The 144,179-nt window shown below is 41.6% G+C and overlaps 1 protein-coding gene and 1 long non-coding RNA gene across 8 annotated transcripts; one reads left to right on the top strand and one right to left on the bottom strand.

The window, feature by feature from the left end:
* Positions 1 to 60,823: 60,823 nt before the first annotated feature.
* Positions 60,824 to 84,013, bottom strand: LOC135578688 (uncharacterized). The gene is made up of 3 exons (XR_010470725.1): positions 82,051 to 84,013; positions 74,242 to 74,333; positions 60,824 to 70,581 (listed from the first exon to the last, which is right to left on the bottom strand). It is a non-coding gene; the product is annotated as an uncharacterized LOC135578688 (long non-coding RNA).
* Positions 84,014 to 84,169: 156 nt separating this feature from the next.
* SYBU (syntabulin) lies at positions 84,170 to 127,026 on the top strand. Of its 7 annotated transcripts, none has more exons than XM_065054273.1 (8): positions 84,174 to 84,422; positions 84,555 to 84,741; positions 98,237 to 98,434; positions 108,239 to 108,358; positions 119,111 to 119,213; positions 121,637 to 121,840; positions 122,747 to 122,896; positions 124,970 to 127,026. In XM_065054273.1, exons 1-8 carry the CDS (start codon positions 84,396 to 84,398, stop codon positions 126,081 to 126,083), a joined length of 2,103 nt encoding a protein of 700 aa, XP_064910345.1. In that variant the 5' UTR covers positions 84,174 to 84,395; the 3' UTR covers positions 126,084 to 127,026. The 7 variants fall into 7 exon arrangements, with proteins under 7 accessions (XP_064910346.1, XP_064910345.1, XP_064910347.1 ...); XM_065054275.1 differs by lacking the exon at positions 84,174 to 84,422 and adding an exon at positions 88,192 to 88,321 and having other exon boundaries at positions 84,615 to 84,741; XM_021294262.2 differs by lacking the exons at positions 84,174 to 84,422; positions 84,555 to 84,741 and adding exons at positions 107,058 to 107,130; positions 107,769 to 107,868.
* Positions 127,027 to 144,179: the final 17,153 nt, after the last annotated feature.

The following is a 144,179-nucleotide window of genomic DNA, read 5'->3' as shown; positions in this document are numbered from 1 at the left end:
GGCAAGAGGGTGAAAGTTTATACAATAATCTCTAATTTGCTTTTACAAAAACACACTTGATTTTGTGATTGAGTGATACAGAGCAGCACACTGGAACCATATGAGATTAGTCCTGTAATAGGACTATAACCATCTATTTAATTGTGCATCAGTAAGGGAAGGGTCAGTTTTTAAATCCCCAGACTTGGTTGGTTGAACAGGTGCATTGGTGGAAACCTCTGAAGTTTATACCAGATATTAGAAGTCGTAATGAAGATTAGGGCTACTGTAACTTCTAGCTGCTTCATCACAAACAGATCTTTTCTCATCTTCAATTGCGAAAACAAGAGCAATTCATGCTCCTAAAGTTGCTAGATAACTGAGAGGTAATTTAATTAAACAAGAACCATCCTTTCATGGAGACAGAATACCAGTGGGCTCTCTAAGTATGGAAAGGTGATGAATGAGCCAGGGGATCGATGATAAAGTGAAGGAAATTCAGACAAAACAGGAATGTGTAGGTGAGCACTGGAACACACTGGCAAGGAAAGCAGAAAGCCTCTGAGCTAGCCTAGAAGCCTGCCTAGAGGTTACGGTTCAGTAAAAGACAACGTAGAGGTTACTGCCCTGAGGCACCTGCAGTGTCAGGCTATGCAGTCTAAGGCTTTTCTTTTAGTGAAGCTGCCAGTCCTACCCCATGGGAGCCTGTGGGGAGAAGCAGCACCAGTGAGGTGGTGCCTGCTGGATGAATCTCTGTGCTGAGATGGTCCCTGGGCACCTCCTGTGGGCGGCATGCCACTGCCCTTCATGACTTTTCCTGCAGGGTCATTCTTTGCTAGAACAGACCAAACAGCTTGGCATTTCTAGGCCATGCCATTTTGCAGCTGAATTTAGTCAGAGACAAGGGATCAACTCATCTCAAAGTTTCATCTCTCTCAAATGTCTCTTTCAATATGACTCAAAGCTCCTACTTCTTTTTATTTCACCATCATGAAAGTTCAGGTGCAATTCAAATGTGTACATTTCACTGACTTCCACATCTTTACCATGTAATCTGGGTCTTAAAATAGACTTAAAATGAAAAGTTAGCTTCAACAACAAACATAAGTTGTTCCATAATTACAGCTGTTTCAATTATTTGTTGCATTAATATTTCATAGTATGTACTCCTTTGAATATTCACTTGGCTGCTTCATTTAGCAAATTTCTTTTAAAAATCATACTTACAAACATTATTCAGCAGGAAAAAAAAATACTTCTGTGCCTCCAAAATGTAAATTAGTGCATTTCATTTGCCCATTAAGTTATGAGAATTATTAGCTATTACCAACAAAGTCAGCTTTCAGTAATTTGTATCACAGATTAATTTCTGCAGAAGCTTATCATTTAATAAGTGTATGTGTCCTGTTGCTGACAGGAATACATGATTTGTTTATCAAGCATTTATCAATGTAGGGTTCTTCAGAAGTATTTCTTTGTTCTGGAGAGATTGCCAAAGGATTTCTGGTTAACAGCATAAACTGGTGTCCACAAAAATCAAATCCAAAATTTCTTCTTGTATTCATACATATTATCTGCTCTATTGTGTGTATACGTATGTGTGTGTGTGTGTGTGTTTGTATACATACTTAAATTCTGCATCAGTGACAATCATTTTATCATTTCTGTTATGCTATTGGATATTTATATCTGAAGATATTTATAGGTGTATAACTATGTGAAGCATATAGAGACTTCATATCCATCTGTCTTGCTAATCAAAAACAGGACAAAAAAAATCTGATTTATACCCACAAAATGATTACAAATGCAGAAGAAACAGCCCTATGGGATTCAACTTTCTATCAACAACTGTCTGGATATTTTTTCAAAGACTTAGGAGCAAAACTGTTCAAAAATATTTTCCTCAACTGTTTTATAGAGCCTGAAAAGGTTTAAGATAACCCCATGAACATTAGTATACTGAGCTGCACAGCTTTCTTCTAGGTCAGATGAGTAATGTTATTTAACGTAGACATGGTTAGGGACTAGTATGGCCAATGGGTCAGCACTTGGATGATGCACTCCTAGACTCGAGCACACATGCATGGGGTGAGGCTCTGATCCCAAACCTTTAAGCTCAGTGCCTGGAGTTTGAAGTGGAGGCACCAGCAATTAAGAAGTCTGATGTCAGATATGCTGAGAACCTGTCACTCTGTGTCACTTGTTCATTTGGCCTGTCTTTGAAACCAGACCCCTTGTGGTCCAATTATTGTCAAATATACTTTCAGGTTGCAAACTTTCAGCCCCAAATTCTTGCTTTAAGAACCTTGCGTCAGTTGCATGGGCAATTGGCAAGAAATATAAACTAGATAAACTAGTCAGACACAGAAGAGGCTATAAGGGGAACTGATCTATTAACAAAATAGAAAAAAATTTGAATAAAAGAAATGGATGAGTCTGTCAATTGCAGGGTGTAACTCTCTAGTTACCAGTTTCTCCATTAGGGGGAAAAGGAGATGCAAGCTGAAAAGCTACAAATGGAATATGTGCACTTTCACTAAGCAGCTCATGCCTCTATCATGTACCAAGTCATATCTGCTTCTTGTTTATTCTTTCTTTGCATATGCACATCTGTATTAACATCTTCATTTTCTTCTGATTTGAAGATGAGTTATGACCCTTCGTGAGCACTCCAAATTTTGTACTCCAGCTGGTTTTCTGTGTCCTAGTTGTAGTTTTCCTATAGCCAGATGTCAGTTGTTCAGCTGATTAATCGCACTGGCATCCAGTCACAGGCACAGCTGCAGACACTTTTCTAATGAAGGCCAGACATAACATCCTTTGCAGTGCTCTAAAATTTTGTCTGCTGGTCCATCATTTAGCAAGATGAAGAGCACTATCATACAAATACAGTAAAGTTCTTATCCTTGTATCAATGAGACTGAATTTCATGTCCCATGCTGGGCCACTAATTCTCATTTGGGAATGATCTTGCATTTGATTTTTTCCGAAGACTTGAGCAGCAAAACTCTAAAATACTATCACCTGGATGAAGATCTTGAAGATAAGCTAGAAATACCACTGTTTTTTTTTTCCAGATAATAGCTGTCAATTCAAAAAAGGCTAGCTGGATATTTTCCAATTCAAAGTTTTTCTGATAGACAACTGTTGATTTGTCTAAAGCATAATATCGTGTGGAAATATATTGATTTCAAAGAACCTGCACTGAAAACCTTCCTTCCAGTCTGACACTGGAGACTCAGCCTGAGGAGCCAGTTGACCCAGAAACAGGACAACTCCAGCTCAGCCAGGCATGAGTGGCTTCCAGGTCCCCAGACCCATCTTGGAAAACTTCTGAGTTAAATCTGATTTATTCAAACTCTTTCAAAAGAGATTTCACTTGTTTTCTCTTTTATGAGGTTGATTTTAATTGGCCTTATATTATATGTAAGGGCTTTACTACAAACTTGAACAAATAAGATCTTAAAATCTTAGGCTGGTCTTTGAAGTTGAGTTACTCAAAAGTGAGCTCTACAGCCATTCTACTCCAGTGACTCTGGAAAATTTATTACTGATTGAAGTTACCCAGAATAAGGTTCCTAGTTTGTAATAAGTCACTGTCACTGACTTCAGCCAGGAGAATGTCATATTTTTTACTGAGACATCATTGTACATTTATCTGATAAAATAGAAACTATAGCATCCTAAAGTACAGATAAAATTACATATTTACTGCTCATAGGCCTGGTGAGATGCTTTTCCATTACTGATATGATTAAGGAAACCTTTTAGAGCTCCCTTTGGAGCCACTAGTGAAAAAGTCAAGTGCTGGGCCTTTGTTTCTCTGCACTAGAGGTACAAGCAATAGTGATAAATTGACCTCAGGCACATATGTAGTTAACTGAGCAGAGGCAGCTCAGAAGACCTGAGAGAAAACAGGATTTGAGGATTCAGAGAATCAGAATATCAATCAGAAAGCTGAAGAGAAATAAAAAAGTTGGACAGAGAAGGCAAGAAGTCTTGTTTGATCACATAGAGGTGAATGACAAGGGTGTCAGGATGTCAGTGTCCTGGACAGGGACAGATGTGTGGTGCTTAGGTTGCACTCCATGCAACATGTGTGTGACTGTGGAAAGAAGTGTCACCAAACACTGGCCTATTTTCATAAGAGTTGTTAAGAACTTTTCAAATTCAATCACATCTACAGGTAGCTCGATTTTATTTTCCTTTTAAAAATTAATGCACTTGGTCCATGTATGTTGTGCCTTGTAGACAAACTGCACAAAACGTGTACCACAGACTGACCATGCCTACAACCTTCACAACAGGGTGACTAAGGAGATTCAACAGACAAGGAGTGTCTCTCCAATTGCCTGATCGTTGAGTTCAGTTTCCTGCCAGGTACCAGGGTATTGGAACAAATTAGTGAATTCCAGTTGAACACTATCATTGCTTGTTTCTGTTATTAGCTGATCCCCAAGGTAATTTTACAGCAAACTTAAAAGTATTAGGATCTACAGCTCTTCCAGGTACATTTGGGAGTCATGTATGACCATTCAAGTAAGAGAAACAATTCTCTCCTTAACTGTTTGTATATGGTCTATCAAATAAACATGACACTTAAAGAAGTACTGCTTATGAATAAGTTTCACAGAATTAATATTGTATTTGCAGAAATACCACGAGCTTTAAACTTCCAAATGAATAGCTTTCATTAGAATATTTCATTTAAAATTTATTCAAGAAGTAATTTCTCCCTCTGCCCTGCCATAGAAAATATAATCTTTTTAATACCTTTAATAAAAAATAATCTATAACTCAAGAGTCTGTTTTCTGACAGTTTCAGTCTCCCTAACTGTAACTTGGCATAAATTGTGCTCAAAGTGATTATGATAATACACTGATAATTTTGAGACTGGATGCTAAACAATAACAACAAATTGCAGCCAGCTTGAGCAGTATCTTAAAATACTTCTTTTTTGTATTAGATTTTTATCAGCTTTTATTGTGACATACAATCTGTTAAAGTGGTAATTTTGATAACACCGCTTCCATACTTGCTTCAGAGAGCAGGAAAATTAATTGCTCTCCTAATCTTTGTAGAGCTGACAGCTTTGGGATACTTGTCTGTGTCGCATACAAATACTTTTTCTTTGTTGTGGTGCTAAAAACAAATACCAATTAAAAGAGAGGTAATTTTGGAGATAGTTTGCAGTCTTTGGATAGTTTCCTCTAAGTATATTTCTTTCAGCACTGCATCTCTTACCAAAAAAAAAAAAAAAAAAAAAAAAAACAACACACCCAAAACTTTTTATATAGCAAATACAAGAATTTACCATACTATTGTTTTAAAGTTCGGTATTGACTGCCTTAAATTGCAGCCTCTAGTCTGTAAAAGCATAGATTTCCTATGTGAATTACGTAATCTGTTTCTGTTGATATTTCTACATAGAGTGACTCTGTCATGAAGCAGTAGTTTGTGATCTGCTATTACACGCATACCATTCATTGGAGGACCCATTTGAAGATATTTTGAGTTAGCACCAGTTATGTCAGAAATAGAGACAATGCGCATTAGAGCTGTTGGTTGTTTCTGGGCTGTGATGTTTTTCCTACTGTTAAAATCTCCAGTCTCCATAATCCATATTTTTGTCTGATTTTTACCTTTTCAATGACCTATCTCATGCCAAAAAAAGCATTTTTCCAATTACTCTCTCATGTTTTAGGTATGTTTTTCTTTGAGGATTCAAGGAACAGGGACATTTCTCAGTACTTTCCAGAGTAGTTTTGATATCAACCATTTAATTTTGTTTTAAAACATTGAAACTTGGTGCGAGAGAATAAAAGAGTATTTCTGAACCCATTGAATGGCAACATCTGTATTTTGAAGCTTTCCCTTCTGTAAAAAATTTTGTAAAGAATGTTACTGTCCTACTGCTTTATGGGAGAAGTCAAGCCAACATTTGTTTCTTACTGTACTTCTTACTGACATGAAATGCACAGTGGTGATGACCCTTGCTTCCCACACTATGTTATTTGATCAATAAAGCAAACATTTTGAGAGACACAGAAAAAAAAGTGAAAAAGTAACATAGTACCAGGAATGCCTGCAAGGGCACATGGAGGGTGAGAGCCTCTGGTTCATTAAGTTATCTTGTTAAGAACTATTCAGTGTGGAAGAAATACCAAATACGAAGGAATTTTCACAGACATTAAGGACTGGGCAGCAACAGAGACAACACAGAAGACCAAAGGGAGGCATAAGCCCTTGGAAGAGTCACAGGGCTCAGTCAGACACCTGCTTACAGAGGAGCAGCTTCCTCCTCCTTGGTCCCTCCTGATCATCCTTTTTCATCCCCTTAAGCCCCTGCCTTGAGCATCCCATGGCAAGTTTTGCACAGTCCCATGAGCCCCCTCAAATATCCCATATCATTTATGTTAATCTTGTTTCCCCCTTTGTGTCAGTGACCAAGCTCAGGCTGATCCACAGGATTTCTCCAGTTGCACAGCACCTATGGAGAAACTGAGCTGTGTGACTTCTGGCCAGTTTGGTCCATAAACAGAGCATCGCATGCAGACACACACAGGGTATGTAGCTTTGGACAGCCACACTGTAGATTTAAAAAGCTGATTTTGATTCATTAAATTATTTTCACAAGCAGGAACAGAGCAGGCCCTTGGACATAGCTCAGTTCTCCTGAAGCAGATAACTAAAGCAGGCAAAGAGCAACACATGCTAGACATGCAAGGGTATCTCTAAAATACGTGAAAAAATAATTTGTCCTTAAAGATGTCGATATGCATGTGTATAGCTGCATATTTTTTATCATAATACCTAAAATAAGAGTCCACTTCTGGCTGTAGGCACCTGAATGCCTCTATGACTGCAGTAGTATCTCAACTGTGTCTCAGTCATTAGAGAAAACAAGGTTTGATTCAGTTGCCAGACATCCGAAGCACCTTTGCACGCCTTGGATGTTTGTCAAGGAGGCACCCCGAAGTTAGTTTTAGGCGGACAACAAGGTCCAAAACAAACTTTTATTCTGGTCAAAAAGGTGCAGCAAATTAACCGATAAGAAACGGGGTTTATACAATCAGTTAGCACTCTGGTAACATAAATACAGGTTCGAATGTCAGTTGAGGAAATTATTGGGGTGCAGCAAATAAGAATAATGGAGATCCACAGTGTGCATACACGTGGCTCGTGAAAAACAATGCCAGAGCTGTCCCTGACCCCAGGAAAATACACTCACTTGTCTAGTGAGGAAAACACCTGCTAAAGCGGCAAGCAATTATTAAGGAAAATACACTCGCTGGTCCAGCAAGGAACTATTAAGTTATCACTCACCCACATGCAGAGATGAGGCAGTCCCAGTCCTGGGAGGATACTTTAGATGGTGTCCCAGTCCAAGGAAAGGGCTCTTGGCTGCATTTGGCCTGCGGCTCCAAGAGGACCACACAAAGGGCAGCCTCGGCGGGACCCCGTTTTTATAGTCTTGTCAGATCTGGCTGTGGGCATTCCAGAAGCTTCTCTGCACTCCCACTCTGGCAATGGGCACCCCAAAACTTCTTGGCACCCCCCCCACTCTGGCTATCGGCACCTAGAAACTTCCCAACACTGCGGTGCCTCCTCTCCTCTCCTAGCTAACTGACAGAGGGTTAAACAAAAGGAGCTATTAACTGCCCCATTGCAGGAGAGGGGGGAGGTGTTGAGGAAGAAGGGAGTGTGCAACTACCACAACGTCCATCTAGGACAGGTAGATACAACACAGGACAAGAGGGAGACCCCCTCTTCCAAAGCAGGAGGTGGGGGCCAGGGAGGATGCCCTATGTCATGGCAAGTGATATTAGACACTTGTATTTGGACAAATTTATTTTACTCTCAGCCAATACAGTCACCAGAGCTTGCAAAACTATCTAGTCAGATATAGGTGTCTATTTCAGGGTGAGGGGAATACTTCTGATCCCATTGAACATAATGCTTAGAGATCCTTTTACTCTATGCGGAGTTCAGACACAGACCTAATGTGAAGAGAGACATGTGTTTCTTAATATTTTAGTAAAGCCAAATATGGCCACTTTACCATTTTTTTTTCCATAAGGTTTCTGTGCCAATTCAGCCCATAGTTATAGTGACCCGTGAGTCTAACAGCATTCATTTCAAATCACTTTCATTTGAACTGAATCAGTGTCTGTTAACTCTGATCCTATCCCTTCAGGATTTCACTTAAAGTGATTCTTCAGACTGACAGCAGCAAATTCCCATAGCTACCAGCAGGACAGAACTTACTTGTGAGTAACAAAAAGAACCATTTTAATCCACTGTATCTACCTCAGTCTCCTCACAGAGTTTGATCAGCGGTCACCCAAAGCAGCCCTCCTAGTGAGAAGGTTGACTTTCAATCAGTTACCCTCGCTCTAAAGAATAGAAGTTTGCTGTCAGCAACAGTACGGTAATGCTATTAAAGGAAAATAGTGTTTGGCTCAATAAAGTTTTGCTATCTGCAAGAGTTTAGAAAGGAGGCTCCTGTTTTAATTTACAATGAAAGCTTGTCTACCAGAGTAATTTATATTCAGATACACAACCATCAGACCAACAATGAAATTAAATGTTTGCTTTTCTTTATTTCTTCTTTACTACTTGTTATTCTTTACTACTGCTGGTTTGTACTTTTACGTGGAAAGAGGTCAATAAACTGAGAGAGAAGAGGCAATAGTTTCATTACAGTATAGTAGGCATTAAATATTACTTGTTTTTTTCTGTGACAAGAAAGCGTATTTTTCTAGATCTTAGTTTCTATAAACCGTGACAGATTGATATCTGTCAGACATGGTGTAAAAAAACCAATATTTTATGCTCTTCAGTGTTTTAAAAAAAAGTGTCCAACACACTGACAGGTGCTTCAGATGTTGACTACATACCACCATTTATCTACATGAACTGAAAGTGGGAGCTCCAATGGCAAAGAATGAGACTTCACAAATTCAGTGGAAGGATTAGCCATTTTGCTGTGAGACATCAAGCTTATTCATATCCTTGCAAATAGAAAGGAAAACATGACCATATGCACTCAGCTGACGTGAATAGTGGTTTACCTCTCCCAGAAGAAGCTAATTCCACATTCCTAAATATTAAAGCCTGTAAGGTTGTTTAGCACTGAAACTGGACATTAGTAATGCAATCTGAGACATGGATTCAAGCTGGACTGGGAGAACCATTAAATACCAATATAGATAAAAAGTGAACAGTCAAATATGCTAATAGTCTATCACTATAGTCTATATACTAGCAGTCAAATATAGCTATACTAGGCCAGTCAAGGGTCAATATTAAGTGTCAATAAGATAGATTTTTAGTTTACTAGGAGGACTTCATAATATATTTAGAAACACTGTGATCACAGAATGTCACTAGAATCAATGGGAATTAGTTGCTGGAAATTCTCTGCAGGTGCCTTTCTGCAGCTTTGGGCATCTCAGTCTTCACATATCTTCAGTGGTAAGTTCTCAGTAATGTTCAGACACTTGAAGTCAAAACAGGGAAAGACACACTAGTTTAGGAAATTAGTGATGGAATACCAGAGACTCACAAGGAAAGACATCTAGGAACAGCCCCGAGGCTTCACAGTCAAGAAGTTATTGCTCTCTGATGGTTTATTGAAAAGGAAATTATCAAAAACCGCTGAAAGAAGAGAAATATACACAGAATAAAACAAGAAAAACATGAGGAAGTGGAAAAAGAAACAACTTCAATTCCAAGCTTTCCAGCAGCCATAGAAGTCAAAGACTGGGTGCAACTAAAGATGGAATTGCCATGTGCTTCTCAGTATTGCTCCAAAGGATTCTGGTAGAAAAACAGGGAGGCATTTGGAAGCATACAGGATGTTTACTCAGTAACTATACAGTGTCTCAGCATTATATTTTTATTTAAGCCATAAAGGCAAGTGCTAATTTCTCATGGCAAAACTGTCACTTAATACGATAATGGTTGGCAAAATGAGTAATATTTTATCTCTGAAGCAGTAGGAAGAGCAGGTGCATATATCCTGATTTTCTTGCTTCCATCAGCAGTGTTGCTTGTTATTTTGTTGCCATCTGGCAAAGACAGCAGGATCTACTAAAAAATACAGAATATTAGTTTTCCTTAATAAAATATGGTTACCCAGTTACCATTGGCCTACAACGCAACATGAAATGCACAAAGTGTGATTTTTGGATAGGATTTTCTAACTTATTAATTTTGCATCCTGTCAGTTTTCTGCACTGATAAATCTTTTCTCCAAGGAAAGTTGTTGACCCATTGTCTGGAAAATAAAAAAAAACAAAACAAAACAACAAGGTGGGGGGAGGAATAGGCCTTTGGCTGTCATTACTGTTGCCTCTAGGAGTCTCAGTCTTCAGTATTTCATCTAGTAAAGTATGCTTAAGTATTTCTCCTTTGCGCAAATAAGGTTTTTAAATAGATCAAGAGTTCTAGTCAACAACAATTATAACACTGGTGGCTGCACAAGAAATAGCCAACACAGTAAGCTAATGGAAACTGGTAGGCTAGTTTTCTTTAATGTTATTAATATATGAGTGTTGCTCCGTTGCCTTAAATACCATAAATAAGTATTGCTGCCTAAATCAGCTACTGGCCTAAGGTCTAAACCTGTCCTAATTAAAATACATAGCATAGTAATTAGAAAAACAGTTAATTCCTGTATGCTCATTGTTATGCACATATTCCAACAGCAAAACTACTCCCACAGAATGCTTATAGAGGTGGGAGAGAATGGAGTTTCACTTTGTGTGCCAGTCCAAATCACAGATGATTTTAAGATGGCACAGCAGCAGCTTTGTAGAATTTCATGTTTTTTATTAAGAAAAACATGTATGTTCTTGTGTAGAAAAAAAAAAAAAAAACTACAATTATGTGGTTAAAACTACAATATAACACTGAGGTTTTGGAAGCAAAGCAGGCTGACTTTGCTCTGAATTATTTCTCCTTGATGAATTGTTCTTCATCTATTCCTCAGCTTTCTTGCTGTAAAAATGTATCTGCTGACTTGTGAAAGTAATTTTTCAACATGAAATACTGGGCCATCACTATTGTTCACAACTATATATAACCAGGAAAATCACTTGGCTTTGTTAATTATTTAACTTCAAGAGACATTGCAATTTAAAATTACTAAAGTCACATGAGTGAGACTAAGGAAACAAAGTAAGGCTAGAAAACAGAGGTGCAAAAGAACATGCAAGTCCTCCTCTCACTCACAGAAGAAATGCTTCTTTCCTCAGTTCTTCGGTCCAATCAGTAAGATTCAAATTATAGAAAAGGATTAGTAAGAGATGAAAACAAGTTCTTATCTTTAAGTTTCCTTTTCAGTGTAGTTAATTATAAATTTAAGAAAAAATTCCCAAATGCTTGCACACTTACTAAACTTTGCATGTGAAAAGTAGTGGGGCTAGTTGGGAATTTTCCAATAAAGCCGCTTTAATATGAAAAAAATGACAGGTCTTCAAATCATCTCTCAGAAATATTTTCCAAGACTTCTACCAAAGACCCTCCCACCTCACCTGGAGGCCTCTGTGGTTTCCAGAATACATGACAATGAGGAGAGTGTGCAATATCTTCTACATCAGAATATGGATGTTTGGTCACTGTCACAAAGACTGCCTGGTGGAAAACATGACATACATGAACACGTGCTTGGAGCTGGGCCTGCGGGGCTTGTGAACTCCCTGCTCCATCACAGAGTACCTAACAGTTTGATCCTAGTCCAGGAAAACTGAAGAAATTAAGGATGTTGACTTAGTCTCCCACTATTATCTGCCTTAAAAGTCAAATTGGTTTGGTTTTTTGTGTTTTTGGTTTTGTTTTGTTTTGTTTTGTAAAACTAGGAAGAAAATACTGCTTTGTTACAGGAATTTTCTATATTACAATCACTTTCTCTGAATGGCAAAAAAATCTGTCAGCAGATTTTACAGAATGGAAATTGCCAGGATGGCCACCTCTAAGATGTAGTATCACTCTGCATGGCAGGAGTAATGATGCTGGTAAGACAATGCAACTGTAGAACAGTTTTTCTCAGGTCTAGATCCACCCTTGTAAGGAAGGAGAGTAGACAGTGTTCCACGTTCCTCCATCTGAATGCTACTTTGTCGTTCTGTCCCTGGCCAAGGTGACCACAAGTACCCCATTATCCCATTAGTGACCCCATGAACACTTGCCATCTCCCTTCTCCCACCATGACATTCCAGCTGCTGGTGTTAGTGTCTTTTGGTGCATTTGCCTTGCCCAGGAAGCTCCTGTTCCTCTCCCAGTAGCCAGTGGTCCTTCATTTTCCATAGCCACACTGGAATGAAAATTCCCTTACAGGACTTAAGACTGGAAATCCAGCCTTATTGTTGGTTTTGGAGCACTTGACCTACACTGCTGCCACAGGCATCAAAAGGAGAAGTTGTGAATGCCCCATTCCTGGAAATGTTCAAGGCCAGGGCTTTGAGCAACCTGACCCAGTGGAAGGTGTCTCTGCCCATGGCGGGGGGGCTTTGAACTAGCTAATCTTTAAAGGTCCCTTCCAGTCCAAACCATTCTATGATTCTGTGATTCTATGAAAACAGAGTCCACATCAGACTGGGAGGAAGAGCAAGCAAACGCTCCCTCCACAGCAATCTCTTCTCATTTAGGCAACTGGGCTCAGGTGGCTGCCCAGAGAGCATGTAGAGTTCAGCAAAAGGGACTGGCACCTCCAGGTCTTATTAGGGGGGATGCATGCCACTATTGTGAAAGAGATAGATAAACAACACTTGGATTAAATTTACAGTGCTGAGAGGTTAGATGATACTTTCATATTGCACAGTATATATTTGCCTGAGAGCTGAGAAAAGAAATTAAACTATCTATCACATACAACAGGAAAGAGCCACTTGTAGTATCTTGAAATACACATAGTATTATGAGCTCCAAAATTTCTTTTTGAGAGTAATTCTTAATACCATTTTTTTTAAAAGCACTAAAATCAGAATTTCATTTCTTTGGTACACATAGATTGATTGCCCAAAAACAAATGAATACACAGAACACTAAATAATATATGTGGCGTAAATAATTTAAATAGAGTGAGAATCCATGTGGCTTTCTAAAATACATTTGGTTCAGCTGACTCAATGAAATATTATTTTATAAAGACTGTCTTGAAAGTTACTCTAAGAAGAAGAAGAAAATTAGTTTGAGCAGCAAAGCACAACAGACTTGCATGTGGGAGTACCATAGACAATGTCCTTGGCACCAGCCCTTGTCTTATTGTACCACTGTCTCCCCTTCTGTTTCCTACTGCTCTTATTTCTAGTTTCCTCCTTTTCATCCTTTTCTTTTACTAGTTACCTGTTACCTTGTGGTTTTCATATCACCAGTAAATATCTGACCTTCCTAAGATTAAATTATTTTGTTACAGAGGGAAATCCATAATTTAATTTTCCCCAAGAGCCACATCTATCTTTTCTCTCCAGACATACATCTTGTTTCACAGATGGCAAAAGCCATACGAACTGAGCTCATGACTGGCAGTGTTTCTGGAGAAGGAGTTTTTACTGCACACTGATTCAGATGAGGCATACAGGACAAACTTTCATAATAAGTGATAAATGCAAATGTTTAAGTAAGATAATTATTTTATACTGCAGTGAGTGGGAGTGTAAGTAGTGTTTAGAGAAACATTAGAAGCTAAGAAATGAACTTGTTGGTTGTTGTTTTATCCAGACTGTCTTGATCTACAGAGTCTGGAAAGAGGTTGCTTAGAAATATACTGCTTCAGTTTTCCCAAGAGCTTTCAGCAGATAAAAGATTATGCTTTCAAGTAGTATATCAACATCTCTGTGCCTGCACCAACAAAAACTAGTGAGAACGCATTTAAGTGCACAACAAACTACACTGAATGAAAGTTTTTCCCACTGAAAAAGTGTTTTTATTTTGGAAAAGCTAGTGTGTGGCATAATTTTCTATAGAAGAATCTTCTTTTTTATTTTTTTCCCCCAAAAAATGGATTTAAATAGAACACAGACATGGAAAAATCACATGGGTCCAGTCCCCATAGTTACCAGTTGCCACACTACCACATCAGTTTTCTCTCACCTCTTTTATTGCAGTTCCAGCAGTCTTCTTTAGCCCCACACACATATTTCAGTAGTGTCTTGTTACTGGCCATTTCTAAATTGCTGCTTTTATTAGTACAAGGAGCACTTCTAGGTCTTCAAGCTCAATCCTCTACATGGCTACATTATTAAAAAGATCCTCAGCACTTGTTTAGTGTCTAGGGATTAACAACAATCACTAGTGTTTTTTTAGCATTTTGCTGCATTTTAGAGTGAAAATATATTCAATAGTTAGAGTACCAGCCACTTTACACCAGCTGACCTCATTGCCAGAGAACATCCCTGATACTCTTATCATACGGGTACTAAGAAATCCTCGTGCTAGACTGAAATTTCAGGTGGTGCCAGTGGCTGACTCGCACTGAACCGCTGACTTAGGGTCCCACTGTAGAAGAGATACAGACATCTGTAAAGGCTAACCCACTCCATCTTTCCAACATATTTTCCTTAGGTAATAACAAATTTAACTTTAGAAGTGCCTAATCTCTTTCAATTGACAACTAGTAGTCAACTATTAGCATGTATCTAATGAAAAAATCCTGCCCTTCAGTGGTACACAGAATATCTGTTCTGTACACCATGTAAAATTGACTTGCAGACTTGATTTTCAAAATCTCAGACTTCCAGAGACATTGAAAGTTTACTTTCTAATTTATGCTTGAATGTATGCCGGATCTCTATAGTAAAGGAGGCAAATGGTTAGTTATGAAACTGAATCACCTAGCTACTTTGGCATATGTCGAGCTTTGGACGCAGAAACACTTTCATAGATATCCTCATGAAGGTTAACTCATCAAAATGAATGTGCAAATGACTAAACTTAAACTTGTAAATGTTTAAAATAAGACACAAGCCAAAAGAATTATTCAAAGAGAAATGCCATTATTAAAGAGAAATGCCAGAAGCTGAACCCACAGACATTTGATTTAGCTCCTGCTTAGGTACCAAATGCTCCACAGCACATCTGAAAATGTTCTGCCAGACAAAGGGTGTGCAAGAGAGACCAGTCGTAGGTCTGGGTACCTGGGTGATGGTAGAAGGACTATTGCCTGCTTCGGGGAATGATCACATGCTAAGCAATCATTGGATAACAGAAATATGACAGATTTGAAACGATAAATTTAGTAGTTCATTAATCATTGTGAGGGCCCAACAAGATCTTTAGAGTTCATCCTTTCATATTTTTAGGCTTTTTCCCTGAAATAACAGCAGCTAGATTTAAGGAAAGAAGAGCTTTTCAGGAATTTACCTCTCTTCTGAAGCAGGTGTGTGAAATAGAAAAAAGCCTGCCATGCTGGATTTTTGATCAAGTTATTTGAAATACCAATACTAATCTCTAGAAAAGAGATAATGCAGTTAGATGGGAAATGGTAAATATTATGGGTATTGCATTATTCAAAAGGTTGCTATTGTAGTGTTCATATAATCATAGAATCATTTATGTTGGAAAAGACCTCTAAGATCATCAAGTCCAATCATGAACCTAGCACTGCCCAGTCCACCACTATACCAGGTACCTAAGCACATCTACACATCCTTGTAATACCTCCAGGGATGGTGACTCAGCCACTTCCCTGGGCAGCCTGTTCCAATGCCTGACAACCCTTTCCATTAAGAATTTTTTCCTAATATCCAGCCTAAACCTCTCCTGGCACAACCTGAGGCCATTTCCTCTTGTCCTGTCACTTGCTACTTGGAAGAAGAGACCAACCCCCTCCATGCTACAACCTCCTTTCAGGTAGTTGTAGACAGCGATAAGGTCTCCCCTCAGCCTTCTTTTCTCCAGGCTGAATAGCCCCAGTTCCCTCAGCCACTCCTCATCAGACTTGTGCTCCAGGCCCCTCACCAGCTTCATCACCTCTTCTGCACACTCTCCAGCACCTCAATGTCTTTCTTATGATAAGAAGCCCAAAACCAAACACAAGATTTGAGGTGTGGCCTCACCAGTGCCAAGTACAGGGGGAGGATCACTTCACTAGTCCTGCTGGCCACACTATTCCTCATACAAGCCAGGATGCTGTTGGCTGCCTTGGCCACCTGGGCACACTGCTGGCTCATGTTCAGCCGCTGTCAATCAACATCCCCACCTTCTTTTCCCCCAGGCTCTTTCCAGCCACTCTTCCCCGAGCTTGTAGCACTGCCTGGTGGTGTTGTGACTCAAATGTAGGACCCGGCACTTGGCCTTGTTAAACCTCATACAATTGGCCTCGGCCCAATGACCCAGCCAGTCCAGATCCCTCTGTATGGCCTTCCTACCCTCCAAATGATCAACACTCCCACCCAACTTGGTGTCACCTGCAAACTTACTGAGGGTGAACTCAATCGCTTCGTCCAGTTCATTGACAAAGCTGTTAAAGAGAACTGGCCCCAACACTGAGCTCTGGGGAACACCACTCATGACTGGCTGCCAACTGGATTTCACTCCATTCAGCAAAACTCCTTGGGCCTGGCCGTCCAGCCATTTTTTTTTTCCCAGCAGAGTGTACGCCTGTCTAAGCCGTAACCGGCCAGTTTCTCCAGGACAAAGCTGTCAGAAATGCTATCAAAGGCTTTATTAAAGCTAGGTAGGCAATATTCACAGCTTTTCCCTCATCCACTTAGCAGGTCACCTTGTAATAAGGGTAAATCATTGTCACGCCGTGTCATCACAAACAGATGCAGATTCTCTCAGACCCTCAGCTGTAGTGGATGGATGTGGTAAACAGGTACAAGCCAATGCAGAACAAGGGCATGAGTGATACTATGGTGAACAGAATTCAAAGTGTTACAGGTACAGAGTAGTTCAGGAAAATAGAAAACAAAACCAAATTTTACTTGGATACAGACATGACAATGACATCCACTGCAAACAAATAGGTGTTATTAATATTCTGATTTGAACAGGAAACTCAATTAAAAAAAGAAGCTTAGCACAAGCAAGCTACAGAATGAAAACTGAAGAACCACCAAGCAAGTTGCAGAGATCCCCTTTGCCTTGCGATCAGAAGCCTGACCTCCAAGGCCTGACCAGGAGCTACTCATTCCATGTATCTCGTGTTGCTTTGTTATTCTGCTTTATCTAGTCTAGCAATAAATCTTTGCATCCCCTATGGCTGGAATAATCTGAAGTCTTACATATTAATATTGTCTGTCCACCTGCAATTACTGGTGCAACAATATGAATTTGAAACAGCTCTAATCGCTAATACTACATCACGGATCTCTTTTTCTTTCTAGACATTAAATCTTGTCTCCCGTTCCCCAGGAATGCAATGAAATGGTTCATGACAATAAAACAAGCAGAACACACCCTGAAGGCCTAAAATCAGTTAATCTGTGTTTTGAAAATGTATTCTGCTTTTTACTAAGCAAGCGCTGTATTTTATTTGGCATTGTAAGGGGGCTGTAAAAAAGTAAAAAAAGGTTCAAGGTATAAAAATTGAATTCTGATTTTCAAATCAAGTTTCATAGAACTATGTTAATTTGGTTTTAAAATTTCCAAGCAAAGCAAAAAGTTATACATGTATCTAAAACACTAAAAATGCTCAGAGAATCACATCTACACGGGTTTGTCCAGTGCTGCCACCCATTGAATTCTAAGAAACTCAAATTCATTAATTTTCACTATTTATGACAATCTATCCCCTCAAAAAGTTTAAAACCTTAAATTTCTTAAAGGGTAGTATCAATTTTATTCTCAGAACATAAAATTTAAAATAAATCAAAGAGAACATCTGGTTGCATCAATGTTTGATTAGAAGCCTTTGGATATTACCCTTGGAGATGGAAACTCTCAACAACAGTCATAAAATATACATTGAGAGACCTAAAAGACTCAACAGATATATAATGTATTTTTAGTACATTGAATCAAATAAAAATATCATGACTCTACATTCTATTCAGCCACCAGTAAGTAGCATAGGAAGGCAGCCATGTATGGGTGAAGACAAAGTGAATGGGAAAGGATGGGGAAAAATATAAGTAGAGGAAGAGCGGAGAAGGGGATGTAGATGAGAATGGGTAGAATCTTTCTTAGGGAAGTTTTTCTTAAATCCTGATTTTTACCATCTATCCTTAGAGAAAAAAAACACCAAGCCAACTACTTTTCCTGAACCTGCATTACTGTCTGTTGCAAAAGTGGTTGTAGTAAAGTACTGTTTACCTCGAGTAGTCTTTGCTAGCCAGAAGCAATTGTTTTACACTGCCCTAAGACAGCACATGTGTGAATGCAGTGCACATTTCCACAGCGCTGAAGTCCCAGTGCTCCCATGAGCAACATTCCTTTTTAGCTGGGAAATTTGCTTGTGTAAATGGATAGTGCTTTACGTATGCCAAAAGTAAATGGAGAGAGCTTTAAATTTTCAGAGACTCCATTCTGTATTGCTCATAAATTATCATACTTACTCCAGTAAATCAAAATGAAATCTTCAGGAATGCTAAGGGCGAAATGTTTAAAGGGTACAGTCAGTAACCAAGCCTCCATGCAGATGGACATAGAAAGAAGTCCCAGCATGAAGGACACTGGAAAATTATCACAGCTGGTTGAACAAAAAGTCCAAATTTTTCCTGTGCTTTCTGAACTGGGTTGACAGTCTTTTCTATGGAGTGTTATTTATAATTTGTTATTCATTTATCTCTTTGTTCATTTATTTTTGTTACTTCTGGTGCACTTAAAATACAAAAAGTACTCATGCAGAAAACAGTGCAGAGAGCAATGCTACTTGCTTTTCTGTAAATGCAGACCTCTCAGTCCCATAAATGTTGAAGATCTTGTCTGAGAATGCAAACACAATTTGCCCTTTTAAAGCCCGAAGGGGCATGCGTGAGCTCTCAGAATCCTCAGGTGCAATGGGTGGGATTAAGCTGCTCTCGGCTATCTGAGAGCTAGAAACAGTATGAATTAATTGTTTACATTCTTTCAATAACCAAAGAAAAGAGGGAAAAATCCTAGGTCAGGATGAACAGCCCTCTGTAGTCTGAGAAGTGCCTCTCAAAAAATTGCATAGAAGACCTAGGTAGTTAAAATTGATAAGTGATTCTGTTAATTTAAGTAGGTATTTGTAAAATATCCGCTTGCTAAAAATTAGTCTTGCTGACCCCTTGTTACTGTTCAAATACCTGAATTCAGAATAAATACCTAAAACTGTCAAACTTAGTAATAGTTGTCTGTACACAGTGCATCTATAAAAAATACCCAGTTTAGGACCCTCTGTCTATATGTGTTTGTGTTTGCTCTTCATAGTGGATCACCAGATAAAGACTGAGCTAATAAACTCTGAAATAAATGATAGTTTTGCTACTGATTGGAAGTCTCAGACTCATGGTTCAATATCTGCATGCTTGGGAAGCATTGAAATATTAAATACTACCTCTTAAAATATTTGTCTTGGTTTAGAAAAAACAAAACAAAACAAAACAAAAAGAAACAAAAAAACCCACTATATGTACCTGAAGATACTCTTAATTTTCTTTCGTGAAAACAGGTTCTTTATTTTTATGCTCTATATTTGATTTGAAACAGAGATGACTAGTTACCTTGAAAACAGACAAACAACCTAACAGGGGTAGCTTATGGAACAAAGCTCAGTATGACATTTCATGTTTTCATTATCTGGCTGGATATTACTTCACAAATCTTTATAACCCAAAGGAGACTGATGATGGTGACAGGATTCAGGGATACCATCTCTCTCATGTCTAGAACAGCCTTCTTCTTCAAACTCCTTGGCATTATCAGGTTCACTGTCCATCATACTGAATCAGAAGTGAGTTCACACTTCTAACAATAGCAGCAACTTCTTCCCAGCCTGAATGTCCCCTTCCAGCAGGCACCACAGTCCCACACTTCTAGCACAACCAGCATTTTCCTCATGAACCAAGCTATTATACGAAGCAGGTTGCTGTTCATGGGAGGCAACCCTGAGGATTTCCTAGCAGTGTGAACAGTTCAGCCTGTGCTTAGTTCACCTCTACCTCTGCCATCTGCCATGGTCTGCAGTACGCGAGGAGCAGCAGAGTAAGTTGTGCAGCTGTTGTGCAGTTGTGAGTCAGGGTGCAGCTGTGCCATCAGTGTGCAATCCCAGCAGATGCAGGTCTAGGCTGCTGATGCTCTACTTGCTCAGGTGAGAGATGAAAAGGACATAATTCTCCCCCTGTGCTGGAATGCAAAAGGCAGCCTGTCTTTGACGCTGAATATTTAGTGAGTCTGTTTTCTGGGTGGTGGCTGGTTTGAGAAACATATTGTCCACCCTACATATCACTTCTGCCTTCAGAGAGATGCACAAAACACCTCAAAGTGTAAACTAGCTGGTGTTCCTCAGGCCTAGACCAGAAAAGGTCTGGGTGGACATATGCACTCTGCTATACATGGCAGAAAGACTGAGGCATTACTGAGGTGTCTTGCTAGTCCTAAAATGCACATTTGATGTGTGATTGTGTAACCATGAGTAGATTGGCTCATATTTGTCCTGTCAATTGATTTGGCACTGCACAGATCTGGGGTTAATGGTGGTCAAACGATGTCAGACTACAAAACTTGCAATAAAACATCACAGAGAGAGAATATGTGCTCATAGCTGACCTTCAGATGAACTTTTTCTTTTGCTATTATTCCCTTGGTTCTGCCACAGCAATCACTTGACAGAAGTGTTGCTGGGGCAGGGCACGGGAACAGGGAGCGAAGTCTTGCAATCAATACCAGAGAAAACAATCTTCATAAATAATAGCATATTTATCCATGGGTTACTCTGAACATATGCAAAGTTGAATAAAAAAATCTAAAAGAGCTACTCTTTTTTTTTCATGGTTGATGAAAAATTAGGTTTTAGAAATAATTCAGTTTGCAGTTGGTAATTTTCACTTTATTACATATTGGTTTTTTCACGCATAATTTTGAGTGACTGACAATAACTCATACATGTTTACAAATCATATCCTGTGGGTTTTTTTTCTATAATTTAAATAGGCAACAGTCTGCTGTTTTTCATGTTAATCTCAGAGGGAGATAACTTACTCTATGGGATAGCTGGTTAATTAGGTTGGAAACATTACTCATCTAACCTTAGCAAATATGAAGTAGATTCTGGATGTGAAAAATATAATAATAATAATATTTTACTGTTGTATATTTCCATGCAGCTGTAGTTCTCAAAAAATGAAACAATGTTCATTCAATAATATTCCATTTTCTTAACAGTGTGCCTTGAAGCTCACAGTTTCTATGAAAGAGCACTGGGATTCCTTATTCCAGCAGGGTTTTTGTTTTATGCTTACAGAAATCAAAACCTCCTGTCTTGAGAGAAGGACTCAGAGTAACACTACCAAGCCTTATATGAACCATCCAAGCATGGATTTTGGATAACATCTCTCAACGTGAACCATTAACTGCAGTACTCCTGTTATTCTGTTTTTAAATCACATCCTAAGGGAAAACATAAATCAAAGGAATATTTTTTTCATCATACAGGAACTAGGATGGTATCCAAGCTGGAAATCTGGAGGAGTTTTCTACTGCAAATTCATTCTCACACATTGTTTTTTTTGGTTTTAGTTTTGTTTTGTGGGTTTGTTTTTTGTGTGTGTTGATATTGTTTATTTGAATTCATTCTTTTATAAACTAATTTACACTTTCAGCCTACTTCCTTTATAGCTTAGGTCTAGTAAGACTTCCGCTTCAAACGTGTGCAGAAGAAACCCCAGAAACATCATCATTGCTGGATTGTATCTCTGACAGCCTGCTTGCTTGGCTGAGGTTTTCTCAGTAGTTACCTCCTTTATTTGCATACGGTCTGTGTGGATATCTGGACTTTCCAGACATTAAGTCTATATTTTTACTGGTCTACCAAAAGGACTGGGAAAAAAAGTTTTGCATAAGCACAGAGTTCATCCACACCAACAGCAGCATCCCTGGCATGTTCTGGGTCTGTCCCCAAAACACTCTCCCAGACAACACCTGGGGTGACTTAGGAGTTTGTAAAAGCCAGAAGCCATTCACAGGAGGCAACAAGAACCAGCCATCCTGTTCCGGAGGGAGAAGGAATTTGACTGTATGGACACGACCTATGTGATCTTACTTGTCATGAGAAGCAGACAATGATATTGTCCCTTTGTTTTCATTAGTATACACATTGCCTAAGACTCAGAGTCCTTCCTCATTGACATATACTGGATTTGAGCTTGTAGCAGTTCCTCTACGCTCAATTTTTTTCTCTGAAGTGTGTTACTTAGCTCATGTTTATTAGTTAATGCACGCCTCTTTTTATTTTGCTATTGTCTCTCATGTCAAAGAGGAGCTTTTGTTAAAATCTCTGACTAGATGTATACACGTAAACGAGACATCCAGTCCCTGAAGTACATTAAACAGTATGAACATTGTCATCCAATTCATTAATCATTGAACTAACTAAGGAACTGCTATAAGAAAAGGTAAATGTCATTAGTTACTGTAACAATGTAAATTTCTTTACTCAAAATGTCTATGGGTGCATCTTAGCATGCTTGCACTGTAACTTTTAATGAATAATAATAGTGCCCCATTTTTTACTCTCCTTTCAGGTTAATTAAGTTCAGCTTTGATCTCTCCAGCTATCTATTATTTTCCCCAGCGTCCATGCGGGCAAGTAGCTTTCAACTGTCACTGCAACCTTTACTCATATCATATTAAATGCAATGCACTCGCCTGATATTTTATGTGTACTATCAGTATTTTTGAATGAGAAGCATACTTTTAGACAAACATTTCTTTTAAAATTAAAGACACTTTTTTTTTAATTGCACTGGCCAAATTAAATCCTGATATTCTTTTCTTTTCTTTTATTGGAAAGTTTAAACAATTGCTATTTGCAGTGGGATAAAGGCTGGGATATCATTATATCTGAGTTATTGAAAGGACAGTGCTACTGATAACTTTGCCAGCAACATGTCACTGTTTTATGGGTTTGCCACTGTTATGCAAAATTGTTGAAGAAGTCTTTCATTTCTGGTACAGTTCCTGCTTGGTATAACCTTCTCTTTCATTAATCTGAGCAGTTCAGTATAGCAAACACAGCTATGGATAATACATCAAAATCACTTTAATGAATTTTAAGACAATCCTTTCTCAGTGGACAGTGAGGTAGAAAATGGCTATTAATGCTGTACATTGCATCATAGCAGTTTTAAGTGTCTGACTCCGCATCTACATGTGTGCTTAGAAATTATAGTGTACTGCTTAATCAGGCTTTCTTTGCTTTTCTAGTCTATCATCTTTACACATTCATTTCTGATCATCATCCATCTGCTCTTTAAAGTAAGTACTCATTTGCTTGGTTATTTCTGTACCTTAACAAGTCCAAAGCAGTAACTGAAGTACTTTCTCTGGAATCTGAGCCTTATCTTTTTCTACATGAAATCTTTTCTTCTTCTAAATTTCACCTGGAAATGAACTGTATAAACTCTTCTAGTCTCTACCATACTACAGCTATATCAATTTTATTTCATGCACAGATTGTATTTTTAGTATTTAGTATTCAGATAGAGGCTTTTTGTGGGGTCCTATACTCATAAGTATCTGTATCTGTATCGTGAATAAAATTATTTTTGCTCTTGTCTTTTTTCTGTTTACATTTTCTTTTGTTTCTCATTATTTCTTCTGTCACATAACAAGCTTCTAATTTGCTTTTAAGCTGATAAGGTCATCAGCTTAAAAAATGTAGGAAGGTTCTGTGAAAGGTACCAGCACATGCCCCAGTCAGGAATCCACCATATTGAGTTCAGTAAGGTCTCAAGGTCGGTATGATCTCTATCTCACATTTAGGGAACAAACTTCTCAGCGTACATTCTTCAGTAGCCAGTGCAATTAGTCAGCAAAATCAGTCAGCAGGACAGGTGAAGACTAATCTTAATCCCAATATCTCTTCAAAGTTTGAGCATGTCTATAGCAGACTATGACACATGGCCCACATGCCTCTACAGAATACACAACGTATGTTTTGGGTGCAAATAATGGCTTGGCAGTAGTGGAGCTGTGACCTACAATTCAAATAACAACTACATCTCACTAGAAAATAAGAAAGAATTCAGTTTATACCCTGCCTCCAAACCATTCTCTTAAACCACTCAACAATAGTTAAATTTATTTTCCATTTGCATTGGTAAGAAGTCTGTACCCAGCAACAGCTCTTTTTTTTTCACTATAGAGCCTATGAGAAAGAAAACCAGCTCTCCTTTTTATAGTTACTGAAGACTTCAGAAAGTGCAATTAAAAAACACCCTACCAGCCTCTGAACAAAAAGATGCCAGAACAGCTCAGACACACTTAAAATAAACATTGCTCTTCCATGTAACCATTCAGAAATCAGATTCAGAAACAGAAGAAAATCAAAGATCCATATCAAAGTACCCTTGCTATAGGGAAACAGAACAGGACAATATCCTGCAGGAGCTCCTACCTTACAGCACAATATTTATTCTCCCTCTAGATGAAAGATAATAAAATATTATTAACAAAATACATGGTGGGAATTGCTAAAATCTAGTGGATTTGAAAGACTTTCATAACCAAGTTTTTTATTTATTTAAATGTATTTTCTTTTGAGATGTTCTCATAAGAAGTAATTCAGAGTCAGAAAAACATGTTTCAGTGAAGGTTTAAGAATGCCTCCTAAACTTTATATAAAAATCAAGTATTTTGCATTGCTTTGTATAGACATCTTTTATAATTGTTTTTGCAAGCTAGACTGAGTGTAAGCATTTCTCCATTTTTTTTTTCTTTTAGGTCATCTGGAACAGGATTTTAGAGTGGAAAGTCCTCATATGAAAATGAGCACAATACGGGCAGTATGGGATTTCTAATTTATGCTCTGGGCTCTGTGTAGTCCAGGCACAGGTCCAGATATCTGAAAAACAGGGGACTCACACACTGAAAGTTGGTCTTATATGACCAAAATTTTATTTTTAAACACAGTTGTCCTGTTAAACTGCTAGATACTGTATTTCCCAAATGCATGCCACTGTGCAGAAATGTGGACAAGAGTCGCTGGATCAAAGGAACTGCAAAAGACTGGCTGTTGCTCACTACTGGAGAGCATACTTGTGATGAGAAAGTTCTCAAGACTATTTCCATTACTAATGAGATATATAGGTCTAAACCTGCATCATGCACAAAAATGGCCTAAAACTAGTCTAAACAACAGTCACCCTTTCCACATAATTCCTCTAGGCCCAATGAATTTGCCATTTCTCTTCTGTCCCAGCTCCCTTTGGAGAAGGGGAAAAGGAGTTCTATCCATAACAAGTTTCTAATTTGGAAATCAGTAGGAAATCATCTTCCATTTCATAAAACTAAGACTTAATCACCAGCCTACATTTTAGTTTATCTGCTTCTTTCTTTCAAAGCTCCAGAAAGCTACCTTCAGTAGAGATGTCCACCTGAACCTGAAGAAAGAATGGCATCTCTGCCACTAAGAGAGGTACATATGCATCAGAGTGGAGCGGGACTTCAGGCAGACTTGGGCTACACTGCACATCATCTATAGACTGACTGATTTCAGAAAGATCTCTGACCAACACAGTTGTTCTTTTAGACGCACTGACAGATCATTATATCTTCCCATCTCCTGCAAGCAGACTATGAGTACCTAACACAGGGACCTGCACTGTATGACAGAGACATTCAACTGCAACATCTAATATTTAGGTCCTGATGTTCTCTGCAGTTCTAGCCCTCAAACAGTCGTGCCCACCGTGGACCAAGAACTGTACACACATGTTGCTTTACCCTTAGGATTACTGCCGAGTAGGTGAGAGAAAGGAATTAAAAACTGTCAGATGCATTTCATTATTATTTAGTGAGCTGGCCATGAAGACAGTTTCCTTCTGACAAAGGTTTTTTGTTGTTCCAAACTTCCAGTGTCATTTCCAGTTGCCTGGCTGGGCCTTTTCTCTTAGGAAAGACAAGAACTATGCACTCCGTATTGGTTTCTGCAAATCAGAATATGAAATGAGGTTGTTGATTTCAGCTTTCAATTAAATGGCTAATTAGACAAAAATTCTTTATCAACAGGGAATATCCCAAATTCATACAGGCAACAGATGCAGCACTTACTCACAAAAATAACATTCCTCAAACTGACAACCATGAAGGAAAAACTTAGGAGAAACACTCCATCCCTGGAGATGTAGAAAAGGACATAGACATCAGAAACAAACTGAGCATATGCAATCTTAACACTTAACACAAACTTAACACTTAACACCTTCACTGTTATAAACAAAGAACTAGTTTCATGCTGCATGCTTTTCTATTGATTATACCCCTTTCTTTCTGAGAGAACTAAAATATATGATTTTCAGACCTGTGGCAATAAGCTACATATACAGTTTTGACCTCTAGAGTGCTTCCTGCTGTAATTGGCTGGTTATGTCTTCGGCAGGAGGGACAATAGTACTATAGCCATTTCAGGCAAAAAAAAAAAAAAAATCTAGTCTTTTGCAATAATTCTTCACACAATTATAGAAAAATAAGTCAAGTACAATTATTTACCAAAGGTGGTAATATGAGTAACCGTGATACGAGGACAGAGCTGGACAACTTTTTCTGATGGAAAACAAGAAGCCTGTTCAGGTAACCTTAAAGCCTTTATGAATTTGCCATATTTTCTTTTCCCCTAACAGAAGAGAAAACTGTGATAATAAAGCTGTATGAGTTTTCCTTCTTAAAGATATTTAATTAAAACAAAACCAAAGTTATCATCTAAATAAGAAAAAAAAAAAAAAGAAGGCTTCAAAAAGCAGCAAAATACTTCATGCATCCAATTTAGAGCTCTATATTTATCAAGGGGAAATAAAATCCAAATAGTGAATGTGAAAATATTTCCCCCACACTTAGACCTGTACAATTATTCACTCATTTCTTCCTAGAAGTCCCCAAAAACATTATTAATGGGACAGTTGATCTAACCAAAGATTGAAGATTTTAATTAGCAGTGTTCAAAAAACGTAATTAGTTGCAGTTGAATATGTTTAGGGAAAAGACATGAAACTAGACTTCACTCACGGAAAGGATAACGAGTATCTTCTCAGTGCAATAACTTGATTATTCTGTTGTTTGCTGCTCTGATCCACTTTGTAGCTGAATTAAATGGCACTAGTTGATTGGATTTGAGGAGACACAAGATGCTATGTGCCCCCTTGAAGGTTAACAGCACTGAGGGCTAGAACAAAGGTAGCTCATCAACTTACCACAGAGATTTTTCTGCATGCTGTTTAGCTCCTTAGAAATAGTCTACTTCAATAGCCCATTTCTGAAGCCAGTCAAGTAACATACAATAATCTTTACTATTTGATCAATAATATGACATGTTTATGCTTCTTTTTATTTTAATCATCAACTTACAGATTTAAGGTTCCTTATGTGAGGGGTAACAGCCAACATCTGAAAAAGAGTATACAATGCATTTTCCTATACTTAAACAAGATTATCTTCAATTCTATCTTCTCAGTTCTAGTGGGACACAGTATATATTAATATTTTCCCTGTACCTCAGCTGTTGTCTGGTGCTCAGTTTTCAATTCAGAGGGTATATCCAACATCTGGCAGCCCAGAAGAAGAGCTGACATTCAGCTTCCTACTGAACAGAGCTCAGTAACATTTCCCAGCAGAACTGGATAAAAATTAACCACTGAGCTCCAATCTAGGGTTTATGGAAAGGCTCACAGAGAGTGCTGATGAGGTTGCACTGAGGTATAAAAAGCATAGCACTTTCTGCAGAACACTGAGGTTTGTTATCTCCTAAGCAGATGTTAAACTCCACTTGCTTTCTTCAGAAGTTCACTTGAACCAGACACAATTTTATTCTTAAATTCTGAGGAAACTTGTTTCTTGATCTTGACCTCAGAAGAAATTACCTTATTCATGAAATCCATTTGTATAAAGGTCTCAGCATCAAAGCAATACAAGCAATAATGTCATTAGTTAATAACAGAAATCTTGTGAAGAAAAATACTTAAAAGACTCAGACTTAGACCTTGAAAATCTTAATTGCACCATTCCTGAGGAAGAGTGAAAAGATCACAGATGAAATAGGGTGAGCAGTATCTGAGTTTTCTCCCACAAAACTTTTTACTGACTTTCTCCACTCTTGTATTCTAGCAGGCCTTTGTTTCTACAGAGCCCAGCACAGAGTGGAAATGTTTCTAAGTACCACCAGAAGCAATGTCTGGAGTTAATGTGCAGAAACAGAACAACAATACAAGAAACCCAGATATTTTTGCTGTTCCCCTGGTTCTAACTCCAAAAGTCATTTGAGCTTAGTTTGCTGCTGCTTCCTTTTCATATGTGCATCCCTCCAGATGTCAAGCAAGTGCTTTTTAAGGACAAAGCAAATACAATGATCCTTCTGGAAATAAGAGACAATAACATGCTACCTCTGTGTCTCATCTGGGGGAAAACACAAAATGAGAGGTAATTTAAAAAAGCACTAGCATTACTCATCAGACAGAACAATTTGACTCTGGTTTAATATGAAGTTGCCATTAGTGTGACTGTTAGGTGTGCAAAAGATGTCATGCAAAGAACCACGCACCCGAACTACTATTCCAGGAAAATATATAGGGCTAGAAACATTCAGAAATACTTACCAGTTTTCAGTAGAAAAGTCCTAACAAAATCTTGCCTTTTGTCTCTTCCCTACAGTAACACAAACAGCAATAATCATATGGGAATGCATAGCATTACTGCAACAGGTGTTTTTTCCCAAGTGTTTCATTGTTCAATGTAAATCTCTCTAAAATTTCTCATGACAATACCTTTCTGATGCAGCTTTGTCTGTTTCTTGAATTCTGTATTTTTCAAACTGTGTCTCAATAGTAAAGACACTTTCAGGACCTGAAATATTTTTAGTATGCAAATTAATTACACATTGACAATAGAAATGTTCTGGAGTTCTGATGCATGTAATTAGACATAGCTCTTGAGGCATAAGATGTTAAGTACTTCTATACATGATGTGGCTTCACCTCTGAGTTCCTACAAGGCTGGTTACTAAAAAATAGTGTACATCTTATTAATGCGTCTCATATTGGGCTAAACTGAAACGTGTACTAAGAATGGCATTAATATTTTGAATTTTATCCTCATGAACCCTTCATCCTTGAAAAATTCCTGCTAGCAGTAAATACATTCCACTTAGAGAAACCAGATTTGACCTTGCAGTACCCCACAAATGTACCAAAAGTACCTTCCTTCTCTTGTTCAACTAAACAAAGCTCCAAGTACTTGCTGTCACCTCTGTATTTGTGTGTCACCAGTTAAAGTATTCTTGCTCCACAAAGATTTGCATCTGTGACAGCATCTGAGAATATGTTTTATTTTTATCTCCCTGTGTTTCTAACGCCTTCAATTAACACAATGAATTATCCGGGCCCCTCAATCTACCTTTCTCAGTACAGTTGTTTTCCCCTCAGAGCACAGCTGTCTCATGTCTTGCAGAGGTCGTTTTTCCTTGACTACAGGGTCATACCAAACCTCTTACAGTCTTTAAATAAACCTGTCTCTTGTTCTTTAGTTGAAACCTGGAAATGGTATTCACAACATATTTTCTCCTAAAGAAATTTCGTCACTATATGAAAATCTGTCTATCTTGTGTCACCTGCTCATCTTGTCACAAGGTACACACATCTCATCCAACGAAGATGCCATATTTAAATGTGCTCTAGAAAGACGGTGGGTAATGGACTATGGATTTTATTGTTCTTTGCATTAGGCTGAAGTTTTATCCTGGAATTTTAAGATTTTTTAAATAGTATCACGGCTTCTTTGATCCAACAGTTTAGTCAATATCCAGGGTCTTTCTGGACTGTTCTTATTATTTATTTTTCCTTATAAACTGCTGCATCTAACTGCATGTTCATCACCTAAAAGAAGCTTCAGTCTTTCAAATGTTTCATCAGGTAGTTGGTATTTATTAAAAAGTGGTGAGCCTAGACAAAAGAAACACAATCTACTATGTATACACTAATAAACTTAGCAATGACAAAGCCTCACCAAAAACTTTGGAGTGTGATCGTTTGTGTTCTTTAACTGTTAGCATGTACCCAGTTTGCTTTTGACATATCCCACCTAGCATGCTACCAAAGAAATGTCTGATCATGTTTCAGGGGATAGCATGAAACACAAACCCTCGCCAGTAGGCTATATAGACCAGGGTATCCTGTTGTTGGGGTAAATAATCATATAGATGAACAGGTATGGGATATACGATGCCACTTGCCCTCACAGACAAAGGATAAAGTTTTACCTGCATGATTTACTGTTATAGAAGAAGCCTGTGATGCTAAACGCTTGAATGCAAAACAGATGGTATCACACGAATCAGATTAACTATAACAAATTGTCTTTCTTATGTTAGTAGGTACATACTGTAGCTTTTAATAGGAGCAATGTCCTGATCAATACTTAGAACTCTTAATCTTACTCTAAATGACAGATGGACAGTTGTGGCATCACTGCAACAACCTCTTTGCAGACAACTAGCAAGATCTCCACTGACTAAACAGCTTCCAAAATTATAGCCGTTTAGTAATATTATATGAAGTCTCTTTCTGCTAACATACCTTGCTACACAGACTAATACTTGTCAGCTTTATGCTTTTTAAGCCCAAACAATTATACCTATATCTGATCCTTGCCTTTCTACATCAGCATGAATTTGCTTCTACTAGATAGTGTGAGAAAAAAAGCACAATGATACTTCCACTGTAAATCACTAATTTCAGTATCTAACATCAATTTATACATTTTCACAGAATCACAGAATCACAGAATCGACTGGGTTGGAAGAGACCTCAGAGATCATCGAGTCCAACCCTTGGTCCAACTCCAGTCCGTTTACTAGATCATGGCACTAAGTGCCATGTCCAATCTCAGTTTAAAAACCTCCAGGGACGGCGAGTCCACTACCTCCCTGGGCAGGCCATTCCAATGCCTGATCACTCTCTCTGTAAAGAATTTCTTCCTAATATCCAGCCTAAATTTCCCCTGGTAGAGTTTAAGCCCATGCCCCCTTGTCCTATTGCTAACTGCCTGGGAGAAGAGACCAATCCCCACCTGGCTATAACTTCCCTTCAGGTAGTTATAGAGAGTGATGAGGTCACCTCTAAGCCTCCTCTTCTCTAGACTAAACAACCCCAGCTCCCTCAGCCTCTCCTCATAGGTCTTATGTTCAAGTCCCTTCACCAGTCGTGTTGCTCTTCTCTGGACCCGCTCCAGCACTTCAATGTCTTTCCTGAACTGAGGGGCCCAGAACTGAACACAATACTCCAGGTGTGGCCTCACCAATGCAGAGTACAGGGGAAGGATCACTTCCCTTGTTTTAGATTATACTGTTTTGAAAAGGCACCAAAAGTCAGGTATTTTTCTAAAAGCATTGCTGTATGACTTCAGAGTCCAGAAGCAGCCAGTAAAATTGAACCTGCAAGAGAATGTGAAAGCAGCACAACAGACACTGCACTTTCAGTGGGTAACTACAGTAACACGACAGCCTGTCTCATGTCTGGCTGAACAGACTCCCTGAATGCTCTCTACAGCTAAAGCCAGAGCTCTGTCCAGTAACTCAGTTTAATGCTGCAAAGGGCACTCACAGGTCTGAAAAGTGATGAATAAAATGTTCTGGTTAATCACAGATGGAAACATTGTGCCTTGAATATTTGTAGCTACGGAAGCCTGTCATCTTACATTTTTTGTTGTTGTTGTTTGAAAAGGGAAATTTATGCACATTTCCCCCACATCTGTACTCTCACAATTCTCACCTTCCTCCTAAGTCCCAGCTGACTCCAGCTATGCCCATGGTAACTGACTTGCAATATGAACATACTGAATGACTGACCTACAGATCAAAAAGGAAATATCAGTTCAGTTCAGACTTAAGCCTCTGTCTCACCAGATGCAATAGTTTTATCTTTCTCCCTGCCATCATTTTTCATCAAAGTTTTGGAACTGGAATAACTCATTAAATATGTTTGAAATTAAGCTTTAGATTCAGAATCTACTGCAGGGACGGAAGGAACGGACAGAGAAGTCCCACAATAGTCATCCTTTAGGAAAATAACCCAGAATATTCTTTTTCCTGCATGCTCAGTAGGAATAAATTCCATTTTGTTTTCTTGGCAGGAAATCTGAAGTACCGGAACTGATTGCTGTTGAAAAGCCATGCATTTGATTCTCAATCAGCTCTTCTGTGGGAACATTGTATTATAGTTCTGGTATTTAAACAGTCAACAGGAGGATGGGTTTTGGCAGTAAGTAAAGTGGACATGATGGCAATGCCTGGCCTTTACAGGATTGACGCAATTGCACAACTTTTCCCAGCAGAAACCTCTCATTGCACATCACGTTTGTTTAAATTTGAGTAGATTTTAACTGTTATCAGCAGGAGTCTATAGAAATGTCATCAAAACCCTGTTTACAGTACAGTGCATGGGATGATTACTGTTATTCACACTTCAGTATTCATAATCTAGTAAGCAAGTTACATGGGACCTTAGAAATCAGAAACAGCAGTACTGGGTCTCTCCCGTAGATGGCCTGAAAGACACAGGCTAAGAGTTGTGTGCTTTCATTCTTGAGATCAGTCTCAAGGCAACAAAGAACTGAATTATAGCTACTGAATAGCATAAGAGGCTTAATTTTTTTGAATCACATAAATTCCATATGTACTTGTATACATGCAGGTATATAATCTATAGAATCATATAATTATTTAGGTTAGAAAAGATCACCGAGTTCAACCATCAACCTAACATTGTCAAGTCCACCACTTATCTCTGTCCCTAAGAACCACATCTACACATCTTTTAAACACTGCCAGGGATGGTGACTCAACCTGTGCAGCCTATTCTAATGCATGATAATCCTTTCCATGAAGAAATTTTTCTAATATCTAGTCTAAATCTTGATGTCATTTCTTCTTGTCCTACCACTTTTATTTGGGAGAAGAGACTGATATCCACCTCACTACAACCTCCTTCAAGTAGTTGCAGATAGTGATATGGTCTCCTCTCAGCCTCCTCTTCTCCACCCTAAACTACCACAGATCCCTCAGCTGCTCTTCACAGGACTTGTTCTTTAGATCCTTCTCCAGCTTTGTTGCTCTTCTTTAGACACACTCCAGCACCTGAATATCTTTCTTGTAGTGAGTGGCCCAAAACTGAACATATAGTCAAAGTGCAGCCTCACCAGCATCAAGTACAGGCGACAATCACTTCCTTAGTCCATCTGGCCACACTTTTCCTGATACAAGCCACGATGCTATTGGCCTTCTTGGCACACTGCTGGCTCATGTTCAGCTGGCTGTCAATCAACACCCCCAGATCCTTTTCCTCCAGGCAGCTTTCCAGACACTCTTCACTGAGCTTGTAGCGCTGCCTGGGGTTGTTGTGACCCAAGTGCAGGACCCGGCACTAGGCCTTGTTGAAACTCATACAATTGGCCTCAGCCCAACAACCCAGCTGGTCCTGATCCTTCTGTATGGCCTTTCTACTCTCCAGAAGATCAACACTCCCACCCAATTTAGTGTCATCTGCAAATTTACTAGAGGGTGCACTCAATCTACTTGTCCAGGTCATTGATAAAGAGATTTAACAGAGCTGGCCCCAACACTGAGCCCTGGGGAACACCACTCGTAACCAGACACCAACTGGATTTGACTCTGTTCACTACAACTCTTTGGGCCCAGCCATCCAGCCAGTTCTTTACCCAGCAAAGGATACACCCATACAAGCCGCAAGCTGCCAGTTTCTCCAGGAGAATGCTGTGGGAAACAGTATGAAAACCTTTACTAAAGTCTGGGTAGACAACATCCACAGCCTTACTCTCATCCACTAAGAAGGTCACCTTGCCATAGGAGGAGATCAGGTTAGTCAAGCAGGACTCATGCTGACTGCGCCTGATTACCTGGTTGTCCTTAACCTGTCCTGTGATGGCACACAAGTTGATCTGCTTCATAACCTTCCCTGGCACTGAGATCAGAATGAAAGGCCTGTAGTTCCCTGGATCTGCCTTCCAGCCCTTGTTGTAGATGGACGTCACTTTTGCTAACCTCCAGTCAACTGCAACCTCGCCATTTAGCCAGGATTATATATACCTGCTATACATATTTGTATGTATACATGTAAGTATGGATGCATGTATAAAGTGTGTGTATATATACAGATGTGTACATAAAGGTACATATGTTAATGTGATTCTCGTTTGTAGTAACATATCAACCTATATACATATAGATACAATATGCATATTATATGCATATTAGATGTATACTTGAACAGATGTTATTTTATGTGACTCCAATCAATGTGTGCACATATAGAAAGGTATGCCTGAGTGCATGGATATGCATATATACATATATGTATATGTATATATATGCATGCACCTATATGTATAGATTATTTTTAAGTCCACCATGCTTGCAGTACTTATATTCAAGGCTCAATGAAGAAAAGTCATGTAGTCCTGTTTCTGGCCAAGCCTTTGCAGACAGGTGTCTAATCTTTTCCATTTCTTGTGATGCCTATATGAATTCATATTGCCTGTAAACCACCAGACAGTGGAGTTTGAGTCGTACTTCCCCTACCATATATGAGCACAATTGTAAAGAAGAGGAAAAGCAACCTTAGCACTGGGAGGTGATACCTGAAAAGCCTAGTGACTATCCCAGCTTGAAGTCAGAGTACATCCAGTGTGGCCTAGAGTTTGTTTTTCCTCTGGAAATGCAAGGGGATCAACAAGGAGATGCCATTAATCTCATTTAAGTACTCACGATCTCTGAGTGTTCTTTGACTTTTCCACTTGAAAAGGCAAACATTCATTTATCCTCCATGGCTATAATCACGTAGTTCAACTAAATCAATTTTCCTTCACAGGAGGGTAAGTGGGAAAATTGTTGGTTTGCATGGACTGAGTCATTGCTCCTGTGGAGAAATCACACAGAAAATATTTAGGGAAGTAGGAAACATGAAAGAGAATAGTCGGAAAAGTGAGGTCTTCATGTATTTCCGTAATGCAGGAAAGAAATACTTTTTGCTACTCACCAGTACTTAGTGAGGCTATACAAATGTTTAGCAAACTGTTTTATTTCCTAGTTTTCCAGAAACAGTTTCCTTCTTCATTTCCACAGAAGCATCTATCCTTCCATATTCTTACCCTTTCACTGCAGCACAAGAAATAAGGCAATATGGCCTGTTTCGATGACCAGGAAACTACAGCTTTCCCATCCAAATATTAAGATGGTTCCAAGGCAGACTAACAGGCAGGAGAGATTATCCTGTCAGCACTCTCCAACTCTTAACCTGAAGGGCATTGTGTCAATATATCCTTAAAATATTTTAAACTCATTTTTCCCACAGAAAGGTGACCAGTTTTTCATTACTTCCATCAAAACTTTAATGTTCCTTGAGAATGTATCCAGCTTCATGAAAAATACCTCTGCATGGGATCCTTAGGAGTATTCAGATTGTAACTGAGAGCCCAACCCAACAGAACCACTGTAGTGAAGAGGCAAAACAGGGAATAGCAAAGTGCTACAGAGCCCAGAGGTCTAATGAATATTTAATTATTTATAGAAAGCAGATGACCTCAATTAGGAAAACTGAAGAGAGACTTGCTCTCCAGCATGGAACTTTGACTAGCTGGGACAAAAAAGACTGTTCTAATTTTCACTCTGCCTGGTATGAAACTGGGATTCTTACACTGGTTATCATTTAAGAGTCCACTTGTTAGGTATCTGGAACCTTAAAGTTGTTGGTTTCGGTTCACAGCTTGCAAACAAAGTGTCAAGCCCTCAGATCTGAAGGTATTCTGCAAGGATCTATATTTTGAGCCAGCCTCCATGTGCCAGCACTGGCTGAGCTACAGCCTTTGCCAGACCACAGCCCTCCCCTGCCCAGCTATGAGCCCTGCTGAGCCAGGCCCACCTGCAGGCCCGTGCCCTCGATTACAAGTCATGGGCTCTCTAACAAGGTCCCTTTCACATGAGCAGAGGCTTAAAAGCTGCTCTAATTGATTTTCAATTGTAATCCAGCAGGCCTGTGCCCTGGAGAGCTGCCAGACATGCTGTTTAGCTTCTTGCTAAGGCACAGTGTATTATTTCATTCGTACACAGCTTACATTGCATAGTGACGTTAAATCTACATGGAGCTCTTGTCTCCTCTCAAATAAACTGCTGAAAGAAGCACTTGTAAGCCATGCAGACAGAACCATGAGCTGGAAAACTGACTTGCCAATTACTTTCAAGTATTTTAGCGAGTGTCACAACCCCTTAGCAGAGCACTGGCTCTTGCAGTTCCCAGAGAGGACTGTGCAGAGTGGCGTGTGTGGCAGGAACCTGGGCAGCCACGCTGCAGGGGACATGTTCTTGGGGAGCTCAGAGCAGCTCAGGGCTGAACAAAATAAAGTTCTGGCTTTGGTGAAGAGATTATCTGCCTCAAACAGGGCAGCGTCCTGGTGCAGGTGAAGATTTCTCAGGCTTTTGGCCACCTAAGAAGGAGAGATGCTTGCTTAGACTAAAATGAGGAAAAGGGAACAGCCTATGATAAGATGCATCCCTCAGGAAAGGGATTGCATCCTGATGGGTACATTTAGTTGAGGTAATAATAAACCAAATTAAATGAAAAAAAAAAAAAATACTATAATCATGCTCTTGCTTGAGAGTCTAAAACTCATACCTAATAAATGTACTTCTTTTAAAAAACAGCATTATAAAAGCCTGAATGCTACTTTGAATCATGACATCATTAGACTTTAGACATTAGAGTTGTTTTTATGCTATTCTTTTAGTGCCAGATGTCTCCCAAGTGTCATCTGCTTCCTTTTGACACCAGTGAAAATATTTCCTTGTTTGCCATGGAGATCCCTCTGTGGTCTACAAAGTAAATGAATCACTCTCCATAACTATTATTTGGTTCAAAGATGAGGAAAATCTACTGGTCTGTTAAATCCCCTCCCTGTATTCTTGTCTTGTTCCCAGCTGCCATCTTGTGGCAGTGAAAACTTAATTCCGCTCTAGCCAAAACTATTCCAGTCTGAGATGCAGTGAAGCACCAAGTCGTTGCCTATCCCACAGTTATGAGCTCATGCCCTCCTAGCACCTCATGGCATGTTAGGCACACACATGGTAGCAGGAGCTCCATCCATTTCCAGAACTTGATAACAAGTCTAAAATAAAATCTTCCCATCAACAGGTTGGAAGATGTTCAGGGTGAGGAGACTAGATTGGATCAGAAATATGTTAGACGGACAATTCACCCAACCAGAAAATAAATCTTGCCCAGAATAGCTGATGGCTTTTTTTGACTCCTATAATTATTTGTTGAGGGAAGGACAAAGCAGTGTAGAGGGTATAACAACTGTCGACTAAGAACCAGAACCAGCCACATGCAGACCTGGGAACACTGAACAAGGGATCAGCAGTGATAGGAAACAGAGCCATGGTGAAAAACGTGAACAGAGTCTGCCCAAGACTTCACAGCAAGTAAGACAAAAATTGGACTTACTATTTCAAATACAAGGAACAGGCCATGACTGTCATGGGGGAACAAAAAGGCAGAAGGAAAGGGCTGGAGTGCCAACAGAGAGCTCCATCCTAGTTTCAAAGGAGAGTCTTTAAAGTCACAACAGACATTACTGTTGTGCATGGAACTGCACAATAACATCCTCAACCATGCAGAGAGGCTACCTCTTCTCCAAACACACCAGAGCTACAAGTATTGGTCATCAGCAGACGATAAGGCTCTACAGACAGTTTTTTTGACTCCAGCAGTGTGCCAGCTTACACACCAGTCTGCTTTATCCCAGCTAGAGATATTTCAGATCCCTGGAGAGCCTTTGGCATCAGATCCACAGGTCTTGCTCACTGGTTAGCAATGTCCACATAGCCCCGTGTCAGCAAAGGCTATCAGAGAAATCTCTGTCTTTGGCCAGGCACGCAGAGACTGAACACAGCAGGATTCATGCAGACAGAGCGCTAAGACCAGAAACATACAAGTCAAATACTGTTAAGATGAACAGTCTGGTGAGAAAAGGCAGGGAAGAGGAAATCCCTTAAGGTCTTTGCAGTTAATTTAATAGCTCAAACATTTCCATGGATCCTATATGATAGCATTTCTGTCAGAACAAAATATTACTAATAGTATAAAATGATGCACTTGGAAGTTAGAAAATGCCAGCACTGAAGCATGGTATAGTCATTAATTACACAACTACACATTTACTTCTGATTGATGTCCATGACATTATCATTCAGGCCCTTTATCGTAACAGGAAGAAAATGTTGTTGCTTAGATCGGCTTTCTCGTCATTTTTTTCTGTAAGGGAAGGACTGGTCAATATTTTAGGAAAATCCCTGCAGACCAACAAGCCCAGAGAAGCTTTAATTTATAAACACCTAAACCTCAGGCAAATCAGTGAGTGGTCATTAGGCACTGTATTTTAGCCTTGTATCTGTGGACAAATGTATATTTTTTTAATTAAATCTTTTCCAATATCTTCTCATATTTCACACCCTCTGAGGCTGATTGAATTTCAGGTTAAAGGTAGTTGTATAGATTATTCTTGCCTCATGTTACAAAACAAGATAAAATGACGTGATGATTTAAGTAGCTGAGTGTCTTCCTTTATCTCTGTCACGGAGTGGTGCTGAGCTAATCAATCAAACAAATCTTCCTGCAAGTAGTCCCTAGTCCCATGCTCTACATAACTTGTAATACCGTTATGTGAATTCCCTGATTGCTCAGTCACAGAACCACAGAGCAATTCAGGCTGGAAGAGACCTCAGAAGGTCTCCAGTCTGAGCTCCTGCTCAAAACAGTCTCAGCTGTGAGAGACACGACATTGCTCAATCCCATGGCCAGTCAAGTTTTGAATAACCCCAAGGATGGTACAGCCTCTCTGGGCAACCTGTCTCATTGCATGACTGCCCTCGTGGTGAAAAGGTTTCCTTTATACCTTAGAATCTGCCAATGCTTGGAACATATAAAATGTTACGTAGTATTAGTTTCAGATAATTTTAAAAATCAATTTCTAAAGTTGGGCACCAGAATTTAGAGATCCTCAGTATTACCCTCAAACTGCCTTAGCCCACTGTCTGTAAAATAGGATTAATGTAACATATTCCTGTCATGGTATTGGGAAATTAAAATCATTAACCTTTAAGTTTATCTTGTATTAAATGAATGAGGAATATATAGCTCTGTTTTTAAATCAGGATTTGACAAGTGAGTAATAATAATGTTTTGGGCCAGGCACTAAGAAAGAAATATAGTCATGTGGGGAAAAAACTATTACCTGTCATAATCATGAACAAAATATTGTGAATTAATACATTTATAAGTTTATATTTCCTAGCATTTAAATGCTTCTCTTTGCATCCTTAATAAAGTAATTCCAGTAAAGTTTCTCTGTATAATAGACAATAATGAAACTACTCACACAGTTTCTGTCTGATAAGACTCTGTAAAATGGTTGGGTTTATTCATCACAGGTACAGAAATCATGAGGAGGGCTTCCAAGTACATGGTGGCCTTGGAGGCTTTGATTTGAGAAACTGCTCCACGTACAAGAAGGAGCATTGAAGATGTAGCTGTTGCCTGTTAACATTTACCACATCCAAAAAATGCAGCCCTCTAAAGGATCCATGCTACCTCATTTCAAAATATATCCTGTCTCTTCTGATTTTGTTTCTTTTGCTTTTTTGAAAATTATTATTATTTTGTTGTTGTTGTTCTTTTATGCTTCTATTCACCTGTATTACAGGTGTAAATATGTAGCAAGTTCCTTCGAAGCCACTCCTGAAGCTCCTTTTGCACGAGCCATTGTAAAGTATTACATTATCCTGCCTCTGGATGTCAGCATTTGCCCTCATTTAGAAAAGTCCTCAGAATCGCTTGTCTCTAAGAATCCATGAAGCCAGGCAGATTTCAGCAGGTTCCAGATCTTCTTCTGAAATAGTCTGAACAGTTTAGTCTGGCTTATGAGCATTTTCAAGTAAACTGGAATAACCATCCTGAGTCAGAAAATTATATTCTGTGTGTAATTAAGAAAAGTTAAGGGTTTTTTTCAGGATTTCTCCTCTAAGGTGTTGGGGAAGGAGTTTCAGTCCTGAATTTACTGCAAGCCATGAGCAAGAAGCAAGAAATGAGAAGACATAGAACAGGCTCAAGCACCTGCTATGCTAAGCACTTTCTGATACACTATCAGATGAGCAAACACTCTGCATGGCTATTTCCTCCAGGCTAAAGCTTGCTTCTGAGGCATGAGCTGTATGAGGTTGCTTTATTCCAGCTTGCATTACATTGCCAGGTGGTGGGGACAAAGTTACAGAAAGGCAATCTTGCTCTTCATGAATGTTGTCAGAGTGATGGCCATCATATGGAGGGAAAGCAGGAGTGTAAAGAGACAACAGTGATTATTTAAGCTGAAGGACCATAACACCTTTCCAACCTAACCTGCCTGCAATCTCTCTCCTGGTGAACACTAGTGAGCTCTCAAACCCTGTGGGTTCACTGTGTGACTCCTGCAGGCTCGGTCACAGAGGGATCTCCGTAACATCCAGCTCTCAGTGACAGCCAATAGATCTGAAGGAACTCAGCACCTCATGCAATCAATTCTCTGCTCTTCTGTAGCTCCTAATATGTCAGCTCAGAAGCACTGCTAAGTTTCTCTAGATCTCAGTAACTGGGTATCAACTATGTGCTGTGGAAATCTGTCTGACTAGAAGATTTTGCTTCTTATTTTGGTTCAGTTAGACTCATAGAATATGTCAAGTTGGAAGGGACCCAGAAGGATCACGAAGTCCAACTCCCTGCTCCTCACAGGATAACTAAGAACATCACCCAGATGCTCCTTGAACTCTGACGGGCTTGGTGCCTTGATTACTTCCCTGGGGAGCCTGTTACAGTGACTGACCATCCTCTCAGTGAAGAAAGAACCTTTTCCTAACGTCCAGTCTGAACTTCCCCTGATGTAGCTTCATCCCATTTCCTCATGTCCTACCACTGGTCACCAGAAAGAGGAGATCAGCACCTCCTGCTCCACTAGTCCTCTTGAGGAAGCTGTAGACTGTGATGAGGTCACACCTCAGCCTTCTCTTCCACAAGTTGAACAGACCAAATGACTTCAGCAGCTTCTTGTAAGTCTTGCCCTCAAGGCCTTTCACCATCTTGGTCATCCTCCTTGCAGAACACTCTAATAGTCAAATGTCCTACTTATACTGAGGCACTCAGAACTGCAGGCAGTACTTAAGGTGGGGCTGTGTGAGGGCGAAAAATCGTGGACTCCACACAATCCAATATGAATTCAAGTGAAGCCATTTATTACAGAAACAAGCCTCCTTATATATGCAGTTATTTCCTGATCACATGTCCACACTCCAAGCATGCATTAGCTGATTGGATATTGTCCATGTTCACGAGCTGTCCATGTGCCCGAGTCTCACTGCTAATAGGTCTGTTGATTTACATCTTGTTGAGGCCCTGTTATTGTAGAACTGCCTCACTCCCACAGCAGGTCCTGTTTTCAGCTTTCTGAAGCGGCCTTGAAATTCCTTTGGGCCTGTCACGGAGAATCCTCGCAGGTTAATTTAAGGGACAACAGAGTCCAAAACAACTTTTATTAGACTGGCGAGGAACAGGGTTTTAGCACTCCAAAAGTGACTTAAATAAAGGTTCGGATATCAGCTGAGGAAAATTATTTGAGGGGCAGCAACTGATACAACCAACAGGCAGTCCACAGCGTGCATACATGTAGCTTCACTCAAAAAAAAATGCCGGAGCTGGCCCTGAGTCGCGGAGAAGTACACACTTGCCTAACACGGTGCGGGATTATTTTTAAAGAGATACACACACTCGTAGTGAGTACGGGAAGTGTACATTCGCGATTCCGCGAGGGTAAATTTATAATACACCCGCAATCCTGCGAGAGTTAATTTACTTACACGTGCAAGTGTGCACGGAATCCTGCACGTACATGTGGAAGCACGGGAGGAAAATACACCCACGATTTGGCGAGGGTAAATTTATACGCGCTGAAATGGAGCGCGGAAAGTTATGCGTGCATATGTGCACAGAAAGTATAAATATACTCGCAATCCTGCGAGAAGTTTTACTTACATCTGTGGCGGCAAGGCAAGCGGAGTCTCCATCCAGGGGAGGGGGGGGCTCTCCTGGCGGCAGTGGCTAAGCTTGTACTCCGAGAGACCCACACACAAAAATGGGCTGAGTCTCGACGAGAATCCCGTTTTTTATCTGATCAGATCTGACTGTAGGCACTCTAGAAGCTTCTCTGCACCCCCCACACTGGCTGTGGGTGCCCCTGAAGCCTTACACTGGCCGCTGGCGCCCAGTGGCTCGGCACTCCCCTCTCCCAATGTCCCAGGAGCCAGGGTGCTCTGGACCAAACAAAAGAAGCTGTTAGCCTCAAGTAGCAGAGAAAGGGGGAGATGTGCCATACTGAAGGAGGGAGGGGGGTTTGCATTCTGCCACAGGGCCTGACCAGTTTAATAACAAATCTCCATCTAATAGAAACCCATCCACACATTACCTTCAAGAAAATTCCTCAAATCTCCCACAATTCCCCCTTTTTGCTTTTGAACCAGCCAGGCCTTGTTTACAATGCGCTGAATCATCTTTGAAATACACTGCAGCATACAACATATGACTAATAACAATGATTACAGTTACGTATAATGTAGCTAAGCCTTACCTAATAAGATCAAACAACTACCCACCTATGTCCAAGCTTTTAAGCCATTTGTCAAACCTTAATTCTACTATGACAATCTTATTAACGTGCTGTTTTAGTTTGTCTAAAGTACTATGAATAGATTCAGAAGGACCAGACAAGTTAATACAACACATTCTCTCAAATTCTTCACAACCATGACCTAGTGTTAAAAGTAAAAGATCTATAACTGTGCAATTTTGTAGAGTAGTATGCCCAATACCATCAACATCTACTATTAATTGAGTTAGTATCTCAGAAGTTAGATTAGCCTGTTTAAAAGACCAATAGCTTAACTTTGACATGTCTCCTAAAGCTTTACCAGCTGCTAGACTAGGGAGAAGGAGTGCAGTAGATACTATGGTAGGAATGTCTCATAATTTTACCTTATTTTTGCATTTACTATCTAAGTGTAATATCACCCTTTTGGCTCTCCTGCTGTTTGCTCAAATTGCCACTCTCCACAGAAGGTACACTTCCTGCTTGCTAATAGGCTTCTAGATCACCAGCTCTGTGAGCATCTGTAACACTGAATTAGGATCCATGGTTTACACCTGAAACAGTCCTCACAACTTATTTCCCTCCTGTCTGTCTGCATCCATTATATCTTTGTTATCTTTATTCAGCCATGGCTTGACTCATTTCGTGGGAATCCACTTCCATCCTTGGCCTGTAGTGACACAAGCATAACGTTTTCCCCAGGTTATCAATTGATGTGACCTTTTCCATTGACCATTAACTAGTGTTTTGACCATAACTAACATAGGTTCTTTCTGATTTAGCATGGTTTTGGGTCATACTTGCGAAGTGTTTCATCACAGGGCAAATTTGGGCTGCATCACTGTGATTCATCACATACAATGCTTTTGACAATTGGATTTGTGGTGTTTCCCCTACTTCTCCCCCTTTTTGTTCTTGAAAAAACAAAAGCAACAACAAAAAACACACACCAAAAACAAAACAAAACAAAACAAAACAAAACAAAACAAACAAAAACACAAACAAACAAACAAACAAACAAAACCGGTTCAGAATCAGATACGTGCATTGGACCTTGACTACGTACTCAGAATCACAAATCAAATTTAGCGGTTCCTCCTTAAAAGGCTCTAAGTAATGTAAAGCTGTGCCAAGTTCTGCTAACTGGGTTGAACCTTCAAATAATTTTTACAGAATAATGCCAATTGTTATCTTCACACCAAACCACTACAGCTTTATGAGACTTCCCAGAACTGTCAACAAAAACTGTGCAAGTATGTAGGATCAGACCAGATACACGTACGGTCTGTGACCTGATGTTAAAGACTTGCATCAATTTACATTTAGGCATGCCAACAGCTGTGCTGTTAAGAAAATCAGCTAGTGCAATTTACAAGGACGTAGATTGCAAATAAAAAATCAGTATTAAATTTCACAAATGGTACACATATGACAAAAGGATCATAGCCTGTTAAGACTTAAATTAATTCCCTGCATTTCTTGATCAGAGTAACAATCAGTATATCAGTCTGTTAGTAATCTCATCATACTGTCCTACAATAGCCGCAGGTTGTTTCTATGTTGTAGCTATAAACAGACAAATCTGCAAGTCCAATCGAATGCAGTCAGCCTGTAAGGTTGTCATAAATTTATTCGATCCAATAATATAATATAAAATCAAATAATCTCCAACGTAAAACACAAAATACACCACTTGAAATCACATATAGTTAAGACTGAATTTACTGAGAAAGTAGAAAAAAGTGACAATTCATGCATGCAAACCAGAATGTTATGTCCCATGTGGATTTATATTCATACTGTCATATATTAACAGCTTCAGTCTGAAAAACACAGTGTGTTGTTAGAATGCTGGTCTCTGAAGCATGACCTACAGTTTTATGCTGGAATTCACAGAAATTTCTTTTGTTTTTATTCATTGCACTTGGATGTGTGCTAAGACAATAAATGTCTTAGAAGAAGGGAACATTTAACTGTCCCTGTCATCTTCTTTATTTGTTTTCTCATCAGATTCAATTCATGACAGTGACTGAATAACCCGAAATCAGCCATAATTGTTTGTTTAATTATAGCTGCCAGCAGTAAGATCCAAATTTAAAAAAAAAAAAAAAAGTTAAGAGAGGAAATCCCCACCATGCTAAATGTATTCTGATTTAACCTAAAAATGGTAGAGCAATATTGTCATGTCCCAATTTGCCCCCCATTCAATCACATATTACGCCATTTTTGATTTACAGATGCTTTTACAACACCCAACTGTGATGAAAATGTTGTAAATGCTCTCATATTCAGATACAAGTGTGAAGATACTTTCCTGCTATGACGTTGTCTCTGGCCTTTTGAACCAAATCAGGGACGACTTAAGGAAAGTTAATGTAAACAAGCCCGTAGGACTGGATGGGATATGTTTGTGGGTACTGCAAGAGCTGCCATATGCTATTGTAAGGCCAGTCTGAATCATCGCTGTAAACTCATGGAAATTAGGTGATATCCCCATTGACTGAGAAAAAGGAAAATGTAACACCCATCTTCAAGGGGCAAGAAAAGAAAACTGGGTAGCCAGTTCACTTAATATCTGTCCATAGGAAAATTAAGAGGCAAATCTTCCTAGAGGCCATTTCCAGGCACATGAAGTACAGGAAATTGATTGGGAGCAGCCAGCACACATATACTAATGGTACATCATGTCTGGTGAGCCTCATGACTTTCTATGATGAGATGAATGTGTCGTTGAACAGCTGGAGACTTGTAGATGTGGCTTTAGCAAGGTGTAAGTAGCCCATAATACCCTCACAGCCAATCCAAAGACACAGACTGGGTGGTCAAGTTTGCTTTGAACAGCTCTCAGAATCTGCCTGTATTCATGAGTTTATTCTTTTTGCTTCAATAGCAAAGAAGCATAAGTGCTTATTTCCAGTGAGCAAATCACAGTGAATTACTATTATTACTTGATCAATCTGACACTACTTGGTGCAGCATAGTGCATGAAAACACAGTTTCTGCTGAAAAACAGCCCTCATGACAAGTTCAAGGAAAGCCAAACACTCTGAAAAATTGAACGTGATTTAGTGAGTGTGATCTTTGTGTACTTCACTGCCAGTTACTTCTTCTGTCTTGCATTAAGACTTTACAGATTAGGGTGGGGGGGAGGTTTATAGATATATTTGTGTTCTGATAACTGCTACTCTACTTGTTTTCTATTAATGTAAAAACAGAAGTACTCCACACTGAATTTAGACAAACCCTATATCAAGGATGGCCACCACATTATAATTTAAAATAAGGGTTCACTATTTTCTTTAAATTATATTTACTCCGAATGCAAAATATCTGGGAGGTATAATTCTGCAATGAATAAAATTGCAGACAATATACAGAACTGATACGATGCTTAAGATCAGAAATAGAAGTGCTGCTGTTGACCAAACCAGCTCAGAAGAATCAGTAAGAGGACTATCTGGGTCAAGCTGGGATGTCTTCAGCAAAACCCACATTGAGAGCTATCAGCTCCAGAGGTCTTTGTATCACACAGCACCTGAACAAAAGGGATTACCATAGAGAAAAGAAAAGATGTTGTCAACATGCCTAAGATTTTGTGATTCTTCAGTAATGAATACAATGGAGGTTGCGTGAGAGTGGATCCAGAGTTTCTCAGCACAGAGTACAGATATTTTGTATCATAATGAAAAGATTTAAAGTTTGAAGGGCTCCTGTTTCTTGTCAATGAAGAAGGGATGATTAAATATTTTGGAAACCCTGGAAAAGCCAGCAGGCAATTCTGAGCACTTTGGTTTCACTGTTGTGTTAGAAATGGTTTTGATTACTGAGATGGACTACACTTTCTGCACATAAATAACACCTTTGTTCCAAAATGCAATCCCTGTCAGGTAGAAAGCCTGATCAGTGTTCTGCTTCCCTCACCCTCTTTTCTCTGTCCAATTTCTTTGAAGTTCAGTAAAATACTCCTAGCATGCTATCACCATCACTTCACATAAAAAGCCCAGGGATCCAGACTAGACATGACAAATTATATATAAGCAATGGTTGCTTTCAAAGGGACTACAACTTGGAGTGAGGTGTATCCTTCCACTTGGTTGGCAAAAAGGTACATTTCTTCTGCTTGTATTTTTCTTACTTACTCATGAAATCACAAGGTAAATTTCTTTCCTGACTATACCCATGGAGTCTCACTAGGACCTCATGTCCATATTTAGCATCAGAGGGAAAAATGTACCACATTTTCCTTGATACTGAAGGAACTATAAAAAAAATAAGGTTAATTAAACATATTTCCTTGAAGAAAGGAGGGTCTTTTTTCTGTCACCTTGCCTCTTAACTTTACAGTAAATAAAAGACTCATTTGTATACTTGCACCTTCATTAAATTCATACTGTTGTCACATGGTTGTTTTATAGTTTGTGTATTTTGGTCATTTACAACCTTTTATCCTCTCATTTATCTTATTTAAAATGTCCAGTTACAGAAGCACAAAAGCACAGGTGGACTGAGGCATGCTAAGTGCACAACTTTTAAATTTGATAGCAAGAAGATTCCCAGCTTTCTTAAGAGGCAAATGATTGAAGTCTCCAGAAAATCAAGTTTTCTTTGCTTTCTTTAGTGTGTGAACAGTATAAGTGCACTCTAATGCTGGGACTGACAGCTGGAAACATCCTACCACCAACACTCAAGAGGCATTTTCAGTGTCTCTCAAGCTTTCCAGATGATATCAAATGAAATGAGCTCACAGGGCAGAAGATAATCTTTTGAAGATCTCACTCTATGGCAAGCACTTACACTGGGATCTGCATCAAACTGGAACATGAGAGCTTTGCAGGGCTAATACCATCAAGTGGGTATCAGATGCAGCTTAGTGGATATGTGGATAATATTGTCATACATATTAAGCTGACAGCTCTGGAAACCAAAATCCTCAGTCTACACCTGAAATATCAGGTAAGCCATGACCAAGCAAACTTCTCACAAGCATAGTTCCCTTAATATCACAAGTGAGCAGTTTTGGTAACAAATGGCAGTTGTTTATATCACCTCCATGGAGATTATCAGCAAGGTCATCCATGTTTTGTCTCTTTCCCTCTGCCATAATACAAGTTCTTTTGGTACTGTATTAAACATAGTTGATTGACTTGTGTCATTTTCTTTTTCCTTTATCTTCATTGTGTTCAACGTGGAAGGTTAAATGGCTTTTGGGACTCTTTGAACTCAAGCCTTTTAGTACTTTGAAAACAAGACACAAAGGTTTTGTACTTGACCTGATATTCTGTGGGAAGCCAGCACTGAGTTGAAACTGGTTTGATGTGTTTGTAGCAGTCTTCGCCACTAATGCTGTGGTGGTGTGTACCAACTGGAGCTTCCCAAGCTCTGGGGGCTTCAGATCCATGAGTGGTCATGGAGCTATGTCACAGCTGTAGAGCCAGCAGAAAAATGTGAAAACCAGAAGTTAGATTGAAATGGTTGAGAGTTAATGTCAGTAAGGAATCCAGCAGTGATCTTCATTAGGAGACTGAATTAGGCAGTCAGAGGTATACTGTTTCTAACAAAAAAGACGGCTCCAAGACTGTCCAGAATTGTTCAGTTTTTACCTATTCTTCATCCACTGACAGATCAAATGCTAACACTTGTTATTTTTCTAGCAGTCCTGTTTCTATATGTGGAAAAACTCAGGTAGCTCTGTATCACCTGCTTTTGCATATTGTCTTAATCTCTCTGCAGGTAGATGTTAAATCGGATTATAGAGAAACAGCTAATCCTTTTACTATTCTGTGAGTAAAACTAATCCTCAGATCTCAGCTTGCAATCACTACCCATTTTATTGTTGCCTCCTGGAAGCGATCAAGCAAATTTACCAAATTATTCTGAATTTCTGCTCTCTTGAACAAGGCAGTGGTATCACACGGTATAGAAGGGGTTAAGGAGGAAGAGAATGGATGTCTTCCCTTTGTCCTTTGAAATAAAACCATCTTCTCTTTGCACCACTGACAAAATTTGAATGCTTTGTTCTGGTCTGAAGCCAGAGCATTAGCTTCCAGTGAATGGGCTTGTATTTGCCTTTGGTTAGCTTTTCTGTGAGCCTGTTCCAGAAGGAGGGACCTTGGGCAACAGCTGAGTGAGTTTCTCAGAGAGGAGTAAAATTTGTGGGACATAGATTAAGAATATTAATTCCTTTCCAAGGGGTCATGAAAGGGTCTTCAGAGAGTGAGAGCTAGACCAAAGGTATTCCAAAGAATGAAAAGATTCTGTAACCTATGAATACCTGGTGCTTGTTTAAAGCTCATTAAAAATGTTTCCCCCCCAAAAAAGATGTGAAAAGAACTTGCCAGTGTGAAATGTGTGTGTTCGAATTGAAGTACACTGTGGTGGGTTGACCTTGGCTGGTCACCAGGTGCCCACTCTATCGCTCCCCCTCCTCAGCAGGTCAGGGGTAGAGGATACAATGAAAAGCTCATGGGTTGAGATAAATACAGTGAGATCATTCACCCGTTACCATCATGGGCAGAAAACAGACACGACTTCAGGGAAATTAATTTAATTTTTTCTGCTTAATAACAGAGTAGGATAGTGAGAAATAACAATAAAATTAAAAACACCTTCCCCTCCACCATCCCGTCTTCCCGGGCTCAGCTTCAGTCTTGACTCTTCTACCTTTTCTGCCCTGTGTAGCTCAGAAGGATGGGGCGTGGGGGCTGGAGTCAGCTGCTCCTTCCACCTCACACTCCTCCACTGCTCCAGCATGGGGTGCCTCCCAGGGACTACAGGCCTTCACAAACTTCTCCAATGTGAGTGCTTCCTATGGGGCGCAGTCCTGGAACAAACAGCTCCAGTGCTGGTCCTCCACAGGTACTGCCAGAAAACCTGCTCCAGTGCAGCCTCTCCATGGGCTGCAGCTTCCCTCAGGGCACATCCCCCTCTTATGGTGTGGGATCCTACATGAGTTGCGCGGCAACAACCTGTGTCACCATGGTCTTCTCCACAAGCTGCAGGGGAACCTCTGCTCTGGCACCTGGAGCACCTCCTCCCCTTTCTTCTTCACTGATCTTGGTGTCCATAGGGCTGTTTCTCTCAGATATTCTCAGTCATCTCTCACAGCTGCTGTGCAGCATTTTTTACCCTTTCTTTAATATGTTATTGCAGAGGTGCTACCAATTTAGGCCAGAAACAGGTCTGTTTTGGAGCTGGCTGGAACTGGCTCTGTCAGGCATGTCAGCAGTTTCTGGTGTCTTCTCACAGAAGCCACCCCTGCAGCCCCTCTGCTACCAAAACCCTGCCACTTAAACCAATACACATACTAATGTTAATAACATCTGACTTTGGGATTTATTCTCAAATGTCTTACTCACTGAATTCTCAGGGAAAACTGCTACATATCTGTCCTGGTTAGACTCCAGAGCAATGCTTTGAATAGTAGTAGTTTTTCTCTTATAAGCTAAAGAAAAACCAACCCTGTTATTTTTACTTTTTCCCGTTCCTTTAAAGTCATCATAAGATGTGTTTGCTTCAGTGAGCACTGTGATCTGTGTACATTTTGTATTTTATAAAAATAGCCTACCCTCTTTTCTCATTGCTGCACAGAGGCTGCTTGAAGATGAGACTGGCATAATAAGGTCAGTGCTGCTGGGTAGTGTAACAAACTTGTCAGTAAATGTTAATATCAAAAACAGCATCTTGAAAACATTTTCTTTATTCTACTCCCTTGCTTGAGACATGCGGTTTCATGTCTCACCACTTGCTGTTCTCAGTAAAAAAAAAATAGGCACAGAATAAAAAAGAAACATAATTAAAGTATTTCATTTGAAGACAGGAAAAAATTCAGAATCTAGTCACTAAAAGGAACAAGTATAGGCAGCTGTACATACCTTATTTCCTGTACATACTAGCAATAATGACTTCTGGGGTGAATTTCTGACATGTTTATCACCACCATATCTAGGAACCATAAATTAAATCCTTGACCATAGATAAATCCTCTTTTCAATGCTTCAGTAGAATATTCACCATTACAGAAAAATGCTATGCAAATCAGATTACGTTTTACTGCCTTAGTGATTCCAATCCCTCTGCCCATCGACCATGCCAACATTCTCTATGTAGACACAGAAGAAAAGCCCAGAGAAAGAAGCAATAAATATAATAAAACAGTGAAAACCTTACAGTACAGGGAGAGAGACAAGAGATTAATTTCCTGTGGAAAGAAAAGAGAAAGGTGTCAGCAGAAGGACGAAATCTGAAAAAAAAAATATATATATATCTGGTGAAGAACTAGTTACACTTTCATATTTTCTGAATGTATAAGCAAATCAAAAGGTTATGGTTCCAGCTGCGGGTCTTTGCATCATGTTCTGCCCTTGGTGTGTGCAAACTTGAATCTCAAGCATGGTTATGTAAAACGTGGTACCTGCACCCAAATTTACTGCACTAACGAAGGAACAGAATATGTGAAAACCTTTGTGGTATGTTAGCACAGCTGTCAGTGGTAACGCTGAGCTCCCATTGCCTGCATCCCAGAGGCTGTTGTGTGTGTGGCAGTAAGTCTGTGCTAATAAGCATTACTAAGAGGTGCACCATAGCATATCTTTATACTAATGTAGGAATCTGCATAGCGGTTAGCTTGGAGGAAAGTGGTATGTGGGCATAGCAGGCTCCAGTCTATCGTCAAAGATCCACGCAGATGTACCCACCAGTAACCAGGTTCCAAACTACAGAAGATTTTTTATATGTTGTTTAGGAAACACAGTTTTCCCTTTAGTATTTTCAGGTAATTTAATTTTAACCCACTTTTGCTTTCCTCTTTGGTGAAGAAAAACAACAGAACTGTCAAAGTGACTCACAGAGGTGGTTGTGGGTAAGATACAGTATAATCCACCTCCTTTCACTAAGGAACTGAAAGATTTACAGCTGAGCTCCCTGAGTGAGAGGGAACAGAGGGACTCTAAAAGCATGTAATATCACTTAACTCTTTATTAAATAAATGTAGGATTTATTCCACGATCTCTTCAGCAAATAAGTTTATGGTTTTTACATTTGTGATGTCTTAGCATTCTGACATATTTTTTCCATTGTTTATTCAGACTTGTCTGGTAGTACAGGATTGCTCTGCAATCTCTGTATTTTCAAGTGTTTTAGGGTAAAAGGAAGGTTCTATTTAGAGACTGCACTTAAAAAAACCTTAGGCAAGAGGTTGCATAGCAATGGGAGTGCATGTTCAATACTGAATCGTCATCCCTGCCTCTCTGTTACTATGGAGATGGCATGGCTGCTTCGCAGCCTACTCTGCCCTCTCCACAGCTGCAAGAGGACCTTGGGTAGGGTGCATGTGATGTCTGCTCATCATACCTTCTCTGTCCTTCACAAATACAACAGAAGAAACTGATTATTTTTCAGTTTGTGCTTAGATTCTGGCTTGTTGAAGTATCACGTTGCTACTGTGAATAATAGTGCCAGTGTGTCCCGGGACTGTGTGAAGCTCAAGTAATTAAGACTGATGCTTTAAACACAGGTAACTCTAACAGTACTACTGTGAATTGCCTCTTTACTATCTAAGAGCCTACATACAGGATAAGTGACCCAACCATTTTTTGAGAACTTCATATATACATTCTATTTAATATTGGAATCTGAAAACCATTAAAATGAATGTACAAGCACAATGTAAATTTATCAAGCATTTTGTATTCTAGGGGTTTAGTGATGGAGAAAGGGAGGGGAGTTAAGCAGCTGATGGCTCCAGGTATGAAAGAGAGGCATGTGGCAAGGAGCCATCTCTCTCTTGTTGTGCCAAAAACATTTTAGCTAACACATTGAACAGAGAAGTAGGTCATATGGTGATTTCTTTTTATGAACACCACTTGACAGGCTGCACTAGTTCAGAAGTACGTCTAATTTTTTGAAAAGCATTTATTCTTTCAGGATCAGAAAAGCAGCTACAACCCTGCATATAAAAGCCCATTTAATGTGCATGTGAACAATTTGAGAGTAATCTCAAATATTACATTAACCCCATTGAGTCAAGACCATTTCTTCAGAATGAGGATTGCTATATATTCAGTTTTTTACACTAGCAAAACACATATCCTTTTACATTGAGCTATTTTGCATGCATGGATTGTGAAGAATTCCTTCTTGTTTGAACTTCTGCCAGTATAATACCTTGCTGCAGATGACAAGGCTCAAACCACTCTGCCAGTGGTATATGACAGCAATGACCATGTGAGTTTAGATATTTCATTGGGGGACAAATTCTAGCAAGCAGGGAAATCATGAGATCTTCTCATGGATATGCTCCACAGTCAGAGGTACATATGCAATAAAACCAAAGCTTTTGAGAAACCATCAGACTTTCCACCCATCTACTGAGCAACCAAGAAGCACTGGAACCATCCAAGAAGCTTCAGAAATGTCATATGCTTGCATGTTATTTTATTAACTTTGTTGAATTGTGTTATTACCATCACAACACTTGCAATTTGGTGTACAGACTCAATCCTTTGACTAACATAAAATGTAAATAATGTTTTGCTTATACCTTTTTTGCAATTCATACCATCTACCTTTGAGCATAAGTTTTATGAAGGTTACACAGACTCTGACTCATCTAAGTTAAATACTCATGTTACACTGTAGATCAAATTTGTCTAATGTACCACTGAGTGGGCAAATACCTTTGTATATTTTTCTAGTCTTTTGCTGCTTCAAAGCCCTCACAATGCTTGAAGAGGTGCGAATCACTCTCAGCTCTTCTGTTTGGTATGTCCAAGTGTGAGTCCATTTCCCATTATCATCAACCACGTTCTTTCCGTAAGCACAATTCCCGTAAGAATGGAGTCTGGTTTGCATCTCATTAGGGCTACTAGCCATCACATGCGTACGTCATGTGCACTTCAGACACAAAATGCCCTCGGCCTGCCCCATCGACAGAGGGGCACAGGCCGTGGGGAGGGTGTGGGTGCCCCTGGGGATTAGCTCCACCAGGGACTCAGCTCCACCCGGGGTTCAGCTCCACCCGGGGTTCAGCTCCATCAGGGCCTCAGCTCCACCCGGGACTCAGCTCCACCCGGGACTTAGCTCCACCCGGGGCTCAGCTCCACCCGGGGCTCAGCTCCACCCGGGACTTAGCTCCACCCGGGGTTCAGCTCCACCCAGGAGTCAGCTCAACTCAGGACTTAGCTCCACCCAGGACTCAGCTCCACCCGGAACTCAGCTCCACCCGGACTCAGCTCCACCCGGGGTTCAGCTCCACCCGGGGTTCAGCTCCACCCGGACTCAGCTCCACCCGGGGTTCAGCTCCACCTGGACTCAGCTCCACCCAGGGCTCAACTCCACCCAGGACTCAGCTCCGCCCGGGACTCAGCTCCACACGGACTCAGCTCCACCCAGGGCTCAGCTCCACCCAGGACTCAGCTCCGCCCGGGACTCAACTCCACCCGGGACCCCACTCTGCCGGGCGCTGTCCGTAGTGCTGGACCGGGCGCGCCGCCACCGCCGCGCTTCCCCCCAGGCACCGCGGCACAAGGGAAACGTTTCTGGCACAGCAAAAGCTGGAAATTGTACTTGTCCGGTGAATGCAGAAAAATTGAAACAACGCAAGACACTCTTACTTGCACTGATAAAAAAACATTCCTAACTAATTACTCTGGGAGAACATTAATTCTTATACAAAAGTTTTTATATGGTGTCACCTACCGTGGCAGGGGGTGGACTAGGTGAGCTTTCAAAGTCCCTTCTAAACCAAACCATGCTATGATTTTATGAATATTTAAGCAGATTAAAACAGTACTAATCCCTTTTCAAACAGACTATTTTGATACCAATGTCACTAGAATAAACTGTTTTTCAACAGGAGGGCAGTCACTCTTCTGCCATGATTTTTCACAGTGATTGCTTCAGAATTTGCTGTGTGTTTAAAACAAAATAATCACATTCAATTTATGGCTGGCTTCTTGTGACCAAGGTTTAGTCACCAGTTCGCTGGTTTTAAGAACGCACTTTAAGAGGTTCCACGTTCTTTCTTGAAAACAGGAGAGCACTTAGACTGAACTTAAGAAGAAACCTGAATTTGGGGTGATAATTCCTTCCTCTGGAATTAATAAAGCAGTTCAAAGAGATCCACGAAAGACAAGATCAGATATCTGAGTCAAGGAAGCACAACAACAGCTGCTTTCACAGGGAGATAGTGAGTCCTTCATATAGGGAGCTTAGGAGTTTTGAGAAGGAGGCTTATTAGGAAGATAAATGGGACTCAGGAAGCTGTTCTCTGGTTGGCAAGTGTCCAGAGAAGCAAGACATGAATAAGAAGCACATAAACAAAGGTAATAAAGCAGTCACACTCATAAGCAGGGTAGAAAAGCACCCCTGAGACAAACAGGATGGAAAGCCTGAAGGGAGATACTAAAGAAGGGCTACCTAGCTTTCAGGTCTGGGAAGTCCCTAAGGGTACTCTAGGAGTGTCTAATTAACTCCACTGCTATCCTGTGATTTGATTAGCTGTTATTTTTCACCTTTTTTTTGCTTCTTTACTAGGAGTTTGTGAATATTTATTAAAGAGTGAAAAAAAAAGGTCAAAATTCATTGATTCAAATGTCCAGGTAACCAACTTTATTTTAACTTACACTATTCAAAGCCTGTGAGTAGCTTCATTAAGAAGACTGATTTTTTCACAGTCCCAGCTGTGACACTTGCCTTGGGACAGATGGCACTGTCCAAAATAGTTTCCACTGATTTATGCTACGTAGAATTAAATTACGCAAATCTTTTCAAGTGTTCTTAATTTTATGCTATATTTTCCTTGGCTTCAGTTCACTTCCTTACTCCTGTTTGTACATCTTTTTTATTTTAAACAACATATGTCCTTCAAAGAAGGTGTATAGTATTCCAGAACAGTACTGACATGTCTGACTCAGGCTGTCTTTGACACAGACTTGTTGTAATTGACATGAGCATGCTAAGAAAGGGGTGGAATTACTCAGTATTCAAATTATTTTCATTACTTGAATATGTATTACTTGAATATGTAGGAGAATTTCTTGGATCGGCAACAAACAGTACCATGTCCGAGGCTTTTATATCCTTCAGCTTCATTTATTCATGCCCTTAATTGTTGCTGGTTTTTTGTCCACATTTACTCTGAAAGGGTGCAGCACAGCTGGTCTTATTTTATTAACAGAATATTTGGCTAGAAGATCTTTGTCAGATCAAATCATTGCTCAACAAAATAACAGGAGCAGTGTGAAGTAGCAGGTTTTCCATTAGCATCCGGCCTAGGACAAAGGTGCAATTCTGCACCTAAGGACTTAGTGCATGTCTCTCTGTTTTCTGTTTTGGAAGGGGCACAACAACTGAATGCTAAGTGCATTTAAGCTGCTTCATTCTTTGGATCCAAATCAAAAATGAATATGTATTTTACTAATGTGTCCAAGACAAGGTATTCTATGAAGAACACAGCTGTTGTGTTACCTCATCTCTTCTTCTCAAAAGGCAAGTCTTTTCTTGTTTAAATTATGAAGGAGATCTCTCATTCCTATTGTAACGATGTTGCCGGCCCAAGATCTGCTTGCTTTCCTCAATCAAATCAACAGGATTTGTTCCAGGAATCAGTAATAAAAAGATTAAGAAAATAATATTTGTGGAGAGGGAAATAATTTTGGAAATCCTTCATGTTCATAGCTGCAAAATAATATAGCAATCAAGAAAACATCATGTTTAATCTCAGACAGTAACACAGAAATCTTAGACTGTTATATTAATCCTTAAAATATTAATTTGGACACTTTTTGGCCTTTTAGAGAACATTTCGTACTTACTGATTTTAATAGTCTTTATTGGTGTAGGCAGCATTTTGATGTGAGTGAAAAACAGCCCAGATTTGCTGTACAATCCAGAATGACCAGACAGTGTCTGATAGACAAACAGGAGTTATTAATCTATTTGTGGTTCCCTTATATAGTTTTACGATATAACTTTACTGGAAAGGTCTTTTTAAAGTTTGCTGAGTTTTTAAATGTACAAAGGAAGCATTTATTTAGCAAGACAGTAGCCAAACACTGGAACAGGCTTCCTAGAGAGGTGGTCATGCCTGTCGATGTCCAAGCGGCTTTTGGACAATGCCCTTAATAACAAGCTAAATCTTTAGGTCAGCCCTGAAGTGATAAGGCAGTTCAGCTAGATGATTGTTGTAGGTTACTTCCAACTGAACTAGTCTATTCTAGGTCATATAACCATTTGATTTGATGTAAAATATTTTTACTATTTTCTTTTATAAAACTATTTATATTTAACATGAAAGTGTTGAAGTCAGAGTACCTTAAGAGTCAAAATGTGTAAACGGATACCTTAAGTGTGTTTAACCCATAACATTGCCTAACTGGTGAGGCAGCATGCTCTTCTTTAGAGATGTGGGCTCACAAGCAGTAGTAAATAATTTTGCTTTTGATTCTGAGGTCTTCACAGTTCCCAGTGTGCAGTTTAGAAAAGCAGCATGTGGTATATGCAGTTCTTTCTGACTTGATCTGTTGTAAATATATATTTAAGTTCATTGCTATTACTTTCTTCCTTGATTTTAAATAGTAAATATGCTACAGGGAGGAAAGGAAGAGCAGTGAATTTTTATGGGAACAGCCTATGATGTTGAATAAAGTGTAGGCAACACCATTACAGACGGGTGCCCTAGTTTTTGCTGTCATAAGCTTGTGCTCTAAAATAGCGCGTTTCCTTTTCTGTACTATCTTGATAGGAAAATGAAAGCTGAAATTCTCATTTATTTTTTAAATGCCCCATGCCAAGGATGCCCACAGCTATGTGCTTCACTGAGCCACACTAAAATTCTGCTTTATTCCACAGTTAGCCCTGCTGAAGTCAGCACGAATAAAGGAAGCACATGACCTTCAGTGTCAGCTTCTACTCTTTCATAGATATGTACAGTGTCATTTGACATTTACTGGAATTATCTGGCTCATATTAAGAGTTTATACGGAGTTTCTGTATGAACCATTTTTTTTTGTTCTCTATGCTATAAATAATGGATACCTTAAGGTATCTAGGATCTGTGAAATCTCTGCCTCTAATATTCTCTCAATTTTTTATTGTTTTCAGGTTCGTTGCAAAACTGCACATAATATCTTTGCTGTTCAAAAGACCTAAGAAAAGAGATTCTCTTACCTAAATTGAGATTATATGAAATTAGTTTATTGCATCCTTATTTGATGAAACTTGTGATTCTCAGAATCAGTTAAGAAAAAATAGTTTTATCAATAATTAGACATAAGAAGGAAAGGTGCTCCATCTTGTCTGCCATGCTTATTTGCTGTAAGTTCCCTTAATAATTTACCATCGTTTCCTCTTTCCCAGTCAGTACTCCTCAGGGAAGGCTGTGATACTGCTCAGCTCTTCCATCAATTTCACACTTGAAGTCTGAGTGCACAGAATAAGTTACCACACATCATTTTTTCTGCAGTAATTGTCCATGTGCCCTCTTATCCTCTAAAAAGTGTGAAGTAATTTAAGATAGCTTACCCTCTATAGATTGAAAGGCAATTCCCCTTTCATTTGAGAGAAACAAACAATTTCAAAGCTAGTTGCTGCAAAGCAACTGATCTATGGTAGCTTGCTGATATGTTAGTTCACTTTAGAGCCATCTTTTGCACAGAAAGACTCATGGTCAGCTGCATAATCTGGTACACACTGAAGCACTGGTCATGTTTTAGCAAAGTTTATAAAGCTCAGAATTTTGTACAAATTTAACACACTTGAGATCACGATTAGATTTTAAATCCCTGCAGACATTAAGTAGATAACGTACCTGTGTATAAGCATAAATTATCCTCACTCTTCAGAAAGGTCAAATTTAATATAGAATTTCTAAATTATGATAATTTATTCAAGGAAATGCAAACAAAATGCTCCATACAAAAAGGCAACTGCCATCTACAGCCTGAAACAAGTGATCAAGTTTACCAGCTGAATTAGAGGCTGAACTTTCCTAGGCTGGCACAAGGGTAATGCAATTCAAGTAATTTTAGCCTACATTGAAAAATGGCTTAATTAACTGAAGTGGCTTTGCATCTAACATAAAAACAAGCATGTAGTTCACAACTATAGCTCAATTAATGCAACATATAACTTGCTACATCACTGAAACTTTATGACTGAGTCCTTTGTAGTATTATGATCATTTAAGGACCAGTTTTAGTGTACGGATAATTTGCTTCATCACCTGTAAAGAAGGAATGTGACAGTAATGTAGTACAGCTATCAGCCGTACACTCAGTTTTGACAGTAAGATGTTATTCCCTGTTTCTCAGCCTGTGCCAACTATGGGAAAGAACAAGGTGTTGGGCTATGAAATTATAACTTTCTATTGCACCTGGTACAGCGTTAGAAAATGTGCATAGAACAGAACCATGGTGACTTCATTGGAATCAGTCTTCAGTGCTTTTACAAGCAAATATAGCATTTGGTTTGAGGTTAGTCTTTCGGTTCTTCAGAAATTCTCCAGCTTCTGACCTGTCCACAAGCAAAGACATTAACTTATAATAATAACAAATGATAAGTGATGCAAAGCAACTGTCAAGTGTCTCATACTGTGAGATGTATTTTCAATGACTTTATTAAAGTTTTTATATTGCAAAAATAAATGAATTGTATTTGCCTCCTAAACTGTGTAAGGGAACAGAGGAGAAATTTATTATGAACTTAATTAAATTGCTATGCATAATGCCAAGAATGATCACTGGCGACACAATATATCCTCTTGGACCAAAGGTGTTTAAAGAGATAATTCACCTGATGATAATAGGCTCTGAGATTATAAATGCTGGTTATTTGCTTCAGAGCTAGCTATTTTTCATAGCATTATCATACCAAAGAAATCACTTTTATGAAATAATTAATTATAATTGGTTTTCTCTAAGATGTGCTGAATACATATAAAGCTGAGCAATTAATAAATACTATGTTGTGTCATTTGTGTATGCCATGGATTCAGAAAATGGCAACAGAAATTATTTTCCCTTCATTTGCATCTATGAATATTTTGAGTGTTCTCAATGAATGCAGAAAATTGCATCAATGAAAAACTAGCATAAAAGAGGAAAACTGACTCAGACTGGACTAACTACCCATCAGCAGATCCTATGTGCCTCTGTCAAAAGTTCTGTCTCTAGATAATGTGACAGATTAGTTCAGTTCTGTGTTCATGGAAAGCATTCAACCCCTAGTTTTTAGTCTTCTCCAATAAAATAGATAGGTTGGAAAAGAATTTCGGAAATTAATCTCTGTTTAGACAGGCATGTTTTTTCCAGCTCTAATTGATATTTTGCAACTGTTTGAACGGTTACTGCAAATGGGCTTGGGAGAAGCTCCAACTGAGAATTAGCAGAGTCCTCAGATGTTGTCCGTTCCTTGGCTGTGGAAGAGCCCCCAGCTGAGGTAAAGGAGGTACCACCACCTCCTAGCTAATGTACTCAACCATATGAGCCACCAGCTCTTTGTGAGGAGACAGAGGGAGGACATATCTGAGCCACCAGCTCTTCGTGAGGAGACAGAGGGAGGACACGCTTCCCTAAGTCTGTCCTCAGAGCCAGAGATCTAGACTGTGGGTTGCAAAACAGATGTAGACATTGATTAGCTGCACACTGTGAAATCTCGGATGGTTGTGCATAGACTATTCAAGAGGAGTGAAGGATCCATGGATGCTTTCTTGCTGAAAATTTCAGAAAATCTGGGAGAGAGACCAGGTAGTTAAGGATCTGAGGAACAAGATTTTTGACCATGTCTCTCAGAAAAGCAATCAGTTACCTAAGGTGCTCTCCATAACTGTGTAAGGAATACAGTTGTGTGAGAGAATTTAAATGTGAAGCATGGACAAAGGAGCATCATATTTTTATATTCATGTGTCATTTTCCATATTTTTTTCCTTATTTCCACTGTCCCCATTCACACAAGACGAAAGGGCAGCCAGTATCTCACACTAGATACTGGAGAAGACATATGGATGTGAAATACTGCTTCTTTTTTCATATTCCCTCTTCCTAAAGTAAATAACCTAAAACATTTTGCATCAGAATCTTATTTGCATTTTTTATAAATACTATGTGATTACCAAACGTCTACATCAAACCACCACTTTAATTATTATCACAGCACTACTGCTGGTATGTATACACCAAAAACTCCACGCAGTGCTTTCCACAGAAAGCAGTAAATTCCTCTGCATGCATTTCAAAGGTTGTATGGCTCATGTTGCCTAGAAGCAGAGCACCTGAACAGTAAACTCATCTTAAATCCTTTAAAATCTTACAGAAAGAGGAATTTAGCATGCAGACAAGACATTCAAATTGAGTGAACTTTTACTACAGTTCTGTAGAACAGTAAGATTTGAAAGATCATTTATCATTAAACCTAAGCAAGAATATAATTGACAATATTATTCATGAGATTGACTTCGACCCTAAATAACAATAGTTAATTTAAGTTGTGTGAAGTACAGTGGTCACTCAAATAGTAGTACTTCCGTGAATTTATTTCAAAATTGAGAGCCTGGAAACTGTTGTAATACCATTAAATTCTGTAAAATTGAGAGTAGCACTGCATTTTTTTCCTGAATGACATTTCTGCAGTATTTCTGAAAAGCATTAGTGCTGTTGGTTTGAATGCATATGCGGGATTTAGAAGCAAGGTGTAACAGATCTGATCATTATTAAAAAACAAAACAAAACAAAACCAAAAAAACACCACACACACACACAAAACAAACTAACTAACTAACTAACTAAACACCACCACAAACCCAAACAAACAAACCAAACACAAAAAAATATCCTTAAAATAGAACCTGATGTATAATGCTTTATATTAATTCAATGATAACACTGCAGTTTTTATTTAAGTGTTGGATGAGATGGAAGTTATTACCCTCTATCTCAATACTGAAAGCTTGGCAAAGGAATGTTAACTACTGCAGGGAATTCTGCAGCACCCTAGGTTATCAAATTAATTGCCACTAACTATACTCTGTTCTTCATGTAGTTTTAATTCTTACATTTATTTTGATCAGCAAAAATTTCTAGCACAACTCATAGGCAATCTCAGAGTCTATTAAAAGAATGAACAGAGCTCTTGCCCACCAAGAAAGATCAGCTGAGACAGATCAGGGTCTCCAATGGAGCCCATCAAGGCTGGTGTGTTGAGCAGCTCTGGTCAGAGCCAGGTTCTGCCTGGTCTCTGAGCTCTTCAGTTTCAACCTGTCACCTGTCTCATGAAGCAGTTGTTGCTACCAGCTTGGTCCCTTGAGGCTGATCAGTAATTAATGCATTTGACAGTTGCATTCATCTCCCTAACCCCAGAGTAGGTGAATCTTTAAGGGACTTACTCTTCCCCTGCACAATTACAAAAAATGTGATTTCTCTAAAATTTTTATTCCTACTCACATAGTAACAGCTTCTCCAACAGTTGAAATAGATATGCAGTAGGAAAAATCTCTTCTTTCCCATTGTTCATGCAGCACAAGGGGTGTGATTTACTGTCAAATTAACCTGTCTGCAGACATTGGTGTGCGACTATAATTAGTCTGAGTGCAAGACTGATCTAATGATTCTGAAAAAAGTTCATTTTCTTATGCCAGCTTGAATTGACTTTGTATTTGTATATGCATATGGAGAGAGTTTTACATATACGTATATGTGCTTATAGGATTTTCTATTGATATTAAGATCTCACAAGTTACACAAACCACTGAAGAATTTAGGGATACAGATATTTTTACTTCAGATTCAGCATTTCCTGTTAAAAAATTGTGACCAAAGTTACTACATCTGTTTGAAGACAAAATGACTACAATACTGCTAAATAAAATGATAAAACTGCAGTTGCAATTTACACACTGCTCATTTAAAAAATTTCTCAGAATCTCTCATTTATCAGAAACATAATTTTTAGGTCATCTCATCTGCCTCCCTCCTCCCATAGCACCTAAAGCCTTTGTCCAAAGTAAATTTTATATATCAGGAGACACTTAAAGAACTGAAACAGTTCTATTTACAGAAGAGTCAACTCAATTGATTTTTTGTTAGACACTTTGAAGATGTCAGTAGCTACGAGCTATGGGAAGCTAGAGAAGATAGCGGTACAACCACAGGAACCCACCACCCACTGCAAAGATCACTGAGAGATCTCTCCACTTGGATGGCGTCATGGAGCTCATCATGCTGCTTGCCCCTTCCCGAAGTTGAGCAGGGCTAGACTGTCTCTGGACATTTCCCTTTTCCAAGCATCAGCGGTGGTAGTTCCCCTGAAATATCTCCATGGCATTGGAGTGTGGTTCTTCCTGGTGCAGCCCTTCCTATGCCCATAGCTGAATTAAAGTCACTGGACCATGGGACAAATATAAGCATCATCATATGGATTCAGTTAGGAAAGATGTGAACTGCAATACCTGTCTGAAATCACTGAGGTGCCATTTCAGTAAACAACATACTTTCATTTTTTATATGTTATTCTTCAGACCAATATTCTAAGGATGTTTAATAGCCACCAATCAAAGATAGCAAATTTCTGATACACTAATGCCATCCATTGGGCTTAATCTTGCTGTTACGGGAAACTGGCTGTCAAAAGACTTGAAAATTACGTCATCCTAATAATTTAAATGCATATTTTCTTTCTTTTAGATGTAATCTTTTGTATGTGTATTTATTTGCATATATATTTTAATATAACAATCATTTAATCTTAAATATTATATACATCTTTAAATAGAAACATCTCTACAAAATACCTTGAAGTCATGAAAAACATTTAACTTCCATTTCTTTGACATATATTTACAATTTAGAATTTGTTGACATTTTCTTAAAACTGCCTGATGTTAAGAGCCTTGTCTTTCATTTCATAACACTTTGGCAACGGCATGCACCAAATGAAACGAAAGATCAATATATAGTTGTTGCTTTTTAGGAGTATATGAGCAACTGAAGCCAGCAGTTACCTGATTAGAAAGTGTTCTTTCTCTCCGTTGCACACACTTTGTAGAAATTATTCATGTTAGGCATGAGACTGACGTTGGCAGTACACGGGTTCTGTTTTACCGCTCCCACCACTTCCAGAATTACAGCTAAAAGCCCCATGCTGTGGTTAGTGACTGGAAGCTCCACCGCTGGGCAAGGCAGGGGCAGGTGGACTTGTTTGAACCGACTGGTTTGCCTTTTCCTCTGCTGCACCAGCACTGTGGCTTCTCAACATGCCCCAGGTGCGTATTCTGAACCTGTTTCTGAGCCTGTGAAGACGCAATTGTTTTATTTCATTTCCCACACAGCCCAGTAAGCTGACCACGAATATTAATTTATGACAAATTTAACTCCAATCCTGTAGGTAGGCTCGGGGTTGCTGGGAAAAAGGAAAATAACTTTGATTCCCTCATCCATTTCATTCCTACTTTGACTTTCCGTTCACAATGTATGTATATACGGTCTGTCACCTTCACCTCCTCCAAAGGAGCTGACACTTCAAGGCTGTAATGCCGCTCTTGAGCCAACCAGGAGAGGGTGCTGGAGAACACAGTCTGTCACACAGCTCCCTGGGTACTTTTCTTACTCAAAATGTAAACCAAAGTCCATTAAAATTTTTCTGCTGTTCTGTTATATCATCTTTTCACTCCCTTGCTAATTCAGAATTTTGACTGCCCACTCTATTCCTTTCATACTACAAGTGCAGGCAAATAACACACCCAGATCTTCTTCAGGTCTGAGATTTTGTTGAGATGGATTAATCTGTTTTTTGGAAAAGATTTAACATCCTCTAATCTTAAAAGTGAATTTATGTATCTGCCTTACCCATTCACCTGTTTAAAGGTTCTGCAGAAAATCATAGAACCACAAAATGATAGAACTGTCTGGGTCGGAAGGGACCTGTCTGTGCCATGGGCAGAGACATCTTTCATTAGATCAGGTTGCTTAAAGCCCCATTGTTGTTGAAAAAGCGCAAGTGTTGTTGAACACTTCCAATGATGGGACATCCACAACTTCTCCGAGCAACCTCGTCCAGTGTGTCACCACTGTGGTGACACAGTGACACATCGTAAAAAATTTCTTCTTTATGTCAACTCTAAGCAGACTCTCTTTCAGTTTAAAACTGTTGCCTCTTGTCCTGTTACTACAGGCCTTGGTAAAAAGTCTCTGAGTCTTTCTTATAAATTCCCCTTATTGAAATCCCACAGTAAGGGCTCCTTCTCTTCTCCAGGCTGAACAGCCCCAACTCTCTCAGCTTGTCCTCACAGCAGAGCTGTTCCAGCTCTCTGATCATCTTTGTGGCCTCCTCTGTCCCCTCTCCAACAGGTCCTTGTCTGTCCTGTGCTGAGGGCTCCAGAGCTGGACACAGGACTCCCAGTGGGGTCTCACCAGAGCAGAGCAGAGGGGCAGAATCACCTCCCTCGACCTGCTGGACATGCTTCTTTTGATGCAGCCCAGGATACAATTGGCTTTATGGGCTGCAAGTGCACACTGCCAGCTCATGTCCAATTTTTCATGCACCAGTACCCCTAAATCTTTCTCTTCAGGGCTGCTCTCAATCCATTTACTCTCCAGTCTGTATTGGTACAGGGGATTGCCGCTACCCAGGTGCAGGATCTTGCACTTGCCGTTCTTTTACTTCACAGACTCACTTCCCAAGCCTATCAAGGTCCCTCTGGTAGCATCCATTCTCTCAAGAGTATCAGCTGCAACACTCAGCTTGGTGTCACCCACAAATTCACTGAGGCTGCACTCAATCCCACTGTCTGTATCATTAATAAAGATATTGAACAGTAACGGTCCCAATGTGGACCCTTGAGAGACAGCACTTGCCACTGATCTCCATTTGGACACTGAGCCATTGACTGAAACTCTTTAGATGCAGTCATTCAGAAAATTACTTACGCATCAAGTAGTCCATCCATTAAATCCATATCTCTTCAATTTAGCAACAAGGATGCTATGTGGGACTGTGTCAAAGGTCTTACAAAAGACAAGACAGATGACATCGGACTGAGAACAGCTTTGCAGAAAAAACAATTATATGCATTTATTTTTCTTACTTTTTCACTTTTAAAACGTTGTGGGAGGTTGCAGACCAGCACTATGCTATGCTTTTGGCTTGCAGGAGGCTTCCAACAGACCACAGCATGCTCAGACTAGCGCCTCTGTACTAGGGGCACCTCAGCTCTGACAGATCCCTACCCCGAGTCACACTGAGAGCAGATTTAAAAGGGGGACAGAGGTGGCCCGTGAGGTCTGTGGTCAGGCCGCAGCAGCAGGAAAGCTGCAGCTGCTCCTTGATTCACCATCATGGTTGCACCAAGCTCACAGCATGGGCCAGACTGCCCTCCTGCTGCCTCAAAACTTGTTCTATAAAAGTAATTTGCTTGGGTGATTTTCTTCATTTTCTCTGTTGCATCTACCAAATTTGATAGTCTGGACAACTGTGATCTGCTGACGACCAGATTGTGACAACCCCGCTTATTTCAAGACAGAAACTGTCGAACAGCTTCAAAATTACTATTAATTATTAGTTAATGAAATTATTAAAATATTTAACTGAACCTGAGCTTTGATTTGAATCAGCGACTTAGCAGGGGAAGACTCTGTCTCAGTCAAATCTTTTAGCCATCCAAGTTCCAAAGAACTAATTGATTAACTTTGCTAGCCTACAGCCTGTAAATAGAAGTCTCGTGGAATGAGAAGTATTTAGATAAAGTAATGCTCCATCTCACCTTTTAAATTAGAATGTTTCTGATATTTTTAGATGCATGAAAAAAATAATGCTAATACACTAATATGGTGTTGCTACTTTTATAAATGCTGATATGATCCCCTGACTTCAGAAAGTGATAAACAGTAGTAGGAATAATTAAAGAATAAAAACAGGAAAGAAGGCATTGCATTCAGGCAGACAAAACATCCAGGCTTATAACTATTTTGAGCAGCAAACACAGAATGCATAACTCAGTGTTTATGAGCTCCCTTCTCTGTGCTCTCCAGTCTTAATAGTAGAAGCACCTTCATGTGACCCATCAAAGCAAATAAGGGAGTTCTTAGCCATATTGTTAAAATGAACTGCATGATGACTTTTTTCTGGCACAATTAATTCACTTATTTTTTTTTTTTTTTTCTTTCAAAATTGGCCTTAATTATTTTAAAATGCATGTGACTTCAAATGGAGAAACTCAGCTCACCTGGTACGCATCAAGGTGTCAGAGTAAACTTTTAACTGGAGGCAACGCATATAATTCATTAGTTCAGTCATCTCAGGAGAGAACAAAAGGCAGCAAGGCTGCCCATTCGTTGTTCAGCTCTGGGAATGGAATAGCAGCTACAACCTTCCTCGGGTGCCTTTTCCACCCGTGCCTGAGTCTGTAGGACACACAGATGTCCTTCCCCTCGGCAACGCCGGCTGGCAGTGCTGCAGCACATGGATCAGTCGGGGAACATGCCAGCAACATCCTGTGGCTGCAGCAACCCCAGTCCCAGCTCTTCGGTGTTAGAGGTGGGGGAAAAGCAGCAGGCAGGGGAAGGAAGAGCTTAAGGATGACAGAGGAGCCTCTTCTATCCCAGACAGATTTGTGCAGCTGACAAATGAGCAGTCGGTCAGAGGAAAAAGCAGTGACCAGAGAGGAGACAAATGTTGCTGATGATACAAGGTTATTCAGGGCACCATGCGAGTTGCCTGAGTGCTAGTGCATTATGATGCCAAGTGTTTAGGTCACCATGTCAAAGAAAAAATTCAATCAAAAGTAGTGATGTCACCTCGCATCTAATTAAGCCGTGGAACACTGTTCTGCAGAAGGTGACAGACTTCGAGAGTGTAGAGATGGCTGCAGAAAACAACAGGGAAAATTCATAGCTCAAAATCCAGTTAGACCTGCAAAGTATGACTTCACCTCTGCTGCGGAAAGCCCTTGACCTACAAATTCCCACAGGCTGAGAAGGTATTTTGCAAACATATCCCAGCATGTGTGACCTTGCCCTCTGTGCTCTGCCACGCCAGCAGTGCTGGCCAGGGGACACAGTCACACAGCCCTTTCGCCTCGGCTCCTGTGGCCTTTCTTCAGCTTTCATTAGCTTAAGTTTTTGTGTTATAATAAATACGAATTTGAAAGCCAAAGGGAAAAAATATATTTACCCCCAAAATTTCCAGGTAAAGCTTGACAGCACAGCATTGCTTTTATGCCTGTTTAATATGGAAGACCTTTCAGTGTGGTATTTTAGCTTCTAGCTTTTTCCCTTTTATTCAAAAAAATGTATTAACTTCAGCATTTTTACTGCATTTCTCTTATAAGATGAACACCTGCCAGAAGACATTCCTTCTAAAGACAACCTATTTTCTGGTTTTGATAGGGAGGAAGGATTTCTACTCCTGTTTAGCAGGAGTGATGTTAGCAGACATAATTTGTAATGCTATGCAGGGACACCATAGTTATTCATTACTTTGTCTTTTCAAATAATGCTATACATTTACTACCTAACACCAAAACCCATTTTCTTTCTTTTAAGGGATAAAATCAAGTATATAATTAAATAGCTTCATTACATTTATTTTGATGAATTTATTATTAAAAAAGCACACATACACACTTTATTCCTAGAAAAATACATATATTATATATATATACATATATATATAGGTTTATGGTGTTCTCATCTTCAAGGTGCCCACTTTCTGAAAAAAAATGTATCAGACCTTATGTTTTAAAATGGAATGACATGAATATACAGATTAAGCTCTTGTGTTTTAGTCAAAAACGCATCAGCTAACACTTCAATGCAAATTTTCTCTAAAACGACTATCAGATAACAGATTTTAATTGCAATAAAAACGTATTACTCTCATAAAAGTGAATAAAAAATGCTGCATTTAGCAAAGGGACACATGGAGTACTTCAGTAACAGGAGAAGAACCCAAACTGTTGGTCTACCACACAGTGGGTATGAACAAATTATGCTGTCAAGTTTAATTTTACTAAAAGAACACTTGCCAATCAAGTGGTTACCACCGGTGACAACTGTGAAAGATCTCAGCTTTGTAAAGAGATGCAAGAGGTTAAGAAGACTGAGGCCGCATTGGAAGGAGTTGATGGAACGTGCCAGACGCAGCCCCAACACTGACCGCCTGGGCAGCAGCAGCCCTGCTGCAGTCTGAAGGGCAACTGGGCTGAAAAGCCTAGAAAAGCAGACTTTATTCTGCTAATATCCACCAACATTCACTGGGGAGCCAGCCACGATGCTGGCCTCCTCTCAGTTCCCCCCAGTCCTAACCGAAATGATCACTTTTGCGCAAACTATCTCTGTAAGCATCCGGAGGAACAGGAGATGACTAACGGCCAATGTGGATTAGTTAAGACTAAATTATGTCAAGCCAATATAAATTCCTTTGTGACAGGGTGACAGGCCTTTGGGTAAGAGAGAAACAGCTAAAGTAATATATTTTGATTTGAGCACTTCTTCTGACACTCTACTGACAGTGCATTCTCAAAGCAAACTAAGGACACACAATAGAGATGAAAATATCGTTGACTGGGTGCGAAACCAGTTACAAAATCATATCGGAACGACAGTTATCAATGGTTTGCTGCAAAAATGGCAGCATATATTTCAGCATGGTCCTCAGGGATCTGCCCTGGGTCTGGCAAGCAGCTCCATTAATAGCGTGCATGATGAATTAAGGAGTATATTATTAATGTGCACATAACTCCAAGCTGAATGAGACTGGCAGTGCTTTGGAGAATGCTTAGAATACAAAACCATCCTAAGAAATTATGTCATCTTGGTATAACAGGATGTTTTTCTAAAATGGACAAATGAAAATTAATGAAGGAATAACGAGCTGTACAGGATGAAGAAAAACTTGTTAGGTAGCATTCTGCAGTAAAGGATTGGGACTGCTGTGAAACACAAGCTGACTCCACTGTCATATGAACAGAAAAAACCCACGTAATGGTTTCTATAGACACTAAACGTGAGGTACTTCTTCAGCTCGCACGGGCTCAACTGCAATAGCGTGTCCACATTTGGATGCCACTTAGAGCTGCTGTAGGTGTGATGGGGACTACGAAGTCAGACCTTCAAAACAAAATTTTGCACAAATTACAAGTGTTAGGCATACCTAAGAGATAAGGAGAGGGCAACATTCAAGTGCATAAAAAGTTGCTACAAAGACAAAAACGGCATTCTGTTCTTCACATCTATGGTGAACAGGACAAGAAGTAATGTGTTTACCACTTTTGCTCACAAAGTTCATACCAAACACCTAGTAAAGATTATTACGAGTGGAGAAATAATTTAGTTGAGGAGATTATAGAAACTATTGCTGAGAACTTCTAAGAGCAAGTTAGACACATATCCACCAGAAACAACAAAGTATAGTTGAAACTCTTACTATTAGAATAATTTCAATAATAACTTTCAGAGAACAGTATTTATTATTTGATATATATTGATACAAGGAGGAAACCGAAATACACATGCTGATAGGAAGGAATCTGATTTGTTATGCGTAGTGACAGAAAGTCTGAGCGTCTCCAGATAAGCGCTTGGCTGTGCCTTCACACAGCCCCGGGGGATGCATGGGCACACCACTGCCTGCAGAATCACAGCTTCTCTCATGTTTCTCCTACAACCTTGTTAGAAGCAACAGCATAAGATGCCATCTGCACCACTTAGAACATTCCAAATGCATTTAGAATTATTTCAAAGACAATGCAATTTGCCAAGACCCAGAACCTGCAGGAGGATGATAAAAAAGACCCGTTATTAGAAACATTAAATCAACTCCCATGAAAATTTCCTGATTACAGAATAAGGTATACCATTTGATTACTTCATTCCATAGAAAAAAAAGTGAATTCAAATTTATTTAATATTACCGTTATTTTAAATATCAAATTAAGTCAGACTCTTTAATCTAAAAGCATTTTCTGAATGGGAAAAATTCCAAGTATGATTTCATATTGCTCATATATTTTCTAGTTCTATTGGGAACTGAATACTGGCTTCTGACAGGGAGCTGCAGAAAACTCACAAGGGCTTCAATAAAAGCAGAAATAAGTGATCACTAAGGAAAGTTAGAAAAGGCATCACATCATCCAAGAACTGTGAAAATACCAGGGAGTATGAACCACATTTGTGACACATTGCAATATGAACCCAGTGGGAGATGTAATTACATTTTCTATGACATCTACAGAACACGAGATTCTAATTGGAGAGGTAAGGAATAACATCACCACTGCTGATGCTATTAGTTGCCTGTCATTGAAAGTGGACCTTGTCAGTGAATGTTTCCACCCTACAATGCACCCAAAAATTATTTGCTTCTAAAATCCCTCAGTTATCTTATCTTAGATTAAAACGAACTTCAGATTTCTGAACTAATGTTTCATACACATTGAAGTAGACAGAAGATGGAATTTTACCAAACTGCATGATATTGTTCACATGATAGAAAAAACGCAAATACTGCACAAAACCAAATCAGAAGCCTGTCATGGTATGAATTTGGACAAGTACATGTAAACAGAATAAGAAATTAGGAGTTACTAGTATCATTAGTCAAGCTATAGAGCTGGTAATGGTCTTTTTCATGCAACAGTTTCTGTATTTTAGGTTTTTACTGTTGGCTGATATTAATATTTTAATATTCCTAAACCTAAAATATGATGCAGTGTGAAACATGCTCCTCAATGACTTCTTATAATTTGTTGTGCTCTTAATTATAAACCTGCACAATTTTTAGAATCATAGAATGATTTTGGTTCGAAGAGATCCTCAAGTACAACCATAACCTAACACTGGCATTAAACCACGTCCCTAAGAACCTCATCTATGCATCTTTTAAACACCTCCAGGGACAGTGATTCAACCACTGCCCTGGGCGATCTCTGCCCTCTTCAAGAACTGTATGCCATTAACAATTTAAATACACTGCCTAGTAAGTCACAGGGAGCTGGCAGATAAAAGCACTGTTAAAAACATGTATTTCAGTAAAGTGATTAAAAAGCTTAGATAATTTTTTAGTTCATGCCAAAGCACCCATAAAAGCCAGTGTGATTTTAAAAGTTAGCTGAGGTCATGGAAGAAACTGTAGTTTAGACTAACTTTAGAAAGCAAATGAAAAAACAACAAAACAACACACAGAGCAAGGAAAGCTCTTGTCAGTTCTCTCTTACAGCTTGAAAATAGGATCAGTGAGAAAATAATAAAAAATTACTGATAAGGCAGAACCACAAGCTTGAGGTTCGCATTGAAGTTTTTGTTAAGAGTGTCAATACTTCATTCACTTTCAAAGCTCAAACTTTGCCTTATGGTCTCCATATACATACTCATGATTTACTCTGTGCCACAATGGGAAATTGTACAGTACTCGGGAGAAGATGAATAAGGGAACTTTGAAAATGTACTGAATTATTTGCTAGGTGATGCAAAAAATTACTAAGATTCTGGAACTTTTGGTAGGATTAGACTATGTGGGGTTAGTCATGTGGATATTTTTGGCTGATGACAGGCTGTCAAATGGATGTTTAGTGAGGTACGATGCATTTCAATAGATGATATTTGGGGCTACATATAAACCAATACACAGACTTTTGAAAAACATAAAACCCTTGAGATATTTGTATTCCTGTTGAAGCATTGCTAAAACTAAGTATCTGTGAAGATTCCCAGTTGGCAAAAACAAAGGGTTGCTTAAAGATGAAGTTGAACTCAGCCCTGAAATCAAAACTGTTGGCAGCGTGCTCTGACAAACTATAAAGATAAAATCCCCCCTCGTTATCAAGCTCTGTATTCTCCGGACGTGTCCAGTTTCATCTGCTGCAGTGGAAAAGGGAGTTTCTGGAAGGCTGAGGTCAGGTCACAGATACAGTGTTTGAAAAAGCAGCAGAGTATCTGATGAGAAATTGCATCAAAGGCCCTGAGCCAGGAGTATGTGATCCCAGACCAGTTGACAGCTTGTTTTTTCTTAGACAAGAGTCTAAGTCAAACTTACTATCTTTTGGCAAGACTACATCACAACTTGTTTTTGACACATGTGCCCCTCACCAGAGGTTTTTAAGTATATATAACCTCACCACTTCAGCAGTCTCCACAGAAATTCATTTATAGAGTTATAAATGTTATAATGTACTAGGTATGATCTAAACATTAATCCCATTTTTGCTGCTTTGTCGCAAATAGCAGATGCATTACACCATAGCTTTTCTAAATGAAAAGTAGAAAAGGGGTCTGTAAGCATGTAAGATTACAGGAGTCAGTGTTTAAACAGTAATGAATACTAAATTCTTAAATAACAACAGGGTTTCTAAATATTCCTAAATAAGATTAGGAGGCAGATTTGATATTCAGTTCCATTTTTCTCTATTAAAAAAACAAGTCCCTAAAACTTCTGCTTGTATTGAATATTTGCATTAACAAATTATGGTTAATGACTTTTTAGCCAGATGATTGCTGGTCTGCTTCATGGATGTACCACTTAAAAACAACCATGACAAGAATATGCAAGTCCTTTCTTTCTTTTTGGTGTTACTTTTACAGTGAAACTAATATAATTGTTTGGCACAGCTTGTGGTATTTGCTTACAGTAGGTTTCAACAGGCTATATTTCATCTTGTCACAAGCCCTCTCGAGTCTTGGCTAGAAGTACATTTCTTTTAACTCTGTTGATACCATAACAAAATAACACTGGTGTTATTTAAATATTGTTTATGCGGATTTTATTTTTAAGATATCTTCCAGCAGAGATACGATTTTAACACTGGATTGAGGCCAGATCCTGCAGAGCTGCCACTGCACAACTACTGATGAACTTCTTGGCAATCTTTGCATCAGGCTCACGCATTTGTGGGATCACGTGCTGATGTGGGTTATATTTGCATACCATGAAGATTCAAGAACCAGTGCTTTGAACAGGTTGAGTGGATGCTCTTCGCTGCTATAAACTCAATGCAAGGCCACAGTAAAGAGTAATGATAGTCTCTCATACTGACTTATAAAATATCTGTAATAAATATATCTAGGAAAAAACAAAAATATTAAGAGGTATATGGAATACTAAAGGAAATTTACCAGTCACTATACTTAAATGTGTTCAATAAACTTTTACAAAGGAAAAATGAACAACTTTGAAACTAAGATGCTGAATCTACATTGATTACCTCCAAACAAGTTAGAAAGCCCACTGATCATCTGACGTCTAAGTGAATACAGCAAAGTACAAGGAAACTGGAAAATAAATATGTAAAATAGGTAATTTTTAATAATGGATGTTTTTACTAATGAGGATTTAGAATCTTCTGAAATTCATACCAGCTGTTTTGGTAATTATGACTATATGAGGACCACAGGATTGACTCATACTTCAGAAATATTTGGGACTGATCCTCTAACCTTTCCTGAAGTTCGCCCCGTGCCTGCATTGTGCTGTGTCAGGGGATGCTGGAATCCAGCTGTGCTGGGTGGCACCGTCCCCAGGGCAGCTCCTGCGGGGAATGGGACACAAGATCAGTTCTGACAGGCATCCTCCCCGTCCCCTGCACTGACACAGATCCCTGCCCTGCCCCTGTGTGACAGCCTTCAAATGCAGATTTCTTTTTTTGCCAGTGAAAGAAAAAAGAAGCCAGGATCTGGTTCCCACTACCTATTTAATGTGGGGTGTTTAGGGGGAGATGCAAAGGGGGCCCTGCCCTGCTGTATCCCCGCTCCCCACAACTCAAGTTCTATAATAGGAGGCATTTGGTGCAATTAGCAGTTAAACTGACCCAAGGGACTGGGTGTCAGACACGTGCAGCTGGGGATTGCTGGCTGGGCGCCTCCAGAAGTTTGGAACAACACGGCGGGAGCCAACACATCTCTCAGCAGGAGTTTTGCCATCGTGCCGGGCAACGGCCGAAGGGCCCTGTCCAGAGACGGGCAAGGTCTGCGAAACGCAGCTGAGGCTGAAGAAAAGGGCAGGGCAGGCTGATGCCGTCTTTTGCTGTTACCCACAATGCAGATTCATGGCTCAAACTGGACCCATGTTTTTAAACTCAATAATCAGACTATAAGTCAATAATATATTTGACACACTAGACAACTCAGGAGCAGTAGAAAATATTTTGTTGTTTATCATGTCTGCTTTTTGAGAAAAAAAAAGTACAAACCAATAATGTAAATAAAATTATCAAATCAAATGCAAAATGAAAATTAAAAATCTGATTTTCTCTTCCTGACATTTCAAAACAACAGTAAGGTTCTCCAGCAGCCCTACAAACACACATCTTTTCCTGGATGTGAAGCACTCTATTTCTGCTCTTCGCATATTCAGTGTTCTCAGAAATGTCACAAGCCTTTGTGTCACTGTTATTTACTCACAGTTGTGGAAAACATCATATTACCATTGTCTGAAAGCAGATGCCTAGATAGAAAAGCAGCATTTGCCTTCTAATTGCCCCAGATAGCACAATTATCTTATTGAAAGGAAATGTGAGCATAGTAACAACAAAACTCAATCACACTGAGGATGTTTTATCAAGCAGAAATGTACCTGTCAGGAACCACACACACGAACCACAAACACACTTTGCTAAAATCCATCCATTTAAATCCATTTAAAAGCCACTAAGGATTACATGATCTCTTTGATTACTTGAAGAATTTATAGCCCAACTATTAATAGCATCCCAGCAGCCTGTCTGATATTGAGGCATTAAGCTTTATCATTTACTCCAGTTAGGATTATAATCTATTGTTTATCCTGGAGTGGCATTTCAAGGCCCTTTTCTAAACCACATTGCAATAGATACTGAAAAAATAGACCAAAAGGCCTTGTCCCTGTTCACTGCCACTAGTCCAGGCTCTAAACTTGTCTGTAGAGCATCTATGTGGAGGCCACTGCTGGATAAGCCAAGAACATCAATAAACACGGAAAGGAAAAAGGACACAAAGATGAGAGTAACTGTCATATGATCCTTGGCTTATAGATATTGGTATTGTGAAAATGAGAGAAGGAAGACCAGGGTCAGCAGGATAAGACAAATACAAAGATTATACCAACAGATGAATAAATAAATGTTTCTTGTTCCTCTTTGGTATTATTAAGGTTTTCATGAACCAGTTTATACATGAATATCCTTATATAAATTTCTACTTGTTCGACACGGGACCTCAGTACTGAACAAACTCATGCATATCCCAAATTTTATTATTAATTAGTATTTGTTATTAAGGCAATCCTAGGATAAAAGATTTGTAAGAGTCTTTTTAAAGTCTACTTTGGAGGTGGAGGGAGAAATATTGTTCATTATTTTGTCATTTAAAAGGACACTACTGAGGTAAAAAGCCTATGTTTTGACCATCTTTCATTATTGTTTCTGTGAAATATAGTTAAAATTCAATTCAGTTATCATGAGCTCAAATTATAATGGCCTGCTAATGCAGTTTCTGCTCTCCCCTTCAGTTGAACAGCTACCAACATTGGCAATTGTATAATGTTTACACTGTTTTTCTTACTTCAGTGGTGGTTTAGATGGATTCGTGCTGTATACGATGAGCATGGGAAATCATATTATTTTTGTCAGCAGTGCCCTGGATCACATCTGCACCCTAGATATCGTTTTCCCCGTTACTTTGTGTCTGCCCCCAGGGAATTAGGACTGATCATCACCTCTTAGATCATGTCACATTTGGCTACAGCATGTGCAGCCTTTTCAGGCTCATCAAAGGAGCCCATGGGAACATTCTAGACCTCATCTCCTTCTCTAACATGACCCTCTCTCATTTTGTGTTTTGCTCCTGTGTGAGTGTCCCCATAAATTGATGAAATTTGTCCTAGTTCAAATAATTACATTTTGCCAGAAGCATGTGGTAATTGGCAAGGCATTACTTTGATTTGGAGGGGAGAGCTCATAAGAACCATGTTAGATTCCAGGTCAGCGAGAGCTTATCCTCTTAACCATATTAAATGTCATCAACCAATTTCAGGGTCACAGAAAGACCTCTGCAAGTGTGTGCTTCAATTGCTGAGAAACTTTCTGATATACAGGTATCACTGCGTCCTTTGTTTCTCCCACACAGAATAGCATTTGAAATCAGATCACTCTCTACCCTCAGTGTAAGAACAGAATAAAAGTAGCTCAGAAATAAATATTTTACTCATCAGAACAAGGAGACCCACCTAGGTGTGCAAGATAAATGAGCAGACGCTTCTCAGACACCCATTTGGGGGTCACAAAATTCCTTTCACAAGTGCCTATTCATCAAGAGACACTTCTCTCCAGATAGAGCTAAAAACATCAACTATGCCTCTCCAAATGGCACTCCAGTCCATTCTACCCACTCTGTGCTGCAAATGCTATGTAGTATGTGAACACACACAAAGTACTGAGGAAAGTAAGGCAAGATACTTAACTGAATGTCTTGATAACCCCAGGAGATGCAGCATTCAGAAGTAATTAACCTTTGAATATCCTGCTACTTACTTTCTTACTCACTGACTTAATTTAAAAAATGTCTCTGCCAAATCCACCATACCTGTATCCTTCGGTTTAAATGACGGTGGGCTGATATCCCCCGAGCCAAGACAGAATTGGAGAACACTTATTCCAAAGCCAAAAAAGCTTTCAAAACTAGGTAGGAGTCTGTGTGCATGCGGCCATCTCAGAACAATCTGTCTTCCTTAAGAATTCATGTTTCAGCAATATCATACCAAACCCTAAAACAACTGGGGTTATTGATTACCTCAGGGCTCATCTAGCACAAACAGATGGACAACCACATCTTTTTCAGGACCTCAGCACAGCTGTATCCCAAGTGCTACTGCAAATCTGTATAGAGTTTATGTTATATAAAAAAGGCATATGGAAGAGTAAACTACAGTTAGCTCAGATGGTTGCATTTCAGGAGTCATAACAAGGCAGCTCCTAAACTTTCACACTGGATCAAGCAATATCTTCACAGAAGATTACTAAAATACATGTACTCTTACGTACAATCATTTTATGAACTAGATAAATTTGACTTATATAGCAGCATCAGATTTCATTCTACTAGAGCTCGGGCACAGCTGTAGTCTGAAACACGTAGGATATTTCTGTGCCACTTAAGACTGCACATTTACAACATTGTATGGGAGTGCTTCTTATGGTAAGACAGTCTAGTAATTGTTTACAGGTTGATTTTTGAATGTGTTTACACTGTATTTTAAAAGCAGATCCAAACTGCACTTCAACCCAAATTTCCTGTATTTCCCAATTTTTTTGGATGCAGAGCTGAATCTCGGGTGTTGGCACAGATCTCAGACACCCGGGGCAGGGAAGCTTCAACCCAGGCAGCCGCTGGGCACAGGCCCTTCCCCACACATCCAGCTCCAGTGTGGGCACAGGCAGGAGGTGCCTGCCTGCCATGGCTTTGCCCCCATATATCTCACAATTTCACACAGTAACTTCAGATGCCTGAAGTCAGACGAGTCATAGGCTGCTGCACAAACATCTGAGGGTGTTCAGCGCTTTAGGTGCTTTCTGGCTTGCGTTTCCCTGAGTAGTACTGACATGGACCTGTCCAGCACACACAGATCACACAATTCTTGTCAGAAGTCAGATTAAATAAATGTCTTGCAGAAAATAACATCTCCCTTGAACTCTTCCCCACTCGAACTGAACGCACTGTTCCAGCAGACGTCTTACGCTGTGTACACAGGCAAGATCCCTCCCATTTCAGCTCAACATTCCACTTCTTCGGCATTACTTCTCTTAACCACAGCCACGGGCTGAGGACTCACACATTGAGACATTCACTATTATGGCCCCAAAGTATTTTTCTCGTAATAGCTTTCCAAAACAGTTTCCCATCCTGTTGGCAGAGCTTTATTATCCCAGATGTTTTTATTTGAATTGGGCTGTATTCTTTAAATATTACTATTTGCTCAATATAAGGAGTCTTTTTTTACAAGATATACTTCCTATAAAGACATCCAGAGAGCTATTAGTTATATTTTTAACTGCTGATTTGTGTGCCAGAGACTCCAATCAATTATTCTCTTATTTTGCTCAAGATTGATATGAAGTAATGCTTCCCTTTTGCTCTTTTCTATAAATCATTATTATATTTATAGTTTTCCCAAGTTTCTTTTTCCAGTATTTCTTCAAGATGACGAAAGAATTTTTCAGGTAATTCTCTAAAGACCTCTAATGTAAACTACTGCTATAAAAATGGTTAGCTCCAGTTGGTGTTCTTTTTAGCATTTGGGAAATGTTTCAGTGAGAACTGCTGATGTTACACAACCCATGTGAACAGAAAAACAGCATCAACACATTTGATAAACAAACTATTGTGTGTTATTCTGCTCAGAGAATTTGAACTTGTTTGAACTAAGGCCAGTCAGAATGGAGATCATTGGATGATAGAAAGGTTTGGGTTGGAAGGCACCTTTAAAGATCACCTAGTCCACCGCCTGCCATGGGCAGGGACACCTTCCTCTAGACCAGGTTGCTCAAAGCCCTGTCCAACCTGCCCTTGAGTGCTTCCAGGTATGGGGCATCCACAGCTTCTCTGGGAAAGCTATTCCAGCATCGCACCACCCTCACCATAAAAAAATTTATTTCTTATGTCTAATTGAAACCTATTATCTTTGCATTTAAAATTGTTGCCCCTTCTCCTGTCACTACAGACCTTGGCAATAAATCTGTCCCCATCTTTCTTATCGGCCCCTTTTAAGTACTGAAAGGCTGCTACAAGGTCTCCCCAGAGCCTTCTCTTCTCCAGGCTGAATAGCCCCAGCTCTCTCAGCCTGTCCTCACAGCAGAGCTGTTCCAGCCCTCTGATAATTTTTGTGGCCTCCTCTGGCCCCTCTCCAACAGGTCCATGTCTGTCCTGTGCTGAGGGCTCTGGAGCTGGACACAGGACTCCCAGTGGGGTCTCACCAGAGCAGAGCAGAGGGGCACAATCACCTCCCTCCACCTGCTGGCCACGCTCCTTTTGAAGCAGCCCAGGATATGATTGGCTTTATGGGCTGCAAGTGCACACTGCCAGCTCATGTCCAACTTTTCATCCATTAGCACCACCAAGTCCTCCTCTGCAGGGCTGCTCTCAATCCCTTCATCCCCCTGTCTGTGTGGGTACTGGGGATTGCCCCTACGCAGGTGCAGGACCTTACACTTGGATTTTAATTCTATTGCACACCTGGTCTCTAAGTCAGAAAAAAATTACAATTTTCCACCACCCATCAAAAATAAGAAACGTACTAGTGGGCCTCATAAGTATTAAATTCCTATATGATATTTCAATATTTGTTTCATCTTTTGCTTTCCTCTGTTTTTGCATTTATCTGATTGCATTTTATACTGATTTTTCATTTGTAATTTTTATGCCAAAACATTTTGAGTCTGATATTTTAAATGTAGATTTATTTGTAATCTTCTAATTCTCCAAATTCTAATTTCTCCACCTTTTCTATCTGTCTTATCCCTACTAATATCCTGACACACATGATTGCAAATGAACAATCTTGTATATTTGGCAATGCTTTTTACTCTCCTTGCTAACCTACATATTAATTACTTGGTTAGGAGGGAGATGTTTAAAGATCTCCAAGTCAGTTATTTTTAATATTGACAATTTGCAGTATTTTCATTTTCCCCACCTTCATGTTCTTTCACAATCTTCTCAGCATTTACCCATTTCCAAAACCTGAAAAACTAATTTCAGCATCATTCCCATGTTTTTGGTGAGAAAAAAATGTGAAAACATCATAGGCCTCAGCTGGCAAAGTACAGATGCTCTCTAGGTCATGGACAGAAGCATTATCAGCTATGTGTCTGTGTTAATGAAATTATGTAGTAGTGGTACTACAGGGCCCAGCTCTGCCCTCAGCCCACTCAGCATTTCCTTTGACCTCAGAGAGAGATGTGATTCAATCCCAAAACCTGGGCTATGGTCCTGGAGCAGCATAAGGTCTTGTCTCTGTCTCCCTGATCTGTGAAAGCCCAGTGCCAAGCCTAAAAGAAAAATTCAGCCACCTGAATTGAATTTAGACAGACTTAGGCACCAAAACCCTCCAATTCAAGAAAGCTGCCTAACCCTAATGAACATAAAGTTACAAAATGCCTCTTTGGTTTTCATCCCAAATGTCCACAAGTGCTTTCAGTGTTACAAAAACTTGAAAGTGTCCTGGTCAGAGCAACGAGCCAGCCTGGTTTTGGACCAGCATCCTCCAGGTGATAAACTGAGGGCAGAAGCAGAAACACATCCCCACAAATGGGGGAAATACAAAAAACACTACCAAATTATGACAACATAAAACCAGTAAAGGTGCGCAGGGTGATTAGTGAGAATACACATAACCCAGGAATCATTGTTCAGCCTTTTAATTATTACACCACAAAAAAAAAAAAAAAAGATAGCGGTTTTGTTCTTTTGCCACCTGAGGAGACTATGGCTCTGACTTCCTACAAGTCCTGCTTTCTTCCACTCGGTGAGGGACTGGCTGAAAGCACAGTGAATTAGGAGTGGAAGCCTTCTTGCTGAAGCTGAACTACTGCACAGAAAAGAAGGAAGATTCATGGGATCAGAAAGGCAGCATACAAGTCTGTACTACAGAGAAGGTCTCAGCTGAGGCTCGGTCTCCTGGCAGCATGAATAAACCTCTTGTGCTGAAGGGTGCAACCTTGTATGTACCTTGTATGTACTGCTGAGCTCTAAGCAATTCTCTCCCGGCTGTTTTTTGGGTTTTTTTTGCTTCTTCTGAAGAGACTGATTCTGAATGGAGCTATTTGAGTACCTAATTGGGATTCTAAGACCTTTACTGGAGTGTTCCATTGCTGTTATTCTGGCAGCTGATGAGCAAAATACTACACAGCAAGAAAGCAAACTGGACAACAGTACTTGCAGATGTCTACGAACATTCAAATGGAAGAAATAAAGTTACAAAAACGAATTTAACAGAAAGCTTTGCAAAAACCTCAGGTGAAGCTTCTCTCTTAGCAGTTCAGATGTGGCAGCAGCGATGCAGCAAGTTCACTGTGTCTGTGCTGAAGGACACAGCTATCTGCTGGCCAGCAGAGAGAGGCCGGCTCCCCCGCCGCTGAGAAGGTTCAGAACCAGCAGCAGAACACATTCTGATCCTCTACAACACACCCCCTCCCCACTCCCTTCCAACTTTTCTGCAAGAGCACTCTGAGTGAAGATCTCGGGAGCAAAGCCTGGAATAAAAACTGCTTCACATACCTTGCTCCCCTCTGAAGAAAGCCGCAGGTCTGACCCAGGGGCCTGGCTCCGTGCCCACCTTTGCCTTGGCAGCTCCTGCAGCCCAGGGGCTTCTGCTGAATCTGCAGCCTCTGCGGCTGCCTGAAGAGCTGCTGGTTTCCAGGAGGGAGCAGAGCAAGAAAAAGCCTAAGAAAATACTGTGTTCTGTGGGTTTTCTGAGGCCCTTTAGAATGTATAATGTCTTTCCACAGCGTTACATACTCGTTATGAAATTTATCTTTATACGTAATGCAGCAATACTGCTGGTTTGTAAAAGACATCAAGAGGAGTAAAAGAGTGACAGCACCGGACCATGTCAAATATGTGTTCCTCCTGGTACTGATGATTAACTAGTGCACAGTAAAAATATTTTAGTAGGCTGAAAAGTGACTTAATTCCTCAATATTTATTAGATGTATATAGACTGTGTGTGGGGGGGAAATGTTTCAAAGTTAATGATTGTTTTATGATTTATGATAAGGCTATAAATCTCTATGCAAAAAGGAGAGGAGATCAAAAGGAATCGTATCTCATTATGAATTCTGAGGCAGCCTGAAGACTTCACTTTTCATATCTTGTTTCTTAGCAGGGCAAAAATTTGAGCTTGAAATGGAAAAAGATAAAGCAGGCTCCAACAACTGAATCATCATCATCAACTCCCGAGCTGAGTTACTATGGCAATGGCAGTGCTGCTGCTCAGCTTCTTCTTACTATTTCTACCGGTACAACAGCTTTGTAAATGTACGTGGGAAATTTCCACCGCACACGTGCCGCGTGCACCTCGCAGGAGATGCCCTCGGTCTCAAGTGCCCTGATTTCTACCGAACAGAAGAGCAACTTTTTGTCATTAAAATATGCAATTTGCAATTTTCCATTTTCCATAGAAACAGTCTTGGAGCAGTAAGGAAAGATCCACGATTCTTCCTGCCCTCTTGTGCCTCAGCAGGGGATGATCCAGTGCTTAGAAGGTATCCTACAAGCACACAGAATTTTTTTATACAGGAATCTTAAGCATTTTTTTTCAGCTGTAACTATCTAATTTCTCTAAATTATAGATGTCTTGACATTGCCAGGGGAGGGTGGTTTCATCTTTTTGGCAGAGCATAGCTTGGAGCTCTACATAAGTAATGGATCTAATCCTGGTGCCAAGTTAATAAATTAATAATTATAACTCTTTGTATATGCAACAATCAGTGTGTCAGTACTCACTGGTGTCCTCTTTCCTCTTCGAGGCCTAGATAAATGCATCACCTTTCCTATTACTGATGGTACAGTCTCTGCACTGCACATAAAACACATTTGCTCTCAATTATTTTTGAGACAGTATTTAATATTTACACTCTAATAGCAAACAGAAGTTCCCAACAGGAATTGGGGCCCTTTGTAGGAAGCATACATGCAAAGGAAATCTTTGCTGAATAACACTTATTGCGGGAGGTAGTTTCTGCAGGCTCATTAAGTCCTATTAGCAGACATGCATGTGGAACCTCAAATGAACTTCATATCGAGAATTTCATCATCATTTCTTGTGGAAAAGAAGCCTTTCTCACCCACTGTGTGGATATGCACACAGCCCAGATCGCAGTCCTGCTAATAGATGCATGTCTTTCAAGTAGGCCAACTCTGGGGAGCAGATGAACAAGGTTAACACATGTGCATTAATCAATAGGAGGGTCAACAATAATTATCACAATGAAAGGTATGAGGGACAATACAATAATTAAATATACTACACAATGTGTTGTCTGAGAATCAAGCATTCCATAAAAATCTGCAACTGAGTAATAAGGAGCAGAAAACATCTCAGGCATTTTGCTATTTATATAGCTATGCATCTATCATAATTGTACTGGTAACATCTGCCCTCTGTTATCTATATGGTTTGGTGCCTCAGTCTATAAAACTATCTATAAAAACCTATAAAACTGCACACGCAGCCTGTGCTCAGGCTGCCCAGATTTTAATATGTTTACGTTCCTTGCAGCCTTCTGCGACCGGGGTGGGCAAGGAGCCGCCTCCCCCGGGCGCCCCACTGCGCGAGGTGGCGGGGAGACGCGGCCGCGCCGGCGGGCAGGGGATCCGCCCCCGCCCCGTCCCCGCACCTGCTCGGCGCCCTCGGGGCGGCAGCGGCGGCCCCGGGCGCGGCGGCGCGGCCGGCGGCGGCACCACGTGTCGGGGCGGGGGAGCGGCGGGGCCGGGCCGGGCTCCGCCACCCCCAGCGCCGCAGCGGCACCAGCAGCAGCAGCGGGAAGGAGCAGCCCGGGCTTAGCGCATCCTCCTCGCCCATGCCAGGTGCCTGTCCCCGGCTGCGCGGTGACTGAGGAGCGATGGGGCCTCTGCGGGAGAGCAGCAAGGTGAGGGGGGGCCAGGCGGCTGCGGGGACGGAGGAGAGGCAGGGGCGGGGGGGCTGGGGTTCGCCTGCCCCTGCCGGGATGGTGGCAGGAGGAGGGCGCATCCCTGATGCCGAGGTGTCCCTTCCCGAGCAGGAGCAGAAGACGCAGCTGGAGAAGGAGACAGCCCGCAGCCGCATTCCCCGCCTGGTCCTCCGGCCGCAGCAGAAGGTGTCCCCCGCCTCCGAGTCGCCCTTTTCGGAAGAGGAAAGCCGGGAATTCAACCCGCCCAGTTCCTCCGGGGGCTCCCGCAGGACCATCAGCAGCAACAGCTTCTGCTCAGGTACTGCAGCGGGTGCCCCCTGGCTCGGTCCTCAGCCTGGGGCTCACGGTGGGCCCCACCGTGCCAACCCCCGAGGCTTCGCTGTCACCCCCTGACGCAGAATCCATGTGTCAAGCTCGTATCCAGCCCTACCAAGCATCCCGCTTTGCAGATGAAGAGGGGCAACCATTGATTTTTCCAGGGAAACCCAGTATCTGTTCTTTTAATACATGTCCGTAAGTGACACCAGATGTTTCCATTTCGAGTTCTGCTATCCGCCACTAAAAAGTTGGCGGCTTTACTGCAGCAGAATAGTTCCTTTAAAGAGAAAGATTTGCCTTAAAAACTGCAGTGTGGATTTGAGACATTCTGGAAAGCCCATAAGCCAAAGAGTCTGTAAAACAGGGGAGTTGCTATTAAGGGCATCAGTCATGGATCAAATACTGCATTTCCTTTTGGTTTTGTGACTGTGATCTCTGTACCTGAATTGGAACTAAATATGTAGGTGAAGTTTTCACTGTTATATTGAAGCGAGGTTTTTTTATTTGAGAATTCAGGCTTTGCCTGACAAGCTTGTCACCAGACGTGAGCTGGGCATGATCTCAGTAGAGAAGGCGATGGCTGGGTGATATATCAGAACTGCATTACTGCTCTCCAGCTGTAGACCACAAAAGTGTCACTTGCTCTTCAAAATGAGTATATTCCTTTATGTCAGGCATAACTTGAAAACAGATTTTTATGTTAAATATTTGTCCTGTGCAGAGTTAAGCACAATTTAAGTGCCTCAACTAGCAGTGAATGACTCAGATACCTACTAGTGGTGAGTAATTTTTTAATTCAGTGAAACTCTTCACTGTGTATGAAATTATGCATGTGGACAATGGCATTGAGGGTCACATCATTAGCACCTTTGGCTCTACATGCATGTGGTAGTTTTAAAGATATTTTGATAACTGAAAATTTGGTTTTAATAGTCAATAATTTGGAGAGCATAACATTTTCTGTCTAACTAAAAATCTTAATTATAGCAGGTATATCAGCAAGTTCCTGAACTTCCTTTTTGTTTATTTATAAAGCATTTAAATTACCAAAGCTCTTCCTGAGAACAGCCAGAAACACTTGTTTTTATCTTCAGTACAGTGGATCAGATTTTTTTTAAAATCCTTTAACAAAAGCCTGTGTATTGAACACTGTGTACAAGAACAGTCAATTTTCCTAGATGAGGAACACAATATCCACATTTGAGTCTACCATTTCCTTCTTAGCTCGCATAGATTTTGCAATTCAGGCTCAGTGGGACGATCTGTTTGGTTATTGTTTAATGAACAATGTGGAGTGCTAAACAAACAACACAGGTGGTAAGAACACTGAAGTCTTTTGAATCCCTCCACCTTACCTGTTTCAATTCACCTGTAACAAAGAAGTAAAATCTTTTGAAGCTTTCTAGAAATACCTTATTTTTATGATCTCTCCCAAATGGCTGCTTTTTATCCTGATTTTTTTTAATGTGTTGACAAGCCTTTCATCCTGGTTACTGGCATTCTTTTTTATGACATCTTTTGTTTTTGTACCTCGTTTGTACCTCGTTCTTCAGATCTACTGAACACAGAGCTGCCAGGTGATCCCCTTGCAGTCCCGCTGCACTGCGTGGGCTGTGTCTAGAGTCCCTGCAGGGCTCTGTGATTACTCCAGGTGTCCAATCTCATGGTGTGACGGTTCTAAGGTGCCTTTTCACAGAGATATTCAGGGGTGCGATGCTGGTCTCTTGACCTACCCCTTAAGGACAACTGGTCATAGTTTATGTAAGTCAAATCTTACGCAGCCAAGGACCAGCCAAGGCACTGTCCTCTGTCCCAGTACCTGGCTTTGGTGTTTGGATTTCTTCCGTGTCTTCCACCTAGGATCGTTCCTTATCATGGCGTGTCTAATTGAGACTGAAATTCCCTGGCGGCAGCAGGTGGCTGCTGGTTCCTGCTTCTGGCGGATGGTGAAGAACTGAGGCGAGATGCGGGCAGAGGAGCTGCAGCCTCTAACCTGCCTCTCCTGGTGCCTCGCCAGGCACTTACCGTCTTCATTGAGAAGTGGTGTGTGCCAGGAAGTGTATTTAAAATTAACAAGTAATGCGTTCGGGAGAGGTGAGCGGATGAATATGATGAATGATAGTGTGATGGCAGTATTAAAAAGCTCATGAGCATTTGGAGAAATGCTTTTTTGTTACTTGAGTATTAAACGCCAAAGGTTCTTAATAAGCAGTAAATAGTGTGAATCGGCCTCTGGAATAATTCTTTCCTCTCTGCCTTTCTTTATTACTGATATCAAGTGGTTATGATTAGTGCATTTCTTTTTCCCCTGGTAGAACCAATTTTTTTTTCCTAGTCCATTTAAATATGTTTCCTGCTTGATTCCCTAGAGCTTCTGAGGTTCTCCACTCACATTGGTCCCAACCCATAAATGAAGGCTCAGAGTTCTTTCTCTCTAAATGTGAGCAGCAGGGTCTTCCAGGTATTGTTAATGTTGGTTTAGGTAGGGGGAACCTTAGGAACTGTGGCAGTGCTGTGAGCATGGTGGCAACAGCAAAAATACCACACAGCAGCAGACAAGGGACACTTTGTTTTAATGCTTAGTTTCTTTTGAAGTTGTTAGTTCTGGCTGAGATAAGTTTTAAATTTGCATGGTCATCTCTGTCTTGTGTGACTGGATCAGAGACTCAACTTGATCATGTTGGTCAATTATTTGGAACTGACTTCATGTCATTTTTGCTTTGTAAGTCCGTATGAAAGATGTTGAGCCCGTTAATCTGTTCTATCTGTGATAGTCCTCACAAAATGTATTTCTAATATTCTCTGTTTCTGCCAAATGAACATGGATGCTCTCTGGATGTTGTGTAGCCAAGCTGAGTCTTTTATCAGCATTCACTCAGTGCAATCCTTCCTTAAAATCTTAGCACATCTGGGGTCCTGTTTGTCATTTGATATGGGAGCACTTCTCTTCCTGCAGCCGCTGCCCTCCTTCGGCTTGGACGTTGGCCACAGTACTCGTATGATGTCAAATGATGAGAAAACACTCTCCCGGCAGCTTCATCTGGCTCGGCTGCTACCAAGCATTTGCCCATGTCGTGTGTTTTCCTCATAAGTTGCACTTGGCTTCAAAGTGGCTGCAGACACTTACCTTGTCAGTCGTGAGGAGAGCGCGATTTTAAACACTGCGAATAAATCATCCCCTCACGGGTACGTGGCTGAGCGGCTGCTGAGCTGGTTTTGTGGTTCCAGTTACAGGGTTTGCCTTGTAAGAAATAAGATACTTAGGGCGGGGCATTATCCTTGATTTTTTGTGTACACGTCCTTTTGATACCAAGCCAGTTGTGTATTGGATCGAAGGCAGCCTGGACGTGCTACGCTCAGTAATGGGCTGTTTTTCTTTTCATTTTAAAAGGAAGTTAGTTTTGGATATACTTTTTTTTTTTTTTCCTAGTTTCTGCCTCTGAATAGCTCAGCTTTTAAATTTCTTCTTGTGAAGAAGATTTGTTACATGATGCCTTTATAACAACGCCCAAGCTTTCCTTCAGCCTTTCTTCAGAAGGCAGCCGCCTGAATTTCTGCAGGTAATGCAGCAGCGCTTTGTTAGCTGAGATGGAGCTTTGCAGGAAACAGTTGTGCATTTAATAATCAGTTCAGCAAAAGACTTTGGGAGCCAGAGGAGCTGTTTTATTCCGATAGCAAATATTAATAGTTCATCTTTTCTTGGGCTTACCTGCAAATCGCCTCTTTAACTAGATTGCATAGTACTACAGGCCATTGAAAAACAGCGTCATCTCTGTGAATGAATGATGGTGACTCAACAGTGTTTTCAAAAATAGGAGTAAAAGCTTCTTTCTTGCTTTTTATTTCCAATTTCAAGGTCTGGGTTCAGTGCTTATTTCATAGTTTGTTTTTTTCTGTTATAAAGCTTTTTTTCAAAAATCTTGCTCTTTACATGTGTGGCACTATAAACGTGCTCGGGTACCGTGGCTGCACCATAAGCCCCAGGCTGTAGGTGCTGCACCAGGGATCTCGGTGTCACCGTTCTTGCTCACTTGCTGCTGCACACCATCCCCTTGAACTCAGAGATTATTTACCAGCTGGCCCAGCTGTTGATGGATGCCGGGGCTGGGTTCACAGTGCACTTGTCCAAAAAAAGCATGTAGGCTTTAGGCAGGCATATTAAAGTCAATGTGAATGCGCTAGCCATATTGCTAGCCACAGACTAGGGGAGATTTTATACGAATGTTACTGAATGAAATGCTGTGCCTTCTTATGCTCCAGTAGGTAATTTCTTTTCTAGAACATCAAAGTAGGTTGTACTGTAAACCAACTAGCCTTGGAGGCTACACTGTTGAAGTGTGTGTACTTAAGTATATATTTCTGAATAGAAAATGATAGAGGAAAGCAAATTTTCAGTATTTTAACAAATCAACAGATAGAGGCCATAGAGTTATTAAGAATTACTGAAAAAAAAACGTTTATTATTTGTGTATGTATGTATGTATGTATGTATTATTAAGGAAACAGTGATCTCTCCCGTTCCTTTTGTTTCTTATTGGTTTATTTGTTTTTTTAGTCTGAGGTACTGAATTGAAGAGAGGTGCTTAAAAGTGCTCAAGTATGTGATACTGAAAGTTCGCTTCTCTTTCCTGCAGTCCTTTATGCTATGCTTTTCCACAGTCCTTTCCCATTCTTTCAAACTTCTGAAGTGGAAGTCTTCTCCAGCGCATTTGTTTGCAGCATTCTGTAAGGCAGTTCAGTAATCACTGTGACATTAATTTGCAAAAACGTTGAAACAAAAATCTGCTTTCAAAAATGCATGTATGGCCTTCGCATAAGCGTGACACTGGTGACATGCTTCCTTTTCTCACTGCTGTTTCCCTGGAGAATTTCCTGCTGGGTCAGCTTGCATGCAATAATTTATTATTGCTTCTTATTGTTAACCACCAGTTCTGTTTCTGTGGTGCAGAGATCTGTTCCAAACGTGGAAATGAGACAGTGTCTAGGTACTAAAGAGCAAAGCCTGCCTGTTCCTCAGATTTTGGCCTTTCCTGGCTTCCCTTTCAACTTCACTATTTATTCCCTCTTGCTAAGTAACAATCCTTTTGTTCCTGTGCCACACAACAACATCTGGAAGCCAAAATATTTAACCTTTTGAGTGTTTGTTGTCACCTTTTTATGAGTCTGTCAGCACTGTGAACCCTTAAAACCTGACCCAGAGCCTCCTGAGGTCAGTAGAAGAGTTCCTGTTGTCTCTGGGACATTTTGGATGGTGTCCTGAGAACAGTCAGTACCTCACCCTTTCTACTACCCTGTTTGTCGCAGCTTGCTGTGTACTACAGGCTGCATTCTAAACTATATTGTGTACTTTCTTTGCCACCAATGCATAATCTAATATTTCTGTTTTGAAGTGCTTCTTCATGCAATTTTCTGTTGAGTTGAATATTGTCATTCATTGAAGAACATCACAGCTTGTAGCAGGAATGAAACTTAAATGAGAAGTCTTTGATTTATTTTGTATTAAAAGAGAATCTTGATGTTTTAAAAGAAATTCTACATGATATGTTTTAACCATACATTTACAGGGTTAGTATAAGTCCTTGAAATTTTGGAACAACATTTTGACATATATGTATCACCAAATACAGCGAGTGAGTTCTGTGGTGATGTTAGGTGCCACTCTGGGTTTGGCGGCAGTTAAAAAAATGCATAAACCAAAAATGGATAGAATATATGTGGTTTCCAAGCATCATTAGAATGTAAACAGTGCAATGTTGTCAGGTGATGTTGAAGCCCTGAAGGTCACAGTCATATGCTGTTGGCTATGGAGGCAGAGCTATATGAGAAAGAAGGAATATAATATGTTATACCATTTGAGGAACAGGAACAAATTTTTCTGGGTTTTTTAATGTCTTCTATTGAAGATTTTTGTATCCAAAAATGGTATCTTCAAAACTGGCTAGAATATTTATTTTTCCTTTGCTGCATAAATAAACTAAGCACGTAAAACCACACACAGAGAAACCAATCTATATATACATACGTTTCACACGATGTTGATATGAAATATCTAATATTTATTACACTTTATGTTGTCAAGGCCTTCTCACCTGAGGCAGCAGCTGTGGCTCCACTTCCAACTCTTGGCCTCAGGAAAGGTTAGTGAGGTCTGTTGAAGTGCTTTAAAATATCTGCTTAACTGCCAAGACTCTTCTTTGTCTCTTTTTTCAGACTCTTTCATCTCCGCTACCTTTAGTTAAAACTTTTCTTTAAAATTTTCAAATAGATTTTCAACCCTTTATCATATTAAACCCCTTGTCCAAATGTTATCTCTAATGTGATATCAGAACTCTAGGAGCTGTGCTATTCCTGACCACAGCACTCTCCTAGTAACAGTACTGTTTTTATTGATCTTTTTACTCGTAAGTCTTGATGCTTTTGTTCTGTAATACTAATGCCATTAGTGGTGCTATAAATGTAATGACAAAGCCAGTGAGCCACAATTATATAGTCATTTTTTCAGATGGTTTCCCAGAACTCACATCAGTCCTGCTTATTAGTGAAATGTTCAAATAGAAGGAAGATTAGTAGAGGCATCATTTGCTGCCAAAGTCAATTAAAATTTGTTGCTTCAGTGTAACTTCGCTATTGTAAAGTCAGATGTCAAAAGCTGATACATTTAAGGACATTTGTGGGAAATACTGCATGGTAAACGATGCCCAAGCTTTAGGATTGGGTCAGTCCATCTTCTTTCACCTTTCTCTCCCTTCTTCTACACAAGCTGAGCCTACCACCATTTATGCCGTGCTGTGAGCGAGCAGCGAGGACCTCTTGTCGAAATCAGCGAGCAGCTTCCATACTAAATTTTCAGTGGTGACCATTAGCAGTCAGCCTCTGGGTGTGAGGGAAGCAAGGCCAAAGGAGCTGCTGAGAAACAGGTGTATTAATGTGTATTAATGATGGGAACCTCAGCAACAGGTAAAAGGACTCAAAGATGTCTAGTTGTGATTTTACTTACTTCACTACTGGGTTAGGGTTTATGAGTAGAACATTAAAATCAATAGATGGACTGGGAAAAACATGGTGGCTCCCAGCTGTGGAATATCTAAAAAATGTAAAGGGAAAGTATGATCCTAACCATGCAGATTGTACGGGACCTCTGAGATCATTTCATGCAGCCTCCTTTTTGTAGCAGGACTATTTCCAGCACTATGTCACATCAGCCATGGCTTTATCTGTCTCAGTCTAGAAAACCGTCAAGGACAAGAGTTTGCACAGCCTCTCTAGGTGACCCCAGGGAGTGGTGGAGCTGCTTGCCTGCCTTCCTTCACAGGCAAAATGGAGCATAGTTAATGCAAGTTCTGTCTGCAGAGACATAGAGATTAAATGTGGAATTAATTTGCTTAGGAGGTTAACTAGGCCTCCTCTCTTTTCCTGCAAAGGATACAGTTTTGTTGCTTTTCTGCTTTGCTCTAGTGTGTTTGACTTCTGTTAAGACACTTGCCTTACAAGCACATGAAATTCTGAATAATTTTATTAAATACCAACCCAAACAGATATTAAAAATAGCTGTAAAGTTAGTTTAGAATTGATCAGGAGGACTAACAATAGTAGCATTTTTAGGACTCTACTTCTAGTGAAGTTATTAAATGTTTTTTTCAACAGTCTGATTTTGCAGGTTTGCAGACGAGAAATTCTTTGTAGCAGATGAGTAATCTCCTAGAGTATATAAAATCACCTACTGGAATAGCTGCAATAAAAATGACATGTTTTAGTACAAATAGTAGATGAGGAGAATATTCACACCTCTAACCTTAAGCTATGCTCCCTAAATGGTTGCTGGGCAGCTGGGGGTGCCCCCAGAGGGCCATTCAGTGTTGTGATGAGGTAGGAATTGGACTTCTACCTGTTGAGAGCGTGATGGTGTGCATGTGGACATGCTCCAACTCTGTCCTTCCATGTGCATTACTCATGTTATACTATTACACTTCATTCTGCTGCTTTTGCTATGATCTTTTGTGTTGCCCAGTTGTTCCAGAATAATATTGTGAATCTCTTGTTAGCAATGTTTTCCATCTGGGTGGTGAGCCCTTACACCTCACTGGTTCAGCTGCACAAGTCAGGACGGTGGTTGTGCTAGTCAATGGAAAGAGAGGAGATCCTCCAGACAGTGACTCAGCGTAGTGGAGAAGCCTAAATTGGGCTGTTGTTGTGACTCATCCTCCAGAGGAGCCTCTTTCTCTCCATTTAAAACAGAAGGAGCCTTAGCAGGTGGAAGCTAGATGATAGATTCCTTCAGTGTCTGTCAGCAACTTTCATTAATGCATAAAACACCCCCGTGCTACAAGGCCAGTCACAAAAAGAAGACCAAAGCAGCACACAGGGAGTCAAAAATTGCAGAGCAGACAAGCAGATTGGGAGATTATCCTGAAAAAAATCTGAAATACCCTTCGTGGTTCACTGTCAATAGCCAGCTCACAGTGCACCGTCCTGGCAGAGCCATGGCTACCTGGGCTAGAAACGGACGGAAAGGGAGCCATCAGGTAAAAGTCAGCAAATGGTTTTGCCTTGATACACTGAATTTTCAAAAGTTCATTAGAGGCCCATGTTTAATTCTGGAATCCACATTTCTTAGTGGAAATGCAGAGTATGTATAGCCTGAGCATTGGTCAAAGGAACCTTAAGAGGAGATGAAAGTGGGACAGTAGACAAGGGATCAGGTTGGGGATGGATAGCTAAGACTCATGAAAGTACATAACTAGATCTGGAAGCTTGGAGTGAGGGTAAAAATAAGTCAGTAGATCCTCAGTGGGAGCATCATTAATTATTTGGATGCATCATATAAGGAAGTTGTAAATTCAGTATTTCTAGACGTCTTCAGGAAAAAGCAGTATTTTTCTAAAGAAGACTCTAAAGCATATTTAAGAGACATTTCTAAGGCTTCTGTGCGCAGAAAATCAGAGGAAATCATCACGTCACAACATATGGCCTTAACGGCTACAAGAACAATATTTTTGTCTGTTGTTAGAGTATTATTATCTTCACCACTGTTTATACTTTGACTCTACTATTTGAAATCTAGGCAGTGCACGCAAATGTCAGAGTGCTCTGAGCAGCTTCCCTGATTGTTTGTTTGAGGAGTCACTATCCTGTGCTTGGCTTTGAAACTTGGCAAGCGTGTCTGATCTGGGAGAGGGGTTGGACGTAGAGTTTCAGTGATGAAATCCAGCTGATGTTCAAAGGAAAAGTCTACTCCCAGAAAGCTCTTAGGAGGCCACTGGGAAACAAGACACCATGAATATTGCTAAGGAAGCAATGAAAGTAGTCTGTTATAAATTTATGTATTTTTCCCTCTTGTGCAAGTAAATAATACAGGCAAGATCAGAAGTATGGACTTTCACAGCAGTATTTGCCACCTTTCTCTGTTCTGTCTTCCTGATGCTCATGTGCCTGAGAAGGTATATCAGGTCTATCTGTAATCCTGAGAAGTCTGGACCTGAAGTCTTTACTGGGGCAGAACTCTTGCTGAGTTATAGGGCTGAATCCTTCATTGACCTTGCTGAGAGCTACATTCACATCATGGCTTCAGCAAAAAGGGAATCCCATCGTGGACTCGTGTGCTCCTGTTACCCTCTTGCCAACTTTGGAGACAGGTTCCTTATCTTGGCCCATTTCTGGGCAGGTAGACATCTTCACCTCTTTCTGTCAGAGTTGTCAGCGGAGTTTTGGAGGAACCTGCAGGAAACATGGAACCCACGCTGCTGTAGTTGCACCCTTCCTGCTGCAGACAAGGAGCAGAGATGTTCATTGAGCAGGGTGGGTGGTCAAGCTGTCTGTGGGATGGAGGGGGCATCAGGGTCCATGGGGAAGTCTGCTGCTCTTCTGTGGGGAGTTCACCTACAATATTAAATGCAATTAAATAGCCTGCTAAGGCTTCATTAGCAGGGGAGAACGAAGATACGTGCAGGCAGTTTGGGTTGCACTGAGCAGTTGGATAGCCCCTCAGAGCTGACCAGGACTTCTCCTTCTGCCAGGACGGTGAGCTGCAGGTCGGGTGGGAGATGGATCTCTCCAGTGTACAGAACTTTGCTTGCCCTTGGTGGTGAGCACCAGTGTTCTGTGTGCAGCTGTTCCTTTCTGTGGTAGTAAACATTTTCATTATTTAAAAGACACCACAAAAAGCTGACACAGAAAACTGTTTCTCTGCAGCTTGCCCTAGATTTGGAAAATCATTATTTTGTTCACAGCTCTGGCTAATACTAGGTAGAAGGAGTAGAAGATATACATTGCATTAAAAAATAACAAGCGATCAGAGGAGAGGGAGTACAATAAAATCATTCATTTACTTCAGCTGGAGTGGGAATGCTGGTTATTGATGTGTCTGAAGGTCACAAGGGGGTGTGAGTAGAGAAGAGCTGTTGCGCTTTGTGCCAGGCTTATTTCATAGGATAGTTTGGGTTAGAAGGGACCTTCAAAGCTCATCCAGTCCAACCCCCCTGCAATGAGCAGGGGCATCTGCAACTAGATCAGGTTGCTCAGAGCCCCGTCCAGCCTGGCCTTGAAGATCTCCTGGGATGGGGCAACTACCACCTCTCTGGGCAACCTGGGACAGTGTTTCACCACCCTCATTGTAAAAAAATTCTTCCTCATATCTAGCCTGAATCTGCTCTCTTTTAGTTTAAAACCATTACCCCTTTTCCTATTGCAACAGACCCTGCTAAAAAGTCTGTCCCCATCTTTCTTACAGGACCCTTTTAAGTACTGAAAGGCCGCAACAAGGTCTCCCCAAAGCCTTCTCTTCTCTGGGCTGAGAAGTCCAGCTGAAGGACTAGCTAAAGGTCTGCCCACGTGTCTCACCTTGCCAGTAACCCAGTGAAGTGCCTGGAAGGGCTGATTGACTCTTTAATAAATGCCCCATTGCAATGTAAGCTCAGATCCTTAAGGGTAAAATGAAGGTAGATATGAAATAATCTGATCATACAGTGTCACCAGTGTGATATTAGAGACAATGGTTGTGGGTAGTAATTAAAATATTGATTTTTTAAATGCTATTTTTGTATGCTTTCTTTAGCTACCTTATTTCCTCATTGCAGTTAATTTTACATATTTGAGAGGGGGTTTAATGCCCTAATTCTTAATACTGTAGTTCTTTCATTGTTTAAAGTTTTATCAGCTCTTGAGGTTCTTCCAGGTAGCCTCTCTATAGCTTTGGAAGTTATTTGTACATGAAGACTGCCATTTAAAACACATCTGTGAAGTCTACAGAACTTGTTCAACTATTGCAGTGATTTTATCAGTGGAAAGATAAAGTAGATAGTCTCTTGTCTCTTTTAAAAAAACAAACAAAAAACCAAACAAACAACCCAAAACCAACCAACCAAAAAAAAACCACGAAAAAAAGCACCACAAAGTTTTGAAAATCATGCCACATAGAGAAGCATGTAAGTGGAAAGGTCATAATTAAAAATGAACTGCATGAATCTGCACTTTTTTCTGAATATATTTGATTATGTTTGCGTGCCTCTAAAGGGAATACGCTTTGGCCATAGCTAAAGGAGCTGCTTAAATGCAGTTCAGCAGCTCGCTCAGCTGTGCCGATCTGCTGCCCTGTGGGCTGCATTCATTCAGCCCGCAGGAGACTCCGAACCCTTCAGAAAATGAAAGAGGTGCTGATCTGTTGATCTGTGAGGAAATTGCCACCTTCTCTCTTCTCTGTGTTGAGTTATATTGTGATGTTGATGGGAATGGAAAGGATGAGTTAAACTAAAATCATCTGGGCAACAATCCTGCTTTAGTCAGGATGAATGTGGAGACGGGCTGAAAACCATATTAGCGGTCTTCTCTTTCCTGGTTATTTTTCTAGGGACTAATTCTGAGTTGCAGAAGGTGTCAGCAAGATGGCAAAAGGAGGTGCTTGTAGGCTTAATTGAGCTGGTTTGAAGGAATTGAATATGATTAAGCTGGATTAGGTGCTTTACACCCTTTGTGCCTGGGAGGTACTTCTAGGAGCAGGCTGGGCTGCCCCATGGCCTGGCATCAGGCCTGGCAGCAACACCTCCAGTGCTGTTACATGCTAATGCATGTATTATAGCATGCACTGGATGGTCAGCATCTATAGGCACCTTGCCCAGCACTGGAGGCAGGACACAGAGAAATGAGAAACAAACCACTGGAACAAATAGGTGAGGGTAGAGTGACTGGAGAAGCACAAAGGAAAACTGGTTGATATGAAAGGATGTGGTTGTTTTACTGTACTGAGGGAACAATAGTTAGAAATAGCAAAAGCTGCTCTTTTGTGCAGAGGGAGGCAGGCGGGGGGGGTCAGATAGTTATGTGGTGCTCCTTTTTTTCTCATAAATGTGTAGTCATATACTGACTTTTTAAACAATCTGCCCATGCAAAGTTCATTGCAAAATCAGGCTTGACCTAAATTATGAACAGGGTGGAAGTGGTAAATGCAGTGTGATCATGCAAATTATTTGGCTCAGTTGCAAGTACTTCTTTGAGTTTCATGTTAGGTAATAATAATATACCGGGAACAGAGTGCAATTGCATAATTAATATGGCAGCTTTCATTTTATCCTGGGAAAGATCAAACAATTGTATTTCTTCAGGAGAGTAAATATTCAAGGCTTCCTAGTGTCAGAGTAGCCTGTTTGTTTTTGTTGTGTATCTGTAAAACCACCATGACTTTTAGGAGAGCTGTGATTGCTCAAGATTACAGGAAATGTGATTAGGTGAAGGGAGTGTTTGATATGTGGATTTCATCTGGATTCAGACTTCTTACCTTGCATTTAATTGTTAAGAGCTGGAGTGTTTGTATTTCTGGAGGTCAGGAATGTGGGTCTGCTCCCCAAGTGGCTGCTGATGCTGTGAAGTGCTGGTGTGTCCTCGGAGGAGTTCGGCTTTAAACGAAAGCAATCTGTGTGTAACACACTCTCTTCAGAACTGGGAACCTCACACCCACTTGTCAAGAAGGAAGAGCTCTGTGATCACAGTTGCTTTAAAAGGAAACCTTTATTAATTCTGGTTAAATTAAAATCCTGACTTGGTGCATATGGGCTGTAGGTCGTTCTCTTGTTGTTCAGATAGGAACAGATCTTAAAGAACAGCATGTGGCCCATGCTTGTTTTTCATCCAGTGTGTGCTACACAAGCCATTCTTGTGTCTTATGTGCACTTTTTCATACCACAGTACTCCCTAACCTAGCCAAGTCAAAAGAATTTTTCGTAGATCTGAGTTTTCATTATGTAGCCCCTAATATTGTATTTTGCCAGACTTTATGAAACAAACATTTGCTATTTTAGTCTGCCATAAGGTATTCAAGACTTAAATGGGAGAAACGAATAGCTTCTCAGCAGGTTTCAGAGCCAAGGTCATGCATATCAGGTAACTGACTGCAAATAGTTGTAGTTCAAACACTGTTTTTTTTTTAATCTGAAAACATTCATGTACATATTAGTTAGAAATTTTGGTGTTTTCCCTTTTCTCTTCAGATGACACTGGCTGTCCTAGTAGCCAATCAGTATCTCCAGTTAAGACTCCTTCTGATGCTGGAAACAGTCCAATCAGTTTTTGCACTGGTAGTGATGGAGACTTCTCCAGGAAGAAATTCAGTCCAGGGACAATGAGCGAAGGGAACCCGCAGCTGGCTCGATACAAGAAGGAGGCAAAGGCAAGCCTAGTAAAGCCCGGTGAGTACAGTATGGTTCCTTTCATTTCTTTAATTACACTTCTTAATTGACTAGAACTTCTACAGATGTCTACATACACTGTGTTGTGCTGCCTGCGATACCACTAATGCTGAGAGTAAATAAAAAAAATATAGTTGCATTCCTTCTATGAATCCACCTGCAAGATTTGAAAACACTATTTGTATTAGCTGTTTCAAGGAAATAAAATTAATTGACATATTCACTTTCTTTTGTGAGGCTCAATGGTGATGTCAAATAATAACTGAAATGGATTTTATTCTATTTCATGGTAATTGCACACATATTTCAGTAGCCAAAGATAAATTACTCTTACTATCAAAGCAAAGAATTACAGTCTTCGGATATTGTTAGATTTATTGTTGAATCCTGCCTGAAGATTATGCTGCCAGGCTGTGATAGCTCTGGGAATATAACATGTCAAACCAAAGCAAGATAATGGGCAGCCTACATGTGGGAGTTAGGCAGGTTTAAATCCAAACTGCACTGGCTGCATGAAGAACATGTCTTACATGGTCCCAGGCTAATGGGCCACCTCAGACCACCATCTAAATCAGCACCTGCTTGTCACACATCCAAGACTCAATATCCTGGCATGTCACTGGCTGCTGTAATTTTAATGAGTAGATATAAAATATTTTTGTGATTCGTGTACAGGCAGCTGTTGATTGCAAATGGTCAGGGTACTTGTGCTGTTGTTTAATTAATCATGGAGACAGAGAGGATTTCGACCTTGTGCAGAGCCAGCTGCAGAACTGACATTGTTCATGAGCTCAGGTACCTCCTGGCTATACTGTTTCCAGTCATTTTACCTGTGGAAGCAATTTAGATACTGTCATGAGGAGCCAGCTCAGATTTACCAGCACCGTGTTTAATCCAGAAACAATAGAGAATCTGTTGCAAAAACTCTTCACTGTCTTGGTCATTGAGAGGGCTGATTAAATCTGACCGCTGTTCCTGCAAGTTCTGCAGCTCGTTTTATAGCGCTGTGTTACTTGAGTGTTCCCAGTCTCCCATTGCTCTGCGTAATGGATGATAGATAATAATTTTCAAGGTTTGTTTTCTGTTCCATTAAAATCAAGGAATATAATGCAGGCAGAATGCAGTGAATATGGTATAAGACAGTCAAATCTGCTGCAATGGCTACCACAACCATTTTGTATGTGAATGTGGATGTAGCTTAGCAAAGTGTGAATAAAAAGTTTTGAAAAGTTTTTTTTTTTTTTATTGAAGAGTCCTATACACAGGGAAAAACGTTATGCACTTGCTTCAATAATTTACTTCATTGGTTTTTATTATTATGCTTAAATTGACCTATAATATCATGTTATTAGCCTTTCACAGTAAGTCAGGAGTCATCTTCATTTTAGTTGATGGTATTATTTCAAGTCTTTGAATGGACTTAGTTTGGGTGTTTAGGTATTCCTGTAGGTGGGCCATTCTGTAGCTGTCAGTGTCTCTGTTGATTGATATCTAAGGTTAGAAAACTTGCCTCTGGAGTTTGCGCGTAACGCTCCTGAGATACATCAAAACTCTCAGAGCAGGAACCGGATCTGATTTATAGAGTATTTCTAAGTTCCTCCTGCCAAATATCTCCAACCTTTTTAGTGGAAAGTTTTCAAAAACCACATTGTAGTCAGTGTGAGAGCTGACACGTGTGAGGGACATTTCTGAAATGGAGAGGACATCTGAGGACAGCTGGGCTTCATTTTCCTCAGTGTTGGCCACAGGAGTTAATGTAATTCTCTCCCATTGCTATCTCTTGGCTTCAGGTGGATCTAGTCCTTCCCCATGACCTCCTTGCACTTACATTTCTGGTGGCTCAGTCAGGAAGCTCTAGCCCTTGTGCAAAGAGGAGACATCATCATGTAGCAAAACACACCGCGAGTAATGGGAGCAGTAGAAGGGAAGGGGGACCTGGGTGAAGAATAACAGCGATGTGTCCTTGTCATGTGTAACCTAATTCTGCATACAGCTGGATACCTTGAAATCCAGCATGGAGAGGGTTGTGCACAGTATCTTTTTCTCTACCAAAAGCCCTTACTGATTTATGGAGATAACCTCTACTTTTTATTTATCCAAAATGTCTTGTGATAATGACTACAGAGCAGGAACCAGACATGAGAGAGAAAAATCCAGCCTATCACTATGTTTTACAGCTCTGTCCTGCACTACATTTTTGTAGGCCAGTACATCAATCAGTGTGCACCTTCAAAACGCTTGTCATTTTGCCTAGAATTTATTTGTTTCCAGGATTGTTTTCTTGGAACATGCCGAATCTCAGAAGTAACACTCACACAAATATTTAGATAATTCAGGAAATGTCAGAGTGGGATTGCACTGAGAATGAACCCTGGGACTTTTTTTAGGCTGTTCCCAGAGATTTTGCTGTTCTCTAGCAAAATCACTTCATCTTTCTTTTCTCTACTTCAAAATATGAAATATGGTGTAGTTTTTTTTTTCTCTAACAGCCTAAGGCATTGTTATGTGGATCTAAGTCATCTTCAGCTCTTGAAGTATTAACGAACGAGATTTAGATACCATTCATAATTTATGTTGTTTGCATAGCGAGCCATACTTAATCCAGGAACACGTTATCACTGCATCTTGCTAAACCTCTGAAAGATTTATAATTATGAAGATGTTAATAATTTGGTATAGTTATTAATGGTCTTTATTGTTCATTACGTCTGAATCACAGCAGTGTTATAGGTGAATTTGGCTTAAAATCAGTGACTGCGTTGCCAGGAAAGGAGGGAGAGAACCATTACATTAAGGAAGATATAAAATATCCGCTCCAGGAGGAGGTTATGAGTCTTTTAATTTCAGGATTTTAGAAGTTGTTCCCTGTTCTAGATGTGATTCATTTATGCAATATTAAAATAACAGAAAATGTGTTGCAGAAAACAGCCTTGCAAAAAGACACAAAAAAGCTTAATTAACACTAGTTCCAGTTTTTTATCAAGATACTGTGCTGAATCCTACATGTTTGGTAACTGAATAAAAACGAACATAAACAGCAGATCTTTTAACACTTCTACATATTCACGTTCCTGGTGTACTCCTCCTGCAAAGATCCATACTGAATTCCTGCAGCTCACGTCCACATCTTGTTAAGAATAGTGGGAACTGGTTTTCTTTCTTTTGACAGTCTTTTTCGTCTTGTTCTTGACTTCCATATGAATGCTTAGTGCAAGAATTCAAAATCTGGGTATGCAAGCTGCAAAGTACTCATAAACTTAAAACGGTGTGGATAAGGAGTCTTGAGCAAGAGTTGTGTCAATAACTTTTTAAAGGCTTGCATGTTTAAAATAACAAAAAGCCGTGCTTTAAATGTTTGTGGGCATCGTAATTCAAGAATGGCACCTGACCAGCTGACTGTGTTCAGCATTTCTGGCAAAAGTTCTGCTCTTTGCTTCCTTGCCTTGGGTGTCATGGGCACGCTTGGGGCAGTTAACAGAGTGAGCCGAGGTTACTGTTGGAGCTGTCCCTTAGCACTCATGGAATTGCTGAAGTTTCACATGAAATTATTAAGACTTCAGAAAAAAACGCTGGGACAGTAAGCACCACTGCATGAAAGGAGACCTAAGTGAGCCACAATTAGGGTCACTCGCAAAACTTGTAAAGACTGGCTGTCCGTCATGCACAGCTTGGTTCAGTATTAATCATTCCTGGTAGCTGCAGACTATACAAAAAAGTTATTCTTTTTCACTGCTGATAACACATTTGGCCACCTATTACTGCATCTGGATAAATAACATTTTGGATTATATGGCAGCTGAACTTCAATGGGTTGCTTTTCAAGAACGGCGGTCATTGTGAACTCAGGAATTAAAACCTTGGTCTGTTCAGTTTAATGGGCAATTCTCAGAGGCTTTCTCCACATAGAGCACCTGTGTTTATTGGACAATAGGAAATGAGCAGAAATTAAGGAATGTGAAATTCCAAATGAATACAAGAAGACATTTTTTTTTGCTGTGACAGGTTGCCTACAGGAGTTGTGGGTGGAGTCCCCATCCATGGAGGCACTCAAACCTCAACTGGACATAGTCCTGGTCAGCCTGCTTCAGTTAGACTTGCTTGAGCAGGGAGTGCCCTCGAGAGGTCCCTTCCACTCCCAGCAATTCTGTGATTATGTGTTGTCCAGCTTTTTTCCTTTAAATAGAGCATCGCCCAGATCTGTAGATAAGTAGTTACAAGGCACAATTTATTATTTTCCTGCCCAATCCTTCATGTCTGTGTACTGCCATTTAACTTAAAACGAGTTCCTAGAAATAAAAGAATAAAAAAAGTAACTTTTAGCAATCTCTATTCAATTAAAAATGTCATTTAACTTTGAGCTGTTGTGAGTAATGTTGTACTCTGCATGTGTTGCCAGTGTGATCTTCTCTATTTCTTGATGGTGAATTTGTCAAGTCACAAGCTTTGGGTTAGGACATCCCAGTCTGAACACATTAATCTTTGAAGACTTTAGGACTATTAAGGAGTTTTAGCAGAGAGGCAGATCAAGCAGATTGTATTGGACTTAAATCGGTTGTGAGAACAGGGTAGGTGTGAGTGCTTTTATTATCATCAATGGAGCTGATGATGGTTAACAAAAAGGAGGCAAGGGAAATGGTCCTGGGCATCTGGGAACATTACAATTAGAGCTAAATAAGCCAAACAGATTAGACAGAAAATACAGGTGTTAGCTGCAAATTATGTCTAGTTGTTAAAAATGTCTAGCTGGTCTAGCTGTTAAAACATAATGCTCTTCCTGCTGATTTTTTTTGTATTGTCCAGTGTGTGAGGGTTAGATTTACAAGATATTAAATGTCTCGGAACTTATTCTTGGGGGCACCCTGTGCAAGCAAAGTGTAGTGGATAGTTAGTCCATTGGTGTAGAATTAGTAGGCAAGTTTATCCATATTGCTACTCAACTTCCATATGTGTTTGTATTGTAAATGCAGTCACTTTGGCTATTTAAAAAACAAAACGTAAAGCCCTGATTTAGGTTATATTACTGATATCTGGTTGTATGATTTTACAGATCTTTTGTCAGATCATACTCTCTCTTCAGTGTGACAGTGTGGGAATAATAGTGCCTGACTGATATATATATATATATATATATATATATTTGTGCTTCACTTGAAATACGGACGGTTGATGTGTAAGTTCTGTGAGCGGATTGTCTTAGAGGTAATTCTGGAAACATACTTCACTCTCAAGAACTTTGCTTTTCTGCTTGCAGAAGGATGCAATGATAGGACTTTTTCTTGTCTTGGGAAGGCTGACAAAATGACATGTTTTACTGGTGCATTTACCCAAAAACATTGTATCTTGTATTTGCATGGCTTTTGTTCATTCTCTCTACTGAATTTCTGCAAGCAGTGGGAAAAATAATAGAACCGTTGTCTCTGTTGTTCAGGAACTATGGCACGGAATACAAAAAACAAGTTACAGAATGTGCTAGCTTGAATAGATCCTATGGCGTGCAAAGAGATTTGTTGTTCTTTATAACTACTAGTTGGTGCTTATACCTCTTATATTGAAATAAATTTTAAAATGCTGCTGGTAGTATAGAATGCTGTGTGGTTATTAAAAAAAAAGCAGACAACAGAAAAACTGTATTTGGACATAACGATCTGCCTTGACTGACCCCTAAAAGAAATGGACGTCCTTTATTTTAAAAGCAGAATCAGGCAAAGATGAGAGCGATGAGAGGACTGGTGACTTCAGTGTAATATGTCTCTCTTTCTGCTATGACTAATTTAGCAGTACTTTATAACCCATATTCCAAGTCTGCACTTTTTCTGGGGGAAGGATAATTAAGAACAAGGGTATGTCAAAAAACATTTAACCTGGTTACAAATGCAGGATTTAAATCAGAGTACACCATGCTCCCATCCTGCAATCAGTCATACCCTTACTTGAGCAGTGACAATGGGAAGATTCATGCCTCCATTCCTTGGGAATATTTATATAGTTAAATATGTCATTGGTGCCAAGTGCAAAGGAATGCTGGAATGAGGAAATGAGCTACACCTGCTTCTGTGTAGTTTAAATCATAGAATCACAGAATGTCCTGAGTTGGAAGGGACCCACAAGGATCATCGAGTCCAGTTCCTGTCCCTGCATGTGACAACCCCACAGTTCACACCGTGTGTCTGACGGTGTTGTCCAGTCTCTTCTTGAACACTGTCAGGCTTGGGGCCATGACACCTTCCAAATGATGGAGCATCTTGTCTGTGACCGTAAGTTGTCCATATATTTGTTTCTTTTGTACCGCCATGAAGTATTTGTATTAATAATAACCAGTCTCTCGATGTGGCTGTGTTTATTTATAAGTGTAAAGCATAAATTCTCTGAGGGGTGAAGAGGAGCTTGCAAGTGAAAAGTCCATGTTCCCTGAGTAACTTGATGAAGATGGTTTCAACTTGAGCATTAGATTTTTAAGCAGTTGAGTATTTGGCAAGGAGCAGATACACAGTGGTCAATTACATGTGCTTCTGGAAGGCCTTGCATCTGCTTTTTAAAACATCACCTTGGCAATAAAAAGGGAAAAAGCACTTGAGCATGTGTTATCTTTCTTCAGATGTGAGCGCATGATTCGAGTGTTTCACTTCTGCCCCACCCCTGATAGCAGCCAGCGTAACCATCCTGGCATTAAAATCCAACAGTACGCAGCATTCATTTCCTAGAATCACAGAGTCATTTCATTTGGAAGAGACCCTCAGGATCATCGAGTCCCACCATAACCTAACTCTAGCACTAAACCATGTCCCTAAGAATCTCGTCTAAACACCTTTTAAACACCTCCGGGGATGGTGACTCCACCACTTCCGTGGGCAGCCTGTTTCAATGCCCAAGAACCCTTTCCATGAAGAATTTTTTACTAATATCCAATCTAAACCTCCCCTGGTGCAACTTGAGGCCATTTCCTCTCATCCTGTCACTTGCTACTTGGGAGAAGAGACCAACGTCCTCCATGCTACAATCTCCTTTCAGGTAGTTGTAGACAGCAATAAGGTCTCCCCTCAGCCTCCTTTTCTCCAGGCTGAACAGCCCCAGTTCCCTCAGCCACTTCTCATCAGACTTGTGCTCCAGGCCCCTCGCCAGCTTTGTTGTCTCCTCTGCACTCTCTCTAGTATTTCAATGTCCTTCTAATGATGAGGGGCCCAAAACTGAACACAGGATTCAAGGTGGGGCCTCACCAGTGCCAAGTACAGTGGCAAGATCACTTCTCCGTACAGTTTTAATCTCACTCTTCTCCCTTTATTATGTGTGCACTTCATAATTTTGAGACAATAAAGTTTTAGATCTTTTCTAACTCTGGGTCTCACAAATACAGTTGTGTCTTTTTTTGATCCTATTCCTTTTTCTCATTTACTTTTGCTTTTCGTCCTTCTCTTCGCCTTTCATCTTGGGCCCACACAAGATAGCTACTGCTGATATTTTTTTAAATAACAGTGTTTCTGGATAATAATTCTGTATGCACTGAGCCCTCCTGCATATTTTACTGATAGGATCCACTTTAATTTCATGTCTGTTGCTATGGCGCTGTGCAGATTTGCTTACTTGACCTGCCAGCACGGGGAGTTATGAAAGACTCGGTCACCATGGGCACGGGGGGACCGGGGGATGAACACACACATCTCGCTCTCCGGGAGCAAGGGTGCCCTGTCCGGGTTCAGGCCTGTCCTGTCCTCACAGCTTGCATCCTAGGGTTGAGCATGAGGGGTGTCACCCTGTGAGAGTTTGGTGTATGGTAGCAGTGGGTGCTGCGAGGTCTGGTGGGTGCTGGTGGGTGAAAGCAGCTGTTGGGGGGACCCTCATTTGCATAGCCCAGCCCCTTTGGAATGTCTGGGTCCCCATGGCAATTTTGGAATGTTCACTGCCAGTTGGGTCAACAAACCCAGCACAGCCGGTAGATACTGTTGGAGCTCCTCTCTCTGGCATAAATCCCTCGGGTTTTGTAGTTCAGAAGAGGTGAGATTTGAATCTACAGGTCTCCTTAGACAACTGTCAGGAGCTCTGGACTGCGCGTGAGGACTGGCTTTCTGTCTCTGGTCCGGTGACTGGACTCTTTGCTCATAGGAGGTGGAACAGCTTTAACAGGTGAATCTGCCATTTCCCTTCTTCTGGAGGTTACGGGAGCTGTTTCAGAGGGGAGGGAGATGTGAATTCATGGTCTTGAGATAGAGCAGAGATGGCCCGTAATTTATCTGAGCTCAGTTCTGTATCTGTAACACAGTTGTAATTGTCTACACCTGTACAAGGGCACTAAGGTCCTATTTTATTTTAAAGGAGTGTCAAGATATAACAAGTAAAACCAGTGAATCTAATGTGCAGTCTTTCTGGCCAAATATATAAGCATTTACTTTAGGATAAGCAAAATAGTGCCTTGAACTCACTGGTTATACTAACTCTCCATTGACTAAAAGTGGGACCAGGGTTGGCTCAGACATGAGTGCGTTGGAAACATTCATGTTTAGTTGGGTGAATCCCACCCCCATCTCCTGTGTTCCTCAACAGGTCTCTGACAACTCTGCTCGTAGCCCTTCTTGAAGCCAAGTTCAGTCTCTGTCACTTTTATTTATCTTTTTTTTTTTTTTTTTAACAGAAAGGAAAGTCAGCCTTAGACATTCCGTTGCAAGAAGAAAATTTGTGTTTGGAGATCACACATGGATCTTCAAGTAGGTCTAATTAGATGCCTTTTCCTCTTCATCCCTGATCACCTCTGGCACTCTGTTTGTCCTGTTCCTGAGGACAGCTGCTCAAGGTGCCTAGCATTGCACAGGGAGATTATGGATCTCATTTTGCACTGTGAATTCACAGCAATTAAGTATTTTTAGAACAGACGCTACCTAAATCACACTGAAGTGAAAAAAGTGCTCTGTAACTTCCAAGAGATAATACTAGAATATAATGAGAATATAAATATTTAGAGCAAAAGATGTTTAGAAAGTTAGGTAAAAGTTATTAGCATAGAGCTATTTTTCTAGTTTGGGTTTATATCTATTTTAGACTTAAACTTTGAATTTAAACAAATTTGCTTGAATTGATGTGGAAAATAGCCAAGTATTTCTTTGAAACAAGAGTAAGCAAAGTAGCAGCTACAAAGAGTGTTTCAGCTTTTAAGTGTTTCATGTTATTGAACCCAAATCTACAAGTTCCTGGCAAAGTGGCCTAGAAAAATAATCTTTTAATTCTGTGACACAAGTTTTATAACCCACCTCCTTCTAAAAAATTATTTTAGATGTTGCTTAGTAGAGACATAGGCAATTAGTGGTTGGTCTGTGGCCTCTCAAGACATAAATCTTTTTTTGTTCAGAAAACTGTCAGGCTGCAGCAAGCACACAGATGTCAACGCGAAAATGGAGGATTCAAAAAAGAAGGCGGCAATTTGCAAAACAGGAACTGTCAAGTAAAAGGTGAAAGCTGGAGTCCTACCTGTGCCAGATAGTGGCGTACCCAGATGTGGGCTGGTGGCACAGGCCACTTGCAGTTCCGGGTCTTGGGCACAAATCTGCAGTTCACTTAAGTACTTAGCTTCTTCCTCAAGAAAAACCCACCACCAACAAACAAACAAAAAACCCTGTTACTTATTTCAGTAAAGGGAAAATAAACACAGGGCTGTTGGGCAGGCTGGGGGATGCAGGGAGTCTGCTCCCAGGGAAGCTGCTCCACTTGCTATAATTTAGTAGCTTTTGCTGGGGGTCTGAAGCCGAGGTCCCGGCAGGCACACCGTAACGCCTTTCTTTCTCTCTCTCTGGCCCGTTAACTGTCCCAATACCGCTCCAGATGTACGGAAAGTGGGACAGCCAGCATTAGAGAGAGACTCTCGCCTGAGGATGCCTGCAGCCTCGAGAGTACCGGTGCGCTTGGTCCGTGAGAGAGCCCCGGCTCGCACCGCGCCTCCGAGTGAGTAGGGGATGTGGATATGGGGCTTTTGCAGGGAGTGCCCGGGCTGCCGGATGGGGCAAGATCTGTGCCAGCCAACGCATCTTTTAGCTCCAAATGCTGCTTGATAGCAAGGCAGGTCTCCTGGGGACTGTGGGGACGTGCTCCTGCATCTAGAAAAGATGACTGAGTGTCTGGTGTTAAAAAGGGCACTGGGGTTTAGAGGTTAGAGTTGAGGTAGGTATGGAAGATGGCAATAGCTGTGATCTTTAGGAAAAAGAAATGTATTTTTTATATTCAAGCAGGTTCTTTTTCTCTCCTCTGCTAATCCAGAGTGGAATATGAGCCAAAAATAGAGAAAAAACAATGCTACACACACTGCACACTCTTTAATACTTGTTTTAAAATGTGTGTGAGGTCAAGCTAGAAGATGCTTTGCGATTTGTATATTTACTGCAGTGAATTTTCTGCTCCTTCTGGCTGTTTGCTGTGGCTTTCAGCCCGCTTCACCTCCACAGAAAGAAATGCTGTGCATACAAAAGAGGCCATTATGAATCTTCCCTTAGGAGATTTTTTTTTTTTTGGTGCTCTGCTTTTAAATTACAATCTGTATTATTTATGCTAATGTTTAAAATAGCTTTCTGGTTCTCTGGTTAAAGTATTCTGAACCTACTCCAGCTACATTTTACTATGCACAAGTCTCACCAGCCATCAGTTTTTATTTCAAGTAATTTTTCATTAAATAAGACACATCGCAGCCAGAATCCCATGTTGCTGTTACACGGTTTTCTTTACAGTTTTCCAGCTGTGTTCCTCTTCCCCATGATAAACAGTCTTGCCACTTATTCATTTTTATCTTAGAATACACAAATTGCATTCCCTTAATCTCGCTTAATAAACAGTGCCCTGTAATCCTGTTATCATTATTGTTGACCTTTTTTGGAATTCCTCCAGGTTATTAATGCCTTTTTAATGAGAATCCTGGGATTTAAAATGTTTTCTGAGCAATGTTTACTCAAGAATTGATAAATTATTTCCTTTTCTATTTTACTTTACATCGCCAATTTCTTTTTTGTCTGACATCTTACTGTGTTCAAAGTTGAGCTATGCAAATAACTGATTTGGAGTTTTGCTGCCAAATCAAAACATTAAAGAAAATCTTTGTTTCAGACTCAACGAAGACAATATTCAATCTAAAATATTTAGAATGTTTGGGGAGGTTTTTAATGTTTTTACCCCCTTTTTAAAAGAAGAAATAAGTTTGTTAGTTTTCAAAACTAAAGCATACTTTCAAACAGAAAGTAGAAAATTCTGGTTTTCCATTTTCTGGCCATGTTTGACTTTAAATCATAAATAGTTCCAGTGCCCTCAGAACTTTGTTTTTTGATGACCAAATTACTATAAAGTTTTTGTTTCCCTCAGAATGATTACCTTAAATGCTTTTTAAGCAGTATGTAGTGGATATATCTGTACATTCCTCATGTTTGTGTATCTTTATTTATACATAGGCAGGCAAAGTTAAGGCAACGTCTTTATTTTAGTCATGCAACTCTCACTTACTTGATTTCACTGTGGTACAAGGACATCGGGTAAGCCGGTTGTTACTGCCTACTAGCTAAGCAGGTCTTTGCAGATGGCAGTGGCATTTTTAAAACTTAGCATGTTTAAGCAGTGGTATTTTACTTGCTTTTATGTACCTAAATATCTAAATCCTGGTGAAGCTGCATTTGAAGGGAGAGCCTAGGAGAGGGGAAAAATGCACAGCCAGCTGTTGTTCCAGTAAATACACGAAAATTAAAACAAACAAACAAAGAAAAAGGAACAAAACCATAAAAACCAGCAGCTGGAATAGCAACTAAATAGGGGTTGCCCAACTTTACGCAAACCTTTAGACAGTAGAGCTTCATTTTCTCAGGGGTGTTGGGTGCAGGTGTTGGGTAGGGTCTCCTGGTGGAGGTGGGAGCTGTGGGAAATTCAAGTCTCTTTGGATTCCCCATGTAGCAGAGGGTAATGAAGATAGGCATCTTAAATTGGATGGATATATGGAGGATCTGGAGAGGGCCTTGATAAGCTGAAAGGACAGGAACCCAATCTCCTCATCTGTTTCTTATTGCTGGATGCAGTTGATGTCCCAGGTGGTGTGACAGGGAGATGATGTGCAGCCTCCTCCCACTTCAAAGCTGAGTCTGGCCCTGTGAATCCCAAGTGGATCCTTTCCCCAGTGAAACAGACGGCAGAAGAGAGCTTTCCCTGGGCGGCTTTTGTGTGGACCCCCATGTATTTGGTGTAGTGTGAAACACCCACCACAGGCTTTGGACAGGAGCCAGGCACTGAGCTGTTAGTGCTTTTAACGCCAACACACGTCTAGCCTGCCCAGAAACAGGAGTTTCTCACAGCTGAGCAGCTTTTCTTCCTCAGACTGATGGGCGGTATTTCCCAAGCGAGGTGGTAGATTGGGAGAGCGCTACTTCCGAAGTTCCCCGGGGATCTGGGGACCTGGCATCCTTTCCTAAATCCAGCCTCTAGCCACTGCAAGGTGGACATTGCTTCCCCAAGGAAACTGAAATGTGTCGCCTTTAATGTTGCGTAACAAAATAGTAAACCTACTTCATAATAATGTACCTTATGCATACCGTTACATAAATGCATTTAAAGGAAGTGAAACTTCTGCAGGGTTTGTTTTGTATTTTATTAGTATTACAAGCCTTGTCTTATTTCCATGCTGAGGCACTTCATTACAGGTTTCTGTTCCTCCCTTCTGAAATTCTCGAAGTAATAGAAAGCTGTTGGCTTTTGAAATCTGGGCAGGCTGTTGCTGTTTGCCAGAGTTGGTAGAATACAGAGTGACCACAAACCCACAAGGACTAATAAGCTGAAAAAGCACAGGCTTCATGTCTGTCATTAGTGTTTCTTAGTGATAAGAGTGCTATTGGGGAGGGGAAAAAGCAGAAAATGACAGCAGTTATAACTTGAAATGCATTGCCCTCAGATCTACGTGGGCTTTCTTACTATGAAAATGTAGTTTAGGTATACTGGATAGGGTTTTACTGTTGTTTTCAGTAGATGACACTTGAACTCTGTTGGGTTTTTGTAATCATTTCAATATGTGTGTTACAGTAAATATTTGATTAGCTTATGACAAATTTTGCTTTTCATCCTGGGCCTACAGGGTTGTTTAGTTAGTTACCTCCCAGATACGTTTCTCCTTCCAGTGTTTTTCTTTTGCCTGTTGAAAACATGTCAAACTGATTTAAAATGTTTCATGCACAATATAATGAAAACCACATGTCTTATGTTAAGGGTGACTGTGCAAAAGCTTTCAGCTGAATCAGGTTTAGCATGTGATTCTGTGTGTTTGCATGTGTGCTGGGAACACGTGCCTGCACAGTCACTGCTGTGCACCAGCCTCTCTCCTCACGCATGGCAACCAGATTTAGGAGATGGGCTGAAGGGGCCCCTCAAAGCCCTTTTGTTAAACTTCTGCCACCAACGTGACGGGAGGGCTGGGATGTTTTCCCAGTCTGTGACAGAGCTCGCTCCCTTTCCGTGTAGTGCTAAGTCATCCCTGCCAAAGATGATATTTTCCAGCTCCTAAAAATATTCCTGACCAGCCTATGCATTTCCCTTCAAACAGACCAAATAGCACCACCAGGTACATAAAATCTCCTGGGGTGACACTGCATGCTTGTTTATAGAAGATAGTTGTTCATAGGTGGATTTACACGTACATTTTATGAAACTGTCAAATGCACATTGAGTATTATGTTATACAACTCTCCCTGTATTTTTTGATCCTCCAGTCCCTATGTTTCTATTGAGGTTGGTGTAGCAGAGCAGCATCCTTCCATGTCTGTTGCAAAGAGCTTTTTTGCTTTAACGGAGAGATCCCTTCTGCTCTGTGAACATATGTTCCTCATGAAAAAGGTCATTTCAGGCTGAGAAAAAAAGATTTATGGGAGCCAGTTTTAGGGTGTTGTGAGAACAGCTCAAACTGCGTTTAAAAGCACAAAAAATAATTAGGTCAGGCTGATTTCTGCATGAAGAATCTCCTTAAGATATATAAAGAAGAAAAAAAAAAAACAGCTTGTAATGCTCTTTGTCTGTTCCAACATCCGCTTGTGGCTGCTCAACAAATCCATGAATTAAACACAATTATGGAAAACACAAGCCCAGATCATAGTGATATGCAGAATATGCATGATGGCTCTCAGCCAATATCAGTAATTAGTTTGTAGTGACTGTGTTTTCAGAGAAGAGCTTGATTGATTGTGGTTTCACAGCATACACAAGTCACATTCTGTATTCATTTTGAGATCTGCAGTGCTTATAATTTGCATTAATGTCATTCAGATTACTACCGAAACTATAGTATTTAGATGAGATCAGAAAACTGCTTAATGAGATAAATTTTAATTATTTGATAACAACCTTTCTTCCAAAGTAAGAAGACTAAGCAAGCAAGATAAGCAAAAATCAAGATAAATAATGAGTTTGGTCACACAACCAGCAGTCAGAATTGAGGGGATCATTTGTAAAACCAAGTTTAAATCCAAATGCAGGTTAGCAGGATGTGTGGTACAGTTCTTCCCCAAAGCCTTCTGTCTGGTCTTGAGTGGAAGGCTCCTTACCCAAGGGGTTTGAACAATTTATGGAGAGTCAGACTGAAAATTTTCCTTCGCATCCCCTTTGACTGCATCTTTGCCAGCTGCCCAAGTTACCAGCTGTTACTGCACCGTACAGTCAGTCGAAATGTGATTTACCGATCTGTCTGATGAGCAAGCACAGGCAAGCAGTCAGATGGACAGGCACCAAAGAGCAGGGAGTGATGGCTTTGTTGGCCATTGCAGTGGGACAGGGGAGGCATGCCTGTTGGTACGCTCAGGACTGACAATGCCAGGCAATGCTGTGCCCAGCTTCTCAACATCTTTCTGGAAGCACAACTCACATATCTGAGCTTGATGACTACACTGCATGTAAAATCAGAGGGGATGGTTAGGTACTAAAATGCAAGATTCACCGCAGAGAGCGTGCCAGGCAGAAGCACACCTCCACCAGCACACAGGAGACGCCAGAGTGGAGTGCCCACCTCCCAGACTCAGTCACCTGCCTCTAGTCCCGAGTGTGCCCACATGCCAGCCTCAGATTCACTCTGAACCTCTGTACTGGAGCTGGACCATCTCAGTGAGTGCCAGCAACCAGCACATTTCATTCCTTTGGAGTATGGCCAGTGCTGGTGCCACCACCCTGTTGTGTGTTACAGCTGAGCAGTTGGAGCTGGGGGAAAATATCAGGATTCAGTGCCCTCCTTAGACTAAAGGACTTCAAATCCATGCTTCTTATAAGAGAAACGCTGTGGCATACTGGTCATCCTCAGCTTCCTCCACTAACTCTACAGATTGTGGTAACTGGAGACATGGGCAGAGGGAGAGCATGTGGGAGCAGCTTCTGTCACTCAAAAACGAGAGCAGTTCACATGGATGAGAGTCCTGTGTCCTGTTCCTTGCTCACAGGATTATATCTGCTTTTACTCAATCAGTTTTGTGTGAAATATAATAGTAGGTCCAAGATAAGAGTCACACTTACAGTAAGTCAAATAAGTAAAAAGTCAGAGGCTGGGGATTGGAACCAAAGCCCCCTGTCACTTATGGGCTTTACTTTGAATCGAGTACGCTTCCCACTAGGAGACTTTGCACTTGAAATGGGTCATTTTTAAGGGTGTTATCTAAGTTAGAGCAAGTTATCTAAATTAGAGGGTGTTATCTATGTTAAAGCAAGACTTCATCACTTCTTTGCAGCTTCTTTTTCTTACCTTTGTCCGTGCATGTGAGCAGTGTGTTTTTCTTTCCTACATTGCTTGTGGTGTATAGAAACAACTTCATAAAATAGAAAAAAAGCAGCATTAGTTTCCTGGCAATATACTGCTTTTGTTGTCAAATATTGGAACTAGAGATGTAGCTGTGAGATAAAGGTTTCAAGATAAATGAAACCAAATACGTTAAAAATGCAGGTCCTTTCAATAACGGGCATTACAACTGAATTCTCTCTAGTTTTCCAGCTGCTTCTAATGGCCCCCTGGGGTCTCTACATAAAGCTCTCTACTGAGACAGCATGCCACTAACTCCTCTAGTTGCTGAATGGGCCTAGTGGACATATATGCCTATTTTGATCTCTTTGCCATATAGCAGCATGCTTTTGAAGGCAAGAAAGCTCAGCGAATTTAAGTGCTTTACATTTTGAGGACAAGCTGTTTCTGTCAGCACTGTTTCATTTACAGCTCTGTTTCACTGGGTGACTTGTATGCAAAGCCTAGCATCAAGAGTGATATATATAAAGAGGTTGACAAAAAAGGTCGTAGGTAGGCGCTGGGTAGAGACTCGAACTCTTGTGGGTTACTCTGAGCAGTATTTATTGTAGAAGATTCACAGGAACAGCAGCGTTGGGTCACCTCCTCAGAGAGGGACAATCATACAGCAGTATAACTAGTCATTATATAGGGTTCTAACAGGTATTATGCAACTAAACAAAATCTATCACTGTCTATCACTGTCGATATCTATCACTGTCGATATCCTCAGGTTCCTTCCGTTCCAGTGGTCTGCAGGTTCCACTTCTTCTTTCTTGGCAAGTACCGAACGAAAGGTCATCGGGTCACAGGGCTAGCTTCTTTTGAAGTTCCACCTGTCTCATTTGTTATCCATAGTTCACCAGTCTAGCATAGAAATCAGCAACCCTAAGAATAGCATTTATCAATGTCTTAACTAAAGGTACAAAGCAAGCATAAGGTAACCACGCTCGTGGTTCTGGGTAAGGACTGTACAGGGGACAAGCTGAGACTTTCAGCCTCAGCAGCACAGCTTATAACACTGATATAGGCCTAAAATCCTAATTTCCTATTTTCCTACAACAGAGGTCCTGCTTATGGGGTCAAAAGATAGGTAAGCTCTATGGTTTACATACTTTGGCAGCTATGAAATAGTGGTGAAGTTGCAAACAGAAATGACTTACGCAAAAAGACTAAATTTTAGTAAGCTCATATGCATCCTGAATTTTGGGAATGCAGTTCTGCTGCTCAGGTGTCAGTGTTCCTGTCGCAGATATTACTTGGACATTTTCCTTTTCTCCATATTTTGATCTTACTCTTTAGATAGAAAATGGGCAATAAAATGCACACGAAGTTTGAGCTGTCATCTGGGCATGGCAGCATGTGCTGTTGCCCATCGAGCAGTGAAGTGCAGGGATGGCACTAGATGCTGCAGTTTCACTCCTGGTTCTCACATACCCATTCCAGGCAAGGATCAATCCTGGAAAGTGTTGCGGTACTTTGTTGGCCATCCTTGTGTTGTGCTTCCCATTGCACAGAGCAGTGCACAGCTCCACTCCCATGGAGTCGGGTGCTGTTGCTCAGAGCCCACTGCAAGGCGGGGCGAGGCCAGAGCCACCGATGCCGTACGTGCCGCACGAGCGTTTCCATCAGAGCATATTCCTTATTCGGCTCACCTGCCAGCAGGCTGCCAGTGCTGTGACACTGACCATGGAAGAATATGTGTGAATGAATTTCAAATGAGAGACCGCTGAAGCCAGCGACTCAGTGTGCAGCATCTTTTGTGGGAAAGGGTTGGTAAGGCAGTCCTGAGGGGCTGGCACACGAGTCTGTTGAGGAGCAGTTGAGGGAACTGGGGCTATTTAGCCTGGAGAAAAGGAGGCTGAGGGGAGACCTTATCACTGTCTACAACTACCTGAAAGGAGGTAGTAGTATGGAGGGGGTTGGTCTCTTCTCCCAAGCAGCAAGTGATAGGACAAGAGAAAATGGCCTCAAGTTGTGCCAGGAGAGGTTTAGGTTGGGTATTAGGAAACAATTCTTCATGGAAAGGGTTGTTGGGCATTGGAACAGGCTGCCCAGGGAAGTGGTGGAGTCACCATCTCTGGAGGTGTTTAAAAGATGTTTAGATGAGGTTCTTAGGGACATGGTTTAGTGCTAGAGTTAGGTTATGGTTGGACTCAATGATCCTGAGGCTTTCTTCCAACTGAAATGATTCTCTGGTTCTATTCTATGATTCTCTTAGCAGGGAAGTCTCAGATTAAGGCAAAACAAGTGTTATGGCCAGTTAGGACAAAATAATAGGTTCTTGAGAAATGTCAGTCTCTTTCACGGTTAGCGCTGAATCGGTGGGCTATTCTGGGGCTTACACATGTGAACTTTTGTAATCACATTGTCACAGCAACAAAAATAGTCAACAGGCATCCTTTGGGAGATGTCAGCCTTTAGAATGGCATTAGGAGAGGTGAGAGACTGTGTTCGGCTCCTGCCCACATTGCTGCTGGGCAAGCAGTTTCACCTCTTATTAAGACATTTGTAAGACAGAAGTTGCATTTACCCAGGAGAATATGTTGCAATTGATATTATTTGGATAGATGCCATGTTATTTTGCTCAGAGATGTCTACCAAATGGGAGAAAATATTTTTTAAAGTCTCCTAGTAACATTGCTGTCGAGCTCTGCTACACACAGAGCTGGCTTGAACATCACTAGAACACTTGGAACCAATATCAGCAGTGACTCCTTTAATTTAGAAAATGTTCTCAAAGATCCTATAAATAGCTGCCTGCCTAGTTTTAAGTATAAGTAGTCTCCTGTGCTCAGCTTGTGTGTAGCTGTTACCAGAATAGGGCCAGAAAGGTTAATTCTTGCTTTGCAGACACAGCTCCAGGTCTCAGATGCAGTCCAGTCTTTCAGAAACCTCAGCCTTCAAGGCGATTGCATCTTCAGGCTCTGCTGACTCACACCAGCAGTGCCCTTCCCAGCATTGTGCTCAAGCCAAGCAGGTCAGGGAGAAACTATTATTAAGCCTTGCTTCCTTGAAATGCTTTTGATAGCGAGATCTGATTATGATGTGGTCAACTTAACCAGAGATGAGCCTCAGTGAGTGCTCCCGCCCTCTGTGCTCCAGCCAGGACTTGACTTTGGAAAGCTGCTGGTGTCTTGCGAGGGCAGGAATGTTTTGGGCGCCTGGACATTGGAGGTATGAAATCTGTGTGATGTGTTTCGCTGTGTGATGGTCTTGCTTGAAAAAGTAGATTTGGGAGTAGCATGATATCAAGACAGTATTTGGTATCTTAGTCTCATAGATGGGCGTTTTGTTTATGTGGAAAACTCTGCTGCAGCTTCGGACATCATGTCCCACGGTCATTTTGCTTCCCCAAGGAGAGGGTCACTGACATCTACATCTGTAGACGTGATGTAAATACTCTGTGAAACAAAGCAGCTTTGCTGCTCTCCTTCCCTCTGTTTGTGAACTTTGTAACTTCGTGTAACTTTGGTTACAGCTGTGGCGACATGGGTCTGGTTGTCAGGGATGTTGCACTGGGTATGGAGCTGGTTAGAGGGGGCTCACTCTTTTCCAGAGCTGGGCCTTGCATTTCAGTGCTTTGAAATTGGGCTGAGGAATATATGGGCTGGGCTGGATCAGAAGCACAAAGAAATTAGGACTGATCTTGACACTGGGACTTGGTGAGGTTGGGAAAGTATTGGGTTAAATCCAAACATGTCTGGTCCTAACACTGGTTGCTAAGAGCTGCCGGATGGTGAGGATGGTTGCTTTTTAAGGCTGTGCAGACAGGCTCTGACAAGGCCTTTTCCCACCCAAAATGTAAGACATGCTCTGCAGCTCTGTGAAGGATTTAGGAGATATTGTGCACCTGAAGGTTTATCTGCTGCAGCAGGGATGATGCAGCTGCATCTCCAGCTCGTGGAAAAGATAGCAAAAATGGGATTTGTGGTAAGTCGGCAGCCACTGGCTGGGGGTGTCTGTGCTAGATGACACCCAGAAGTTCTTTAGTGAAAGATACTCCCCCAACCAGCTGCTTGAAGGATGCTGGAAAGTTATTTCCATCCCCTTGATAAAGTCATCACCCACTATTGTGGCTCTGCGGCATGAGACCTGGGGACAGCTTGGGACACTGGCCGTTTGAGTGACAGACTGAAAAAAATCCTAACTTTGAGGCAGGTTTTTTCCAGATGATAAGACTTTCTTAGTAGACCTACCTACTACTGACCCTAGCAAAAGGAGAGCAGTTTTCCTTGTATATGCCAGAGTCTGGAAAATAAAAGCTCTGATTTATAAAAAGTCAGTAATCAGATAGATGGCTTAGCACCCAAGAAGCACTGGAGGGCCACACATGATTATTGGATTATTTTAAGGCTATTAGAACTACCTTACTGTGCTTCTGTGCCAACTGAAAACCTGCATACCTGTGTACATGTCTGTATATGCATATACCCTGTTGGCTTATACACATTTATACATGTGTACATCATCTCAGAAACCAAAATCAAAGCACCTTTCCTCCCAGCACATAGTTTTTTCATGTGGTTTAAAACAAGATAAATCTCCTGTTAAAATTGTGTGCTCCTGATCTCTGTGCTTCTGAAGGACCCACATGAGCAGCCTCATTCATCTCCTGTTGACTATGAGAAAGCAAACAGGTTGTCACAACAAATGTTCCTAGCCGAGTCCTAAAATGGCTTTTGTAGCACGAGGGTTTTGTGTCCAAATGTTTTTTTTTCCTGCTCTTGTTGAAGTGCCAGTTCTGAAGAAATGTTCAAAATCTGGAACAAATCCAGCGCTTGTCCTCAGGGATGTTTGAAAATTCATACAACTTTTGAAATTCACACAGGACAGACAAAGGAAGGATGCTTGTGATTCATTGTTATTTTGAAAACAGTCTTTGAGTTATAATTTCCATCATGTTTTCACTCTTCCCTTTTCCTTTCCAGGGAGTGAGGCTGATTTTAGCTCTTCAAGCAGCACGGGCAGTATTTCAGCGCCTGAAGTCCACATGTCTACTCCTGGAAGCAAGAGATCTTCTTTTTCTCGCAAGTAAGCAAAGCAATTTTTCCTGAATGTTGCAAGTGTTGCTAGTGCAAAGATAGACTACTGTGTAAGGTCTTGCGGTTAATACATACAACACCAGTATTGCGAGTTTTGAAACAGTTTGTGTAACACTGTGCTCTGGGGCAGCACTTACAGTGATGAGAACTGTGATATGAGAAAGAAAAAAAAATGCTGTGTGTGGAGCACAACAATTGTCAATATGCAGAGCAGCCAACTGGTATTTTTCTGTTGTTTATTCATAACAAAGTATAGGAGATACAACCAGGTAAGGCAGAAAATGCGTTGGCTGGAGTGGAGGAGGAAACAACTGCATGCGTGTCAGTTAACAGCCATACGTCTAAACAGTTAACCTTAACCTTTTCGTCTTATCACTTTGTTTTCTCTCTGTAATAAATTGTCAGCTTGGCACGTCCCCTTCCAGATCATTACCTTATTTTCTGTAGGAAGAAGTGCACAGTATTGCCTTTGACACTTTTTTCTTAAACAGCCTGGTCCAGCCTTTATATAACTAAAACTGTATACAATAAAAAAAGTCATAGTCATCTATCTAAATGAGCCTTTCATGAAAGGTTTCTCTAAGATTTCTCCCTATCATGTGAAACACAAATCGAGACAGCTTGTGGATTCGGGGGCACTGGAATGGAGCGGTGCCTGTTGGGCTCTGCCCACGCAATCCCTGCTGGTTACGTTTTTTGGAGTAGGTGGAAAGAGTTCCAATGGCCAGGGCTGGTTTCCTGCCCTTTGTGGAAGAGCTGGCAGGCAGGCGGGGACCAGCAGTGGGACACCCCTGTTTTGGAGTCACACAGACCTCTCCAAGGTCGCAGTGTGCCCCAGTCTACAGAGATCGGCAGAATGATGCTCAATGAGCAGTTTCCTATCTGTATCACGAGACTATTTTAGAAAAATAAACATTACTTAAGTACTCTCTAGATTAAATCTGACAAGTAAAGGTACTGGCTGTGGGAAAAAAAAACAGTACTGAGTATAATATGAAGCCCTAAAATCACCCTGCTTTCAGTACGATTGTGTATCATTTCATATATTATTGGGTATTTAAAGACAATGTTAAATTAGAGCATACTGACCTACTTAATTGGACAGAAGTCCTTTATAATAGTGCTCCTTCAAATGCACTGTTGTGTTATGCACAATCTGTGAAAGTTCTGCCTCATGCCAGAGTTGACGCTGTACTGTACAGAGTGCAAGGACGTGTCTCCTTTGCAATATGTTCTTTCTTAACTGTTTGACTTAACTCAATCTGAAACATTGCAGTGTTGTCACAAACCACAGTCCTGCACTTCACTGTAAAACAATTATAAAATCACCCAAACCGCAGGAGTGTGATGAAGGTTTGCAGCAGCCACTCAACCATCTGTTCCTTATAAACTGTTCCATTTTCAGAGAAGGGAGGAAACCAAATCAGATGATTTTAAGAAGAGATTTTGCTTCATAATTCTGTGGTATTTAATTTTTATATTCAAGCCTTCTCTTTTGCTGGCTGGGTTTGCCTTTTCCCGTATTTTTCGAAACCTGCCCTTTCAGTACAGTTTAGAAGAACTGCTTCCATGGGACGATGAAGGTAGCAGCGTGGTAATACAGGAAGGCAAAGCAAGTGAGCAGGCGAGGAGCCCACCTCGAGACACTGTCCTCAGAGCGCCCCGGCCCTTTGCCAGCTCTTGGGCAGCGCAGACATGAATTGCTTTTACACACACAGCTGACAGTCAGATTGTTTATAATAAAGAGTGGGAAAAGAAAGGTAGACATGTATGAGGGAAACTTGAAGGAAGGAAGGAAGAAAAGGCTATGCTTTTCTTTGTCTATTTTAATACTATTTCAGCCTACTCTCAGTGGGGTTCGAACTGTATCTAAGCAAATGAGTAGCTGACAATGACAGCTGAAGCACCCACTATGCCAAAGGCAGGAAAGAACAGTGACTCAAACAAAATCTGTTTTCAGTGCACGCGGTGATGCCTCAGGCTGCTTGCTGAGCAGCATGAAAGCAGCCATACAGCAATGCTCCAGGGCTGGGCAGTTCTCCGCAGGCCTGGCTGGGGAAAGCCGAAAAGTGGTTCTCTTGGCACTAGTCCAGGCTGCAGTCCTCTCATTACTTAGTGGAGTCAGAGGTTCAGGGAATCTGAATGATCTGATGGAGTCACTAGGGACTGTGTTATCCACCGAGAAATGTGAAAATCACCAAGGTTTCCCTGGATCATGCAATTCAGACTGAGACACCCCAGTCAGTGAAAAAATGTGCAGTGGCTGATGACCAGGACTTTCTTTCTGCCCAGCTACTCATGGTTATCTATCTGGTTTAGTGTTTAGACAGCTTTGTGTGTAAAATAAGACATATAATGGGTTCCATGGCGAGGATAATCCAATATGCTTTAACCATTTTGGTTCCCCTCCAGCCGTGGCCCTTACGGTCGGAATAATGGATCCTTATCCTACAAGACTGGAGCCAGCCCACCTGCTTCCCGCGAAAAGGACCCTCTGTCAACACTGTGCAAAAACCAGCTGAGTCCTGCTAACATCCATCAGAGTTACAGGGCTTCTTCAGCCAGCAGCAGCAACTCGGGCTCGTACAAAGGAAGCGACAGCAGCCCAGTGATGAGGCAAGTGTCCAGTGCACTGACTTACCTTCTCTGCATTGTAATGTGGGATCAGCTACATGAGTTGCCAAGAATGCCACCTTTCTCCTCAGCATAGGTGTGACTCCTCATATTGGTGGCTCGATAGTCAGCAGGGTGCTCTGTCCCTTCTAAAAGCTTTATTGTTCCAGCACTGTAAAATTCAGGATGACTTTTAGTCAAAGGCCTTTGTAGCTGGTTTTCACTCCAAGGCAGGCTCCTTCATGTGGTTTCATGCCATCAGTTCTCATGGGGATTTACTGGTTCTTTTGTCTAAGGGTCTTTTCACTTTGGAGAGAGTAGATAACATTGTACAATTAGGCAAAAATTCACCCTGCCCGGCCTTAGGCACCTCCCTAAGGAGTGCGGTTTCCTGTACAGAAAAGAAAACAGATGCCTTGGAGACATATTGCAGAGAAGAAGTTGCCACCACGTTGCTGCTGTTTCCCTCTCTTTTGGGGAACTCAACAGCCAAGTATGTCACACCTAAAGCTGAACAGGATGAGTCTGGGTTTCAGCGTGCTCAGCTTCATAACTCCGGTGTGGAGCTGAACTCATCCTGTACCCAACCTCACCTGGCTATGTCCAGCTGGGCGCCCCTGCGAGTGGCCTGGCTGCCTGCCCTTGGGCACACCACCCATTTTGGGTGAGGGGATGGCTCACTTGATGCAATGGCACTGAAACCAAGTACAATAAATACTAAATTTTGCACTATAGCCAGAAATCAGCGGTTTCCTCAAGTGTTTTGATTTGCCACAGGGAGTCACTTGTGTGGACACTGAGGAGCCTCAAATGAGTCAAGCTTTGTATCAATGGGATGTTTTCTTTTTGCCAGGACGGAAGAACCGTAGAAGTGATGTGATGGTTTGTTTTGTTTTCTTTTCTTTTCAGGCGATCAGGGAGGTACAGTTCTTGTGGTGACAATCACGGCATTAAGCCACAAAATCCAGAGCAGTATTTGACTCCTCTGCAGCAGAAAGAAGTTACAGTACGGCATCTGAAAACAAAGCTGAAGGAAGCTGAGAGCAAGCTTAAAGAAAGGTATATTTCACTTCAGAAATCAGAATTAGAAAGATTTATTCAGGGCCATTTAGGGGTGGGAATCCTGAACATTTTTAGTCATTTCTTGACCACATAAAGTTTTCATTAAGAAATTTGAAATATGATCCGTCTGATTAGGTCGTTTTCAGGTATTTTATGTTTCATAGCAAGCTCATTGAATACGTCATGCAATTTAGTTATTAATATGACTTTCTCTTTTCTGTTTTTTGAACTTTCCCATCAGAGTATTTTAAATGATAATTTTTTACTAGTCTGATTTGGTATTGAGACTTTTCATACATAAACAGTTTCTACCTGCAACCATGTATTACCTTAGTCTCCTGTTCTACCTCACTCAGTGTGAAATATGACTACAAATGTCCTCCTTCTCCCCTAATGACAGAAAAGCTCTTACACAAACCAGTGTGCCCGCTTGTATTTTTGTTACTTAGATATTGAATTTTTCACAATAGCCCTTTGTATGGATGCTGAGTGAAGAAGTGACAACATGCATTACACAGCAACAGATGTTGTCTCTTTTACTAAAACCGCCCTGAGAGCTGGCTCTTCAGCCCACACGACCCAAGCGGGCACAAAGGTGTGTCTGAGCAGATCCCCAAGGCAGAGTCCCAGGGAACTCGAGGGCTGGATCCCATGCAGGGGCCCCCTCTCCCCACTTGCTTCCAGTCAAGGCAGCAGCCTCTGTCCCCACGCTGGGCTGGGTGTGTGCAAAGCAAACCAGGTGCCTGCAGCCCCCAGCGGTGGCTCTGGCTGGATGTGACAAGAAGGGGGACACATCCAAGCAGCGCTTTCTCATTTCCTCGGGGGCAAGGCAGTAGGTGAGATGTTAACGCTGTACTGCTTGGACCTAACCTAGAGGTCACCACTTGTGCCTCCAAATGTCCAGGGTTGTGGCACAGCCCACCAGGCTGTGTGGTGAGGTCGGTGACTCCAGTTAGCGATCAGCCGGAGTGTCGTGGCAGCCACTTATGTCTCCACCAGTTCTCTCAGAGACAGCAGCAAATGGTTCATGGAGGAACTTGCTTCCTTCTTGGAGCATCTCACAGAATCACAGAATCGACTGGGTTGGAAAAGACCTCAGAGATCATCGAGTCCAACCCTTGGTCCAACTCTAGTCCATTTACTAGATCATGGCACTAAGTGCCATGTCCAATCTCAGTTTAAAAACCTCCAGGGACGGTGAGTCCACCACCTCCCTGGGCAGCCATTCCAATGCCTGACCACTCTCTCTGTAAAGAATTTCTTTCTAATATCCAGCCTAAATTTCCTCTGGCAGAGTTTAAGCCCATGCCCCCTTGTCGTATTGCTAACTGCCTGGGAGAAGAGACCAATCCCCACCTGGCTATAACTTCCCTTCAGGTAGTTATAGAGAGTGATGATATAAAGCCACCCCTCCACCTCTCCTACCCTGCCTATCTTTTCTGAAGAGCTTGTAGCCACACATAGCAGCACTCCAGTCATATGAGTCATCCCACCATGTTTCTGTGATGGCAACTATGTCATAGCTTTCCTGCTGCACGATGGCTTCCAGCTCCTCTTGTTTGTTGCCCATACTGCGTGCATTAGTGTACATGCACTTCAAGTGGGCTGCTGATTTCACTCTTAATTCGGGCTTTCCATCCTTAGGCTGATCTTTGGAGAGCCCAGTTTCAATCCCTTCCCCCTTCAAACCTAGTTTAAAGCCCTCCTGATCAGCCCTGCCAACTTATGGGCTAAGGTCCTCTTGCTCTCCCTAGAAGGATGAAGCCCATCTGATTTGAGGAGACTGGGTACCACGGAGTTTGCCCCATGGTCAAAAAACCCAAAATTTTGACGGTGACACCAATCCTTAAGCCACCTGTTGATGAGATGGGCTTTTCTACTCCTCTCTTTATTTAGCTCCTCATCCATCCCAGATAGCACAGGAACTGAGGCAAATATCCCTTGTGCTCCCATCCCATGAACTGACCGTGATGGCTCTGCAGCACAGCCATCCCAGTGCCGCAGAGCCTCGTGTTGAATGTTTAACTGACTGGTCAGCAGAAGTGTTACAACATTTTCATTTTGCTGCAGGGAAACAGAAATAGAAGAGCTCAAAGGTCAGCTGGTACGGATGAGGGAAGACTGGATTGAAGAAGAGTGTAATCGTGTGGAGGCAGAGCTGGCCTTGAAGGAAGCAAAAGACGAAATTAAACAACTCAAGCAGGTTATTGAAACCATGAAAAACAGCATGGCTGAGAAAGACGAAAAGATTCAGAAGTACTTCCTAGACATAAACATTCAAAACAAGAAACTGGAATCCTTGCTGCAGAGCATGGAGGCGGCTCAGAACAGTTCTGTGAGGGACGAGCAGTACCTGGAAAACACATGTGACTCGGAGGAGAAGTCATTCGCACTGTGTGCCACAATGCCAGACAGCTTCATCATGGAGGACCAGGTTCTGGAGGAGGTGGCAGACAGTGGGCTGCTTCTTAATGAGAACACAGCTAATGGCACTGACTTGTCTGAAGAGAGTTTGACCACAACTTCTGTGTGGAGTGATGCAGCTTCCTCTGGCGCTTCTGTGGATAAGGAGATGCTTGGAAATGTTCTGTATGAAAAACTAACTTATTCCCAGGGTGAGAAGAAAAGCAGCGTTCTCATGGTGGAACAGGCCATCCAAACTGACGTGGTACCATACAGCCTAGACATGGAGCAGCTCATTCAAAACATCTTCAGATGTCAAGATGCCTGTCCGCTAAGCCCACCTTCATCACTGAAGGAACTGAGTGAATTTTCTCATGGAAGCGTCAGTGATTCTGGCATCGTAGTTGATTTAACTCCAACGGATCCAAACTCTGCTATCCTTTTATCTCCTATGGAGTCCCCGTGCAGGCAAGTGGAGCACAGAGTTAAGGAAAAGCGTTTCATGAAAGAACTTGATTTTACTGAAGCTGATGATGAGGAGGAGGCCTTTGGGTTTGTCAATACCATCTCTCAGGCAGCAGTAAAGAAGACATACTGGAGCAGCAGTCTCCTGAAAGATGTCCTGGCTGTCGCAGCCCCTGTAGTACCCACTCTTATGTGGGCTTTCAGTACCCAGCGAGGAGGAACCGATCCCATTTACAGTATTGGAGCACTGCTTCGTGGTTGCTGCCTGGTGGCCCTGCACTCTTTACGCCATGCTCCCTTCACCATCAAAACCTAAAACCCATTCTGTCCCGCGGCATCAACTACCTGGGGCAGAAAGAGGGATGAGATGTCATAAAAAATTACTGTTATTGTTCTGGCAGAGTTCATAATTTTGGTTTTGACTATATGATTTGCACTATAAATTTGTTCAAAAACATTGTTTCAAAATGGAAAAGCTGAACACTGTAGTTCCACAAGGTGTTTTCAACTGGTGTTTTTAACTGCTGCCTAAAGAATTAGGTCTCCTGCTCCCAGGCACTGTGTCCTTTCCCTGGTTTGGTATCTTTCTGCTACCAGCACATCTGCAGAATGAAGATGTGGAAATAAAGAATTACAGCGAGCACTCTTTTGTGTTTGTTTGCTGAGTTAAGCTCAGTTTCCCTGAGCAAATTTTAAGTGCTTTGCACCAGCTCAAGGGTGTGAGATGTGCCGGGAGCCACGGCCAGAGGATTGTGAGCTATTTCCTCAGGCAGCACCAGACTACAACATCTGTGAAACTATAGTGTTAAGTAAGTGACACAGAGACTTGTTCCCACATGTACGCCAAACGCATGCTAGCGCTTTCTGTTTGTTGTCTGAAGTGTTGATTCGATTTAGAGGCAAGCCCCATACCCCCCAGGCAGCTTCCACTACATCATTCGTGCCTGTCTTGTGTGGTGCTCTTCTCAATCATACAACTGCTTGAGCATTTCACCAGTCTTGTGCATACACGGGGACTGTAACCAAAAATGTACGTTGTTGGGAAGTCTTGAAATGTTTTAAGTATAGGCGTGGATACACTTGAAATATTCATGTTGTTTTAAAGTTTTAATGTGTTTGAACCTGGTAGTTATTCAAGCCGTTTGAAATTATAGATAAATATATATGTTATTGTGTTTTAACTTATTGTTTATTTAATTGTTTTATTGTAAATTACCTTTATAATCACACGTTCAGTAAAGCATGTTAGAAGTGTTAAACATGTGTGAGCGTTTTATTGTAGCAAAGCTATTAAAAATACCTCTGTCCAGTGGACCTGTCAGACACAGGCTGCACAGGAGGGAGGAGGCACTGGATCAGGGGATAGGAACCATCAGGACCTGGAGAAAAGAGTTAGACTGAGAACACCTGAGTACAGCTCCAAGCGCAAGCACTCAGCCAGATAAATGCATCATAGAATCATAGAATGTCCTGAGTTGGAAGGGACCCACGAGGATCATCGAGTCCAGCTCATGTCCCTGCACAGGACAACCCCACAGTTCACACCGTGTGTCTGAGGCTGTTGTCCAGTCTCTTCTTGAACACTGTCAGGCCTGGGGGTGACACCTCCCTGGGGAGCCTGTTCCAGTGCTCCACCACCCCCTGGGTGAAGAACCTTTTCCTAATGTCCAACCTAGAGCTCCCCTGGCACATCTTCCTGACATTTCCTTGGGTACTGTCAGTGGTCACCAGAGAGAAGAGATCAGCACCTGCCCCTCCTCCTCCCCTTGTGAGGAAGCTGTAGCCATAATGAGGTTTCCCCTCAGTCTCCTCCAGGCTGAACAAACTAAGTGACTTTAACTGCTCCTCATAGGGCTTCACCTCCAAACTCTTCACCAACCTTGTAGCCCTCTTCTGGACACTTCAGGAGCTTTATATCCTTTTTATCCTGTGTCACCCAGACCTGCCCCCAGTGCTCCAGGTGAGGCCGCACCAGTGCAGAGCAGAGCGGGACAATCACCTCCCTGCCCGGCTGGCCGTGCTGTGCTGGATGCATCCAAGACACAGTTGCCCTCTTGGCTGCCAGGGACACTGTTGGCTCATGTTCAACTTGCCATTGACCAGAACCCCCAAATCCTTCTCCACAGAGCTGCTTTCCAGCATCTCATCCCCAGTCTGTATGTACAGCCAGGGTTGCTGTGTCCCAGGTGCAAAATCTGACACTTGAACTTGTTAAACTTCATGCAGTTGGTGATGGCCCAGTTCTCTAATTTGTCCAGATCCCGCTGCAGGGCCTCTTTGCCCTTGAGAGTGTCAACTGTTCCTCCCAGTTTTTTTGTCACTGGCGAGCTTACTTAGCATTCCCTCAAGTCCTGCATCCAAGTCATTTATGAAGACATTGAAGAGTTATGGCCCAAAGATGGATCCATGTGGAACCCCACTAGTGACTGGTCACCAGCCTGACATAACCCCATTTACTACAACCCTTTGAGCCTGGCCCATCAGCCAATTGGTCACCACTGCATTGTGTGTTTATCCAGCTGCATGCTGGACATCTTGTCCAGGAGGATACTGTGAGAGACAGTATCAAAGGCTGTACTGAAATCCAAAAAGATCACATAGACAGGCTTCCCTTGGTCAACTAGGTGGGTAGCCTTGGTTAATTAAATTAATTGAGTTGGTCAAGCAGGACTTTCCCCTCATGAACCCCTGCTGGCTGGGACCAATGACTGCATTGTCATTCAGATGTTTTTCAATAACTCCCGGAACAATCTTCTCCATGATTTTTCCAGGAACAGAAGTGAGGCCGATAGACCTGCAGCTGCCAGGGTCATCCCTGCTGCCCTTCTTATAGTTTGGGACAACATTTGCCAGCATCCAGTCATCTGGGACCTCTTCGGATTCCCAGGGATGTTGAAAAGTCATGGAGATAAGTCTTGCTATGACATCAGACAGCTCTTAAAGTACCCTTGGATGAATCCCATCAGGCCCCATCAACTTGTAGGGATCTAGCTGGCAGATCCCGTACAAGTTACATAATCACAGAATCACAGAATGTTAGGAATTGGAAGGGACCTCAACAGATCATCTAGTCCAAACCCCCTGCTGGAGCAGGAACACCTAGATGAGGTTACACAGGAATGTGTCCAGGCGGGTTTTGAATGCCTCCAGAGAAGGAGACTCCACAACCTCCCTGGGCAGCCTGTTCCAGTGCTCTGTTACCCTCACTGAGAAGAAGTTTTTTCTCAAATTTAAGCGGAACCTCTTGTGTTCCAGATTGATCCCATTACCCCTTGTCCTATCATTGTTGGCCACCGAGAAGAGCCTGGCTCCATCCTCATGGCACTCACCCTTTATATATTTATAAACATTAATGAGGTCCCCCCTTAGTCTCCTCTTCTCCAAACTAAAGAGCCCCAGCTCCCTCAGCCTTTCTTCATAAGGGAGGTGCTCCACTCCCTTAATCATCTTGGTTGTCCTACGCTGGACCCTCTCCAGCAGTTCCCTGTCCTTCTTGAACTGAGGGGCCCAGAACTGGACACAATATTCCAGATGTGGTCTCACCAGGGCGGAGTAGAGGGGAAGGAGAACCTCTCTCGATCTACTAGCCACTCCCCTTCTAATACACCCCAGGATGCCATTGGCCTTCCTGGCCACAAGGGCACAGTGCTGGCTCATGGTCATCCTGTTGTCCACCAGGACCCCCAGGTCCCTTTCCCCTACACTGCTCTCTAATATGTAATTTCCCAACCTATACTGGAACCTGGGGTTGTTCCTACCCAGATGCAGGACTCTACACTTTCCCTTGTTAAATTTCATCAGGTTATTCCCCGCCCAACTCTCCAGCCTGTCCAGGTCCCGCTGGATGGCAGCACAGCCTTCTGGCGTGTCAGCCACTCCTCCCAGCTTAGTGTCATCCGCAAACTTGCTGATAGTACACTCTATTCCCTCGTTTAAATCGTTAATGAATATATTGAATAATATTGGCCCCAGTACTGACCCCTGAGGCACTCCACTAGATACTGGCCTCCAGCTAAACTCCGCACCATTGACTACCACTCTCTGGCTTCTCTCCTTAAGCCAGTTTGCAACCCACCTCACTAGTCTATTGTCTAGACCACACTTCCTCAACTTAGCTGTGAGGATGCTGTGGGAGACTGTGTCAAAGGCTTTACTGAAGTCAAGGTAGACCACATCCACCGCTCTGCCATCATCCATCCACCTTGTTACATTCTCATAAAAGGCTATGAGGTTGGTCAAGCATGACTTACCCTTGGTAAAGCCATGCTGACTGCCCCTAATAACCCTCTTATCCTTGATATGCCTTGAGATGGCACCAAGGATTAGCTGTTCCATTACTTTCCCAGGGACAGAGGTGAGGCTGACCAGTCTATAATTACCCGGGTCCTCCTTCTTGCCCTTTTTGAAGACCGGAGTGACATTTGCTTTCCTCCAATCCTCGGGCACCTCCCCCGTTTCCCAAGACTTGGCAAAGATGATGGAGAGCGGTCCAGCAATGACTTCAGCCAGCTCCCTCAGCACCCGCGGATGCATCCCATCTGGACCCATGGATTTATGGATGTCCAGACTATTTAATTGCTCCCTAACCCAGTCCTCATCAACTAAAGCAAACTCCTCCAGTGACCTGGCTTCATCCGGGGTCTCAGGGGTACAGGGCTCCCCAGGACAGCCTCCGGCAGAGTAGACAGAGACAAAGAACGCATTCAGTAATTCTGCCTTCTCTGTATCTTCTGCCACCAGGGCACCCACCCCGTTCATTAGTGGGCCTACATTGCCTCTGGTATTAGTTTTATCAGCTATGTATTTGTAAAAGTTCTTTTTGCTGTCCTTGACCCCTCTCGCCAGCTGTAATTCTAAGGAGGCCTTGGCTATCCTAGCTGCCTTCCTACATCCTCTAACAGCAGCCTTATATTCTTCCCAAGTGGCCAGCCCCTGCTTCCACGACCTGTAAACTCTCCTTTTCTGCTTGAGCATACCCAACAGATCCCTATTCAACCACGCAGGCCTCCTGGCTCCCTTCCTTGACTTCCTTTGTGTGGAGATGCTCTGATCCTGAGCGTGGAAGAAGCAATCTCTGAATGCAATCCAGCTATCTTGGGCCCCTTTTCCTTCAAGCAGCCTTGCTCATGGGATTTCCCCTAGCAATTGCTTGAAAAGGCCAAAGTTAGCCCTGCTAAAGTCCAGGGTTGCAATTCTACTTGCTATTCTGCTCCTGCCACCCAAGATGCTGAACTCCACCATCTCGTGGTCACTGCAACCCAGGCAGCCCTCAACCTTTACTGCTTTGACCAGACCCTCCTTGTTAGTGAGGATGAGATCCAGCAGTGCACCTCTCCTAGTCGGCTCCTCCACCATCTGCATGAGGAAGTTATCATCAATGCACTGGAGGAACCTCCTGGACTGTGGCTGGCTGGCTGAATGGTCCTTCCAGCAAGCATCAGGGAAATTAAAATCCCCCACCACAACCAGGGCCTGTGACTGTGAGGCCACTCTCAACTGCCCATAGAAGGCCTCATCAACTTCCTCAGCCTGATCTGGTGGCCTGTAACAGACGCCCACAACAGTGTCACCCCTGCCAGCCTGCCCCTTGATCCTGACCCATACACTCTCAACTCGCTCGTCATCCACTCCTGGGCAGAATTTAGTACATTGTAGTTGCTCTCTCACATAGAGAGCAACTCCACCACCACGCCTGGCTGGCCTGTCTTTCCTGAAAAGGGCATAGCCATCCATGACCACATTCCAGTCATGTGAACTGTCCCACCATGTTTCCGTAATTGCCACCAGATCATAATCTCCCGACCGAACATAGGATTCTAACTCCTCCTGCTTATTCCCCATGCTGCGCGCATTGGTGTACAGGCATTTCAGGGAGCGAGCAGAGCACACCAATTTCTCCCTAGGGGCACAGGAGGCCACCCGGTCCTCATCAGTTTTAGAATACTGCCCCACTGGGACAAGCCCAGCTACAACCCCATCCCCCTTCGAGCCTAGTTTAAAGCTCTCCAAATGAGCCCAGCTAATTCCTGCCCCAGCATCCTTTTGCCCCTGCGAGATAAACCTTTCCCGCTTGACACTGTCCGGACTGGTGACTTATAAAACCAACCATTATCAAAAAATCCAAAGCCCTGCCTGTAGCACCAGTCTTGGAGCCAATCATTTAGACACTGAACTTTCCTATTGCATCCCACATCGTTACTTGAAGATGGAAGGAGTGAAGAGAAGATCACTTGAGCCCCTGAGTCTTTCACCATCCTTCCCAAGACCTTGAAATCGTTCTTCACATTAATGAGGTCACCCCTCAGTCTCCTCCAAGCTAAAAAGACCCAGCTCCCTCAGCCTTTCCGCATAAGGGAGATGTTCCACTCCCTTAATCATCTTTGTTGCCCTGTGCTGGACTCTCTCCAGCAGTTCCCTGTCCTTCTGTAACTGAGGGGCCCAGAACTGGACACATAATTCCAGATGTGGTCTCACCAGGGTAGAGTAGAGGGGAAGGAGAACCTCTCTTGACCTACTAACCACTCCCCTTCTAATACACCCCAGGATGCCATTGGCCTTCCTGGCCACAAGGGCACAGTGCTGGCTCATGGTCATCCTGCTGTCCACCAGGACCCCCAGGTCCCTTTCCCCTACACTGCTCTCCAATAGGTCATTCCCCAACTTATAATGGAACTTGGGGTTGTTCCTACCCAGATGCAGGACTCTACACTTTCCTTTGTTATATTTCATTAAATTTTTCCCTGCCCAACTCTCCAGCCTGTCCAGGTCTCGCTGGATGGCAGTACAGCTTCTTCCCTTCAGCCAGTTCACAGTCCACCTCACTACTCGATCATCCAGTCCACACTTCCTCAGTTTAGCTGTAAGGATGCTGTGGGAGACTCTGTCAAATGCTTCACTGAAGTGAAGATAGACCACATCCACTGCTTTGCCATCATCTATCCACCTCGTTATGTCCTCATAAAAGTCAATGAGGTTGGTCAATCACGACTTCCCCTTGGTGAAGCCACGTTGACAGCCCCTAATGACCCTCTTATCCTTGATATGCCTTGAGATGGCACCAAGGATAAGTCATTCCATCAGTTTCCCAGGGATGGAGGTGAGGCTGACCGGTCTATAGTTACCCGGGTCCTCCTTCTTGCCCTTTTTGAAGACTGGAGTGACATTTGCTTTCCTTCAGTCCTCAGGCACCTCTCCTATTTCCTAAGACTTGGCAAAGATGATGGAGAGCAGTCCAGCAATGACTTCAGCCAGCTCGCTCAGCACCTGCAGGTACATCCCATCTGGACTCATGGATTTATGGATGTCCAGATTGCGTAATTGCTCTCTAACCCAGTCCTCATCAACCGAGGCAAACTCCTGCATTGTCCTGCCTTCCTCTGGGGCCTCAGCGGTACGGGGCTCCTCAGGACAGCCTCCAGCAGAGTAGACAGAGACAAAGAAGGCATTCAGTAACTCTGCCTTCTCTGTATCTTCTGTCACCAGGGCACCCACCTCATTCATCAGTGGGTCTACATTGCCTCTGGTGTTAGTTTCATCTGCCACATATTGGAAAAAGCTCTTTCTATTGTCTTTGATCTCTCTCACAAGATTTAATTCTAAGGAGGCCTTAGCTTTCCTAGTTGCCTCCCTACACCCTATGACAACAGCCTTATATTCTTCCCAGGTGGCCAGCCCCTCCTTCCATGATCTGTATCTCTCCTCTTCCACTTTAGCTTACCCAGCAGCTCCCTGTTTAACCATGCAGGTCTCCTGGCTCCCTTCCTTGACTTCTTATGTGTCGGGATGCTTGTGATCTTGTGCCTGGTAGAAGCAGTCCCTGAACACTAACCAACTATCTTGGGCCCCTTTACCTTCAAGCAGCCTTGCCCATGGGATTTCCCCTAGCAATTGTTGGAAAAGGCCAAAGTTCACCCTGCTGAAGTCCAGGGTTGCAATTCTGCTTGCTATTCTGTTCCTGCCACATGAGATCCTGAACTCCACTATCTCATGGTCGCTGCAACCAAGGCAGCCCTCAACCCTTACCGCTTCAACCAGACCCTCCTTGTCAGTGAGGATGAGACCCAGCAGTGCTTCTCTCTTAGTTGGCTCATCCACCATTTGCATCAGAAAGTTATCGTCAAGGCACTGGAGGAACCTCTTAGACTGGGGCTGGCTGGCCAAGTAGTCCTTCCAGCAAACATCAGGGAAGTTAAAATCCCCCACCACAACCAGGGCCTGTGACTGTGAGGCTGCTCCCAGCTGTCTGTAGAAGGCCTCATCAACTTCCTCACCCTGATCTGGTGGCCTGTAATAGACACCCACAACAGTATCTCCCCTGCCAGCCCCCCCCTTAATTCTCACCCATAGACTCTCAACTCGCTCCTCATCTGTGTCTGGACAATACTTAATATATGGTAGTTGCTCTCTCACGTAAAGTTCCAGATTCATTGGGAGTTTATCGTTCTCACAGCCATGTTTTTATAGCTCAGGGTTTTGGGGGCCCCCAAGTCAATCATCAGTGTTGAAGACCAAGGCAAAGAAAGCATTAAACATCTCAGCTTTGTCTATGTCCCTGTTTATAAGGTGACCATGCTTATCAAGTAATGGGCTAATGCTATTTCTAGTTCACCTTTTGCCATTAACATATTTAGAAAAGCCTTTTGATTGTCCTTCACAGTACTGTCCAGCTTCAATTCTAGTTGAGTTTTGGCTGCGCAAATTTCCTCCCTACAATGGCAAGCAGCATCTCTGTAGTCCTCCCATGTTGCCTGACTGTGTAATTTCTTTTTTCACTGTATTTCAGGAAGATCCCTGCTCAGCCAAGCTGGCTTTTTGCCTCACATGCTAGATTTTTGGCGTTTTGGAACGGCCTGGTCCTGTGCTCTTAGTAGGTGGTACTTAAAAAGCAACCAACACTGATGGACCTCAACACCTTCAGAAACTTCTTCCCAGGAAATCTTACTAAGTACTTCTCTGCCCTCCTCATATCTAGTGTTAAGGTCTTGCTGACAGTTTTCCTCCTATTAGCACAGATTTTAAACCTGATTGCTTTGTGGTTGCTGTGGCCAAGGGAGCCACCAGTTGCCATTTCTCCCACAACACTCTCTCTCTCAGTGAGTAGCAAATCTAGGAAGGCACCTTTCCCGATCAGTTACCTTAGTACCTGTATCAAGAACTTATAATCCAGATGCTTCAGGAATCTTCTGGACCTGTTGGTGCCAGCTGTGTGGCATTCCCAGTTGACATCTGGCAAGTTGAAGTCCTCCATAAGGACAAGGGCAGATGACTTGGAGGCTTCGCTTAGTTCCTTAAAGAGTAACCTGCTGCCCACTCTGCCGCACCCACGCTGCATTCACAGATTCAAGTGACCTCATCTATAACCAAATGCAATCTTCTGGGAGCTTGTTACTTCTCCCTTCTGCACTCCCGGTACAGCATGAGTCTTCCGGGCGTTTAACAGAAGTCCGGAAGGCCTTGTTTAACCTGTCTGAGAGTGGTGCAATTTCAGTGCGCACGCTGAGATGTCACTGTGACCATCAAAGCCCATATTCTCCATGTCCAAAACTTGAGATCTGTGGGCAGAGGGCAACACTACCCAACAGATGACCCAGTAGGGTTTTTCTGGCTTCACCCAACCTTTCACCACCGCTAACCATTTAAACCTCACTGGCCTCCGGTTTTCCGCTCCAGCAAAACAAGTGCGATATTTCCCGGTGCAACCCAAGACGAGGCGGTCTAGCAAAACCAGACAACGCTGTGAATTGCTCTGAAGCTTTTGGGAAGAAGGGGTTGATTAGTGAGCCACCAGGGAGGAGGCATAACTGGCCATCATGTGGGGAGCATCTACAGCACTCGCGAGGGTGATACACAGTGGTGCTTACAGAGGCGACTCACAGAACCTTCATGTCCCTGTGATGCCCGAGTTCCGAACAACTTGTGTTTGCAACAAAGATTCAGGAGGGCTCATTAAGCATTATATAAAAAAAGAGAAATCTAACAGACAATTTGCTATAACATAGTCCCCAGAGTTCACAAAGATGGCCACCTTGCATTCTCTGGCGGTAACTTGCTCTTGCGCACCCTCCAGCCTGCATGGGCTCCTGCAGGCCAGCGGGCCGGCCTTGTGGGAGTGCTGCAACACAGAGAACAAAAGAATCATTTGGGTTGGAAGAAAGCCTCAGGATCACGGAGTCACACCATAACCTAACTCAGGCACTAAACCATGTCCCTAAGAACCTCATCTAAACATCTTTTAAACACCTCCAGAGATGGTGACTCCACCACTTCCCTGGGCAGCCTGTTCCAATGCCTGACAACCCTTTCCATTACAAATTTTTTCCTAATATCCAACCTAAACCTCTCCTGGCACAACCTGAGGCCATTTTCTCTTGTCCTGTCACTTGCTACTTGGGAGAAGAGACCAACCCCCTCCATGCTACAATCTCCTTTCAGGCAGTTGCAGACAGCAATAAGGTCTCCCCTCAGCCTCCTTTTCTCCAGGCTGAACAGCCCCAGTTCCCTCAGCTGCTCCTCATCAGACTTGTGCTCCAGGCCCCCCACCAGCTTTGTTGTCTCCTCTGCACTCTCTCTAGTATTTCAATGTCCTTCTAATGATGAGGGGCCCAAAACTGAACACAGGATCCAAGGTGGGGCCTCACCAGTGCCGAGTACAAGGGCACCATCACTTCTCTAGTCCTGCTGGCCACACTATCTCTGACACAAGCCAGGATGCTGTGGGTTGTCTGAATTTAGAGTTGATGAGTTAGTTTTCTGTATTTGGAGTTAATAGGCTAGTTTGTTGTGTGAATAAAGTTAAGTGTTGCGGTAGTTGTGAGGCGACTTGGAGGCGGGGAGCTTGTGGTCGGTGGGGGTGCCTGCGCCCTGGAGCCCTCGAGCTGGGGACAGCTTGTGACTACGAGATAACGATCTTGTTACCATGCGAACACTGCCTGACTAAGATTCCCGCCTTAGCTAGCTTAATGTCTGTTAAAGTGATTAGCCAATCAGCATGAAACATGTGTGCCTTAGACTATATAAATGTATGTTTGCCATACAATAAAGCGGACACCTTGCTTGCATCAAGTTGCGTCCCCGTCTCTCAATCGCGGCAAATTGGTGACCTCCGACGTGATCGTCAGCGACGAAACCGCCGAGGATTGAAAAACCGCCTACCTGGTGGCATGTCGCGAGTCCCGCAGAACGTGGAATGAGCTGCTGAAAGGAAGCAGGATAAGCCGGCCGGCCAAACAATCCCTCCGTCTGGAACGAGAGGTGAGCTGCGGGAAACTAGCAAAATGGGGAATCAGGAGTCTTCCCCTGAGAGAGACGTTTATGAGCCTATGAAAGCTCTACTTAAGAAGCATGGGAAAAAGACTCTTTCGGAACAAGATCTTAAGTTAATCCTTAAATGGGTGCAGGTTAAGATCCCCGCGGTGACTGCTTCTTCTATTTTTACGCGTGAACTTTGGGACGATGTGGGGGTAAAGTTATGGGACGCAGCTACCTCAGGAGATGAGGAAGCGCAGTATATGCTTCCCAGTTGGAGAAAAATCTTTGAAACCATAAAGGCACAAGAGCAAAATCAGCGAGGCTCCGAGGAGGGAGCTCAGTCACCTCCCTCCTGCCCTTCTAAAATCGCTGGTGGGGCGGAACCCTCTGCGCCACCGTTAGCTTGTGCTGCTGGATATCCCCCGGAGGGTGATCCCTTTGACCCGGGTCCGATTGACCCTGAAAAGGAACCTGATCTTTTTCCCCCTGATCCTCATGAGGTTTGGGGAAAGATTAAGCGCCAAGCGATAAACGAGGGGGAGTTGGAAATAGCCAGAACTATAGTAGCCCCCGTTATATACCAAGGACGGGGGAGGGCTCAAGCTCAGTGGGAAGCTCTTTCTTTTTCGGTAATTAAGGAGTTGCGCCGTACAGTTACCGAGCATGGGTTGTCTTCCCCTTATTTTGCAAGCCTTTTATCTTCTGTATTCGATACATATGTCATGACCCCACATGATTTAAAATCTCTCGCGCGATTGTTATTAACCCCAACACAATATACAATGTGGGAGTCTCAATGGAGAACGGGATTGCAGACAGTTTTGCTGGGTTATGCAGGACATGCTAACGCCGCCTTAGCTGCATTGACTATAGAGCACCTCACAGGAACAGGGCAGTTTTCGGATCCCGCGGCCCAAGCTAGGGACATTCCTCGGGAGGCTTTGGAAGCAGGCAGAGAAGAAGCGAAAAGGGCCTTGTTGAGAGTTCCTGACTCTGGCAGACCCCAAAAAGCATTCACTAGTATCACTCAGGAACCCCGTGAGCCGTATATGCAGTTTATAGATAGATTAAAACAAGCCTTAGAGCGGCAAGTTGATAACGTACAGGCTCGGGAGATTTTACTCCTTAAACTGGCTGTGGAAAACGCTAACGCCGATTGTAAAAAGCTCTTGAAGTCTCTCCCAAATCAAAACCCTACCTTAATTGAAATGGTGGAAGCCTGTAATAGAATTGGCACTATGGATCATAAATATGAGGCCATGGCTGCTGCTTTTGCGGCCATGCACAGCCTGATGGGCGCCGACCCACAGCGAAACTGCTATGGGTGTGGAAAACCGGGACACCTTAAAAAAGATTGCTTTAGTGCCAATGCTGGGAAACGACCCCAAATACCTGGAGTTTGTCCTAAGTGCCAAAAAGGGCGCCACTATGCTAACCAATGTCGATCTAAATACGACTCTCAAGGGCGCCCCATACAGGGAAACCGATCGCAGAGCGCGGGACCGCGGCGCGCACAGACACAAGTTCCGCGACCGGCGCCCCCACAAACGCCGGGGGGGGAAACAGGAGTGTTTCCAGTCTCCGCCCAGCAACAGCAGGGAGCACCGGCCTGGACCTGGCAACCGCCCACACAGTAACGCTACTTGATTCCTCTGTTCACTTACTGCCTACCAAAATTGCAGGTCCTTTGCCCCCCCGAACGCAAGCTTTATTATTGGGAAGATCATCCACCACCCTGTCAGGACTTTTTGTATTGCCTGGAGTGATTGATCCTGACAGTAATTCTGAAATCAAAATTATGGCTTGGACCCCGTTTCCTCCTTGTACAGTGCCAGAGGGAAGTCGTATCGCTCAATTGATACTGATCCCTAAGGAGGACTATGTCTCAATCCCTGACCAAATGCTCCCGCAGAGACAGGGAAGCTTTGGATCTACGGGAGAACCGCTAATTTTATGGGTTCAAGCCATCTCACAAAAACGTCCTATATGTCAATGCACCCTCATTCGCAGAGGTCAGCAAGTTATGTTAAGTGGAATTATTGATACAGGTGCAGATGTTACCGTTATTTCTCAAGCAAAGTGGCCTTCTAGGTGGCCTTTAGCTGATATCTCTCAGACATTAGCAGGAATTGGGGGGTGTGGAGCTAGCCGCCAAAGCGCAGAAATGATACAAGTTCAAAATTCAGAAGGACAAGTTGCCTCAGTCAAACCGTTTATCTTACCAGTACCTATGGTCTTGTGGGGGCGTGATGTCTTGTCTCAGTGGGGGATGTCTATCCAGACACATTTTTAGGCGGGGCCATTGAGGGGCGTGAAACCCTAAAGTTAACTTGGAAAACAGATACTCCTATTTGGATTGATCAATGGTCCCTGCCGCTGGAAAAACTTCACGCCCTCCAAGAAATAGTTAATAAACAACTATCTATGGGACATATTGTACCCTCTACGAGTCCTTGGAACTCGCCTATTTTTGTTATTAAAAAACTGACTGGCAAGTGGCGCTTGCTCCATGACCTCAGAAAAATTAATGACGCTATGGAAGACATGGGGGCCCTGCAACCTGGGCTTCCGTCACCCACCATGATCCCTCGAGATTGGCATTTAACCATCATAGACCTCAAAGATTGTTTTTTCAACATTCCATTGCATCCAGACGATGCTCCTAAATTTGCCTTTTCGGTTCCAAGCGTCAACATGCAAGCTCCTTTGCAAAGATACCAGTGGGTTGTGCTACCACAGGGAATGAAAAATAGCCCTACAATATGCCAATGGTATGTAGCAAAAATACTTAGTCCTATCAGAACTGTAGTACCTGCTGCATTGTTATATCATTATATGGATGACATTCTAGTGGCAGCACAGCACCATGAAGTCATGGAGGAAGCTGTAGCCCTTGTCGTGGCTGCTGTAAAATCAGCAGACCTCTGTATTGCACCAGAAAAAATTCAAAAAATACCACCTTGGAAATACTTAGGATGGCGTATAAGGGCTCAGACTATTGCTCCACAACCTTTACAAATACAGGCGAATGTAAAGAATTTACATGACGTGCAAAAACTGCTGGGAACAATCAATTGGGTCAGACCATTGTTAGGAATCACCAAGGCGGATCTTCGTCCCTTATTCGAAATGCTTAAAGGAAGCTTGGACTTAAACGCTCCGCGAACTCTTAGTCCTGAAGCCATAGCTTCCTTGCATAAAGCTGCGGCAGCGATTACCTCCAGACAAGCGCATTGATGGGAACCAGAATTGCCTTTTCAATTAATCATCCTTAACCCTGCTAGACAGCCTCATGCACTTATTTTCCAATGGGATTGCCAGAAAACGGACCCTTTACTGATCATTGAATGGATTTTTTTACCTAACCAAGCCACAAAGACAATTTCTACCCAACATGAAATGTTTGCATCTTTAATCATCAGGGCTCGACAGCGATTACTTACCCTGGCAGGCACGGACTTCGCCCTCATATGTATGCCGGTAACAAGTGTTTACTTGCAATGGTTACAACAACAATCAGATGCACTAGGCATAGCTCTAACTGGCTATGCAGGCCAACTCACTTCTCATCCGCCTTCTCACAAATTGTTAAGCATCGATTTCCACCTTTTACCTATTCCAAAGCGGAGTGACCAGCCTTTACAAGCCCTCACTGTATTCACAGATGGGTCTGGCAAATCTCACAAGTCTGTTATCCTTTGGTGGGATGATCATCAAGAACAGTGGAACTCAGATGTAGAGACTGTACAGGGTTCTCCTCAAATAGTAGAATTGTCTGCAGTTGTTCGAGTGTTTCGAAAATGGTCTATTCCTCTCAATATAATCACTGATTCTGCTTATGTTGCAGGAATTGTTAGCCGAGCAGAAGCTTCTGTGCTACGAGATGTTTCTCATACGGCACTGTTTAATTTGTTACAAGAACTCATCTTTCTGTTAAATTCCCGTCTTCACCCTTATTTTATTATGCATGTTCGATCTCACACTTCTCTACCTGGTTTTATTGCAGAAGGGAACCGACAAGCGGATTTGCTTACGCTACCGGTGCAGGTGTTACCAGATCGATTAGCGCAAGCTAAACTCAGCCACTCCTTTTTTCATCAAAATGCTGCAGGCCTTAAGCGTCAATTTGACCTCACTATACAACAAGCCCATAAAATCATTGCGGTGTGTCCTGATTGTCAAAGGCACTCTTTCCCTTCTATAGCAGAAGGAGTCAACCCCAGAGGGCTACAGAGCCTTCAACTCTGGCAAACAGATGTCATTCATTTTGCTGAATTTGGTCGCTTAAAGTTTGTTCATTGCTCTATTGATACATTTTCAGGAATGTTATTTGCTTCCTGTCATATAGGAGAAAAAAGCACGTGATGTGCAAAAACATCTAATGCGCGCTTTTGCTACTTTAGGGGTACCCTCTCAAATTAAAACTGACAATGGCCCCGCATATGTATCTAAAACCTTAACTACCTTTTTTGCCTCTTGGGGTATATCACACATTACAGGTATCCCTCATTCTCCTACGGGACAAGCTTTGATAGAACGATCTCACCAAACCTTAAAACGCCTGTTATTAAAACAAAAAGGGGGAATAGGGGCTGCTACACCAGAGGAGCGAATACAGAAAGCCTTGTATGTTTTTAATTTTTTGAATTGTTCCCTGTTAGACAGCAATCCTCCAGTAGTTCGTCATTTTAGCACAAACACCTTTTTTGAACCCAAGATTAAGCCGCCAGTATTGATCCGGGACCCCGAAACAGGTAAGATAATGGGACCCTATCCCCTTGTCACGTGGGGAAGAGGCTATGCTTGTGTTTCCACAGAAAGAGGTCCCCGCTGGATCCCAGCTAAAAATGTGAGACCTTTTCGAGAGACACTGCAGCAGCCTCCTGAAGACATTCCTGGTCCTGATCCTGCGACTGACATAGAAGACACTACCGATCAATAATTGAATGAACTCTGTTCCAGAGGTTAACAAATGGGAGCTTAAGTGTCCCCAATGTGAAAAATGTAATCCGTGGATTTGTAGAATTTGTGCTAATTGTGGAAAATCACAGTGACTAAATCGCCATACAGTAGGACGCTGGTGTGATAACTGCCTAACAATTGAGTGGAATACAGTTCAGGTGTTATTGATAACAGGTAGAGAGACAGAATATTCTCCCCGGTATGATTATTATTCTAACGATTGGGGGAAAATTGTAGCACAAAGGTCTGGGGACATTTTATATTCTAAGATTGAATGCGCCAAAGACATTAAAATGAGCATTATTAATAGTAATCCCATGTGTGTTACAATGCTTGCAAAAATCAATAACTGCTTCAATGAACAAGATTTTCCTTGTGCAGCAAGGAGCGGACCAAGATCAGAAAGAAATTACGAAAACCCCCAGTACGGAGCTGTTAGTAAGATGTCCTCGAGTTGGTCGTTTGCCGACCTTGGGAGGGTCAGTTAATTAAAACAAAAAGGGGGAGATGTGGGTTGTCTGAATTTAGAGTTGATGAGTTAGTTTTCTGTATTTGGAGTTAATAGGCTAGTTTGTTGTGTGAATAAAGTTAAGTGTTGCGGTAGTTGTGAGGCGACTTGGAGGCGGGGAGCTTGTGGTCGGTGGGGGTGCCTGCGCCCTGGAGCCCTCGAGCTGGGGACAGCTTGTGACTACGAGATAACGATCTTGTTACCATGCGAACACTGCCTGACTAAGATTCCCGCCTTAGCTAGCTTAATGTCTGTTAAAGTGATTAGCCAATCAGCATGAAACATGTGTGCCTTAGACTATATAAATGTATGTTTGCCATACAATAAAGCGGACACCTTGATTGCATCAAGTTGCGTCCCCGTCTCTCAATCGCGGCAGGATGCTGTTGGCCTTTTTGGCCACCTGAGCACACTGCTGGCTCATGTTCAGCTGGCTGTCAATCAACACCCCCAGATCCTTTTCCTCCAGGCAGCTTTCCAGCCACTCTTCCCTGAGCCTGTAGTGCTGCCTCGGGTTGTTGTGACCAAAGTGCAGGACCTGGCACTTGGCCTTGTTGAACCTCATATGATTGGCCTCAGCCCAACGATCCAGCTGGTCCAGATCCCTCTGTATGGCCTTCCTACCCTCCAGCAGACCAAGATTCCCACCCAATTTAGTGTCATCTGCAAACTTACTCAATCCCCTCATCCAGATCATTGATAAAGAGATTAAACACAACTGGCCCCAATACTGAGCCCCAGGGAACATCACTTGTGACTGGCCACCAACTGAATTTGGCTCCGTTCACCACAACTCTTTGGGTCTGGCCCTCCAGCCAGTTCTTTATCCATCGCAGAGTACACCCATCCAGACTGAGCTGCCAGCTTCTGCAGGAGAATGCTGTGGGATACGGTGTCAAAGGCCTTACTGAAGTCTAAGTACACAACATCCACAGCCTTGCTGACACATTTGTTGCCTTCTAACATGTGTTTCAAAATTTAACATTTCTCAAGGACTACTATCTGAAAATTGCTGTCAAATTGGCTGACTTGTGCTAGATTTTAAGCAATATGACAAGCATATTAAACACTTTTAAAAACTTTTATCTGTGACTAAGGCCATTAAAAGTAATTCTTACCGTCTTGCTTTCTCAATTGCTTATATTTTAAGCAAAACTTGTGTCAGAATCTACTTACACCTTAATCAAAAATTCTGGTTTTGTAGGCAGAGATGATCTAGTGGATAGCACACCCCCCATTCTTTTACAACTTCACTGTACCTTGTACATCCAGCGAACAAGTCTCAGGCACAGAATTTGCTGTCTTCACTTATCTGGAACCAGATAAGTGGACCAGAAATCCACACAACCCCTGAATTCAGGGATAATGGCATCCACCCAACAGATGGAGAAGGTATTCACTGAAACTCTGAGTTGGACGAAAGAACCACATAGACTCCACTCCTCCCACCCACCTTTCCTTCCAGCAGGCATCAACTTTTTTCTTCATTAAGGCACTGTTATCTTCTAGTGAATGTTGACCTTGCCCATTTTTCCCAGAGGAATTCCACTATAAATATAGAAAGTATATAAAAGTGGAATTTGGAAAGTGCTACTAGCTGAACTGAGGATTTTCACACTACCTTTATTAACAGGACACTTTTTTTTCCAGTTATACTACTTATGCAATAAGGTGTGAGGATTTCTTTTCTCCTAA

The sequence above is a fragment of the Columba livia genome, chromosome 2 (assembly GCF_036013475.1).
Source record: "Columba livia isolate bColLiv1 breed racing homer chromosome 2, bColLiv1.pat.W.v2, whole genome shotgun sequence".
Lineage (NCBI taxonomy): Eukaryota > Metazoa > Chordata > Aves > Columbiformes > Columbidae > Columba > Columba livia.
Note: the sequence above shows the minus strand (reverse complement) of the source record. Positions and strands in the feature narration are given on the sequence as shown.

Excerpts from the sequence above, each read along its gene's own strand:
- SYBU (XM_065054273.1), top strand. The coding sequence starts at position 84,396 with ATGGGGCCTCTGCGGGAGAGCAGCAAG. Across the intron at positions 84,423-84,554 it reads CTCTGCGGGAGAGCAGCAAG|GAGCAGAAGACGCAGCTGGA; the intron begins GTGAGGGGGGGC and ends CTTCCCGAGCAG. Across the intron at positions 108,359-119,110 it reads GGCTCGCACCGCGCCTCCGA|GGAGTGAGGCTGATTTTAGC; the intron begins GTGAGTAGGGGA and ends TTTCCTTTCCAG.